This window comes from Girardinichthys multiradiatus, chromosome 5 (genome assembly GCF_021462225.1).
Source record: "Girardinichthys multiradiatus isolate DD_20200921_A chromosome 5, DD_fGirMul_XY1, whole genome shotgun sequence".
Lineage (NCBI taxonomy): Eukaryota > Metazoa > Chordata > Actinopteri > Cyprinodontiformes > Goodeidae > Girardinichthys > Girardinichthys multiradiatus.
In genome coordinates, this window is record NC_061798.1 from 14886789 (window position 1) to 15011550 (window position 124762).

Here is a 124762-nt window from a genome sequence, read left to right on the forward strand (position 1 = left end):
TGTGGGGGGTGAAAAACAATTAATTTAAAAAATGTATGCTTGGAAACAAGTTATTTCCTTCTCAATTTAAAACATATATTTTACTACCGGTTTCATTGTTTATCCAATATGGATGATCAGACTGTAATAACATTTGGGTCTGAACAATTCCTTTTGCAGCTCCATCCCTCGGCCTCCCTCTGGTTGCAGTGTGGCTCTGATGCTGGTCTGCAAACAGTCACAAAACAGTTTGCATTACATGAATCACTCACATCCCTCATGGTGTCGACTTTGCCTTTTGAATTCTGTCCTGAAAAGTTTTTGTTCATCTATTCAATTCTGGCTCAAAAGTGTTGGAAACCCATCCTTGAGTACCAGTCATGAGAAAAATGAAACATTAGCACTGTCCAACATTAAAAGTGACATTTTCTGATTTAGACCAATTTATCTAGCTTTTTAGGAAAAAATGGTCTAGCCGACTTATAAAAATTCTAACCAATTATTATTAGCTGCTAGCTGTGAGGGTAAAGGCTGCTCACAGGGAAGCTTGTCACTGATTAATGGTTTTTCTAAAACAGATTAAAAACCTGGGATCAAGTCAATGTTGTGTAGCATTTTAATTTCTTGCCCAATTTTCTTTTTAGCGCAGTGTCAGACTTTTAGCAGTAAAGACTTCTTCGATAGTAATGTGTGTACAGAAATAAACTGGCTTGTGATTCTTTATGCTATCAGGTTCCTGCTTTCTTGTACACTTGTGAAGGGATACCGTTGCTCAGATTTAATCAGTCAGGCTTAAAAATTGTCTTATATGTGTGACGTAACGTGGAGCAAGCGACCCATGGAGGCAGCAGTCCTCGTCGCAGCCATCCTGGGTTAGAGTCCCGACCCTGGAGACCTATGCTGCATTTCTTCATGCTCTTTCCACGCCACTTCCTATTTTGGAAAAATAACATCGCAGATGAACAGTATCTGGAAGCCTTGTCTTTAAGAAATTGGAAAAACATTAACAGGAACTGAGAGATGCGTCATCCTGCAGTTGATCCTCGGCTGTATGTGTTTTAGCTTGTAACCTGATGGAAATCCCACAGTGAGCCTAGATAGTCTCCTTTGTGCATCAACCCTTTATCTTTGGTAATTTCAATGATTCATATAAAAAAACTTGACGGCAAATTTAATTTGCGACATGCTGCAAGTAAAATCCCTAAAGATCAGATTTTAAATTAGTCACTTTTATTTTTAAATGTCAATGCATTTTACTGGGACTCTAATAGATCAACACACATTTAAACATAGCTATGAAAAGAAGGAAAATGATATAAATGTTTTTGTTTTGTTTTTTTAATAAAAATAATGTGTGCCAGGCATATTTCTTTTGGACCCGTTTTTCTGATACCCCCAAATAAAATCTTGTACACCTACGATTGCTATCACAAGTCAACGAATTGGTAAACAGAGTCCAAATGTGTGTAATTAATCTCAGGATAGATACTTTGAAGACCTCAGATGTTTTTTTAGAGAACATTACTGATCATCATGGAGACCAAAGAACATAGCAGACAGGTCAGGCAGAAAGTTGTGAAATTTAAGGCAGGGTTAGGTTCTAAAAACAATTCCCAAGTCTTGAACAATTCACAGAGCTCTGTTCTATCCTATATCTGAAAATGAAAGGAGAATGGCACAATGGCACACCTATCAAGACTTCAGAGAAACAGAATAAAGATATGTGGTATCTCTGGAGATCCTGCAGAGATCCACAGCTCAGGTGGGACAACCTTTTGATAGGGCACAAATCTGTTCTTTATGGAAAAGTGGCAAGAAGCCATACTTAAAAGTAAATCATTTAAAATTTTCACTTACACACAGGCCATGTATGGTTGATAACTATGATTTCACATTCTCCTAAACACACCCTCAATACCATCAAACATGGTGTGGGGGATTTTTTTCTTTGGTGGGAGCTCAGAAGATGTATGGATGGAAGGAGCTGTATACAGGACAATCCTGGAAGAAAAGAGGCTGGCGTTGTCTTCACCACTTCAACAAGACAAATACTCCAGCCAGCAATATCCATGTGTTAGAATGGCCTAGTCAAAGTCCAGACCTTACTACAATTGAGAGTGTGTGGCAAAACTTGGATGTTTGATGTTCACAGATGCTCACCATTTAATCTGATTACGGTCGAGCCGTTTATCAATGAATGGGCAAAACGTCCGGTAGGAGCAGGTAGAGACATACCCCAAAAGTTCTGCAGCTATTACTGCTGTGAAATGTGGTTCTACAATATATAGATTCAGGGGGATGAAATATTAATGAATGTCACATTTCTCAGATTGTTATTTGTCAGCATTTTTAAAAACATTGTATTGTTTTTCTTCTTGCTTTGTTTTGAGCTAGCCCGAATAAATTACATTGGCGTTTGTGGTTTTAGGGTGGCGAGATGTGGAAGAGTTCAATGGGTATGCTGAGTAGTGTGTGTTTTAATCTGGGTGTTTTTAATGCAGCGCTCACAATGCTGATAGTGACTTTTCCTAGCGGCTCCTGAACGCCCCCGTGAATGATTACGCTGCTGGTGACGCGTTACGTCGTCTCCGCCCCACGTTGTGCGCCGTCAGGTGCCGACATCCGCATCTGCGCTGCGGGGTCAACCCTCTCCGGACCTGACAGCGCGTGTTGGACTGCGTGTTGACTCGGACCAAGAGGCGAGAAGAAAAGATGGAGGACGGTTTGAAACCAACGGGCGACAGGAAGCTGGACCAGGCTGTCCGACAGTGGCTGCAGTATGACAGGGTGAGCTGACAGCTAGCCGCTTAGCTGACTGTGTTCTGGGTGATACCTGCCGCCGGGTAGCATGGTTCTTTTCGACGTTTTCACCACATGTAAAAGCAGAGCTTTAGAAACTAGACAGCTGGGGCGCAGCTGGTGAAAACTGAAATTTAACTTCCATGTTGATGCTTTATTTCAAAGGTTGGTGGTTTTCCGCCGTTCGGAAATGTCGGAAAAGATGAGGTGAAGCCACCTTAGACCGAGCTGAGCTGTGTCAAAATGGGAGTGAGAAATTAACTGGTCATTTGGCAAGACCTTTAAATACTAGGTTATACATACTGTGTTTAAGTGTGTTCCGAATAGAAAACGGTTTATTAGAGGGACAGATACCAGCAATCCAAAGTCTGCTTTAGAAAAATCACTCAGCAGAGCAACGTCAGCTTTAAAGGTCTAAACTCAGCTCAAGACTAGAGGTGAGAAAGGATAATTTAATAATGTGGTCTGTGAATAGATTTTTGAAGTGGAACATCATTTTCTGGAGGACGCCATGCCTTCCCCATCCACAAGATACTTTCCTGGCCATGACCACAAAATCCGTCAGCGTTTGAGGTGCCAACAAATAAATAATATCAAAATATAGTTTTTGTCGATGCTGTTTGTGTTCTCATTACAGTCTGGTTTAATTAACTTATTATTACAGTTGAGGCTGTATGAGTGTCTTCCACTGTAGGTTTGTGGGGTGAGATGCTGAACCACTGATTAGGGTTATGGTTACTACCAGTGCACAGAGAAAACCAAAAGCTGCCTGCTGTCAACACAGACAGCTGTCTGATGTTCATACAGTCCCTCAAAAAAAAAAAACAAGCTCTTCTACAGGTCCTTCTCAAAATATTAGCATATTGTGAAAAAGTTAATTATTTTCCATAATGTCATGATGAAAATGTAACATTCATATATTTTAGATTCTTTGCACACTAACTGAAATATTTCAGGTCTTTTATTGTCTTAATACGGATGATTTTGGCATACAGCTCATGAAAACCCAAAATTCCTATCTCACAAAATTAGCATATCATTAAAAGGGTCTCTAAACGAGCTATGAACCTAATCATCTGAATCAACAAGTTAACTCTAAACACCTGCAAAAGATTCCTGAGGCCTTTAAAACTCCCAGCCTGGTTCATCACTCAAAACCCCAATCATGGGTAAGACTGCCGACCTGACTGCTGTCCAGAAGGCCACTATTGACACCCTCAAGCAAGAGGGTAAGACACAGAAAGACATTTCTGAACGAATAGGCTGTTCCCAGAGTGCTGTATCAAGGCACCTCAGTGGGAAGTCTGTGGGAAGGAAAAAGTGTGGCAGAAAACGCTGCACAATGAGAAGAGGTGACCGGACCCTGAGGAAGATTGTGGAGAAGGGCCGATTCCAGACCTTGGGGGACCTGCGGAAGCAGTGGACTGAGTCTGGAGTAGAAACATCCAGAGCCACCGTGCACAGGCGTGTGCAGGAAATGGGCTACAGGTGCCGCATTCCCCAGGTCAAGCCACTTTTGAACAAGAAACAGCAGCAGAAGCGCCTGACCTGGGCTACAGAGAAACAGCACTGGACTGTTGCTCAGTGGTCCAAAGTACTTTTTTCGGATGAAAGCAAATTCTGCATGTCATTCGGAAATCAAGGTGCCAGAGTCTGGAGGAAGACTGGGGAGAAGGAAATGCCAAAATGCCAGAAGTCCAGTGTCAAGTACCCACAGTCAGTGATGGTCTGGGGTGCCGTGTCAGCTGCTGGTGTTGGTCCACTGTGTTTTATCAAGGGCAGGGTCAATGCAGCTAGCTATCAGGAGATTTTGGAGCACTTCATGCTTCCATCTGCTGAAAAGCTTTATGGAGATGAAGATTTCATTTTTCAGCACGATCTGGCATCTGCTCACAGTGCCAAAACCACTGGTAAATGGTTTACTGACCATGGTATCACTGTGCTCAATTGGCCTGCCAACTCTCCTGACCTGAACCCCATAGAGAATCTGTGGGATATTGTGAAGAGAACGTTGAGAGACTCAAGACCCAACACTCTGGATGAGCTAAAGGCCGCTATTGAAGCATCCTGGGCCTCCATAAGACCTCAGCAGTGCCACAGGCTGATTGCCTCCATGCCACGCCGCATTGAAGCAGTCATTTCTGCCAAAGGATTCCCGACCAAGTATTGAGTGCATAACTGTACATGATTATTTGAAGGTTGACGTTTTTTGTAATAAAAACACTTTTCTTTTATTGGTCGGATGAAATATGCTAATTTTGTGAGATAGGAATTTTGGGTTTTCATGAGCTGTATGTCAAAATCATCCGTATTAAGACAATAAAAGACCTGAAATATTTCAGTTAGTGTGCAATGAATCTAAAATATATGAATGTTAAATTTTCATCATGACATTATGGAAAATAATGAACTTTATCACAATATGCTAATATTTTGAGAAGGACCTGTATTTCCAGCTGCAAGTTTTCTTTTAATTTATAGTTTCTGAGATTATCGCCTCATCTGGCTCACATTATCTAGTAACTCGACCTAAATGAAGCGCAGACCAGCGTCCTGTTAAAGGTCCCTGTCCTGGACCATTTAGTGCCCTTCAGATCCGGCTCAGCATCAAGCCTCACTGTGTCTCTGAAACAGTTTGGCATTTTAAAAATTTGACATATTCATCAAATTTGCTTTTTTAAGGTTCACACAAATTTTGCAAATGGTTGCTCGGATTTCATTATTTATTTATAAAATAATAATTACCCCAGTTATGTTAGTAACCATGGAACATATTTCCAAATTAACCGTCAGTGTGTCTCAGGAAGAATGATGGGCCACCTACACTGAAGATAACCTTATCTTTTTCAGTTTATGCAGTTAATGTTAGGTACCTGGTACTGCATTCATGTTACTATTTTTACATAATTTACAGTTTTTTACTTGTTACATTTTTCACACACTGATTAGTAGTAATCTCATAGAGAAAAGTCATAGGCCCTCCACGGACCTACCAGCTGACCGGCACAGGAAGAGTGCTTTTTGACCCCTAAGGAGACATGCGATGCAACCAATTAGAGCACTCAGGTGACTGATTCATTGGCCTCAGGATAATTGTGTTAAGGGGGTCTCACTGAACAAGAGAAGTCTTACTGAAAATACATTTTCAGCTCCTTTTGGTGTGCTTTGTTTTTATGTCACAGATGATTCAAATGTTTTCTTTTTCGATCTTTTAATAAAGTTGTTTGTACAAAAGTTGGAAAAGCAAATATTTTATTGCATTTTGTAATTATTTTGTTCAAGCACTTGTTCAAGACCTATACACTATTTTGTTCAAGACCTATACACTATTTTCAGCTAAGATAAACTGACAACTTTTTGATTTTTATGCAGTATTCAGCAACAATAAAAACATACTTAGGACCTATGATACAACTGCTTGTTATTTGTCAGATTTGGAAAGTCCCATGGCGTATATGGCGCCACAAATACATCTTTCATAATGCTGACCTCACCATCACCAAGTGAGAAGCTAAAGTTTTTGATTAAATAATCAATGTATTTGTTATTGTGAATATAACTAAATATCTGTGGTTACATTTCCTAGAACCCCAAGACATCATCCCTGGTGAAGCACATGGTGAAGGACGGTGAAGTGGAGGCTCTGAAGAAGTGTTTCTCCTGCAGGATGGAGTTTGGTACGGCAGGACTGAGAGCCGCCATGGGCCCCGGCGTTTCCTGTATGAACGACCTCACGATTATCCAGACCACGCAGGTTGGTTAATAGATAAGCTACTGCTAGACATTTTGCATTCAAGTCACATGAACAGTCCCACATGCGTCATGTTAAAGCCTGAAGCTCTCAAGCCTCACCAGTTGTGTCTGTATATTTGCCTACAACAGTCAGGCCTGAACCATTTGACCCTCACACAGTCAGTTTGAATCTAAACAAATCTATTGATGAGCAGGCTTTGAGACAAGTAGTCCTGACCTGTAGAAATAAAAGAAATGTGAGAAACCACCCAAATAAGGACCTAACATAGAATAATCAAAATCATCACAAGGATAAAGTTATGGATCAGTCTCAATTAAATGCCCCCCCACACCTCACTCGCATCCCACAAGAAAAATGGGTCCTCAACCAGTTTACATTCAGGAGCATTTAGTCTCCTGGTCTCAGTGACCTCTAGCAGCTGAACACTGATGACCTTATAGGAAGGAAGGTGCTAACCCCTTCAGTTACACAAACATGACCTTAGGGGCCAGTGTGTGACTGCTGGTAGTGCTTCCTTTGCACCGGCCAAGAAAAACTGATGCTAACCTAGCACCAGTTTGCGGCTGGACCAGAGGAAAGAACTGCTTTTGTCAGGAGCTTCAGGTGGATTCATGGGGAATGCCGTGAAATTGGTCCTATTTGCGCATCAGTTCTTCGCTGGGCCAGAAGAAAAGATCTGCGTAATTCAAGATGGACTGGAACAGTGGTTAAGCATCCGGCTAGCACTCAAATAACACTAGCTTACTGTGTCTCAATCAATCAGTCAGTGGTTCTGATGTTTCAGGGTTTCTGCCGCTACTTGGAGCAGAGTTTTGGTAACCTTAAAGAGCGAGGCGTGGTGATCGGGTACGACGCACGCGCCCACCCTCCCAGCGGGGGCAGCAGCAAGCGATTCGCCAGGCTGGCTGCAGCGGTTTTCATCAGCCAAGGAGTGCCAGTCCACCTCTTCTCTGAGATCACCCCAACACCGTTTGTGGTAGGCTCTTAACAATTTGTATTTTATACTCTAGAATCTTTAACTGTGTCTGATAAAATAACAAACTAGTTAAGAAATGGTAAGATTTATCACATTAAAATGACATTTCTAAGTCAAGTCAAGTTTGTCTGATGTCAGGATGTTTAGTGGGACGGACCTTGGGAGGACAGAAGCTCCAGGGCAAATTCCATTCAAAGAGTCACTTAGTCCCTGGTTCACAGCATGTTGCATAACACACGTTTCACGGGCTCTTTCAGATGTCATCATGTTCTCGTATCTTCTGTGAAAAAAACGTCTGCAGTGTAGAGCCCAAAACCGTACCGATCTGCACCTAAAACAAAAACTTCAACCTTTCAATCTAAAGATTTACTTTTACCCTTTAAGCTCCCTGTTGACTTTATTTGAGCATTTTTGTGTTCTTGAACGTAACAAATCCAAAATCTTTGCTATAGCTACTTTGTTGCAGCAGGAGGACTTTTAATGTAGTTTTAGTTACATTAAAGAGAAAAACGAAAAGTCGGCTCAGTAGTTGTAAGAAACTATTTAAAGTGAGCACATGAAGAGGGGAAGATTTTTAAAATTGGTTTAAAATTAACAGAACTCTACTAGTAGAAAATATACTTTTGCCAGTAATTTAAAGGGAATCCATCATAATATTATGTTTATAGTTGTAGCTCATGATATTTGTGTTCATTTCATTGTCCAACGTTCAAAAATACATGAAGATCTATAAATGAGATATCTAAAAAAGTGCAAAGAAGGAGTACAAGTCAGCATAAGGCAGCCAAGAATGCAGCAGAAAGTTGGTAAAAGCACCAAAGGACCACCCAATAAAAAACAGTAGTGACTGAAAAGTCTCCAGCATGAAAACCTGTTCACAAGGCAATGATTTATGTGGCGATTTATTCAGTCATTCAGAGAAATGTAGTCGGTGAGGGAGGAGTTTGTAAAGCGATCAGACCTGCACCCTACCCAGGGATTTAAAAAGGGCTCTGTGTCAAGCCCAGTCCGCTGAAGCTTCAGAACGGGAATCACCTCTTGTGACAAAAGTTGTAATTTAGAAAAACAAACGTTTTTGAAGTATACGGGTAGACATTTTTATAACTGCTCTGGTTCTGACCAGGGCTGTTAACCGAACGTGCGAAGTTGACCAACAGCACTCTCTAAACAGCTGCATCATCAGAGTATTTATGTGCAGGAGCTGTGTAGAGTATAATAGGAGTGAAAGGAAGCAGCTGAAAATCTCACTTTTCTAATCAAACGGTCAGTTTACAATTGTCAGAACATCAAAAATGTTAAAGTGTTTCAAATAAAAACTGCTTCTGGTGGGTGAGGAGAAATCTATTCTCCTCATCTGTTTACCTTTACAGAGCTCATCCATGTTTCCTGTATAGAAGGACGATCTTTGGGAAAGTAAACCTGCTCACTCTGTCCTTTTTCAGTTTATCCAAAAGGTGGCCACTCATCATTTCACCATATTCCCATTAAACATGTTTTTTTTGACAAGAAAACTGTCTGTTTTCTGTTAACAACAATAGATGGTGGTTTCAGATGTTGCTTCCTCATCCATGGTAGTGCACTTTCGGGCGGCAACAATTAATCAGATTAATTGTGATAAATCATTTATTGAAATAATCGTCAACTAATTTGGTAATCTTATAATTAACTGGAGAATACAGTCTAAAACATGCCATTTGCTGAAAGGCCAACCCACTCAGAGCAGTAATCAGGCCAAAATTGTACAAAAAATATATACATTTTGTATTTAGGATGAGAAATCTTTGTCTATTAATATGCTCTACCCAGAACTCCTCGAGTGGCAAAGCTTTAGCTTCACCTGGTTTAAGTTCTATACAAAATATCCTATTAAGCACCTTTTGCTATCAGATTATTAGTCAATTAATTGAAAAAAATAGTCGACAGATTAATGGATTGGCAAAATAATGTTTTTGTGTGTCAAGTGTCATGTTACCAGCTGTCCTCTTTTTCATGTAATTATTTTTGCAGCCTTTCACAGTTTCTCACCTGGGTCTGTGTGCTGGTATCATGGTGACCGCCTCGCATAACCCCAAACAGGACAACGGCTACAAGGTAAAACATTTGTAGTGTGTTTCTGCCAGACGTGCATTAGTAAGTCCTTCCCAGGGATCATAACGCTGTCATAGACCATCATTGATCATTTTATGATCTTTCTCGTAGGGATTTAGATAGAAAAATTATATAAATGACAAACTGTTTCCTGCTAGGTGTACTGGAAAAATGGTGCCCAGATCGTGTCTCCTCACGATGCTGGGATCTCCAAAGCCATTGAGGAGAACCTAGAACCCTGGCCAGAATCCTGGAACACAGAGGAGGCCCTGAAGACCCCTTTGCTGAAAGACCCCTACCAGGATATTACCACACAATACTTTCAAGCCATCCAGAGACACTGTCACCACAGGTGCATCATAGGATTCCTACATATTCAGCAGCATGAACCATTTAAAGCACTTTAAAGCTAAACAAAGCATGCGTAAAGTTCATAGATGCTTGAACTTGCTTCTTTGCAGAGAGATAAACAAGAACTCACAGGTGAAAATAGTGCACACTTCTGTGCACGGCGTCGGTCACACGTTTGTCCAATTGGCTTTCGAGGCTTTTGATCTTCATCCTCCATATCCCGTGGAAGAACAAAAAGATCCAGACCCTGAATTTCCCACCGTCAAATACCCTAATCCTGAGGAGGGAAAGGGAGTCTTGGTACGTACTGAATACTAACTCAGTGCTATCAGCATATAAAGGATCAAGTCACATGTAGTCACTGCCGTGTTTTGGTTCATTTTGTGGTTTTCCGGTTTGGTTTGCAGACATTGTCGTTTGCGCTTGCAGAAAGGGAAGGAGCCTCTGTGGTGTTGGCCAATGACCCCGATGCTGATCGATTAGCTATAGCTGAGAAGCAGGAAAGGTGTGTGTACGATATTTATGACTTAAGGAAATCACTCCATTGAAAAATGCATATATTTCTGCACTCTGACATCTCTAAGAATACAGACACATTTGTGTTATCGTTAGTGAAGATATGTAGAAAGCCTTCAGATAATGTCCTTTTGTTTTACGACAGCATAATCTTTCTGAAAACTTTTAAGCACATTTATTCAGTAGGAAATAATTGTTTTTAATAAAATCACTAGTGGGACAATTATTATTATTATTATTACCCCTAAACATCCTTTTAAAACTTTCTAAAGTGGATCAGAGTTTGTAGGAACGTCTAATTATTAATCCATGACTTCCTGTTTTTTTCTTGGGGCACAAATATGACGTGGCACAGAGGCCCATTTGTTTTAGCCACTAGGCTGGATGAGTACCAGTGCCACTATGCACCATGACCAGAATGGAAAAGGAGGTAATAAAATCTTCAAGGCTCACCTTTGGAGAACTGTGGCAGCTTTGGTTCAACAAGTCTCCATAACAACCGCTGTGCTATCTCCATGACAACTGGTTGATTTACCATCATGAATCTAAACATGGAGTTTTCTGGAACTGTGTGCTTTGGTCAGATTAGACTAAGAACTTAAGCTTCTTGGTAGCAAAACCAACAGGTGGGTTTGGGGTGAAACAAAAGGTAAAAATGTAGAAAAACACTTCATGGGCTCTATTAAGTATGGTAGAGACACTGTGATGCTGTGGGCCTGTTTCTCTTAAGAAGGTCCTGGGAACTTTATGAACTCACCATACATTTTAAATACAAATCTTGTGGCCTGTATCCTAAATGATTGGGTCAACAGAATAATGATCCAAAACAAAGAGCCAGGTTTAGCTTGTCATCTTCTCGTTATCATCATGAAGAAAAGTGGCGCCAACCAAAATATTTGTATCATTGTTGACGTCAACAACACTAGTTTGTGACAGACTTTCTTGCCTGTTTTTCCTTTGACCTTCTTGTCTTGTGCCTCAGTGGACAGTGGCGAGTGTTCAGTGGTAATGAGCTGGGAGCCTTGCTGGGTTGGTGGCTGTTCCACTGCTGGAGGGAGCAGAACTCTGACGCTGCCGCGGTTAAAAGCATCTACATGCTGGCAAGCACCGTGTCATCCAAAATACTCCGAGCCATCGCTCTGAAGGAGGGTTTCCACTTCGAGGTAAGACATTTCAACACACAACGTATCTGTGGTCTAATTTATAAAAAAGTGCTCATCGATGACTCAGATCATTTCTATTTGTTAAATGTCAAAGTAATGAAAAAAATCATTTTTAAACTTTCTTCAAAATCAGAAGTTTACATCCATTTTGTTCGTCTTTAGAACTATTACTTGGGTCAAACATTTTGGGTGTCCTTCCACAAGCTTCTCTCAGACGTTTGCTGGAATCCTGGCCCATTCCTCCTGACAGTACTGGTGTAACTGACGGTCCTTGCAGACACCTTTCCAGGTCTGCCCACAAATATCCTCTGGAACTGAGATCAGGGCTTTGTGATGACCACTAAAACAATGACTTTGTTGTCCTCATGCCACTTTGTAACCAGTTTTCGGACATGATCTGAGTCTTTGTTCATTTGGAAGACCCAGTTTTGCCCAAAGTTTAACTTCCTGGCTGATGTCTTCAGATGTTGCTTTAATATTTTCACACAATGTTCTTTGCTCATCATGTCATGTATTTTTTGAAGTGTACCAGTCCCTCCTTCAGCAAAACAACTTCACAGCATGATCCTGCCACCCCCATACTTCACAGCAGGGATGGTGTTCTCATTACCAAGCCTTTTCCTTCAAATGTAACACTGATCATTATGACCAGACGCTTTAATTCTAGTTTTATCAGTTCACGGGTTTCCAGAAATAAAAGTCTTTGTCCCTGCATTTGCAAACTGTAATCTGGCTTTTATGTTGCTTTTGGGGTAATGGTTTCTTCTTCTCTGAGTGGCTTTTTAAGCCCATGTTGGTAAAGGACTTGGTTCACTGTGGATTATGACATTCTCTTTCCAGTTTCAGCCAGCATCTTCACATGGTCTTTTTCTTTCGTTCTGAGGTTGATTTGCACATTTGACAGCAAAACAATTTCATATGTGGGTCACAGACACTTGTCTCTATGCTGGGCAGTATGATGGCAGGACATTTCCATGGTGTTTATACTCACGTATAACTGTTGAACAGAAGAACGTGATTCCTTCAGGCATCTGGAAATTGTACCCAAGGATGAATCAGACTTGTGGCGCTCCACCTTTCTCTTCCTGATATATTAGCAGTTTTATTTTGATTTCCCCATGATGTCACAAAAGGAAGCAGTGTGTTTGAGGTGTTGCCTTAAGGTACATCCACAGGTGTGCCTCCATTTACCAAAGATGGTGCAAACTAAAATATAAGAAGGATATAAACCTATGACATCATAGCTTAGGCTTTCAAAATCTGTGAAAGGGTTGGTAATTTTCATCTACTTATGACTTTAAAGAAAGTACAAAGAAATCTCTGCAAAATTCTATCTCTCATTAATTTTGGCATTTAGCAAATAGAAATAATTTTGGTAAACAGGAAGAGTAAAGATGTTTTAATGTATTTATTGAATGTATTTAAACGTGCTTTCAACTGTACATGAAGCAGTTAAATTATTCCTGTTGCAGGCAGACTTTGCCATGATAAATGTCAGATTATATTTGTTGTACTATTTTCATAGACGTCTTTCTTCTGATGTCTGGACAGGAAACCCTAACAGGTTTTAAATGGATGGGGAACAGAGCCAAAGACCTTTTGGACCAGGGAAAAAGTGTTTTGTTTGCTTTTGAGGAGGCCATAGGTAGGCACACACACAAACTGGTATTATCCCCATGTTTAAATCGCAGACTGACTGAGATTAAAACATTTGAATGTTTATGTTTTATTTGCTATGGACATTGTGGCCAGGGGGATCATTTAGGTGCAGCCCTGAGGTTTGAGGCTCTGGAAGGCGTATATTCACATACCATCAATATATAGATATTTCAAGGACTGGAGAGATGGATGTTTGATCAAAATGCTTTCCATCTTACAACATGGTGGGCCCTGAAAAATAAAGCTCTCTCACCTCTGTACTTTCTATGCTTAATATAATTAAGCTGAAGATTTCAGTCCTTATAAAACAACTCCGTTTATTTAGTTAATTAGGCCTTTTGTTTTTTAATCGGAGTCCTACAGAGCTGTTCAGATTTTTTTTAATTTTAATTTAACTGGACTTATTCTCATAACTACAATCTATTGAGACCCACTCTAACTTACACTCCTTTCTGTAGATCGATTTGGTCGTTACTGCGACTAGATAAATCAAAGTGAGAATATTGCAGGCAGTGAACCTTAAGTTGAAAGCAGGAAATGACAGAAAGTAACCATATGCTGCTTAAATGTTCTGATGCCTAGAGCTGCTGTCATAACTTTTCTTGCTTTCTGCGTTGGTTTATTTAAAAACGTGTTTTACATGGAAGGAATTAAGTGGATTTTGTGAAACATCAAGCCCTATCGCATTTATGAAGTATTTGTGTTGCTTATGATGCGGCGCTGTTTTATATGGTATGTGTGTATTAGGGGGAAAGATGTGAAATGTACAGTGTGCTGCTGTGTCAAGATAAAGAAAGTCACTTTTTTGGTTCTGTAATTGTTTGGTTCCTTTTCCATACTTCGTAATTGCCTTACCATCTTGGGCTGAAAGGTCAGTGCTCTATAAACAGTCTGTGAGTGCCTCCAAGTTGTCAATGAGAAGCGGAATTAATCAGAAAATATGTCGAACTGCACTGATGTTGGAAACACTTCAAGCATATGGCATGCTGAGATGAGTGAAACTTCATCAGTGCAGACAAAGCATCTGCACAGCATAGCTTGACATTAAATAACGTTATAATCGGGTCATTGCTTTGACATTTGTATAAATTTCTTCGCAGTGGTGCCTGTGTGTGGTAAATGTATTCCTCAGTTTAAACGCTCATGCCATGGAAAACTATTTGACATGTCCCAACAAATCAGTGACTACTTGCCTTAAATGAAGATCAAATTACATTTGGTAAAGTATCAAATATTTACAAAGTTGCTACTGGAGCATTATTAACTAAAAAAATCTTTGCATGCTATAGCATGTAGTGTAGTGTGACTGATATATGTATATATATATGTATATATATATGTATATATATATATATATCAGTCACACTACACTACATGCTATATATATATATATATATATATATATATATATACACATATATATATATATGTGTATATATATATATGTGTGTGTATATATATATATATATATACATATATATATATATATATATGTGTGTATATATATATACCGTATACATATATATATATAGCATGTAGTGTAGTGTGACTGATATATATATATATATATACACATATATATATATATGTGGGTATATATATATATAGCATGTAGTGTAGTGTGACTGATATATATATATGTATGTATATATATATATATATGTATGTATATATGTATATATATATATATACATATATACATATATATATATATATATATATATATATATATACATATATATATATATATATATATATATATATATATATATACATATATACATACATATATATATATCAGTCACACTACACTACATGCTATATATATATATACCCACGTATATATATATATGTGTATATATATGTGTGTGTATATATATATACAGGTCCTTCTCAAAATATTAGCATATTGTGATAAAGTTCATTATTTTCCATAATGTCATGATGAAAATTTAACATTCATATCTTTTAGATTCATTGCACACTAACTGAAATATTTCAGGTCTTTTATTGTCTTAATACGGATGATTTTGGCATACAGCTCATGAAAACCCAAAATTCCTATCTCACAAAATTAGCATATCATTAAAAGGGTCTCTAAACGAGCTATGAATCTAATCATCTGAATCAACGAGTTAACTCTAAACACCTGCAAAAGATTCCTGAGGCCTTTAAAACTCCCAGCCTGGTTCATCACTCAAAACCCCAATCATGGGTAAGACTGCCGACCTGACTGCTGTCCAGAAGGCCACTATTGACATCCTCAAGCAAGAGGGTAAGACACAGAAAGAAATTTCTGAACGAATAGGCTGTTCCCAGAGTGCTGCATCAAGGCACCTCAGTGGGAAGTCTGTGGGAAGGAAAAAGTGTGGCAGAAAACACTGCACAACGAGAAGAGGTGACCGGACCCTGAGGAAGATTGTGGAGAAGGGCCGATTCCAGACCTTGGGGGACCTGCGGAAGCAGTGGACTGAGTCTGGAGTAGAAACATCCAGAGCCACCGTGCACAGGCGTGTGCAGGAAATGGGCTACAGGTGCCGCATTCCCCAGGTCAAGCCACTTTTGAACCAGAAACAGCGGCAGAAGCGCCTGACCTGGGCTACAGAGAAGCAGCACTGGACTGTTGCTCAGTGGTCCAAAGTACTTTTTTCGGATGAAAGCAAATTCTGCATGTCATTCGGAAATCAAGGTGCCAGAGTCTGGAGGAAGACTGGGGAGAAGGAAATGCCAAAATGCCAGAAGTCCAGTGTCAAGTACCCACAGTCAGTGATGGTCTGGGGTGCCGTGTCAGCTGCTGGTGTTGGTCCACTGTGTTTTATCAAGGGCAGGGTCAATGCAGCTAGCTATCAGGAGATTTTGGAGCATTCATGCTTCCATCTGCTGAAACGCTTTATGGAGATGAAGATTTCATTTTTCAGTACGACCTGGCACCTGCTCACAGTGCCAAAACCACTGGTAAATGGTTTACTGACCATGGTATCACTGTGCTCAATTAACCTGCCAACTCTCCTGACCTGAACCCCATAGAGAATCTGTGGGATATTGTGAAGAGAACGTTGAGAGACTCAAGACCCAACACTCTGGATGAGCTAAAGGCCGCTATCGAAGCATCCTGGGCCTCCATAAGACCTCAGCAGTGCCACAGGCTGATTGCCTCCATGCCACGCCGCATTGAAGCAGTCATTTCTGCAAAAGGATTCCCGACCAAGTATTGAGTGCATAACTGTACATGATTATTTGAAGGTTGACGTTTTTTGCATTAAAAGCACTTTTCTTTTATTGGTCGGATGAAATATGCTAATTTTGTGAGATAGGAATTTTGGGTTTTCATGAGCTGTATGCCAAAATCATCCGTATTAAGACAATAAAAGACCTGAAATATTTCAGTTAGTGTGCAATGAATCTAAAATATATGAATGTTAAATTTTCATCATGACATTATGGAAAATAATGAACTTTATCACAATATGCTAATATTTTGAGAAGGACCTGTATATACACACACACACACACACACACACACATATATATATATATATATATATATATATATATATATATGTGTGTGTGTGTGTGTATATATAAGTATACACACATATATATGTCTGTTTAAATTTAGTTTGGGTGTTTGGATGTTATTTTTTGGAGAGAGAGAGAAAAGAAGCCTTTAACTCATTTCCCATAAACTTGCTTTGTGTCCTACTTCAGCAGATTGGAGCATGTCTCTGCCAGTCTGCAGTGCTGTGTGTTTATATTGTCACTGTGTGGACTAGCTTGGCCATTTGTTATTGTAAAACATGAAACCTTACCCTTCTTTCAGTGACAGATCATAGCCAAACGTAAGTCACTGGCTTCAAGATAAAGTATTTGAGTCAAAGATAGTTTAGAGTCAAACATAGTTTGGAGCATTCCCATATAACAAGATTACAATGCGTTCCATTGTACACACACAGTTATTAAAGGAAACAACAGCTGACCTCTGCAGCGGGGTTGTCACACATACAGGAGATGGACTGTGTGTGTTCTTGTGTTTGTGTTCCAGGGTATATGTGCTGTAACTCTGTATTGGATAAGGATGGAGTCAGCGCTGCGGCTATCGCAGGAGAGATGATTTCATACCTGGCCACCAAAAACAAAAGTCTCTCTCAACAGCTCACTACCATCTTTGAAGAGTAAGTTGCTAATCTAACTGTAAACGTACTGATCTTTGGTGCCATTGCAGACTAACTCTCACTCTCTCCCTGTGAAATTGTGAGGTATGGTTATCACATCAGCAAGAACTCCTACTTCATCTGCCACGACCAGGAAGTGATCCACAGTCTGTTTGAACGTCTGCGCAACTTCAGTGGCAAGAAGGACTCGTATCCCTCAGAATGTGGCCGCTTCTCCATCTCCGCTGTTAGAGACTTGACCACCGGCTATGACAGCAACCAGCCCGACAACAAAGCTGTGAGAACACTGAACACACCATTAGATCATACACCTCTGGCTTCATACTGCTCTGCGAGCGTTTCCATTACTGTTTTTTTCGTACCGGTATCTACTTTTTTTTTGTCCCTGCTCCTGAGCTGGTAGGATCGGGGCTGAGTAGGAACTACATGTGACGTGAACAGACTGCTGTTCACTGATTGGCCATGGGACCAGGAGAATTGAGAAGGTTTTCACTGAGTTAGTTCAGGGAAAAGTTAATAAAACTCAAGAGCAACTACAATAATATGAAGAACCACAATGGCTGGAGCTGTTCTAACCGAAATATCATTTTACTATTTACAGATCATAAACCATGCCTGAAGGCTGGGAGAAAAGAAAAAGAACACACAAGCTTTCTGAATTACACACTGGCGGGTCGCTGTGTTTAATAACATCCTAAATCAGCTGATCACACATAAAATCAGCTGTTCAGACGCACAAACATTCCCCCCCAAAACTCAGAAAACAAAACCACCATGAAACAGCATGTTTGGTTCGGAAGTGTTTTTCCGGTCCTTTAAGAACCAGCGTCTGCAGAAGGATGGAGCAGGCAGAGAGCAGCTGCCTGTAAGCAGACTGCCTACATCGGGTCAAATGGGAGGAAGACCCCTGTGAATCTACAGCGCGAATATACAATATCCAACCCAAACTAACTTCTCTGTGGTAAAAAGTCCATGGTTTTGCGCTTTAAAGTCCTTGTCCCTGTTATTGCCATGGCTGAGACAAAAACTTCCTCAAAAAGCCCAAAATTGTAACTTCTTCAGGCAAACTTTGGAGCATCACTAGTCCAGACAGCAGCATCTCTCCTGTCTGCTTCTGCCACCACCCCCCTTCACATCAGAACCTCTCAGCCTTATTTGATAAGTTCTGTCTGGGCCGTGGTGCAGATAAGTATCCCAGTGGATCATTTTATACAAAATAAGACATATATGAGACATCCCTGCATATAGAATAATACAAACAATATTTGTATTTTGTTTATATTTTTTTATTTGTTATTGGTTCATGCAGATTGCTTTAATGTGACAACTTCACACAGTAACATTAATAGCGGCACAGCGTTCTGCACCGACGGCTGGAAGGCGGATCTTCAAGCCGTAGCTCTAACAATCAGCGGGTCAGTGGAAACATCCGTGGAGCGCATCCGTGCTTTTCTAGTTGTTTTTTTTTTCAGTGTGAGCTGATTATTCTGCAATAAAAATCATTCATTTTAGAACTTTTTCACACATCTTTACCAGGAATTCAAATCTCTTCGGGGGGGATGCTGTAGAAAGAAAGGAAGGCTTTCTCATGGGTTCTGCTGCTAGATTATTGCTTGACCATATTCGCTAGATGGACATGTTGTGTGTTTCTCTCTAGGTTTCTAGGCTTTCTATGTGTCCAGATAACAAACCTTGAAGAAACAACTGGATAAAAGACATCAAAATATATTTCATGTGTTTACGTGATGTTGCCTTTTCTTTGGTCCCTCTCACCGTCCTTCCCGTCTTATCTCAGATTCTGCCTACCTCCAGCTCCAGTCAGATGATCACCTTTACCTTCTCCAATGGCGGTGTTGCCACCATGAGGACCAGCGGCACTGAGCCGAAGATCAAATACTACACGGAGCTCTGCGCTGCTCCTGGTAACAGGTGTGTCATTGCACAGACTCAACTGCATGTTGTCTGAATTTGACAGGTCTAACATTTTATTAATCATTATAATTTTATGTGATAGTGTGCGAAAACTAATATAAAAAAAAAAGATATAAAGTAGAAAAAACCCTTGGCATATTTACACTTGACAGATGATTTAATAAAGAATCTTTATGATTTTTGAATAAGAATTTACTCTGTAACTCACTGATTTCTGTAGTTATCATGTTTAGTCATTCCTCTCTCTGTTTGGGTCAGTGATGTGACGCATCTGAAGAAGGAACTGGATGACTTGGTTGACGCCATCGTTGAGAACTTCTTTCAGCCCGTAAAGAATAAGCTGCAGCCCAAGCCTGAGTAGTTCTGATGGAAATTAACTGGACAAGCCGAAGAAGGTCTCTCTGACCACCATTTTACATGTCTTAATTACTACTGAACAGTTTCTTGTTTTTTTTTTTTCTCTCCAGCTAAATGAACTATTCTACAAGTTTGCCCCACGGTATTTAGAAATTGTACTAGTAATGCGAAAATCTGACCCCAGTTTAGTTGAATTAGAATGAGTAGCTGTGGATGTTTTTGATTAAAGTGACTAGCCAAACATTTCTAAACAATTAATCAACAATTTGTCAGCTAGAGATCATGTTGTGGTCAGTTCCTTTGATTTGTTTTGCTATTTTGCTGTAAATAATTGAATCAAAACAAACTCCACCCTTTCCTGCACACATGCCTCTAAGGCAACTGATCAGAGGTTTTGTGTCAGCTTGTATTTTTGGGGGGATTTCTATGTGCTGAATATCCACAGAAACCAGTTAGTTGGAAACATTCAAATCAGAATATGTGATTACAATTTTCTGGTTCTGGTGACAATCGTCACTTCTTCAGCTCTGCCATCCACAGCTGGATCAATCATAGCCTGAGAGTCACCAGAGTTCAGTTAGAGCTCATATACATAAGTTTGAATCTGTTGAAACTCAAATGCAATTCGATTGTTTCTGGATTTATATTGAAATATGTCCTCCATATTTACTAATGCCAGCTGATCGGTTCAATTTTTGTGCTGCTTGTGATGTCATCAACTCTTGCAGAATAAGCTTTTTTTTTTTTTTTTTCAGTGCACTTTCTAGAAACATCCCATCTTTGTTAAATCCTAAATTGGAAATCCATATTTTTATTCTGAGTGTATATTTGTTTGTAGAAGACAGATACCTACTTAAAAAGTACCTCATTCCTATTGACCATGACTGTAAACTCGTATTCTCCTTTAACGCCACAGTCATTCCTTATATCTAGTTGCTGTTATCATGCAAACTCAGACAGCTGCACATTACATGTATTCCATTGAATACATTCCAAAATACACTGAGCTTTAGTATGAGCGCACTGCTGCTGATGTGAAGGTTACCTTCAAACTCAACTAAATGTTGGGAACAGCTGTTAGCCTTTGAAACTATGCCTTGTTGCAGCTGTTAATTATGAGAAATTTACCACTGAAACATGTTTAGATCCCTTTAATCAATGCAGATGTGGAAAACTAATACTGTCAGACTGCAGACTTACCGGTGTTGCCCCAAACTCTGTCACCATCAAATATTGTAACTATGAAGGGGAGTGTTGGGAGGGTGGATGAAAGTACAAATTGTAACATATTCTGACAGCTGTCATCAGAAAATGGGACCGTAGTGTAACTCAGTGGATAACTCAGTGGATAGCCCAGTGTTAAAAGGTTCACTCCATCGTGTTTATATCAGTGATGAAAAGTGTTTTGCGTACATTCGAGAAACAAGAAAGTTGCCTTCACCAAAGTATTTTGGTTTGAGTTTTAAAGCATTTCCTTTAAGTTAAAGCATGGACACATTGTCTGATGACAGCTATCAGAATATGTGACTGTCTGTATTTTAGTCTCTCTCGCATGTCAGAATTTACTTTTTTTTTTTATATACTGCGGGATAAAACATTTTTCTATTAATACTTTTTGTTTTAAATTGTAATATGGTTATATTTTCTGTAATGACATGTCATTATGTGACCTTCTGTATTTTAATCCAAGTTCCTAACAGCACTCTGTGGATTATCAATACTGTCACACAATTTGGTGGAACGCCAGAGGGAACAATTTTAACCATAAAGCGTGAGGTTCTCAGTACCACCTAACGCCTAATAAATGGTGATGTAAGCGCCACTTGGCGTTTTTTAGCTCCACTGCATGCTTGATAAGCGACAGAAGGCGTTTCGTAGGTGCTACCAGGTGTAAATTAAAACCGATTTGCAGTTCAGTTAGTAACTCCACCCTCTATGGGGGTTGTAGTTTTAAAGCTATGTCGGTGAATATTCTCCTGTACACGCCCAGCTGGAGATGCTGTACTTTTTCAATGCTAGGTAGTGCTTATTATGTCTGCTGTCATTTCCCCTAACTGTGTGTTTATTGTACCTCAGATGGAGCTAGAAAATTTATTTCCAAAATGGCTTTCCATATTCTACCGGTTTGCCTTAAACAACTTCGCCTCGATGCTTAGAGCGCCACCAGGGGGAGACATTGTTCCAATGAATCCATGTTGCGACTTAAAGCGGGTCTTCACATCTCCTTGTTACTTTCCAGTATGACTGAGCCCTCTGTTGACATGTGCTCTACTTTTATGTGATGTTCTTGGTTTCCTAAACACTGTGCTCATATGCATTTATTCCCCCCACCAATAAAAACCGTTTCTAACTCCACAGAAATCTCGTGTGATTTAATGTTGGGTCCGACATACAGTGAATACTTATTAATTTACACCATCATCAGGCGCCGTGCGCTTGTGCAGAGAAGGGAGGTCGGATCGGCCCTGTCTTCTATATTTAACTCGAGCTACAAACAGCGAGAGCCGTACGTGGAAAGGTCTATCTCTCCTGTGGAGTGGGTTTGAGCGGCAGCCCTCCTTTCACTGCGCTTCTGCCGCTGAAAGCACGCCGGACAGGAGGGAAGTATAACAGGTAAGGTTGACCCAGCAGGACGGAAGGTATTGGACCCGGTTCAGATGATGGGAACGACATCTATTTAAATCGTTTAGGTGCCGGTGTGTTGCGGACAGCTTCCTGCTGATAGACGGAGATTTATTTAATAGCAGATGAATACATTTGTCTATTTTCACTTCCGCATGATTCCTCCGTGTAGCAGACAGATTTCTGTGAAAGCTGCCTCAAGTTCAGGATTTACAATGAAACAAGGTGAGCCATCATGAGGTGGATCAGGAGCCGCTTTGCTTGTGGTGATCCATATGATCGTTTTGTTTACTTGCAAGGTGTAATCTGATGATCACTGAGCAATTTACATTTAAAATTAGGCAGCTCATCATCCTTTTTTTCTGAAACCAACCTTAGGAAATCCGTTCTGACGAATATTAGTTTGACTGTATACATGTTTGTTTGTCCTTGTAGCTGTAAGTCACTCAACTTGTTCACTGCCGGGTTGCTTAAAGAACTTTACCAGTTGGGCTTGTAGGATGAGCTGACTTTGCATTGTATTATAATTAGGACTGACCTGGACCTGAAAATCAGAAGACGATTGCATTGTACTGAAAAGGTTTTGCCTGATATAAACTGCATTTGAACCGTTGTGGATTCTGTATAGCTGGTTGGGAGTTGGATCTGTGTGTCTTGTAAAATACCTTTTAGATTACATTTGTTGTGAATCTTTGCTATATAAAGTACCTTGCAAAAGCACTCTCTTGAAATATTAACATTTTCAGGTTATATGTACAGTGCCTTGCGAAAGTACTCGACCAGAAGAAACAACAAGTGGGACACAATCATGAAGTGGTATGAAATTTATTGGATGTGTCAACATTTTTTAACAAATAAAAAACTGAAAAGTGGGACGTGCAATATTATTCAGCCCCCTTTGTAGCACCACCCTTTGCTACAATTACAGCTGCAAGTCGCTTGGGGTATGTCTCTATCAGTTTTGCACATCGAGAGACTGAAATTCTTGCCCATTCTTCTTTGCAAAACAGCTGGAGCTCAGTGAGGTTGGATGGAGACCGTTCTTGAACAGCAGTCTTCAGCTCTTTCCACAGATTCTTGATTGGATTCAGGTCTGGACTTTGACTTGGCCATTCCAACACCTGGATATGTTTATTTGTGAACCATTCCATTGTAGATTTGGCTTTATGTTTTGGATCATTGTCTTGTTGGAAGATAAATCTCCATCCCAGTCTCAGGTCTCTTGCAGACTCCAACAGGTTTTCTTCCAGAATGGTCCTGTATTTGGCCCCATCCATCTTCCCATCAATTTTGACCATCTTCCCTGTCCCTGCTGACAAAAAGCAGGCCCAAACCATGATGCTGCCACCACCATGTTTGACAGTGGGGATGGTGTGCTCAGGGTGATGAGATGTGTTGCTTTTACGTCAAACATATCGTTTTGCATTGTGGCCAAACAGTTTTATTTTGGTTTCATCTGACCAGAGCACCTTCTTCCACATGTTTGGTGTGTCTCCCAGGTGACTTGTAGCAAACTTTAAACGAGACTTTTTATGGATATATTTGAGAAATGGCTTTCTTCTTGCCACTCTTCCATAAAGGCCAGATTTATGCAGTGTACGACTGATTGTTGTCCTATGAACAGACTGTCCCACCTCAGCTGTAGATCTCTGCTGTTCATCCAGAGTGATCATGGACCTCTTGGCTGCATCTCTGATCAGTCTTCTCCTTGTTCAAGATAAAAGTTTAGAGGGACGGCCGGGTCTTGGTAGATTTGCAGTGGTCTGATACTCCTTCCATTTCAATATGATTGCTTGCACAGTGCTCCTTGGGATGTTTAAAGCTTGGGAAATCTTTTTGTATCCAAATCCAGCTTTAAACTTCTCCACAACAGTATCTTGGACCTGCCTGGTGTGTTCCTTGGTCTTCATAATGCTCTCTGCGCTTTGAACAGAACCCTGAGACTATCACAGAGCAGGTTCATTTATACAGAGACTTGATTACAACCAGGTGGATTCTATTTATCATCATCAGTCATTTGGGACAACATTGGATCATTCAGAGATCCTCACTGAACTTCTGGAGTGAGTTTGCTGCATTGAAAGGAAAGGGGCCGAATAATATAGCACGCCCCACTTTTCAGTTTTGTATTTGTTAAAACGTTTGACACATCCAATAAATTTCATTCCTCTTTAGGATTGTGTCCCACTTGTTGATTCTTCACAAAAAATTAGAATTTTATATCTTTATGTTTGAAGCCTGAAATGTGGCAAGAGGTTGACCAGTTCAAGGGGGCCGAATACTTTCACAAGGCACTGTAGATGTATGCCTGTCTACCAGCTTTGCACATTTAAAGACAGCAGAATTTCACAGCTCAGTCAGATTGGCACTCTTTAAACAGATTTTTTTTTTTTATATTTCCTGGGTTTCAGTTTAATTTTTGGATTTTCTTACATATGAATGTGCGTTGATATAAACCAGGGGTCGGCAACTTCAGCCTCGAGTGCCACTGTCCTGCAACTTTTGGATGCATCCCTGCATCTAAAGTATTCGAGAACTGGAGTTGCTGATCACTGGTCAAAACTATTCATTTTTCGCTCCGCTTGTTGTTTTGCTCCTGAAAGGTGAACCTCCACCCTCAGTTTCGAGTCTTATGCAACAGGCTTCCCCCAGAATTTCCCTCTCTAGTTCGAACTTCCCATGAACTATGATCAGCTTCTCTGTTGGTGCTGAAGAAAGCATTCACACAGCATGATGTTGCCACCACCATGTTTCATCATAGAGGATGGTGCCTTCAGTGAGTTAGTGAGTTAGTCTCCCCACATAGAGTTTTAAAAGTAAGGGAAGAACTTCTATGTGTTTGCTGTGTATCCTTCTTGGGTTGTGACAAACTGCAAATGGGATATCTTTTGGCTTTCTTCTTCCCACTATTCTGTAAAGAACAGATTTGTGGGGTGCATAGCTAATAGTTGTCCTGTTAACAGATTCCTGCTCCTGAGCTGTTGACCCCCTTGGCTGCTTCTCTGATTAACGCTCTCCTTGTCCCGTTTGTCAGTTTTAGTGGACAACCAGGTCTAGTCTGGTCTGGAATTGGGTCATAATTTATTCATTTCCAGATGATGGATTTATAACCTAACCCTCCAAAATTTGAATTTATGTTTCATTTCCATTTGCTTCACAAATATTGGCTGCTTTGTGTTGGTCTCTCAAATTCATTCAAGATGGTAGTTGTAATGTGATAAATGCGCAAGCTCAAGGGGTAGGAATAGTTTAGAAAGGCACAGTAAATAAACTCAATTGAATCAAAATTAGAAATAACTTGTTTTTCTGTGACTTTTCACTGATGTATTGCAGGTAGAGTGGAGGAATACAGCTGCCTCTGGTCCCAGAAACCATGGATGGACTTTACTTTGAAGTAAAACGAAAAGGAGGTGAAGCCCAGAGACAACAGAGCTCTGAGAAAGCTCGTCATAATCTAACCCCGAACCATCACTCCTGTCCCTCCCTTTCACGCCTCAACTCTGCTGCTCAGAGTCCTCAGAAATGTGCCGGTGTTTGGGAGAGGGCTGCACCATGGAGGGGACAGATGGACGAGGAAGAGATAAGATACCAACTGACGATGATTGGTTTTAGGGTAGTACACCATCTGACCACTATGGCCATGCTGCCCTGGGTGGTGGCAGAAATCTGCAGGTCCACCAAGAAGGATTCAGTAGCTGGGCCACATCATAGCGGAGGTGGAGGAGGTCCACCTTCATGCAATAATAAGACGGTGTTTCTGTGCGTGTCTGCATCCTGGGTACGGTCTGTGTCCGTTCTGGCAGAGCGACTTCTCTGGGACCCTCTGACACACACGGTGCTGTTTGAATGTCGTCCTCATCAAGTGACCAAGTTAATTCACAACAGCCAGGAGCCCAGTATCTTTGCCTGTCTGGTGAGAGACTCGCTAAAGTGTGTCTGCTATGTCTTCCAGTGCCTGGACAGCACCAAGGTAGGAATCTGTGGGAAAACAGGGTGTCTTAACATGTGGAGATGTGTGCAACGAAGCATACATATTCTGAATATATGTAGAGTACCAGTCCTAGATATATAGTGTCTTGCACAAGTATTCACACCTTTTGAACTTTTTCCTATTTAGTCTCCTTGAGAACAAACTTTAGTTTATTTTATCATTATTTTATTTTAGGTTTATGTGACCAACACAGAGTAGCGCACATTGTGTAGTGGAAGCAAAAGGATGCATGGTTTTCAAAATTTTTACAAATAAAAATCTTACATTTGTGGCATTTGCACTGAGTCCCCTTTTACTCTGACACTCCTAAATAAAATCTAGTACACTCACTTGCTTCAGATGTCACACCTGCATGATATTTAATCTCAGTATAACTACAGCTGTTTTGTGAAGGTGTCCGAGTTTTCTTGGAGAACATTAGTGAACAAACAGGATCATGAAGACCAGGGAACACAGCGGACAGGTCAGGGAGAAAGTTGTGGAGATGTTTGAAGCAATGTTTGGTTATAAAATATACTAAGCTTTAAACATCTCATGGAGCCCTTCTCAGTTCATCATCTGAAAACAGAAAAAGTATGTGACAGCGGCAAACCAATCAAGTAACAGCTAGTCATCTAAAATGACAAACTGTTTGAGAAGAGGATTAATCCGAAGAGCAGTGAATAGGGCTGTGGAGGGATCTGCAGAGGTCCACAGCTCAGCTGGGAGAATTTTCTAACAGGACAACTATTAGTTGAGCCTTCCACAAATCTGGCCTTTATAGAACTTCGGCAAAAAGAAGCCAACATAGGGAATACAATAGACAATTAGAAGAAGGTGGTCAGATGGGATAAGATGGGAAATAAGCTTTTTAGCCTGCATGCAAATTATTAAATGGTTCTACAAATTATTGACTTGACAAGGGCAAATACAAATGCATGCCACACTTTTCAGAATTTTACTTTTATTAAGAAAGCAACTCTAAAAGTATATTTTCCATCCACTTAATAAACATGCAGTACTTTGTTAAGCCAGAGATGCAAACATCGTGGTGAAAAGGTGGACCCACCTGCTGCAGGAAGCAGCAGGTGGAAAACAAACACAGTTTTATTGACTTATTGGAGCTAAAAGCACAAAGCGTCGCTGGGGTAGGTCAACAAGAAAAATCCATAAATGACAGAGATTCAAAATAGCAGGGTAGATTGAAGAACAGGTTCCAAGGTGGAGATGATGGGAATTATCTAGGAGAAACAGGTGAAGTGCATACTGAGGGGAGCAGCTGGATGGCAATCTGAGACTGGATATTAGACAAATGTAGGCAACTAGTGAAATAAATACTGATAAGAATTATGCCCTAGAGAATAAAGGTACAGAACAATCAAACCAAGGTAAACTTAGTCAAGCGATCAAGACTTCAAGCTTGACTGTAAATGGCATTGGTGTTGGAGGAGCTGCCAGTTCAAATCAAACCATTGTCCTTAGAGTTACAAAGGGGACAATTTGGCTCATCCTAAACCCACTAACAACTTCTATTTACAGACACTTGTTTACACAGATTAATTTTTTTTATAAATGTTTGATGATTCTTTTTCAGATTAGAACTTTGCTGTGTGTTGGTACATGTAATCTGATGAATAAGTTTGCTTTATTAGCGAACAGCAGCTACCACCTACATGAGACTCGTTATCATTAACTGTGCATCCCAAGTAGAATGGCTGCTGCTGTACCAGGTTAACAAGACTCTGTGCATTTAAACTTCAGACTAGAACTTATGGCCGAACATAATGGTGCAGGACTTTATGCGAGAGAGCAGAATTCATGGTTCCACCAGTTACTTCCAGGTCCTGAAGCAGCGAACTGTACCTTCACCATGTTGGAGTATCACTATCATGTTCTTTTTCTGAAACACTGTGTTAGTTCTACAGATGCAACGGATTCCACTTTTGTCTCGCGAGTCCACAGAATATTTTTCCAAAAGTCTTGGGGATCATCAAGATGTGCGTAGACACCTGAACAATGGAGCAAATGGATCGCTCTGTTCCCCTATTTTTAAAAGTGTGGGAGCAAACTAATGTATCTGCTCCCCTATTTTTTGATCACCTTCTGCAGTCTAACAAACTTACAAAGTCTCTATTGATTCTTGTACCAAGCAAGCAAAAAATATATTTCAGAAGTATTTGCTATAGTTTAGTCCCACCTTCCTTCACCGCAGAGTTTATTGAGTATCTCTCTCACCTACCATAAATCAGCTAGAATCTAGTGGTGAACTTTTCATGACATTGCAGGTCTAGGCTGCAGCCGCCTCAGTCCTGTAACCAATCTGCAATAGCCTGCCAGTGACAAGTTCAGGAGCCTAATTCTCCTCACCACTCATACAACAGCGTCCCAGGGACTGTTTCCAAACTAAATCGAGCTTTAAACTCTTTCAATGGGCCTTTTAATCAGCATATAAGCAACACAGATAGTGTTGTATTCCCCCCTCCCTGAAAATAAGTTTTAAATATGACCTTAACCAAGGCAAGTGAAGCCTACAGTGCTTTAGATGTGGTTCTGGGTTCTTCTGTGACCTCCTGGATGAGTCATTTTGTTAGGCCGGCCCCTCCTAGCAAGGTTCAACACTGTTCCATGTTTTCTCCATTTATGGTGCTCACTGTGTTCCGCTGGAGTCCCAAGTAATATTTTCACATGGGACCATGCTAAAATTTACTCTCAGAACTCATTTTTACATTATAAGACATTTTTCTAAAGGTGACATTCGTTATGACCAATCTAATCTCAGTCTGAGCTCCAAAGAGGATGTTCCAGCTATTCTCCAGGTCCAAATTAATAAATGCTTTTTCATAATCTAAGGGGAGCAATCTTGTAATAACAAGCTCAAGCTATAAATATTGATGCAGTGTAAAAGAGGTATGGCATGTTGGATGAAGATGGGAATTGAGAGCAACGGTCAGTGTGGCAGGGGCTATATCTGTTGGTTGTATTTATTTATACGTCAGAAAGCTGGTTGAGTGTTCAGTGTGACTGTATTGGTATTTAAAATGACATCAATCTGCAACCCACCTATTCTGGGCTTTTATCCCATTCATCAACACAGGCTGACACTGTGTGTATACTGACACAGTCTGTTGACCTCTCCCTTCACCTCTCCTCCACATGGCACGAGTTTCCAAAAGCCTTTGTAGGAGCAGCAGAGCTGCAGCTGCTGCGGGAGTCGGGTCAGAGACATCTGACAGCGTCCCGCGGCTCAACATACCAAAAACAATGAGAGATATTAGATGTGAAGCTAAACGAAGGCTCACAGCAAAATGCCAGTATGACCTTAACCCCTACGTCTCCTTTGCTTCTCACATGATACATGCGCACATGTTCTGAGACAGGGGATCATGTAACAAATACCTGCACGCTTCGGCTGCATGCAGAGGCTCCATGTACTGTGGAGTGTACAGTAAATACCACTGAGTGTACACCGTGGCAGAAATAAACAGGCTTTTGAACTCCTAGTGTGTCAGTGTGTCTTCTCTTTTATCTGAGAGAAAAGGAGAGTGCCTCATGCCGCCCAGCCAGGATATGAAACCGTGTTACCATGGAGACCACTTCCTGTCATAGTGTGTTTGTTGTGGAGTTTAGGAGCTTGTGAGCGCTTGTTGTTCTAGCTGCGCTCTCAGTCTTGTTAGAAATATGAGGATGATGGTGGCGATGATATCAGACTGACCACCTGTTGCTCCAGTTCTGTCAAACTGGGCTTTAACTCGCAGACATGCAGTTCTGCTCTTTGTGAAGGTAGTAATAATAATGCAGCAATGTGGGACTGTCCATCTTCGTTCTTTATTTTATGGAACAGTGTGAGGAAACATCTTTCAAAGGTTTTATAATCAACAAATAATGCAAATAAGGAACGACTCTGGCCTTGCACACCAAAACCACACACACACACACACACACACACAGGCCACAACCAGAGAACTGCACCAACACAGCTTGTAAATGCTCAGTGCCGCTTTCCCTTGACAGGTGAGCTGGCAAAAAAGAACATGAGAGAAGGAGGCTATAAAGTAGGTTTTGTTTGAGATTCTCACAGTATCCTTATGTAGAAATATCACATTTTAAAGGTATTTACACAAACATTTCAAACAAAAATGTGAAACAAAATCTAATTTCATTTAAAACAGGAAAGCAACAATCACATTGCTATTTGGATTTTGAGTTATTCATCAAAAATATTGTATAAAGACTTATTAAATGTTTTTTTTTTTGTATGCCTCCAGCATTTATAATGTAGTCTTTTAATAAAATCTCTTACAATTTTTTATCCCAATGTCCTTCAGTAGTACTACACCAGTTAGAGGACTTAACTAAACTGTCTGACTGACTGACTAACTGTCTAACTTTTTTCTTTTTTTAAAATAGAAACAAATAGTTGTAACTCCTTCTAAAAACATATTAATGTCATCATCCGCAGAGGTCTGTGTTTGCAGTTTTCCAGTAACATTTGATTCTGACCTATCCTTGGAATTGCTTGTAGATTCTTTATTGTGATCTTGTTTCATTCAATTAAGGAACATTGCAAAACTCAGATCTGTTATTGCGACCTTCGGAACATGAAACAGTTGTTCATGCTTTGTTAATGGTTAGACCGTTGTAAAGCCTTGTCCACCAGACCAAACAGAGCACCTCTTAGATGTTTAAGAGTTATACAGAATGCTTTGGCCACCAGGTTCAGTCACATAACTCCTGTTTGATTTCCATTTCCTTGGCATCCTGTTGAGCTCAGAACTCACTTTAAAATATAAGCTCACATATGAAGCAGTGAATGATCGGGCACCGGTTTATCTGCCTAATCATCTACCTAAATATTCCTTTTTATGTGCATGATTTAGGTTCTATATGCGCTGTGGTTTTATTTCTTATCACTTATTATTACGTATTTTATCTTGTTCAGCTTTTTCTTACTCTGTGTTGAATGCTCTTCATAAACAAATCATGCGTTATTTCACTATTTAAAATATTAGCACTTTTTGCTGTTCTGCTCTTCATAGGGCAACGCAAGATTTAGCAAGCTGATTCTAGCAGCTTAAGTAGTTGGGCTACCTGCTGAGGTAGCCAGGCTGTGTTTGACAGCTGAACAGGCAAGGTGCTTTTAGCTTGCTAACTGCTGTTTTAAAACAATGTTAAAGAGTAATGGATGGAGCTCCTTTTAGTTCCCACAACACGACTGACTTTTTTACAACTTGAAACATTACCAACACCAAGTTTTGTCTTCCTTGTCAGGAAAGAAAGTGTTTGATCTTTTTTTCAGAGGTATGCAATGGCTTTTAAATTTAAAAATCCGAATATACCTTGATGTCTGCTACTGGCCCTTGCTAAGGCTACACGTTATTTTGGAAAACATTGTGTTGTGACTGGTGAATATTGTGATTACAATATTGATTGGAATAAACCCACATTTTCTTAAATGCTCTTTTTCTTTTACATGATCGCAATGTCCCCACCGCTCCCTCAGAGTTTTAGGATGTCTTTAAGTAAGATCTAAATCAGGTGTGGGCATATACCCTGTTGAAAGTCCCACCTAGTGGCCAGATATATTATTGGCAAGCACAATTTTAATGCACGCGTATCATACCCTATCAAATACTGCATCTAAGTCATCCTTGTGACTGCGATATAGCAACTATTGATATTAGGATGCTTGGACCATAGGATGAGTTAACAGAGTTCAGAAAGGTATGTATGGAGGGGAGGTATGTATGCAGGCTTAAGGAGCAGAGGAACAAAAGAAAGGGATATTTTCTACTAAAAGTAGTTTTTCTGTGACAGTGCAGCCTAACTTTACTTGAGGCAATTAGAAAATGCTGCAATTATTTGGTCTTATTTTGTTTGTTTGCTTTGAAATATATAATTGCATTAAAGACTTGCTGGTTTCTGTTTGCTGAAATGAACTCCTCTCTGAAGAATTGACCAACCAACTTACCCAATGTGATAATAAATGTGGAACATGAAGTGCATGATTGTGCTTCGATGACAGGATACTGTTCTGTGACTCTGTTAGCCTTTATTTTTCTCACAGATAACATGGTTTAATTCTTGCTGAAAAACTAGCTTGAAATGGTGAAAAACTCCTTTGTTTACTGGCTGCAACAGAAGCCCCTACCATGGCCACTCCGCCTCTGTGCTTAAGAGCTGGAGTCACGTTCTTCTCATAATATTTTGTGTATGCTTGTGTTTTTCACTTAATCAGTATTTAGACCTTCATGTTCAGGGTTGAGTTACAAACAGCAGAGGTTATTTTTTGTATTTGGTAAACATGCAGAAAAAGACTTCCATGAAGCAGACATTTTCGGTTTGCTGAACATGGGAAACAAAACAAAGTATGCTAGACCCAAAAAGTTTGTATTACATGACAAACTGAGAAAGTTGCTTCCAGAACGTTTAGCTTTCTGTTCATAGCCTGCCCCTGTCTTGTGATTAATGACTGTTTTTATTTTCCAAGAGCTGCATGACTGCTAGAGAGGGCAGCTCCATATAAGGACAACATTTAATATGTGTTTATAAAGCTTTGAAATTTGATAAGCATGGTTTTTCCTAGTGGCCCTGACATGCCCGTCTTAATCCCAAATAACAATAAATTATACATAATAACTAAAACCTCTTGGGATCCCCCCCGAAAATACCCGTTCAGAACAAATTAATTAATTAATTAATTGTTTCTGTTTCTGGACTAAAGACCTGTCCTGGTGTTCATTTATGTGCTTTCTTGTGTGGGTCTTGTGAACAAGCAGCTTTTATTTGTGGGAAAATAAAAGAGGTCCTAATTGAAGCAGTACGGCTGTAAGTTTAAACTTCTTCCTCTGCCTTCAGAGATAGAAATCCTCACAGAGGAGATGTGGTTTCCCTTCTGCTGCAGTGTTAAAAACAAAGCAACCACTGGGTGTCACCAACGGAGTGTATAAAGTTCAGCATCACAGAATAAAAGCCTTTAAAAATTTAGATTTTTGATTGCTGCTGATAAATATTCAAACATGTTGATACTTTTAACTATTTAACTGATTTTTCTGCATTTGTTTTTTTTAATATCATAATTGCTTTTGGTTTTTTGGGTATTTTGCAATACAGTCTATTATACTGTATAATGAACTAAAGATGATGCCCATAAAAACATTTAATTCTACCGCAAATGTGTACCACAGCATCTAGGAGGATTTACATACATTAGATTCAATTTATCTATAAGTAACCTGCAATCAATAAAATGCTGTGAAAATTAACGGGATGATTAACATGATGCCTGGTTATTATTATTTTATTTAATCTAAAGACAATCTGTGGAATGGAATAACAGACTATTCTAATTGCAAGTAATTTACAAACTTTGAGATTAGCTGGACTGTTCCTGTGTATTACGTCCCAAAACTACCACAATATGATTGATAAATAAACCAGCTAAGAATATATTCTAGATTTTTGCTGCATAAAAATTTATTTTTTACTTTTTTACGTGAACCAGACTAAACTCTTCCTGTTTTTAGGTCAGTTAGGATTGCCAAATTTGGTTTTGTCTGTGAAATGACACAATTGTTTTTATTGCTTTCTTCAAATTTAGAAGTTTACACACAATGCCAGAGGATGATGTCAAGCTTTCGTAAGCTTCTTATAGGTTCTAAGTTCTAGCTTCTAATTCACTACATTTGAGTGCACTGGAGGAACATCTGTGGATGTATTTTAAGGCAACACCTCACACTGCTTACTTGTGTGACAGCATGGAAAAATCAAAAGAAATATGGCAAGATATCAGGGAGAGAATCGTGGACCTCCACCAGTTTGTTTCATCCGTGGGTACAATTTCCAGATGCCTAAAGGTGCCACATTCATCTGTTTAGTTATATGCTTGTAGAAGCAGCATGGGACTATCCAAGTTTGTTAGGGAGTGTCTTTATGCACAGTGAAACATATCCTGTACTAATATGGGCTGAAAGGCATCTCAGAGAGGACAGAAAAGCAAAATAAAAAGCCAGATTACAGATTGCAAATGCACTCACGGACAAACTAATGAAAATAAAATTGTGTTAGGCCATAATCATTATTGTTACAGTTGGAGGGAAAAAAAGAAGAAGCTTGCAAGCCTGGAAACTCCATCCCTAATATAAAGGCCAAAGATGGCAGCATTATGCTGTGGGGACATTTTGATGCAGATGTGACTGATAACTTCACAAAATTATGAGGAAGGAACATTAGGTGGAAATATTAAAGCAACATCTCAAAATATCAGCCATGAAGCAGAAGCCTAGGTACAAATGGGTCTTCCAAATGGACGATGACACATTAGTTACACAGTGGCTGAAGAACAACAAGGTCAATGTTCTTGAGTGGCCATCACAAAACGCTGATCTGAGTTCCATAGGACGTTTGTTGGGCAGAGCAGAAAAGGTTTGTGTAAACAAGGTGACCTACAAACCTGTCTACACTCGTATAAATGGGCCAAAATTCCAGCAAACTACTGCGAGAAAATGTTTGACCTAAGTCAGTTGCTTTAAAGGTAATTCTACCAAAGACTAAGCAGATGTATGTAGACATCTGAGTTTAATGAATGTAATAAAAAAGATTCCCTCTTTATTCTGACATTAAGCAAATACAACAAATTTTGGTTTATCCTTATTTAACTAAAACAAGAAAAGTTTAGCCTGATGGTGAAAATAAATATTAGATGTCTTTTTAGACAGTGTTTGTAAATATCTGGTTTTAACAATATTTCATATAAACCAAAATTGTATTTTACTGTAGATTTAGTGTATGTACCAAATGTACTAATGACTTTTATATGTTAAATTCATACATTTTTAATACCAGATGACTTTCTTTTGTTTCTTTTTAATGAAGGGATCATGATTTAGAAAAGCAGTTAGAAGTATAGAAAAAAAATGTAAGAGTGAGTGAGTGTTTCTTCTCATCTGAACTACATTTTTGTCATGGCGCTCCACTGGGACATTAATTCAGATTGGGTCCTCAGGACTAGTTTATTAGATTTCCGATTGGGACTGTTCTGTCTGCTTGCAGGAAATAATGTTTATATTCCCGCATACCGACGAGGAAAACTGGTGTAATCCTCATGAGGTAACGGTAACAGTACCAACCACCCGGGGAAACACATCTACCGCCTAAAGTTTTGAGTACTGCGGAGGGGAACCGTGTCCCAACCCATCCCCAAAACACATTGGAAGACAGAACAGGGTCAGGTTACCAAGAGTTAAGCTAGAAAACAGCCGGAAGATACTTGGTAAGCCGTCAAAATAAAAGCGGTGGCGCTTCAGTTTTCATTGTAGGCATTATTTTGAAAGGTTGAAACCGGATGTGAGCGCTGGCTCGTGTTCACCACTTTCAGGATAAACCGCACGATCCTCCTTGGGTTCTTTAGAGAGCAAAATGAACTTTCTATAGAAATTGTATTGAAGTTCAACACACGACAAGAAACGCGCTACGGACAAATTAGCGCTGAGGTCTAATTTTCGGGACATTTATGGCGGATGGAATGAAAGCGCGACTCCAGCGGTTCAACTTGTTCAACAGCAAACAAGAGCAAAGCGATGTGAGTGAAGTTATTACCGCTGTTAACTTCGCCTTCCATGCTAAGTGGCGGGTTAGCTAACACTAACAGGAGCGGACTTCAGTTTAACTTGCTGTTAGCCAGCCCTGGTCGGCTTTCTTAAACCGGGACGTCTCACCGCAGTCCACCAGGAAAAGGACACAGTAAGGTGTCAGTTACGTTAGCCTTCAGATATCATCTGCTGACGCCAACCAACTCTATTCCATACTGGGTGGTAATACTTTCAATTTATTTAGCTTTTAACCCGGGACACATGTCTTTGCTCCCGTCTGTCAGTGGATGATGATGAAGTGGGTCAAGTAAAGCTGCCACACTTCTGGGTGTGAAGTATTTTCACTCGTTGCTTATTATTGTTTAACTGGTTGTTATGTGTAGGACCGCTGAGGTTTGGACAGTCAGGAGCAGTTTTGAGCTGGTGACGTACTGTAAGCTGATCTGCTTCTCCTAATTCCTCTAAAGATAGAAGATAAGGTTTTGTTTGAACTTTGGTATTTTCCCACTCAGCCTAAAATCAGCAGATATGTTTGAAAGAGACCACGGCCTGTCAAGAGTCATCTGCCGCAACAGTGGAGGGAAATGTACAAGAATATAGTATTCTTTACGTTGTTTGCCATTTTAGTATGTCATTATTTACAATGCTAAAGGTATTGCAGTGATCATAGCCCAGACGTTTTCATGTTCAATTATCTGAACCTTTTCTCTAGATTTGTTGTTTCTACGGTATATATTCTGATCGGCTCATACCTTAACAGTGAAAACTGTCAATCTGTCAATACAATTCTGTACTATTTGTCCCGTTGCAGTTTTCTTCTCTTTTAGCATTTTTTACGTCAGATCTCACTGTTTCAGATTGTCAAGCAAATTTTAATATCAGACAACACGTTCCCGAGTAAATACAATGAGCAGGTTTTCAGGTTCAGATTTTGTTTATTAAGGGAACTAGCTTTGCAAACGAAACCTTTGTGGAAAAAGTAGTTGCATGAAATAACTGGGATTAGCCACATTAACCTGGCCTGATTACTGTCAGACCTGTCAGTTAAGAAATCACTTAAATATAACATGTGGGCAATATGAGCTAGGCTAAAAGATTTCAAAACGCAAGAAATGATACCTCGATCTAAAGAAATCCAAGAACAAATGAGAAACCATCATTGATATCCATCATTGGTAACCCTAACCCGTCGGCTTTTCTTTGGGAAAAGCATACAGAAAGTGAATATAATGCCAACAGTCAAACTAGTGGTGAAAGTGTGATGGTCTTGGCCTGGTTTGGCGATTCATGATCTAGACAACGAACTGCAATCGATTTAACAATGAATTCTGCTCTCTCACAGGAAAGCCTGTAGAAAAATATTCAGCCATCAGTTAAGATTAAACACACTTACTACATTCAGCAGAACAGTGATCCAGGGCACACAAGCAAGTCCCTCTCTGATTGGTTCCAAAACACAAAGAAGGATTTAGGGTGGCTTAGTTAAAGTCAGAAAATAAATCATATTAAGATGTTGTAATATGGCCGCAAATAGGCTGTTCATGCTACAAACCTTCTAGTGTGGCTGAATTAAAACAATGCTGCAAAGAAGAGTGGGCTAAAACTCCTCCACACTGACGGATATCTCTTATGCTTGATGGCAGCTGTTACCACCAAGGGTGACACAAAAAGTTTTTAAGTTTGCATGTCAATTACCTTTTTACATAGTGACAGGTTGGTTTAGATAGCTTTTTTTTTTGAGACACGGATGAATTAGCCAGATAGCAAAATCTGCACATTTTGCACTTATCAACTCTAACCAATAAATTGGCAGGTCAAACACGGACAAATCTTATTTTTCCCCTCTTTTATTTTAAACTAGGAATATCCACAATACTTGGTCTGTAAGCGGATCATTTAGCACCGTGTACTTTGATAAACTTTGAATAAAAATCAGCTAAAGAGACTCAAGCTTTCGCTTGTAAATGACTAGTCGTGTATTTCTTTCATTTATTTGCTAGCGTCAAACTCCCTCCATCTAAGAACATGCTGCACTTTCTTTTCTTCTATTTTATTATTTGTAGTCTTCAGAAAAACAAAAAATCTCAGATGGTCTTAATCGGAATTGGCAGAACAGACTCTAAGAAAACCAGGAATCTGTATTGGCCACTAAAAGCCTGATTGGTGCAATGCTACTATAGATTGATTTGTTTATAGGTAAGAAATAAATGCAGCACGGCAGCAAATGGTGAGTAGCGATGGGTGGCACGTCTTCTTGTTTGTTAATTGTGTTTCCCAGTGTGGTTTGTGGTATGGTCCTTAAATACATAAGTAATCACACAAGATTTTTTTTTCTCAGATTGAGCTGGTTGTTCATTTCCCACATTTCTTGTCAAACTGTGGACATAAGGAGCCAGTGTGCCTGAATTCTCCAGTTGAGTGTAGGTTTGTTTGAGAGTGTGAGTCATAGTAACTGTACTCCTGCCAGGACTTTCATCCTGAAGCAGAGGACAGGTGTCTTTCTTCAGCATGTTAGTCACAGTTTGCATGACGCTCTTGCTGCAGCAGTCTGTCTGTTAGTGCTGATAAAATGTACTTTTAGTGAGGATCTCAACTCTGATTGTGACCTTGCAGGTCCAGGAAGCCTTCTCCTGTACAGGCTTTAATGTATTGAGCTGTGATGCTTGTTGTAGATTAATTAAACCAAAGAATGCATAATAGGTTGTTATTTCTGACTGCATTTCTAATCAGAATGCCTTTTGTTAGGGATCATCAATTAACCATTCAGGTGAAACGAGCGATTTCTCTTTAAACTTGCAAAGTCTAGTAAACAACATTGCGGTTATTGCAGCAAAGGTGATTGGAAATGATGGTTAACGAGAACTGTGCAGAAAAAGGTTTGTGAAAGGTTAAGTCTTTTTGGTTTTTTTAATTCCCTTCCTCTTCTTTCTTACTTTATATGACCTCATGTGACCGACACATGACTATACAAGCTGGTGAAGCCTTCCTGTTTATTATTTGACAAACCATTTATGTTTCCCATCAGCTTGTCATCTCTGTCTGCTCTAATATTCAGTACTTCCACTCTAAATGGAGAGGAAAGGGCTTTTATTTTGTTTAGATATACTCAAATGGAGCCATATCAAATCTTTTGGCCCTTGTGAGCGTTTTATAATAGGGATCATTTGCCCAGCCTACCCTGCACCCTTTTAAAATGTTTTCCTTCTCTCTGTTTTCCTAACTCTCTGTTAGTTCTCCATCTCTTCTGTTAAATATACATTGAACTTTGAACTTGGCTTTGCTCCAGAAGGCACAAGATTGAGCCACATGACCGTGGAAAGTAGAGAACGGGATTTTTTGCTGTCTTGTCATCATTATTGCTGATTTTCTATGCCAGCTGATTTTTTTTTTTTTTTTAGTCAGACATCAGTATCTTTCTCACTCAGTCACACTATCTATAAAACTGTCATTAGTGATGTGTCAATAATACTTCCCTTGGTTAAGCCTTGAGTCACTTTTTTTGCCCCTATCTTAGTTTTAAAAATTATTGCTCAACAAATTAAGTGCTTGTCAACACTAGTTGACTTTAGAAAAACACTGGTTCTGATTGTCTATACAGTTTTTCCAGGTCTGGGGTATCCCTACTTGACATAGAAAGCCTCTTCCTCAAATCTTTAATAATCGCGTAGAAAGTCCTACTTCTTGTGTAAATCTAGAGAAAAAGATGTCTTATCTGAGAAGTAAAGTGTTTAACCCCCACGGCATAGGTTTGGCTCTATTAATGGACATATGCCTTTTTTCTGTTCATGGTTCCAGCCACTCACGGCTACACTCGGCACAAAACCTGTTGTGTTTTGATGGTGTGGTTGAAAGCCCACCTGCAGCAGCCAGCATCATGTGCAAAGTAAAATAAACACTCACCGTCACACATCATGACCTCCATAAAACAGGGAAGTCCAGAGAATCCAGACCGCCCTCCTGACCACAACAGCGTCCATACTTTCGAACCATCGCTAGAGTTCTTTCAGTGGAAAATTGCTATGATTACTGTAACACTGATTCAGAACTACAGCTGGTAAGCCTGTTAACCAGCAGAAGGCCAGACTAATTAACCAGTTGATACCACCTTGTTGGGCATGTGGGACTCTATAAAGAGCAGAATGGCAAAACACTCTAATGTCCTGCAGAAGAAGAAAGGTTACTTGAAAACGAACTACTGACTTCAGTGGATGTTTTCTTACATATTTATAATCAAGTCAATATGAAAAAACACCCAAGATTTTGTAGATAGCATTATTTTAATTAAAATAATGTGTTTTTGTTTTTGAAGCACTAAACGTAATTGCTGTTTTTCGGTTTTAAATAAAAGCAGTTAGATCATGGTGTATATTTTGGTTGTATTTTTTTATTAAACACAGTGAAACCGAGCTATGTTTATGTTGATGAGGTGTTCTTGCGAGTTATTTTTGTGGTACTACTTGGGAAGTTTTTCTACAGTTGTCCTCAAAACTGACTGTCCTCTGCTCATATCACTATCACCTTTGACTTGCCCGTTTTGGTTAACCTCAAAGAGTTAATTTTGTTTATTGCACCAAGCTGAAACTTCTCTATTTTTTTGGCAGCCCTTGTGTAACGTCCTTCCTTTCAAAGTTAACACTACACTAGTTGTACTTATTTGTCTCTAAGGGACTTTGAGTTTTTTCAGTATAACTGTGCTATGAGTGGACTGATCTGAGGGTCATAGCATGGGGTTGTGTCCAGATGCCTTCCTGCGTGAGATCAGCCTTGTATAAATGCTCCACTGTGAGAAGTACAGTCGCTGTGTGTCTGTTGCTGATGCTGCCATCCAACAAGCCAGTTTTCCATCCGTTTCACTTTACTCCACAAATAAAAAACTCTAAATCTGTAAGAGGAAAAGTGTAATGACAAATACAGAGACGGTATACCATTTATAGTGCTGTAAAACATGCATTTGCCGACAGATTGCTTCTGTTTTTTGCTTTTTTTTTGTCACACCTAAATGTTTTAGAACATTAAGCTTAACTTATTTTTGAGGGGAAAAGCCATCCAAACTATCCTGGCTCTATGTGAAAGGTAAATGCCCCCCTTGTTAAATCATGAATTAACTACAGTCTCATGCAACAAATTAGAAAATAGGGTTAGGTTTAGTAATTAAAAGTGAAACACATTATATAGATGAATTACACACTGGTGTTTTCAAGGCTTTGTTTTTGTTAATTATGATGATTTTCCACTTACAGCTAATGAAAACGCAACATTTAGGATTAGAATATTACATCAGGCCCCCCAAAAAATACATTTGTAATACAGAAATGTGTTCTTAATGATAGCATTGTTTAATTCTGCTTAGTGGTTATTTTCAAAAGGTACTTTTAATCTGAAAAAACAATCCTCATCAGAATGCATATTCTAATTTATTGAAAATGCATGTACATTTTCGAAAAGTTTAGTTTAGTTTCACATGCCACACTCAGACCTGATTGCTGTCAGACATGTAGAATCAAGAAATCACTCAAATTGAACCGGTCTAACAACATGATGTAGGCTAATAGACCTTCAAAAACTACACATCGAGCCCTGATCTAGACAAATTCACAAACGGATGAGAAACTGAGATCAAACAGTCTGGAAAGTAGGGCTGGGCCATATGGCCTAAAATCAATATCTTAATGTATTGAGCAGTTCACCTCGATAACGAAAAATGGACGATAACAACCAGTCACCCCCCCAAAGATAACCCCATTAAGATGTGCACACTTACCGATTGCCAGGTTCAGCCTGTACCCGAAGCACTGCATTCACAACCATCTATTGAGCTCGGCAGCTTTAACTCTGTTTGAGCCGTTGTTGTTGTGATAGGGACAAGGTCCTCTGCCTTGATGTCCTATGATTGATAATGCTTTTTTTGGGGGGGGAATTAATTGCTCCTCTTCTTCTTCGACCCTCTTGCCGCCACTTCAATATTTGAAATATCCTCCATTTTATCAACCTCACCATCTCTTACACTTCTTGTTACAGTCTGGACTGTTGATGTATGGCTACTTCTATTGTTAACAGTGTCATATAAGCCTGTATGGGCTGGGCACATAGGGTGCATGACACTTAAATAAAGCTTTCATTCATTATTTTTTTCATACTAAGGCTTTGAGACTCGAACGAGCCTCAGTGAGAACCATTATCCACAAACATGGAACAGTGGTGAACCTTTCCAGGAGTTGCCACCCTACTATCATTACTTCAAGTCCACATCAACAACTCATCCAGGAGGTCAAAAACAAAGCAACCACATTGACTCATCTCATATTTGGCAAAAAACATCTTTGTGATCTTCCAAGATCTTTGTAACACTTGTATAATGGAACGAGACAATAATCAGAAGTTTATCGGCAAATCCACCTCTCAAAAAAGAGAAAACAATTGTTAATTAAAAACATCTTCCAAGAACAATGGGACAAAGTTCCTCCAAGACTAAGTGTTAATTAGAACCAATTATTAGGCATAATGGTTTGGAAAGACTTTATTCCCTTTTCAAACTGCATTTTGTTTTAACTCAGGTTATTTTTGCCTGATATTCAATTAGTTTAATGAACTGAAACGTTTAAAAATAATAAAAGCATAAAATAACATAAATCTGTAGTAGAGCAAATGGCTTCACAGGACATAATCGAAGAGAAAGGGTGTGCATTGACTCAGGGCTGAAAAAATTAATATATTAATTGTTGGCTATTGATAAAAGTATGAAAAAAGGGAAACAGTTTCATCCATAGCTTCTTCTAAGTGCACATTTTAACTGATATTCAACATTTTTAAAACGAAAGAGGAAAATAAGTTTTAAGATGTTGAAGGTCTATCAGGCGATGTGAAAACTGAAAACGGATGAGTAATAGGTCAGTTGACAGGAAGGGAAAAAATAATGGTTTGTATGTGGCCTGACGGCACTCTACTCTCAAGTAGACATTTGAGGCGAAGGGGTGACAAACATGGTGTCTGGATGTTCATGTTGTGCCTAGAGATGTTTGAGGATGAGCAGATGAAACCTTGCTTTCTAGAATATAGCATTAGATGAGACATTTAGTCAAACTTTCCAGAATTGGTTGTTGGGTACAATGTGTCTTGTAATTCAAGGCCCCGTTTGTGTAACTGAGATACAAGTTTTGTCATCTCCATAACATGGGCTGACTGGTTATTGCTATTGTAAGCATAGAATGGCCCTTTTTTTAATCTCTCCTTGTTCTCTCTGCACTTTATAGGTAAGTTTTATTAATGAAACAACCATTTGGACTAATGAAATGATTGTCACGAGAGTAAGAACATACATGCTTGATACACGCATCATTGCATCCAGCAATGACCTGTACCAAGTGTGAACCACCTCGTTAGTCCCCCAGCACCCAAAATAAAATACCATCAAATAAAAAATATAGGTAAGGTAAGGTAAGTTTATTTATATAGCGCCTTTCAGCAACGAGACACTCAAAGCACTGTACATACAATTACAATACAATCACAAAGCAAATAAACACAGATACAGACACAGAAAAACAAATCAAATGATAAAATCAAACAACAGAGGTCATTTAAAAAAATAAAATAAAATAAAGAGAATAGAATGATGGACAAGAAAATGAAAGGAAAATTGGACAGAAAACGCAACTAATCATGCCTAAATGGCACAGTCAAAGGCCACTCTAAACAAATACGTTTTTAATCTTGATTTAAAGCAACATAAGGTTTTGGCGCTTTTACAGTTTTCTGGCAGTTTATTCCAGATTAGTGGAGCATAAGAACTAAAAGCTGCTTCTCCATGTTTATTTCTGGTTTTGGGTATGCAGAGTAGATTTGAGCCAGAAAACCCGAGAGGTCCGGGTGGTTGATACACTGACAACAAGTCTGTAATGTATTTTGGTGCTAAGCCATTCAGTGATTTATAGACTAACAGAAGTATTTTAAACTCTATTCTCTGAGCTACAGGGAGTCAGTGTAAGGACTTTAGAACCAGGGTGATGTGCTCCACTTTCCTAGTTCTAGTGAGGACGCGGGCAGCAGCGTTCTGGATCAACTGCAGCTGTCTGATCGACTTTTTAGGCAGACCTGTGAAGACACCGTTGCAGTAATCAATTCTACTAAAGATGAACGCATGAATTAGTTTTTCAAGGTCTTGCTGAGACATTAGTCCTTTAATCCTGGAGATGTTCTTTAGGTGATAGAAAACCGACCTTGTTACTACCTTTATGTTCCTCTGAAGGTTCAGGTCTGAGTCCATCACTACACCCAGGTTTCGAGCCTGACTGGTGGTTTCTACCTGTATTAACTGAAGCTGTGTGCTAACTTTTAAACGCTCTTCCTTTGGTCCAAAGATTATTACTTCAGTTTTGTTTTGATTCAGCTGAAGAAAATTTAGGTCCATCCATGCATTGATTTCTTCTAAGCATTTACCCAGCACTTGAATGGGTTCATAGTCACCTGGTGACATTGTAACATATAGCTGTGTGTCTGCATAGTTATGATAACTTACGTTGTTGTTTATTAAAATCTGAGTTACTGGGAGCAAGGAGTTAGGGAGGGAAGTACAGGTAGGTGCTAAGGGTAGGAGAGGCTCCCTGAAGAGCTTGATCTTTAAGAGATTCTTGAAGCTAGACAGGAATGCCCCTGCTCAAGTATGGTACGACACATAAAAGACTGGATTGTCTTGAACGTGGTGTAGACACTGCTGGGTGACAGTCCCTTTACGACCAGAGGAACCAGTCATGATTAGCAGAGACATACCCCAAAAAACTTGTAGATGTAATTGCAGTGATGGTTCTTCAAATTATTGACTATCCCACTCACTGTAAAGATGGCCAACACCTTGAATGATTATAAATCTCTTTTAAAAACTCCTCTTTAACTTGGCTTTTAATAAAGTGAATTAGTACTTTTGCAAAACACTGTACATTGGAATGCAATTAGAAAGTTTCAACAAAAGAGGATTCAAAGCTTTGAAAATATTAATTTAGCTTCAACTGCTGTATTGGGTTTCTGATAAAAAAAAAAGAAAACCTAAGTATTCTCAGAATAACACGTCGTTCTGTCTTACTGTTACAGGTGTTGGTTTGATTGCATAAAAACAAAAAACTGGGTTGAGCACACCTCATACTGAGACAAGATGCAACAAGCCCTGGCTCTGAGCATGTAAAACCTATTTGCTGCTCAGGCTTTTCATCCGACTGACATTCCTGCTGTGACTCAACCGCTGCTTCTGCTTAGCTCATCTACTTCCTCCCTTTTGTTCCTTGGTTTGGTACGCTGCTATTGTGGCTTTGTCAAATTGGACCAAAATAGGAGAAGCTGAAATGGCAGCTACTGGTTTTATCTGATGTATATGCTGTTTGTTTATTTGAGGTTATCTATCTTTTCAGCAGGAATGGACTTGTTTTCTATGGCGGTACCCCATTGTTTATTATCCCAACTCAAATGCCAACAGTGAAGTAAACATCAGCTTTGTGTTACAATGAGTATTATGTACTTTTGCAAAAGGTGTGTGTCATACCTCACTGCTCTGACAAGGCATTTACTTTGTGAAACACTCTTTGACTTTAGTTTTTGTGTCCAAGCTGTCCTAAGCAGTCAATAAAACGCTACAACCTCCCCTGTTTATGGGAGAGCTCAGACTAAGGTTTCTTTCTAACAAAACGTATTGATGTGTCGGTAATCTATATCTACTGACCTATGCGTATGTGTAAGTATTTACAACCCAAAAACATGCTGCGTTGCAGTTTTTACTTTGCTCCAATGATGAGCCAATAAGCCCACTATGCAAGATATTTGTTTTGCACTTCTTTAGTCCAGTTTTTAAATACATTTCACAGTGTTCATTAATACAGTGTTAACTCCTTGAGGTGGTCATGGTGAATTGTGTTCACTTGCAGTTAAAGCTGAGTTGTGTTGCAGTGGCGACATGAGAAACTTCAATTCAAACTGGTTAGCTTCAACATTACATGAGTGCTGTTGCCACATCAGCATGTCATTGGTATTACATCACTGAGGACAGCATCATGTGTCAAAGCAGCATCCATGTTAATATAAGGATGCAGGTGTTCTCAGGACAAGATTAGAGTAACATTAATGATCGTACTCTATAACCACTAGCTGGCTAATTCTGCCTTTTGTAAGGTTTGCTTGTGAAGCGGGGCTGTGTCAAGGAATTTCCCCATTGGGACAAATAAAGCCAAAGTATAAAGTCTTCTGACGATTTCTCCTCAGAAACTCTTAAAGCTCCGCCACCAGATGAAGAGGTTCTGATAGTGGAAGAATAAAGCTTTTGCTGGTTTTTGAAAGGCGAAATGTACCGGTTCAAGATTGTATCTGCTTTTCAGATCGCAACAGTAACTTATCTTTAGTAACATAGAATAATGATTTCTCACAAACAGCCCTAAGCTCCAGAACACACTCTCTTTCACTGAAGACCGACTAATACAGTAAAATCCGTTCGGTAACAGGAGAGATAAACATTTCACAAATAATATTTAACTGCAGTGTTTGACTTAATGTTTAAGAGGAAAAAGCTCAGGAAAAGTCAGTTTTTGTTAAATTTTGAATTTATTTTAACTATAAAGTAGACTTGGCTGCCTTTCTGCTGTGATAGTTTATAAAATATGTATACTGGGACTAAGACGTTGGCCTTTTTGTTCTTTACTGAGGCCTCTATGCCACTTAAAACAAACATCTGCTGTAGGCATCAAGGCCAATTAGAAACCACCCATCTAGCCAGCTATGTTATTGGCATAACGTGTTAATCAATGGCAGTTGAAATATGATATCCAACCAAATTTTTCATCCAAGCATTGCTTTGGGATTGCAGTATATTAAACCATATTGTTATAATGTTGACAATTGGGATTCAGTATATTGTGCATCTGTGGAAACTACCTGTGTCTACTTCCTTCTATAACAACTTCTACACTAAAGAGCATTGATATCAGCGTGACCTGCCACTGCTTTTGTATGATGCTTTCGCTGATTGGGGGAAAAAGGTTGTATTTTCAAGAAACGTTCATGAGGACCATAAATCGAGGCACGTGATGTTGCCTGGTAGGGCAGAGCCGGGGTCTCACCCTGGAGCCAGGCCTGGGGTCGGGACTCGTCGGATAGCGCCTGGTGGCTGGATTGCTCCTTGCGGGACCCGGCCCGGCCAAGCCAGAACGGAAATGCGAGGCCATCCCCCAGCGGGCCCACCACCTGCTGTGGGAACCATGAGGGCCGGTGCAAAGAGGATTGGGCGGCAGACGAAGGTGGAGACCTTGGCGGTCTGATCTCCGGATGCTTAGGCTGGCTCTAGGGGTGTGGAATGTCACCTCGCTGGGGGGGAAGGAGCCTGAGCTTGTGCGGGAGGTCAAGAGATATCGACTACAAATAGTCGAGCTCGCCCCCACACACAGCATGGGCTCTGAAACCCATCTCCTCAAGAGGGGCTGGACTCTCTTCTACTCTGGAGTGGCCCACGGGGAGAGGCGGCAGGCTGGGGTGGGTTTGCTTGTCTCGTGTTGGGGTTTACCCCAGTGGATGAGAGGGTCGCATCCCTGCGCCTTCAGGTTGGGGACAGGTCTGTGACTGTTTCGGCCTGCGGGCCGAGCGGTAGTGCGGAGCACCCGGCCTTCTTGGTGTCCCTGTCAGGGGGTGCTGGATAATGCCCCTCCCGGGGACTCCATTGTTCTGCTAGGGGACTTCAATGCCCATGTGGGAAATGACAGTGACACCTGGAGAGGCATGATTGGGAGGAATGGCCTCCCCGATCTGAATCAGAGTGGTGTTTCGTTATTGGACCTCTGCTAATCACGGATTGTCCATAATGAACACCATGAATTAAGCATAAGGGTGTTCATCAGTGCACTTGGCACCAGGACACCCTAGGCAGGACGTCGATGATCAACTTTGTCGTCATGTCGTAAGACCTTCGGCCACATGTTTTGGACACTCGGGTGAAGAGAGGGCATGAGCTGTCCACTGATCACCACCTGGTGGTGAGTTGGATCCGCTGGAAGAGAGGAAAGCCAGACCGACTTGACAGGCCAAAGGGCATAGTGAGGGTCTGCTGGGAACGTCTGGCAGAGGCCTTGTCCAGGGATATATTCAACTCCCACCTCCGGGCGAGCTTTGACTACATAGCTTTGAGACATAGAGTCCGAGTGGAGCATGTTCTCCACATCTATTGTCGATGCTGCTGCCTGTAGCTGCGGCCGTAAGGTCTGCGGTTTCTGTGGGAAGCTGCTGACCTCGACTGGGGACATTATCGGGCGGTGGAAAGTGTACTTTGAGGATCTCCTCAATCCTGCCATTACGCATTCCCTGGTGGAAGCAAAGGCCGGGGACTCGGGGTTGGACTCTTTCATCACCCAGGCTGAAGTCACCGAGGTGATTAAAAAGTTACACGGTTCATGGGAGTTTGCCCAACCGGTCCACATGTGTAGAGAAGGCATTCGACTGTGTCCCTCATGGTGCCTTGTGGGTTGCTCCAGGAGTATGGAATCGGCGGACCTTTATTAGGGGCCATCCGGTCTCTTTACAAGCGGAGTTTGGTCCGCATTGCCAGCGCTAAGTCGGACCTGTTCCCGGTGCATGTTGGATTCTAGCAGGGCTGCCCTTTGTCACCGGTCCTGTTCATAACTTTTATGGATAGGATTTCTAGGCGCAGCCAAGGGCCGGAGGGAATCTGGTTTGGGAACCAGTGGATTTCGTCTCTGGGTGAGGAGCTCGGCCATCCTGGAGGGGCTCGGAGTAGAGCCGCTGCTCCTCCACATCGAGAGGAGCCAGTAGAGGTGGCTCGGGCATCTATACCGGATGCCTCCTTGGACGCCTTCCTCGGGAGGTGTTCCACTGGGAGGAGGCCCAGGGGACGGCCCAGAACACACTGGAGGGACTATGTCTCTCGGCCGGCCTGGGAACGCCTTGGGCTCCCCCCGGAGGAGGTGTCTGGGTAGAGGGACGTCTAAGTGTCTCTGCTGAGTCTGCTGCCCCCGCGACCCGGTCCCGTATAAAGTGGAAGACGACGAGTACAAGGTTGTACTTTTAGTTTGCCACTGACCAGTCAGTGCTAGTCCAAAACAGAATTGGCTGATTCTGATCACTAACAGGTTTCTCTGTCCAAGTAGGGAATATTGACAGTGTGTGAAACCACACTGTGCATATCTGTGCAAAAGCAAAGGAAACATTTTTGCACAGATTTATTAGTTTTATCTTTTTACTTTTTATTTAGCTTCATTAATCTTTATCTATTGTCTGTAATCTTAAATATGTCAGCATTTATTGATGTCAGTTGTATTTAACACAGGTTAGCAAAAAATGATTAACAGCCTTTTAGAAATGTTGTTTGGCTGAAATACTGTTTTATGTTTTTCTTTTGGAGGGAAAGTTGTACCAGTTTTTTTATCAGCGGGTATCAACATACAGAAATGTTTATGGAGTAAGGTTCCTAAGTATTGTTTGTTTCTTCTAACATATGAAGTAAATGCAAAAAAAGGAGTAAATATGAATATATTTTCCTGTAGTTTAGCCATGTTAAGTGGTTACAGTAAATTGAAAACAAAAACAATCTGTTTCAGAACAGACTGTACTCAGCCCGTCCAGATAGTGATCAGCCTGCAAAGTTTTTGATGAATGTTGACGTTGTACTCTGAATAACAACATAACCATAACACCTTGTAGAATCTGACCTAGATTTGTCCTCGTCGTTCTGTCTCAGGCCACAACATAACAGAGCCTTGTTGTCTGAAGGTACTCCTTAACATTGAGACAGGGAGCTCAATCATCGGCTGGTATTAGTACCAGAAAGTTGCAACACACTCCGCAGAAGTTTCTAAGTGCGGATAGAAGTGCTACTGTGTGCAATGTAGTATTATATCTGGACCAACCTATTGGTTCCACTCTGTTTGTGCTTTAGATCCTCACATTTGCTTTGTGGTGCATTTAGTCAGTATAGTGAGATAAAGTTCAAGGTCTATAGATCTTAAAGACAGACCAGGATCTAATTGACTGATTTTGGACAGAGTCTGCCACTTTTCTCACCTGTGAAACAACTGTAAGAATTATGTATCTTGCTTGCATAAAGTCAAAATACAAATATGTCAGAATGATAAAGTGTTAAATACTTTGCTTTACAATTTTCTATTCTGTATAATTACGTTACTTAGAAACATGGGTAACAAAGATAACATGAACATGAGAAAGCGTTTGTCAGATGAGAAACAAACTCCCAAGAGAGCACAAAGCCTGCTTTGTGATGAAAGGCTCTAATTTGGTATCTCTTAGAACAAGACAAACTTACGAAAGCTCCTTGATTCCTGTAAATCATAACCCTTTACAGTGTACAGCTAGTTAGCTCACAGTGAGGTGAGACGTCCACATTTCTACGGCTAGCATTTAGTCATTCATAAAAAATAGGTGCGAGATTAACTATTCAGTCATTTCCAAAGAAATGTTTACATACTGAAAATAAAGTGAATTAATACAGATCAAGACAAAAAAACATTGTTTTATTTATTAAACAAAGGATATGAATATAAATGTGTTTTTAACTGAGAATAAAAGCTAGGTCACCCTACCTAACAGCTAGTCTTACCCCCTTCAGTTGAAATAGCATCTACCAGTCTAAAGAAGGCTTCCTCCAGTCCTCACTCTTAGCTGTTTAGGGGTCTATAAGGTTTTTTTAGAGAGCAAAATATCCTCCTTGCTAGTTTAACTAGCTTTTCTTTACAAGGAGGTCAGTTATTTGTGCTTTATAGACACAGCTCCTCAGATGGCTCCGCTGTGTCTGTTTGCATTTTTGTTTTTATATTGTTTTAAAATTTTAGGTTCCTCTAATGATTTATTAGCAGGGACAAATCTACCTTTTTCCCAGTTTGAAAGGGTCTGGAATCAGACCACATTTTGTTCACCTGATTACTTAGGTTGAGCCTTGTGACACACTGCTGTGTCCTGCCAAGTAAATCGAAGCTAACTAAATATTTTTGACATGTTTGACATTTTTTGTTAACGGTAACAAGTATTTCTGTTGGATTTAACCTCTCTAAGCGATTCCTTTTGAAAACTCGTTAAGTTTTTGAGAAGAGTTTGAAACGGGAGGATAGGACCGAGTGCCGCGTGATGTGTGAGAGAGCCGAGACTGAGAGGAGAGAGCAGAGCAAGTGACGGCAGATGTTGACGGAAACTGTGCGAAAAACAGCAAAAGCACACGAACTGTTGAATGAATTACTTGATCGGATATTTGCCAATTCTGGTTCAGAAGGTAACAATTACCTTCTGGTGACGTGTGGCTTTTCGTGTGGGGAATCGTAATAATTAGTATTACTATAATAATGATGATTAGATACATTTGGCCATGCCATTTCCACTGAGTTAATCACCAGTTGTTTGGTATAGTGTATACAGTACTGGTAAGGTTCCAGATGCACCTGTTAAATTTCTGCTTATTGCACTGCCCCCAACAATGAAATGGAAGTTCTCTTGTTTGCAGCACCGTTGTTGCAGCTCAGTCACATTAATGCCCCCAACCGGTCAGTTTTAGAAATTAAACGGCGCAGCACTCGAATTGAAAACCTGACTCGACGGTTGATCAAATTGACCTGCATTAGCTAATGACAGGTCCTCATTTATACCCCGAATATCTTTGGGTTTAAGAATTTTGCCTGAAGTCCATAGTTTACATCAGATATTTATCATAGTCTTTGTTAATGCTCAACTGAACGCACAGGTTTCAGTTTACATGAGCACTCTGTTTTCTTCCCCAGTCCCACTTTCAGGTGTAGTATAATAAGTCATTAATGTGTTTCCTCTCTCTTTGTTTATATCTCTGTTTCAGGTCCCTGAGATCATCAGTATATTGAGGCAGGCTGGCAAAAGCTCAGCACGCAGCAATGACAGCGCCGACTCCATAAAGACGTCCATGAGTTCTGAAGGCAGTGAGTCTTCAGAAATGTGCTTTTCCTCTGTCTCTACTACATCAAACTCCACCGCCCCCACCTCTGCTGTGTCTCCAACAACGTTTGCCAAGAAGTTTGAGGTACTGTTCTGCGGCAGAGTGAGTGTTGCTCACAAGAAAGCCCCACCTGCCCTAATAGATGAGTGTATCGAGAAGTTCAGTCAGCTGCATGGCTTAGGGACAACAGATAAAGGAGGTGGGGGGTTGGTGGATGGGCTTAGGAGGGCATATACATTCCCATCCTCTGGACTGGGAAATGGTACTGTTTGGAATGGTACAGTGGGGAACGCCAACAGTGGGACGAGCTCTGCTCTGTTGAAGAGAGACTCCAGCTTCCCAAGTCTGCACCTCGATGAGAACGGTCTTTCTCCAGAAATTTCTAACAACACTACAGATCCGATCACCTCCTCGACTACTGTGCAGCCAACCAGCCTGCAGGAGAACAGGACCATGCTGTTTACGGTAATTTTAATCAGTTATTAATGCCATAAAATCCTTCTAAAGTCACACTCAAAGAATACTGTTGCTCATGGTAGAGGCATTGTGATTGAAACGGATCAGCGGTTGTTTCATTTTCCCTACCTATTTTTTAAACTTGTAATTATTGACGTTTGTTGCCATTAATTGTGTGTTCAACAAAGGTCTGCAGTTCTCTGAGCTAAAATGCATTTAATCCATTACCAGGTAGAAATACGTATTGGATAGAAATTATGTACTACCCTCTTGTGTCAACTGTTTTAATTTTAAAAATCTGTGAAGAAAATTTTGAGAGATTCTGTTTTCCCAGCATTTTTCAACTGACTCCTGTAAAAATAAGGTTTATTTTTACAATGATACGTTTCTCAGAGCTGACAGCTGTATAAAATGTTTGTTTTAGGATACACAACATTGTTATCCTCAGTTTTAACATCGTGAATCAGAATTTAAACAATCTTGGACCTTGTGTTTCTGTAATACACTCCTAAATAAAATTGAAACAAAAACTAGACAAGTTAGACAAATTGAAAAAGTTGTCAGAATTGGAAATATCTGAGACATATGTAGACCAGCAATGGTTATGTAAATGATTTTATTTTCAAGGAGCTGATACATCTAGAATATGTACCACAGTGCATAATTGATGGACTCGTGTTCAGTGATGTGTTGCATTCAGTTGCAGGATCGTCCACATCAGTCAAAGCTAGAGGTTTCATGGAGGATTTCTGATGTCTAATTTTCTAAAGCACCGACCCATCGTTAGAATTTTAGCAGATTTATATCTGTGCCATAAACAGCAACATTCAAGATATATTTTTGGTGTACTTTCTAGATAAATTGAAAATGTAGTTGTCGTCACAAAAAACTTTATTGCAAAATAATAAAATGCAACCCAGCTAAAAAGAGCTGCAGCATATCTACTTTACTCTTTTACAAGACAGATTTTAGCTCACTAAACCTTTCCCGTTTCTTTATCTCTCCTCAAAATATAGTCGAGTATCTTTGCATCTCTTTGTGTTTTTTTTTTTTTTCCTTGAAGATCATTTAAAAATAAATGGGTCATTTCCAAGGAGCCAGCCTAATGTTGGAGAGGAAAAATGTTTTGTCAGTGTCAGTTTTATTTATATAGCACATTTAATAACAACACTTAATGTTGACCAAAGTGCTTCACATAAATGTAAATACAAACTAAATAACTACAGAAGACAGATGAAACTTAAAAAAAACAACATATACAATACAAATAGGATAAAAAGCTAAAATACAGAAACATCCCAACCTAACTGCTCTGAGGGAAGTCAACTGAATTTGAGTTAAAAGCCGATATAAAAAAGTAATTTTTTCAGGAGGGACTGTACACACTCAGCATTACGGATCTCAAGGGACAGTTTGTTCCAGAGACTGGGAGCCGCCACAGCAAAAGATCTGATCCCCTCTGTGCCTTAATTTGGTGGTCGGCTGCACTAAGACCATATGACTAGATGATCTCTGGGCTCTTTTTGGGTTAGAAAAGTTAAGAAGAACAGTTAAATAACTTGGTACCAAACCTGGTAAAATTTTAAAAGTGAGTAAAAGACACTACAATGCACATGCAGCCAGTGCAAATATTGTAAAATTGCATTTAAAAAGCTTGTTTTTGCATCTGATGATGTCTGTAGTTAAGTTTGGACCACTTGTGTTAAATGTGTCTGATCACATGCAAAGATACCAAAGACATCGCTGTGGGGCACCACTCCTGATCCGAAAGTTCAGACCCTTAGATATCTGATAGATTTTATGACGACACATTTCTAGCTTTCTAAGTTGACTCCATACCTTTCATTTGCTCACAACACATTCACATCACATCACATAAGGCGTTTTTCTTCTTCCAAAAACTTGTTAAATCATTGTTTCTGAACGAACGCTCTTAACATTTAAGGATTCGGACTCTGTGAACTTAAATCACATTAAAAATACTTAAGCGGCAAAGAAGACAAACGTGATAAAAAATAATATGGACTCAGCAGGAACAAATGCTGACCGCTGCTAAAAACTGTCGAAGCAACACTCCTGCCTGACCTTTACTTGCTCCCTGTGGCATTATGCCAGCATGGATTTTCCCGCCTGCATTCCAGACAGGAAATGGTCATCACTGGCACAGGAATCATCATGGTACTGTCCTGCTCAGTAGATATTAGACATCTTGACATTCATGATTCACCCTGCTGCCCCCACAGTCTTAGCTCATTGTGTGATGTCTTAATTCCTTTTTTGGCACAGGTTTAAACACAGATGAAATAATTACTTCAGGAACAGTCTCGGTATGACAGTAATGTTTGATAGGGAAGGAAACTGGAGGAGAAGGAGTGGCTAAATTTAAAGCACTGGAAAAAAATGCACAAAATTAAAAACAATGTCAATTTCCTAAAGTCACTAAATTCAGTCAGCCTTTGATCTGTAGAGATGCTATTAAAATCAGCTATTATAATAAAAGCAGATTCCTGCTCTTCAAATTCAAAACATGTGAACATGTTATGAAATCTGAAGCTTTTCACACATTGTAGATAAAGATAGAGAACCATTTATTTCTCCATATCTAACATTAAATCAGACAAAACCTTTTCTGTTTTACGTCCGCCAGGATTACAAGAATTATTTCTTTGTCCTAAATGCCAGAATGATAACAGGGAGAATTTCTTAAACCATTTTTAATGACTTCAGAGGTTTTTACACACTAAGATCACTCTGAGTCTTTGGGAAAGTCCAGATGACAGGCTGTCACCTTTTGTGACATCATGGAAAAATCTGACGAAATCAGCCAAGATGTCAGGGAGAGAACTGTGGAGCTCCACAAGTCTGGTTCATCCTTAGGTGAAGCCATACTTTCGAGCGCTTTCTATCAGCAATGTTTGTTGACGGTACCAGCGACTACTGACGTCATTATGCTGCTTGCAATGCTGTGTTCATGTCCAGCATGGAAAATCACCCACTCTTCCAATCCCTCAGTGTCACAATGATGCGTTTAGGTGCTGAAACATAGTACGGTTTGATTTTACGTAATTTGATTCTCTGTAGTACCAACAGAATTCGGTTGGTTCCTATAAAAGTACCGAATTCCGTACCCATCCCTACCCTTCCTTATATTTTTGCTTTTTTGTCACTAAAATAAGAGGAATGGGCCACATTTTCAGGCAAGGACCGTGAGAGGTTTGTGAAGAAAACCAAAACATTTGACCCAAGACTTGCAGTTTAAAGGCACTGCTAAGGTAATGTATGTAAGCCTATGACTTCAAAGTGCGAGCATAAATGCCAAGCAAATTTTAGTTTTGGCTCATACGAGCTCCCATACAGGGCATAAACCACCACAGTTGGTGTCCGTCTTCCTCTCTGCACCGCGCTCTCTTAACTTGACTGTCCGAGGAAGAGGGGTCCACGTTTCTCCGTGTTCTCCCCCTCCCTGCTCCATGGGTGTACATTTGCACGGTGCAGCCTTACCTAAAGACTTAAAGAGGCACGGTCCTCCACCAGAAGCTGGATAATTGTAGGGAAACGCTGCTGTATGTACATATGTATCTGGTTTCAACTCTTAAGTATTTACACAATATCACATTTATGCACACTAAACTGTTTTTTGTGTGTGTACCTTTTATATACCAGGTGGGCAAGTCCCAGATCTTCTTGGTTAGTCCAGACACTAAGAAAGTTGCCATAGAAAAGAGTTTCAGAGAAATCTCCTTTTGCTCCCAGGTATGAAGCACTGATTTTCTGGGCCATGTTGAGTCTGTTTTTCATTTGAAACAAGTTTGGATCCTGTCTTTTTCCAGGGAATTCGTCATGTCGATCACTTTGGCTTCATTTGCAGAGAAACAGCTGAAGGGGGGAGCTGCCATTTTGTGTGCTATGTCTTCCAGTGTACTGATGAATCATTGGTAAGGAGGTCTTTATTTGGACTCTTGATTTCTGCCTGCAAACATAAATAATCGATCAGCTCAAATAATTTATATTCTTCAGTTAATCATGGATACGATATTCAGGGATTTGATAAGGTGCTTGCTGTTTTTGTGAATCACTGCCATATAAAACATAAAAAACAATGTATCCATTTCGGCATATAATAATTATTGAATAAGATGGTCCTTAACCTTACATGAACACCTCTTCTTTTCTCCATTATGAAAAGGTTTAAATTATCTACAAAATTGGCATATTCATGTAGTTAAAATCATTAAATATAGTATACTGCTGGTTTTGTTCATGCATTTTTTTAAATTATCTCAGTTTCAGCCATCTTTGAGTTTTCAGTGCCATCATGTTTCAGTGTTAGATTAAACCAGAGCTGCAAAAGCTGCACCAATGTGAAAATGTTTTCTACCATTTTTATGTCTGTTTTTAAAGAACAATACACCTTTAGAAAAACGAGATAAAAGCATTTTCTCACATTCTGCATTTATGGAAACTAAAACAAAAGTTTGTAACCTAATATAAAGTATGGGAACAACAAAAATGCTCACGGCACCACTAGTTTAATTCTGTTGTAGAGATAATGTGAAGAAATAGCCTGAAAACACAGAAAAGGCCTTTTATAATGACCTTATTATTTTTAAGAACAGATGCAGAAATGTTACAATAATTGAGAGTATTCTCCCCTTAAAATGCATCTGATCGACTCTGTTCTTATATTCATCAGTATTTAAAATAACATCTTTGCATCTTACATGATGATAATTATAAGACTGTGAAGGTATATTCAGGTATACATCAGAAGGAAGAGACACACTCTGCATTGTCCAAAAAAATTGAATAAAAAAAAATAAATAAATAATAAAAATAAAGTTATTGAAATACATATTTTTTTAAATGCATCAACTATAATTTAGTTATTCCTCACTATCGTTGGATTGTTGGGATCCATGATTCAGTCAGTCTGCTGTCTTGAGTCACTGTTTGCCAACTGGTCATTTTTTTAAACCCAACAAAACGTCTGTTGTTGGATTTTAATCGAATGAATACAATCATTTTTAACTTGATCCTTTGACCAACGTGTGAAAGAGTGATGAAGGTCCTCTGTTTTATTGTTGCAGGTGGATGAGATTATGCTAACTTTGAAGCAGGCGTTCTCTGTGGCTGCCCTGCAGCAGAATGCCAAGACCCAGAGCCAGCAGTGTGACAGCTGCCCTATACAGCAACTCCACAGGCTGTGCGAGAGGATAGAAGGTAGCAAATATGCATTTATGGAACAAATTTAAACTTAAGGACATACCTTAAAAAGACACCACTTTTGGGTGGGAAACTTAATTGAAGAGTCAAACATGTTGAATGCACAATGAATCTGAAATAAAAACGGTGCTTTTTTATACTGTGTTTTTATTCTTTTGCAGGTTTGCACCCTTCCAAAATAAAACTAGAGCTTCAGAAGTACTTGGCCACTTTAGACAATGATGAACAAGCTTCCGTCTTTGAAACGATCATGGTAAGGTGTCTATGAATCTGAAGAAGTTGCAGTGAGAACATAAATCAGTCTGTCAGCGGTGTGTTCATGAATCACGGTTTCCTCATGTGGGGGTTACATAGACACACTCGTTACACGTTAGAAAAACAGCATGTTTTCTATCTTCAGTTGATTTATTATTTTTACCATACTCGTACTTGTCGTCTTCCGTTTTATCTGGGACCGGGTCGCGGGTGCAGCAGACTCAGCAGAGACACCCAGACGTCCCTCTTCCCAGACTCCTCCTCCAGTTCCTCCAGGGGGAGCCCAAGGCGTTCCCAGGCCAGCCGAGAGACATAGTCCCTCCAGCGTGTCCTGGGTCGTCCCCTGGGCCTCCTCCCGGTGGGACGTGCCTGGAACACCTCCCGAGGAAGGCGTCCAGGAGGCATCCGGTATAGATGCCCGAGCCACCTCAACTGGCTCCTCTCGATGTGGAGGAGCAGCGGCTCTACTCCGGTTTTCAGCAAAAACATTGTTGGAATTGTGTTCCAGCCTCTGTTTCAACACAATTTTCAGTCTTTCCTGTAATTATGTCACATGTTGAACAGTAGCAGCAAAGCAGGTTATAAGAGTTCAAACAAAAGTAGAGGAATGTTTATTTTGTGTGACTCAGCTGACGTCTGCTGGTGATTCAGCTAAACTACAACAAGAGCTGCTTAATATGATATCTTTTTAGGTGAGCAGATACATGCAGATGTATTCATATCAATTCATGCGTTCCACTGTTGGTCTCATTAAAACCACAAAATGTAATGTGTTTTACTGGGATTTGATGTGGTGGATCAACACAAAGTAGTGCGTCATTGTGAAATGGAAGAAAAATAAAGATCTGTGATGTGTTTCATGGATTTGTATTCAGCCACACCGAATCAAGACTTTATAAATTCTCATTTAGATGTAGGGGTAGACATTTACTGGGTCATTTTAAAGCATGGGTATGCGTTGATCTGAAATATTTTATTATGGTGTTAATGTCCTGCTAGGTCAACCACCGCCTCCGTCTCAAGCCTTTTGCAATGTTTAAGAGATTGTAGGATTCACATCTATTTAACTTCTTCCATTTCCCAATCAACTTTGACCAGGTTACGTTTTCCTGCTTAAAAAAGCATCCTTAGCATAATGCTGCCTCCATCGTGTTTCACAGAGGAGGTTGTGTATTCAGGATTTTAGTTTCCACAACACATAACTTTAACATTAACTTCTGTATTATTTTTTTCATCTTTTGGTGCAAACTAACTACTTGCTGTTGGTGATAAAACCTTATTCTGTGTGGCTTTTAATAATCAATTTAAATGAATATTTTTCTCTCATGTTCAGCGGGCTCGTCCTAAAAGTGATCAGGAAGAAAACGAGCTAGTGATGGCCTCTCTGAGGAATCTGTATGAGGAGAAACAGAAAGCTCATCAGCACTCTTTGCCCGAAAACAGCAAACAGGTACGCAATGGACAACTCTGATATGCATATATTTACACAACTCTACCAGCGTTGTGTTTGTATCTCCACAATCTGCATTCCTCTGATTCCTACGTTTCCCATGCCATCCATCACCAGAACGACCTGGTCAGATCAGACATCGCTGACATGCTGCTCTCAGCAATGATGATTAGATATGTACGCATAAAGCAATGTAGTCTTAATCCACCTCAATAAGATCTGCATATAAACGGGACATATTTGGCTGCTCAGTATTGATGTTTTTGTTGCACCAGCATAACAGAACTGCTGTGATAAAATGGTTTTTCCATCAGAGATTTAGAAGAACCTATTACTTTATCAGAATAGTTAATATTGTATTCCTGTGTGGACTAGAGCTGCACAATATAGTCCTTGTCATCATGATATCGCTGTTTGAAATATCCTAGTTGGTTCAATGTACTGTTTAGTAGGATTTAGTAGTGTTTTTCAAGTGTCACGCTCTGCATATCGATCACATGTCTGGCAAGTTGAATGGACTGTATCTGCCCTCAGTGATTCATATCTTTGGTGCCTGAGATAATAAGGCAACGTGTGGGTTAATCATAATTGAAATGGTTATCACAGTTATCAGCAATAGCATCATAAGGCAAAGCAAGTTTTTTTTTTTTATGTAGAGTCATTATTACACAAAGCAATTCGCTTTACAGGAAATTAAAGGTAAGACATTAAAATGAAAACATTTAAGCTTTATGCTCAATTCGTCAACCTAAAGCCTTACAAATGAAGTAGTAAATGTTAAAATGTTAAAAAGTTAATAGATAAAATAAAATTCCTATTAAAATGTTAATTTAATCTTTAATCTATCACTTCACTCATCAGTGATCGTTCCCTTTTCAAACAGGGAGTCAGTGTAGTGCTATGTGGTATGATCCATTATTCTAGTGTTGGCAGCAGCATTTTGGATGGAATGCAGCTGCCTGAGTTTTGTTTAATATTTTCCTGATATCGTGCGGCCCTAGTTTGGACCTCTCTTCTCTCGCTGACTGTGATGGGTCTTTTTCTGTCTGTGTGGGTTTGTGCTGCGAATGCAGGTCTCTGAAGAGGCAGCACCTGCACCTCAGGAGACGCAGCAGCAGAGCAGCAGCCGGCAGCGGCTGGAGCAGTTCAAGACCAGAGCGAAGCGCTCTCTGACCGAGTCCTTGGAAGGCATCTGGAAGGTATCCGATTATATTCAGCTTGGTTTAGCAAGCCATTTCACCCTTTCCTCTCAAATTACACACTTTAAACTTGAAACATGAGCCTTACTGTGTAAATGTGCTGGTGCTGTTTTATAAACTTCATAACATGTACTGTTGACCAATAATTGGGGTGTATGCAAGAGGTGGTCACACCACTTTTTAAGAAGGTAGAAATTCCTTTCAGTCATTTAGGGATTCTGCTTTGAAAAATAGTTGAATCTTTTCTTTTTTTAACATAATAAAAGTTCTAACAACAAAAGTATATTTTAACAAATTCTAATTGCCAAGGTCTTTAGGCTTTAGGGCTTTCATTTACTGTTATTTCTTACTGTTAAATCTACTATTGCTTGGCTAATGGGATGACCTCACTAGCTGAGTCTCTGTCCCGGTTCTGGTGGCGGCCGTTCAGACTACACAGAGTAAACTGAGTCTGTTTATGGTTTCCTCCCAAGCAATAAGGCACATTCTTTGGTTAAAAAACACCAATAAAGTGATCCTCCAATATCCTTACAGATGCTTCATGAAATAAAATCACAATGGGATTCATGCTGTATTGTTGTTTGTTGTTAATCAAAACACAACAAAAGAAGCTCTTTTAATTGTAAGCTTAGTTTCTCCTAACCAGTCACATGTTGCCAGCTAGCAGGCATCCTAACAATAGATTTCCTTTTTTAATCTTCTTTTTTTTTCAGCTTTTCCCTTTCAGGGGTCGCCACCGCGACTCATCTGTCTCCATCTAACCCCATATTCTGCATCTTCTTCTCTCAGATCCACTACCTTCATGTCCTCTTTCACTCCATCAATAAATCTCCTCTTTGGTCTTCTTCTAGGCCTCCCCTTTGACAGTTCCAGCCTCAGCATCATTCTATCAATGTACTCACCTTCCCTCCTCTATACATGTCCAAACCATCTAATTATTTATGTGTATGGTTCAAACCTCAGCTCTGTAAAGACTGGTATGGCTGCATTTTAGCAACTTTTCTTTTAACTATCAAAATGGTAAACAGTTTTTTTTTCTTAACCGACAAAAATAACCCCACTAACTATATCATTAAAATTGTAAATATCTTCAATTTACATTTTGTATTGTATGTCTTGCTATATAGATGTCAGGTTAGGGATGAAGACAGTGAGACAGTGGTGAGGTGTGCATTAGGAGGAGGAATGATGGTCAACAAAAGTAAGCCAGAATACACAAGATACTGGAAGGAGTAAAAGTAACAAAGGTGGTCCCAGTACTTCAGGTCAGCGATCCACAACAGAGAAGAACATGAGAGTACCTGCCCATTTGAAATGGATGGAGGAGAGTATAGGAAGTGATGTGTGACAAAATGCTATAGCAGCAACGTTGAATATTGGGAAAGTCTATATGATAGTAGTAAATACTGCTATGATGATCTGGAGACAGTGGCACTGTCTAAAGGTCAAGAGGCCGACCTAGAGGTGGCGAAGAAGAGATTTTTATTGTGAGTAACCAGGGTGGACAGTGATAGAAGATAGCAGATCAGAAGAACATTTAACAGCACCACCTCAGTCTGGCTTTCTGGCTATTTCTCTACAACATCAAACATTAGCTGTCCCTCTGATGTACTCATTCCTGATCCTATCCATCTTCGTCACTCCCAGAGAGACCCTCAACATCTTCATCTCTGCTACCTTCAGCTCTGTCTCCTGTCTCTAAACCACACAACATCACAGGTCTCACCACCGTCCTGTACACCTTTCCTTTCATTCTCACTGATACTCATCATTTACACACATTTATTCTGTCTTGCTACGGCTAACCTTCATTCCTCTTCTTTCCAGGGCAAACCTCTATCTCTCTAGATAACGTTTTTTTTTTTACTTCTGTTAAAAAAAAAAAAAAAAAGAAACAACAAGCAAAAGTACGAAAGCTGTTATCTTTATGTCCTTGCTGCAAAGTGCAAGGCAACAAATATTTTTGCTCTTGAAAACTCAAGTTGTAATTACATATTTGTTAAATGTTTTTGTCCACATTAGAAGGTGGACATATTTGATGTTACAACTAATTTACACTCTGGAGCTGTTCGTTTATCTTGTATAATTAATCTGTTGTATAAATGCATCAAAACTAAGAACTCCCTGCATTTTTTGTCCATAAATGCATCAACCAACAGCATGTACCTTGATGCACTTTTTCAACTTTAATAACAATCAGATAAAGGTGAGGAACATAGGCTTTTGGGTGTAAATGGAGATAACATGTATCCGGTTTTCTGTTGGATTCAAAACTGCTACCACTAAGAAAGATCACACAGCATCGAAATGGAGTCGGTCAAAATCGGAACTAACCTCAAAGAAACATAAAAATTGGTACCAGGAACGGCTTAATTGGTGCATCTCTACTTCCTGTTATTCTTCTAGTTTTAATCCAGGTTTTAGAATAACGCTCAGGTGATGATTGATCTCATGTGCTGCTTGTTTTCTTTTTTGTGTGTGTTTCTTATACATGAGGGCGTTACCTGATCATACACCTTTGGAGATTCAAACTGATGCACATAGTGCTCGGAACATGTGATTAAAAAGTTATGTTTATAACCTTTAACCTTTTTGTAGGCAAGCAGCAAGGCCAAACCTCAGAGGGAGAACAGTCAGGGATATGAGAGCAGCTCTTCTTCTTGTGCTGTCAGCAGTAGCAGAGGTCAGCGCAGCTTGGAGGACTCTTTAACTCCATCACCTCATCTACGACCCACTAGCCCACTCAGGTAAACACACCTAAAGCCTACAAAGGTTGTATTTGCCATCCGTTCTCTACCTGGTGGTTAGATCTACCATCTTATCTTACGCTTTTACTCGGAGCTCTAGTTGGTTCATTAAGTAAAGGCATCCTCCCCTTTACGTCCAACTACACTTGGTTAATGAACAAAACTTTAGTGTCCATTCTACATATTTCTCCTTGCTGTCTTTCCTTGTCACGTCTTCAGAGGCCACAACTCCACAGGAGACCTGAAGCTCCTTGACTCCTCAGTTCCTCTGTCGTCGTCCTCCTCCTCTTTACCTGGCGATCCCGAGCCGCAGGGCTTCCGTCGACGAGCCAGCACCTTCAGTCATTCCCTCACCCCCTCCTCGGTGCTCGAGGACTCCCCCCTATTTATGTGGACTCACACACCGCAGGATCTGAGTGCAGCTACCAAGCCCAAGCTCGTTCGACACTACTCTGTCAGCACGGACAGCCCTCATCAAAGCAGGTAAGAAGTTTGTTGCTCTATGCAGGCAGCTTTTTTTTTTTTTTTAATGAGTATCAACTTGACTGTGTTTTGTTCGAACAGTATTTTTGTGGGGACACAAACTGTAAATGGATGTTCATTTACGTAGCGAGTCCAGTCGTTCTGTATCTCACAGGAGCAAATCTATGTTTCTGTACATGTTCAACAAGCTTGATGGTAGAGTAGGCATCATAGATGAGATGCACCAATCAGTCAGAGACCTACATTTTATTTTGATCTCCTGAGTGGTGATCGGCTGGCCAAATACAAATCACAATTTTATGATCTCAATTCATTAAATGCATCACAATTCAAAACTCCGAACATGTTTGGATTTTCAAATTAAGATTAGGGACATATGCTTCGATTGAGATAATTTGTTTTGTTGGATTCCAGGCCATTTTTCTTTCGAGAACCTGTAGCACAGTTAATTCTTTTAATTGGTGTAGCCTTCATAACAAAAACTGACAGTATTGGCAGATCAGGCCTCCAAATTCAGACATGTGCATCAGCAAGGCCAGCCTCATAGAGAACCATAGAGGGGTACAACCATGTCAGGTTTTAAAGAAAACAAGAAATCTACTTTAAATATGCAAGTCATGCTTTAAAGGCAGCCATATATCGGTGTGGGCCTGATCAGTGCATCTTTGTTTGTAGGTTGTTGCTTTTCACTGGCCCAATAACTAAGGTTTTATATCCTTTCTTCAGACGTATTACTAATGAAGAGTTGCAGAGCCAGCTGGCTCAGTATGCATCTATCTATCCACTTTGTTTAGTTTATTTGGTTATTTTTGTTGTGGAGATTAAAAGACATTGAAACTTGTTTGGAAATTGATCTGCGTACTGCACCTGTTCTCCAGCATTGGTTTGATTTATCTATGAACTGTGTTAAAATAAACCCAATGAGCTGAGGTTTAACAGCAGCAATATAATTAGGCAAATAAATACTTAATTTGAGTTTTAGGGCAAGCATAACGCAACAGTTTAATTTGTACTGTATTGCACCGACTACGCCAAAACAAATTCCTTGTATGTCCAAAAACGTACTTGGCAATAAAGCTTTTCTGATTCTGATTCTGATTCTGAAACATCTTATCTTTAGGCATCAGCTGCACCTTCTCTTCCCTGAAACTGCTGTAAATCTTTTTCCTTGTTTCTTTTTACCTGAGAAACCTGCCTGGAAGATATAAAGTTGAGTTTCGTCATGCTAACAAAGAAACTACACTCTTCCTTTTACTGAACAGAGTCCCATTTCAACCCTTCTAAGGTGATTCATTCTGTGGTGTAGAGTTAGCTCACTAGCTCACTCAAAAATGTACAAATGTTTCTCAGTTAACACATTTATAACCAGTGTAAAGTCTAGCTCAAAGTCTTCCATATATATATATATATATATATAACATTTAGTATTACTGCATAATAAATTGCAAAAATGGCCTTTTCATATGACATGATGAAAAACATAAATACATTTTGAAAACCTATGTAATATGTATATTTTTTTTGTTAGTATATATCAGGTATTATATTGTTAGTTGCTAATAAGCTTTAAAGGGGAGATATAGTATTTCATAATTGTAAGTTAGCAATCTCGTAATCATGTGAGACAAGTGTTTGTTTGTTTTTTTCATCAAAGTGTCAAAAATGGGCTTCAATCCGAATAAACGCCGAGGGATATGGGAGGATAGGGGTAACCCTATGAAACAGGATTGAGCCTAAATGACTGATTTCTTATTGTTACTTTCAAAGATTTCCTAAATATTGAGCCCTCTGTTTGTTTATGTATTAAAAGTAGTTTGAAACCTCTTCATAATTTCTGCTTTTGATCAAGTTCTACTAATTCTGCTATTAAGTTGCACCTTTTTCTCAGTCTTCATAAAAGGCCCAAAGTCTATGACTCTCTTTTGCTTCGTTCCCTCTTTATATGCACCGATTTTCAGAAATCTCCCAACCGACTCCACCCTTTCTCCTCTTCCTCCCTTTCCTTCATCCCATTCTCCTCTCTTCTTCCATCATCCTTCCTCGCCTTCTGCTGGAGCACGTTTCAATAAGAGAAGGTGAGAGTGTGGTTTTCAGTTTAACTCTGCAGTATCATTTCATTAAACCCGTTTCTTTTTAGACAGTCATTGATTTCAAGCAACATGTCTCTGTGTGATGTGGCTCCATGTTTCCCTTTTCTCATCTGTATTTTGCCTCCTGTTCCATCATCTCCATCTCAGTCCTCTGGGTGGTCTCCGTGCCCGTCTACACTCCTCTTCCTCTGTCCCTAACTTTCTGAAATTTCAATTTCTGGCTCCTGTTCAAGAAAATGATTGTCTTGAGCCAAAAAGCAGGTACACACATACACAGAATCGTCATATCATTGTGGATGTGCCAAGTGTCGTGTGAATCCCTTCTCTCGTATATCTGTTAAATGTGTAAACCATAGTGTTTTGTCCTGTCGTACTTGGTGAGAGCTTATGTTTCCACCTGTAACCACCCTGGTGTGTTTGTACTTTCAGGGACGTAGCAGCTCTCTCTACACCGAGAGCAGCATGTGTAGCTGGGGAAAGTCCACTGCGAAGCCATCGGTATTCATGGAGGCAGCAGATCTTCCTGCGGGTTGCTACACCTCAGAAAGGCACAGACACAAGTGGTACAAACACACAATACTTTATAAATTACGTTATTTTGTTTCTCTTACTGTACAAGTTTTAAAGTCAATTAGTTTTTATTGTGAAACTGTAGAAGCAAGAAGAAGCACATGTAGACTGCAGTGACAAAACTTTCCCACTCTGTGTCGCTGTTTTGTTTAAGCTGATCAGGAGAATAATTCAAATTAATGAAAGTTTTTTATATTTTGGTTAAGTTTCTTCTCCCCAGGTAAAAGCTGAAGCCTTTTATGTTGGACTCTTCATATATCTTTTCTATTACCAAAAATCTTCCTTGAGATATGAAATACGTTGGTAATATTTTGTACATTAATGTAATTCATGCCTTCCTGGGTCCGTTTGTATCTTCACTCAGCCCCGCTTTCATTTTGTACCTATAAAGGAAAAGCATTCTTGTACTTAACCATTGCTTACCAGTTTATTGTTCCTTGGATTGTAACGTTTGAAATATAATTGATAAATTATCACAGAAAATGTTGAATTACATTTCTGAAAGCATTTGTGGTACATCCCATTTCCATTTTGGTTCTGATCCCTGTTTGGACCAGTCCGCTATAATTAGTTATAACATATTAGGACCCTTGATGGTACCCAAATAATGATTTCCTGCAGGTAGATCCCACTTACTGGTGTCTCATGTCTTTTTTTTTTTTTTAAATCATCCGTTAATGAAACGGGTATGAATCGTCCCCTCGAAACTTTTCTCTTTACAAAACAACCAAAAACAACTTTTTTTTAATGTTAGTTTTAACAAAAATTAATCAGTGTAACTATTCACTGTATACTATTTCACTGTATACAGTCAGAACCTCACAGACATGGCTTTAAAACATAATGCGTATCTATTAGCAACCAGGCTACTTTAGCCTTTATAAGTAGTGCAATTTTAGTGCTAAATATAATTTAATAGCTGCATTTCACACTCTTTCTAAATATATTCATGATTGATTTTACTATTAAACCCACAGTTGAAAAAAATAGGTCAGCCAGTTAAAAATAACGATCCCAACCAGTTTTTGTTTATTTTCAGGTTAGCAAACATCAATTAGTCTTTCTAGTTACCAAGATAAAATAAACATTTTTTACTACCCCGATCGGGATAAATTATTCTGTAATTGCCATTTTCTAATATACAATTCATAAAATACCCTGGTTTTTACTATTTTGGCTTATCCTGCAGTACTTCTGTAAAGGACTATATAGATTTTGGCCAGTTCAAATGCCATTAGGGAAATTACAGGGAACATTAATCAGGCTCATATTCTGAATTAGATTGTGAATAAATCCAGCGCATTTTATAACAAAGCTCTTCTTAAAGTGGATAAACTTGATTCTAACCAGCAGCTTACACTTAATGTCTAAAAGATTTAAATGAATTATGGGATTAACATGAAACCCTGCAGGGCGCGCATGTGCAAGTTTAAAATCCTATATAATATAATCTTACATCAGATTATATATCTTTCATCATATTTAAGTTTTGTGGCACTAAGGGTTAGAATTGACAGCGTACGTTAAAAGTTTTTGTTTGCAATCAGGCGAAATACTTGGACAGCATATCGTTAAAGTACCCTGGGGCTTGACAGCACATCCAAATGTTCTGTTTGACTGAAAAATGCAAGAAATAAGATAAGTGTCTTAAAGACAGAACTGCTGATATGACCTCCGACAGCTTTAAAGCATAAATCACCTGTCACTGTATTTGTATACAATTAGATGTGTGCAAGTCAGCCTTGCAGTGTGGAGACACTAAGCGGGTGTCCTTTTCCTTGCTTGCTTATTATTAAACTCTGTGTTTTGATTATTATAGATACAGATTGAACATGGATAAAAACATTTTGCCAGCTCAGCTGGTTGACAGGGTTCCTGTACAGTCTGGAAAAGTGGAGTTTTGAACAGAAGTATGGAAAAAATAAATCTCTCTGTGAAAAAATTTTTGAATTTCAAGACTTTATTCCTTATTTCATTTTGTAAAAGATAAAAATCAATCTGAATTTCATGAAAAAGTAACGGCTTTTCACAGCTTTTTTTTTTTTTTTTACATCCAGACCCACTTAGACCAGTGTTGATTAGATGTTCTTAAACTGACCGATGTTGTCAGTCAGGGGATATGTTCGAGCAGTTTGAACTCACACCTTGCCATAAATGTAGATTTTATAACAAAAGTAGCATGTTACAACACACTCTTTTTTTTTTTTTTTTTTCTTTAGCCAATGCCAAAAGGTTTGGTGTTAATCTTTTCACATTAGCTTTGTGTTTACCAAACAATCACTAAGACACAAGCATCCAAGTTATAAAAACAAGAAGGGTGAGATTGTGTACATTCTGGTGGAGCCAGGACTGTCTGAGGTCACGTTTTCTTGATTTTTTGCTCTTTGGTCTTGCTTGAGAGCAGGTTCAGTAGTATTGTGGCCTATACACTTTTGCAGCTTTTATCATAGCACAGTATCAGGAGCCTAATAAAGCACTGGTGCATAGATCTAGGTGCTGTGTTTCTATTGATCCTCATGGAAGCTGGTACATCATTTCCATTCATAAGCAGACGCTATGTAAACTCTTTTTGGAGACAGAGATGCTTTCAGACCGGCTGCTACTGTCACCAGTATTGTTGCATTCTTCGACACAAACTCCTGGACTAGGTTTACGTTTTAAACAACTACAGATACAATTAGATGTATTCATTTGGTAAAAGCTCTTCCTGAGTTAGCACCTGTTTTACTGGTAGTAGATCACTGATAAACACTCAACATTTCAACATCAGCATGTTCTCTCATAGACGAAAAGATCAATAGGATAAAACAGCAGCAACGGCAACTTTCCTATAAAATATTTAACCTTCCTGTTTTCTGTTTTAAGTCTGCTTTAAGTCTCTCTTGTGGTTCCAACCAGATGATCGCCCATCAAAGCCGATCAAGCTAAAAAACATTTTCTTGGTGCACCTCTGATAGTAACAACCTGAAACTATCTCTAAGTTGTTGAAAAACAGATGCAATGACATGGACTAGGCCATTATAATGGAAACACTGAATATCTAAGCAGGTCTAAGACAGGAAAATAGTAATATTAACATTAATTTATGACATTCATATTGTAGAGCAGGGGTTCCCAAACCTTTCCATACCATGGCCCCCCAAACAGCATTAGCTTCTGGGCGGGAACCCCCTTTTGCAAAACCCACGGAAACATCAGCTTTTTATAATGTCTTTTATTAACTATTCAGCTATCACTACATTTATTTAATGTAAGAATATTATTAAAATATGTTAACACAATTATAATCTCACTGAATAACATTCAACAAATTGCTGAGACTAAGAACAGTTTTTTTTATCATTATCTCCAACCTTTCTGAGGCGCCCCCTGGTGGCCCGCACTTTGAAAACCACTGCTCTAGAGGACTATTATTTTGTGCAATGCTGCCACCTTGAGGTAGCAACACATAACAGCCAGGTGAGGACTCAAGTCATATTAGCCTTATCTGCTGTGCTAATTCGAATACTTTGACAGCTAATAAAATATTTAAAAGTCCATAAATGGCCTCTTGAAATGAGACTGCGTTGGCTGCTTCACCTTGTCCCCATAATTAGTTGAAACCTTCAGGAAAGTGTCTATAAAACATTACTTCAAATGTTCACCTCTAATATAAATTTTTAAGGAAAAATGTTATTGATCACGAGTACCACTATTTGGTGCAGTGCCTTGATGTTACCACTGGGGGACATGAGCATTTTCAATTTCTACACATTTTACATTAGGTTACAGATACAAATCTTTCTTTATGGTAAAATTATCACCTTCTCTAATGCAGCCTCAACAACATGTTTACCTGTAGGAAGATTGGGGTTCTCTATACATTCAGGCTAACTTAAAGCGTCCCCTCTCATGTCCTCACCACCTACCATGCAGCTTTTGTTGGCAGCTTTATTTAATAAATGCATTGTTGAACGTGGGACTGTTGTGTCCTCTTCATCTACCATCCCACTGAATATGGTGTTCATTAGGGACTAGGGAGAGTGCGCCTGTTTTTTTTTTTTTCATCACCACCAATTTTTGAGCCAGCTGCCGTCAAGTGAAGGAAAAACAGAGATTTTAGCAGGTCACCGGCTGAATGCAGCGTTAACGTTTTGCTTGAGTTGGGTGTGTTTTTGTGTGCCCTTGCACACATGAGCTCATGGGTGTGTCTGCAGAGTGTGTTGGCAGGGGATGGTGGTACTTCAAGGTCATGTTGACAGTCCACACACAGACTGCGCCAGAGGAAAGCACCAGTCTTGTTGACCCACTTTGTATGTTTTGTGTGTGTTTAACAAAATTCTGGCAAAGGTGTTTGCCCAGGAAATGGCCTCTGTGCCACTTTGCAGAAATGAATGGGTGTGAGACTTTTTGTGTTTATATTCAGGCATGTACAGTGCTTCAGCAATAAAAAGTAAATTATTATGAGAAGAAAAATACAACTCTTAATATAGACAACCCTGAAGGAATAAAGGGTTACGTTTTCTTTTTTCACATTTCACTCCTCAGAGAGGTTCTGTTGCAATAGTGTAGCTGTCTGTGTTTATCTAACAAATGCATAGCTCAGTATCTCTCAAGGGATCTCAGTGGCTTTCATCTAAATGTGTGTGTTCATGTGTGTCACCCTCGAGTCAGTCTGCGCTTTCCATTTACCTGCAGAGCTGTAATTCTTTATAGTGACTGCTGGTTTCAGCATGTCTGAGAAACACTGACTCAGACATACAAGTAATTGCACATAAATTGTAAACCTGGCACAAAGTACACAGTTGTAGTGATGTGTGTCTATTTATGCCTTGGCATCAAGTGCAGTATGAAGGTTTCTCTGCTTTTTATTTTATTTTTTTTAAAGCTGTCTTGCATTTTAGTTATTTCCTTAGAAGAAAAGATCAGTATCAGATCTGCATATCTGCCAGGTACTGGGAAATATGTGAGTGCGTGTGTTTGCCAAGCTGATCAAACTGTTAGGATTTTCCTAAGAACTAAAACCAGAAGCAAGCTCTGTGTAGCTGGTATGTCCCTCTTCTAAACAACAAGGGCATTTTGAGGGCTGGGATCCACCCTGGAATTGGAGTTTGAGCCACACATAAACTTTTAAAATTTCCCTGCGTCTTGTTAATTATTTATTTGCTCTGGATTTTGCTCCGTACTGTTGTCAGATGCATAACAGTTTGTTTAATTAATTTTTTCACCCTTTGTAATTATTCTGTGATTTTAAACATTTCTCACCAGAACCAGTTTTTCTTTGCTCCCAACAAATAGATTTCCTAATAACATATATATACACCCCCCTTGATAGTGACTGCTCAGGTGTATGGTGGGCCAAAAGGGCCAAATAAGTAAATACATTTATCATGTAATAAAGAAATTTACTGTAAATTATCCTATGACATAATATATGATAACATTAAATAATCAAATGTCATTTAAAAAATGCATTCGTTTAAAAATGCATATAATTATTTCAGTCTATTTTTTGTAAATAAATATTGAGTATAACAATTACATGTATTTTTAGGGGGTCGCCAGTCTCTGGCATTTATATTTTGGGGATCACAGGCTGAAATGTTTGAGAGCCCCTGCTTTAGAGGACAGGTCTAAAACACAAACAGGAGGCTCAATAAATGGATAAAAATGCACAGTCAAATAATCAGCTATGTATTTTTCAATTTCCATAAAATTTCAGTGACTTCTGTTTTTTCTTCAGCTATCAATTCCTCTCTCAATTTTAGTGTTGTGAAGTTTGCAGCTATAAAATCTACATGGATTCATTTTTGCAGCACATCCAGTCAAACAGTGCAAAGTTTCACAAATTAAAGAGCTTTTTAAACAACAAAAAGATGATTTCTTCCAACATCAAGTCATGTATACCACTGCATCCTAGCACAGCAGATAAAAACAGTATATTCACTTCATAAGCATAATCCAAGCAGTTTCTGCCCATGAAAGTTACCAGACTTCTTGGATATTTGCCTTACACTGCATTTGTTGGATGATTTAAGCTGTATAATGATTGTAGCAACAGGGTCATCACAAATGAAGATCAAACATGATTTTAGATTGAAATCTATAACTTTGTTGTGATATTTTGTTTTCCATTTCAGAGCGGGTGGATCCCTGTCTAGAAGGGGGTCTGATATGTGCGGGCCAGGTGTCGGCCGTAGGAAGTGGAGACTCTGCGATGAGAGCTGTGCCAGAGGAGGGGACGAAGAGGAGCAAAGAGGAGCTGAGGGAGCTGTGGAGGAAGGCCATCCTGCAGCAGATCCTGCTGCAGCGAATGGAGAGTGAGAACCAGAAACTGCAAGGTGTGATGCAAGAATAGACAAGTTAAATGTAACCTTGCAGGTATTGTGTGCATTAAAATGTCACTACTTAGTGTAACTAATGTCCTGAAGTCATTTGCAGTCCCATGCAATCCATTGACACAAAAGACCGCAAGGGATTTTAAAACACCACAAAATATCAGGATCAGTTTTTCAAAGTTTGACAACAAAGAAAAATCAGATTGCAACGTTTAGGCCAGAATGTACAGTATTGTGCAAATGTTTTAGGCAGGTGTGAAAAAAAGAAGACTGTTTATTTTTAATCAATTTGCAAAATGCTAAGTGAGCGAGTCCAACAATACAGCCAAAGTCATTAAGAACTATCTTCAGCGTAAAGAAGAACAAGACTTGCTGGAAGTGATGGTATGGACCCACAGAGCCCTGATCTCAACATCATGGAGTGTGTCTGGGATGACATGAAGAGACAGAAGGATGTGAGGAAGCCTTCATCCACAGAAGATCTGTGGTTAGTTCTCCAAGATGTTTGGAACAACCTACCAGCCGAGATCCTTCAAAAACTGTGTGCAAGTTTACCTAGAAGAACTGATGGTGTTTTGAAGGCAAAGGGTGGTCGTTTTTGTGAATCTCCATGAATTTTTTAGCTTTTGAAATTTTTCTATTTTCTTTAGACATGATCTCAAAGTGACTGGAGACACACAATGCTCCATCCTCAACAACTACATGAAAGGTCGGTGTGGTCACAACAATTATTGATTTGATTTAAACTTCTCTTTTGTTCATTCACTGCATTTTGTTGATTGATGAAAATAAACAATTAACGCTTTTGAAAGCATTCTTTGTTTACAGCAATGTTTCTCACCTGCCTAAAACGTTTGCACAGTGCTGTATTTGAACATATAAACTAGTACTCTTTATGACAACGTAGCTACTATGTTAGCCAAATGGCAAAACGAGTCATTCTTTGACATGCTGCCAGACTGTCAGTGAGTCTCTGGATGAGGACCCACCTTCTCTTGTTTAAAAACCAACTCCACCACAAATTAATTGGTATGTCCTGTTGTTTGTGACAGTGCATGTGTTTACTGGGAGGTAAGATTTTAGGGTGTGTCCGGTGCTCCACCTGTTTGATGACCCAGTTGGCACGAAGCTGCACTTCAAGTAGCTGTTTGTCACTGTCATAACTACCTGTCTTACTTGTAAACCCTTAATTAATACACACTCATCGCACAGATAAAAATGATCGCCTCCACAGTCGTTTGGCTTCAGAGATATTTGTGGGTCATTAAACAAAACAATCTCGTAATGAGTCTCTCTAAGATAAAAGGATTTTCTGCAGTCATACACTGCTCGCCCATGTTTGCATTTTTAGCATATTGATTCTTTCCGGCGTGGTCCTAGTTTCTTTTATTTTGGACGTCCACCTATATGTCCTATTTCTGCCTGTTTGTCTGTGTGCAGCTCAGTTCGTCTCTCCAAGCGCCGCCTGGTTTTTGGGTCAGCTATGAAAGAGTGTGTGCGTTTCTCCGTCATTATGTGTGGATCTTTGTCAGCTTCTGGGTGGGGTATCCTGTCCTATTTTGCGTTGTCAAAGGCGGAGTGTTCCGGCAGCAGAGAAAGGGAGAGAGGTCAGGAGAGACTGGAAGGTGGAGAAACTGCTCGCCAGCTGGGCTGCTGCCAAGGAGCGAGTCTTGGTGGACTTGATTCTGCTTGCTCCAGGCAGACAGCCTCTTTCCGTGTGGTCCATTTTCCTTCCCAGGTCGTCCTATCATTACATATTTATCTGTGACTGCTGTTGTTTCACCATACAACCAGGGTTCCTTCGCAGCTTTGAGAAGTATGGAATTTGAGGTATTTTCCAGGTCTGGAAAAGCCTGGAAAAAGGCATTCCATACACGAGGCTATTTGTTCTTGAAGCAGTCATTTGGGGTACGATTCCTTGAGGCCTTTACTTAATGTCTTCCTGCTTATTTCTCTGCCCATATCCCCTCTGATTACTGTCAGTTTAGGCCTCGTGAAACCTTAATAAATAAGGCCAAAAACGGACTGAGATTCCTGCCAACTGGAGTCTAAAGAATTAAGAAATTTGGACATAGAAAATGTGAAGGAACTCAATTAAAAACAAAACTTTCTGTTGATATTAATCCATATTTTATTATACTTGGTATGTATTTTTTGGTGACTTGTGTGGAAAGCAGCCTACTAAAGTGGCTGTGGTGTAACTTCATTGCCTATGGATATGTTTTTGCTAGTTTAGTGAATAATGCCATAATACCTTTTATTTCCTGGAAGGTATTAGCACAGATCATAATGCAACGCGCTCCACCATCTCTGTCCCGTCCCAAAGTGGTGTCATCCCTCCCCGGATCTCCGACCCAATCACAGCTGGTCACTGGGTGTACTCTGCACATGCCTAAAGGGGGAAGAAGGGGGAGCACGACTCATGATCGAGACAGCGTGGGATTGCATGAGTAAGAAGAGCGGAGCAGTAAAAAACAGAAGCAAAGATGAATTGAAGAGACTAGGGAGGCAGAGAGGAAGGGTGCGGTCAGAAAAGAGAGGAACAGCAGAGGGGTGTTGGGTGTTTCCTCACTTTCTTTGATCGGGGCTGTAAAAATGTGAACAGAAATTTGAGTTTTGTGTGTTTTTGTTTTGTTCTGACTCTTCTGGGCTTGGTTATACCATGCAAAACGATTTCACTCAGCAGGAAGATGTTATAGCCATATAACTCTTTGTGACTAATACTCAATAAGATACAGCATTTAAATTGTACTTTTTCTTGCTTGTTGGAGATTACAAATATCCAAAGTAAAGTATTAGTGGATGTAGCTTTTGCAAAGAAATTAATTCAGATGGCTATTTAATCCTGTTCATGAGTAGGAATGCATGAAATTAACCTTCTAGTCATGAAGATGTGGTGCATATAAACTTTGGAGCCAACCTCTAGAGCTCTCTATTATATTACAGTGTTATTCTAATGCAAATAAAGTTATTTCAGCGTATGGTGCAACACGTCTTTGCTGCAGAAATGGAACTTATGATAAGGTCCAACTTTACAATCCAGACTGGTTCCTGTGTTATACAATCTGCCATCAGTAATTTAAATGATGATGGAGCATAACAGGGCAGCAGTCTCGCCACTTCATCCCCACCAGTCCACCAGTGAATGACACCACTAAACTATGGCGGGCTGAGAGAAAGACGTTTATCTCTTAAAGAAACACATCCACTAACTGTCAGAGACCCTTTTCCTTATTTAGATCAGGGTGACCTGTCATTGTGATTACTGAGATAATGGCTGAGAATGGATTCTAGTATAAGCTCTGGCTTGAGATGGTGGGAGAACTCTGAGCCTGTTTTGCCATTAGGGAAAGTGTAAGTGCTGTAAAGCCAATGAGAGATGAGGTCAGAATAGAATTAATAAAATGGGTAAAGTAAAACAAGATATGCACCAGATCTCAAGAAAAGATGAGAGAAGGTAGCAGTGATCAAACTCCAAAAAACAGTGTTTTTTCCCTTTACAAATTTCTTCTTTTTGCTTTTTTTTGTCGTACTTAAATGTTTCAGATCAAACAGATTTTATCATTAGACAAAGATAACCTGAGTGAGCCACTGTTCAACTTAAAGCCACGTCTCGGTGTACAAGAAGAACGTCAAACTCAACATATCATATAGAAAATGATTTATTCTTCACCTCATAATTTAGTTTTGCTTATAACCCATTCAAACCTATTCTAATAATACAAAATATTCCCAATTTTTATATTTTGCTTTGAGTTGATCATATGATGTATGAGCAACTAAATCTAAATGGACAGTTATTTATTGGTACTGGGGGTTAAAAGAAAAGAGCTGTGGATTTTAACCGTTTGAACTATTTTTGATGGATTTATTTTTCAAAATAGGGTAAAATGGATTTACTGAGGCTATTAACCAATGGAACCATAGTTTTAGTCAGGTTACATGATTTGTTTATGGGGACTTATTGATATAATGTCTCTCGTTTCTTATTTAGATTAAAACAACATTGAACCGGGTGTTATAAAATTAATCTGGCATTAATAATAGCAGATCAGAGTTCAAATTATCCAAATTATACTGAAAACATTGATAGAAATTATATTTGCCAGATCAACTGTAACTCAGCTGGCAAATGCAGACTCCTCTAATCAAATGATAATGTGATAACGGACTGCTGTGCCATTGATAGGTTTGTAGTTTTCACCTTCCTTAAGTGTGTCGTCTTTGTGTTTCACCACAGCCTCAGAGAGCGATCTGCAGAACAAGCGCCTGAAGCTGGACTATGAGGAAATCACTCCATGTCTAAAGGAGGTCACTGTGGTGTGGGAGAAACTCCTGAGTACACCTGGCAGAACAAAAGTCAAGTTTGACACAGATACTATACATGCTGCAGTTGCACAAGGTATTCATTGGCTTCCTCAGATAGACGCATACTGCAGGGTTTCATGGGACTGTTTGTTCAACTCGAAATCGGCAAGCGTTTGCAAATATTGTCCTAGAAGTGATGTAAAGTGAATGTTCTGATTAAGTTTCTTTTCTCCTCGAAACTCATCTGAGTCACTTTAGATTGAGAACTTCAGTGCAGTGTTTGCAGTTTTCTACATACCAGTACAAGGCAAAGTTTTAGATAATTATTTATGTGTATGGTTCAAACCTCAGCTCTGTAAAGACTGGTATGGCTGCATTTTAGCAACTTTTCTTTTAACTATCAAAATGGTAAACAGTTTTTTTTTTCTTAACCGACAAAAATAACCCCACTAACTATATCATTAAAATTGTAAATATCTTCAATTTACATTTTGTATTGTATGTCTTGCTATATAGATGTCAGGTTAGGGATGAAGACAGTGAGACAGTGGTGAGGTGTGCATTAGGAGGAGGAATGATGGTCAACAAAAGTAAGCCAGAATACACAAGATACTGGAAGGAGTAAAAGTAACAAAGGTGGTCCCAGTACTTCAGGTCAGCGATCCACAACAGAGAAGAACATGAGAGTACCTGCCCATTTGAAATGGATGGAGGAGAGTATAGGAAGTGATGTGTGACAAAATGCTATAGCAGCAACGTTGAATATTGGGAAAGTCTATATGATAGTAGTAAATACTGCTATGATGATCTGGAGACAGTGGCACTGTCTAAAGGTCAAGAGGCCGACCTAGAGGTGGCGAAGAAGAGATTTTTATTGTGAGTAACCAGGGTGGACAGTGATAGAAGATAGCAGATCAGAAGAACATTTAACAGCACCACCTCAGTCTGGCTTTCTGGCTATTTCTCTACAACATCAAACATTAGCTGTCCCTCTGATGTACTCATTCCTGATCCTATCCATCTTCGTCACTCCCAGAGAGACCCTCAACATCTTCATCTCTGCCTACTGTCTCCTCCTCAGTGTCACTGTTTCTAAACCATGCAACATTGCTGGCCTCACCACTGTCTTGTTCACCTTTCCTTTCATTCTTTCTGATGGTGTTTTATCACACAACACACCTGACACTTTTCTCCACCTGCTTGGATACATTTCTTCCCCTCTTTTCCACACTCACTGTTACTCTGGACTTTTGACCCTAGGAACCTAAAATCCTCCACCTTCTTTATCTCTGTTCCCTATAACCTCCCGGCTCCCCTTGGGTCCATCTCATTCACACTCATGTATCTGTCTTGCTATGACTAACCATCATTTCTCTCCTTTCCAGGGCAAACATTCCTGCTCTCACCACAGATCACCAGACTTCCTCATACAAACGACAGCTCTTCTATCGACACCCTGTCATATGCTTTCTCTAGACCTACATAACAACCATGCAGCTCCCTCTATCTCAAAGCAAATATTGCATCTGTAGTACTTTTTCTTGCAATGAAACCATACTGCTGCTCACAGATGTTCACTTCTGACCTCAGCATAGCTTCCACTACTCTTTCCCATAACTTCATTATGACTATGATTCAGTATGACTCGTCAACTTTATTCCTGTGTAATTGCCACAACTCTGCACATCTCCCTTGTTCTTGAAAGTTGGTACCAGCACACTTCTGCTCCATTCCTCAGGTATCTTCTCCGTCGCTAAGATCTCATTGTCAAAAACTCCAAAACTACTGTTCTCTCTCCTAGCCACTTCCATACTTCCACAGATATATTGTCAGGACCATCTGCCTTTCCGCATCCTTTTCAATGTCTTCCTTACTTACTGATTTTTGCTGATTCCTGATCCGAAATGGTTGCTTCTGCTCCTAGTTTTCTTTCATTTTCCTCATTCATCAATTCTTTATAGTAGCCCTTCCATCTTCCTATAACACTTGTTAGTACATTTCCATCCATCTCGATCCTTGATTAACCTATCCTCCTGAACGCCGTTCCCATCTCTGTCTCTCTGCCTCGCCAGCCTGCATAAATTCTTCTCTCTCTCCTTACTGTCTAACCTATGATACAAGTCAGTGTATGCCCTTTGTTTGGCATTAGCTACCTCTACCTTCATCTTACACAGCATCTCCCTGTACTCCTGGACTTCTTTTCAGTCCTCAGTGGCCCACTTCTTCTCAGCCGATCTCTTTCTCTGTATACACTCCTGTACTCCCTCATTCCCTCACCAAGTCTCCTCATCAACTTTCCTTCCAGAAGACATGCCAAACACTCTCCTACCTGTCTCCCTGATCACTTTAACTTTTGTTTTCCGGTCATCTGGACCTCCTAGTCTCAACTCCTCCCTAAAAGCCAAACAACTGTCTTCCTTTTTCAGCTTCTGCCACTTGTCATCTGCTCTGCCTTTGTCCTCTTCATTTTCCTCACCATCAATCATCATAACCCCCACCTCCTGTGCTGTCTGGCCACACTCTCAGCTACCACTATCTTGCAGTCATTGAGCTCCTTCAGATTACATCTTCTTAACAAGATGTAATCCACCTGCTCCTACCTCCAGTCTTTTAAGTCCCCTTGTGTTCCTGCCTCTTCTGGAAGAAAGTATTTACTGCAGCCATTTCCATCCTTTATGCAACGTCTGCCACCATCTGCTTTTTTGAATTCCTGTTCTGGATACCAAACCTGCCCATCACTTCCTCATCACCTCTGTTCCCTGCTTCAGCTCGATTGCATCAATCACACTCTCTCACCTCTGTGGATTTTCTGTATCACTTCATCAAAATAACTTAATCATTTCTTCTTCTCATCTAACTCACATCCTACCTGTGGGGCACAACCACAAACAACATTGAACATTACACCTTAAATCTCTAGCTTCAGACTCATCACCCTACCTGACACTCTCTTCAGCTCCAGAACATTCCTGACAAACTCCTCCATCAAGATAATTCCTAGACCATTTCTCTTTCTATCCACACTACGGTAGAACAGCTTGAACCCTGGTCCAAGCATGTAGCCTTGCTACCTTTCCACCTGGTCTCCTGAACACACAGTATGTCCACCTTCCTCCAACTCTCTAGCTTTTCCTGTCATAATCCCACCATTCAAAGTCCTTAATCTCAGTCCTAGACTCTTGCCTATGGACATGGCTTCCTCCTCTTCTTCCTCCTCTTTGTTGATCAGCACTTTGTTGATAAGCCCAATTTCCACCGGTACCTTGTTGGTCACCAGCACCAATGGCGGTAGTTGATACCCCTGGCCTCGACCGGTCCAGTATAGACATCATGTTCTTGACTTGCTTGGTAAATGTGGCAAACCTGATGCATTAATCTGGGCTTGGGACTGACACAAACATAACAAAGGACACTGTGTTCCCTTTGACACTGCATTCACAGACAAGGTGTCACAGCTTGTGTTAAATTGCGAAAACCACAGTTGCTCAGCAAGTCAAGCTTTAGAAGCTAAATAAACCCCCCCTGTGTTTACAGTAAAATCTACTTATTTTTCTATTTGTTTTACCCCTATTGGGTCTTCGATAGTCGGTGCTCTCTGTTTTGTCCGTGGTGCGAAATCATCATACTCTGCAGACATTAGGATGGTTATCCCCTGAGCCCTTGACATTAAACAAACCTAATCAGGGAACTTAAACTCATGCAAGCAGCTGCAGAGTAAGAGCCTCAAGAAGAAATACAATGATTACCAGCACAACATCTACCAAGTAATTTGATACAAAAGTCTCAAAACCTTTTTCCTTTGGGTTTTACCCAGAAACACCAAAACTTAATATCTCATATTAGTTATGTAAATTCAGCACATTTTACATTCTGATGTCAAATCTTGGTTTGATTTTTCATTTTATTTTTCAGGCACATTTGTCCCTAATCTTGGTGTCATTCGTCTGTCTCTTCCACTCAGGCGTCCCGAGGCAGCACCGAGGGGAGATCTGGAAGTTCCTCTCTGAGCAGTACCTGCTCCAGCAGACGGTTCCTTCTCGCCCCCCCTCCAATCCCACTCCATACAAAGAGCTGCTGAAGCAACTCACCTCGCAGCAGCATGCCATCCTCATAGACCTAGGTAACACACCCACACAGGCCCATCTTTACAAACTTGCGTGTTTCCAAAACTGTATTTATCTTTTTGTTTTTACAGGTCTGCAGGTCTTAAAATGTCTTTTAAATCCTGCATTTAACTCTCTTAAAAGAGCAGTTTTACTGATGTAGACAAGAATTCATCTTTCAGTTTTTTAGAATTGCTCCATAAATCTTGGGGGTGGAAATGACAAAAGACTTTGATCATGGAGCACCATTGATTATAAACCTGTCAAGAGAATCCGACACCTCTTTCTGCATGTGCAATTTCGAAGTGTGTGGCAATAACGATAAACAGAAGATGAGCAAAAATTCAAGGTCTGTAAACACTTTAGCAAGGCTTTGTATGCATTTCCTCCTGTTTTGTGTTTATCAAAAGATTTGATGTGTACAGTGCAGAAAGTGTTGGCAACTTAACAGCAACACTGCATCTAACACCTACCACCCAAAAACCCACAAATGCGTGTGGAGTACCTACACCCCACCCATATAACACCCACATGCTTATATATGTACCTTGTCAACCCATGTTGGGTTTAACCTCCTGCGTTGTTTTTTAACCCCGTGTCAATCATCTGGCTCAGCATCAGATAGGACGGTGATAAATGAGTGAGGTGCTTTACTGACACGGCTTATTAAAAAGGTGTGATGCTTTGCATATTGTTTATGGTATGGAGGATGCAGGGAGATTTATCAGTTGAAGCGCTTGACAATTTGAGCACGCCAGCACCTCAGATGCAGGCGCGCTTTTCTTTGGGCTGGGCGCGGAGTCGTGGTGTTATGTTCACAAATGTAAAGCCCTCTGAGCGCATTCCTCACATTCAGACTCACAAGGTCTTCAATGTCTTCTTCACACGCAACAAGTTTAGGTCCTCAATCTTAAAGTAGACGTACCTTCGAATTTTGTCTTTTTACATAAGTCCTGGTTGTTTTGAACAGCTTTTTTTCTCCTTAATAAAATCATAACTTGAAAGCTGCTTTTCGAATTTACCTGGGTGATATTTATCTCATAATAAAACTTGTTTGAACTGAAAGATTTAACTGTGACAGAAAAGGAAATCCATAAGGGTGCAAATGCTCTTTCACGTATCTGCTCTGTTACTGAGCCTGTGGTGCCTGTCATGGTCTCCTGGTTAAAACAGTGTTACATTAATCATAGTGTGAGATGGCGCTCGTTCAGTTTCAGCTTGTTTTTAGCGGCTGCTGTATTCTGAAACAGCCTTATTTGTCTTGTAAGGTAGGAAAAAGTATAGTAGCCTTCTTTCAGCCTGCTGAAGGTCAGTGTTCAGCAACAGGTAGGGGAGTAGTCAAGCTACTTTGCTCTATACTGTGAAAAGTTCTGGTTCCTCTGGTACTTTCTCTGGCATCTGGTATGAAGGTAAATGTTGGTGGTTTTGAAACGGTGACTTTTTAAAATCTTTGTACACCTTGATACCAGTGACTGGCCCATGTCCAGTATTCTCAATTTTTAACTAGTTAAAACACTCTTATTAGTTCTAATTGTGGTAAATAAGATCTTAATGTTTTTTTCTTCTCCAGGTCGTACTTTTCCCACTCATCCCTATTTCCAAGCTCAGCTGGGAGCAGGGCAGCTCTCGCTGTTCAATATACTGAAAGCCTACTCACTGCTGGACCCCGAGGTAAGGTTTTTTCAGTTTTCCTGCCAATTTCTCATCTTCCTTGGTGGAACAAACTGAATGTCAACCTTGATTTTTCTTAAAAGTATAAAATGTCTTACCCTGTATTTTGTTACTGTAGGTGGGCTACTGTCAGGGCCTGTCCTTCATCGCTGGAGTGCTGCTTCTACACATGGGGGAGGAGGACGCATTCAATATGCTCAAATTTCTGATGTTTGATGTTGGGCTTCGTAAGCAATACAGACCTGACATGATTATCCTGCAGGTAAGATGCATATCGTTAGCCTTTCCAGAGTCAACCCCTGCATGCCTTTTGTTTTTATATCAAATCATTAGTGTTCAGATCTGTTTTATTTGTTTGTGGATTTGTAAATCATGAGTTGAATAATATCATTCCTGCTTTTGAGGTGAGTGAAAGACTTTTTTCTTAAAGTAAAAAATAAACAGTATGATTGCTGATGGTTAGCTCAGGCAGAGATTCAGTTGGATTGATTCTGGGTAAATGAGCCCTGTTGAGGTTGACTGGAGCGGATTTAGTCGGGGGCGCCGCTCTATTTCTACTGTGTTGTCAAGTCAAATATGGCTTCAGAAAAAAACTAAATAAAGGCTTCAAAAATAAACAGCAAGTCATATAATATATTTCATATTTCATTTTCAAATATCATTTATCAATTTTAAGATATTGTTCTGGTTTGTTGAGATGATGACTATTAATTTCATTACCAGACCTCAGTTTCCTCAGTACTTTCAGTGTTGCTGCGGTCTTCATTCACCAGAACTTTGTCCCTCTCTGTGCACCTTGCAGTAAGTTAAGTTGTGCCAGAAAGCTTTGGATGTTTTCCAGGTTGGCAAAGTGTTTTATATACATTGGGATTAAGTGCAAGAATTAAGTGAAATATTTTTTGTTAAGAAGTATTAAAAACAGTTGTCTATACAACTGAAAGTATCTTTATTACTTAGTCAAATAAGAGTCTACAAAATGACCTTCATTATAATATAATACCTGCAGAGCAATTTGATGAATGATAAATAAATTATAGTGATTCCAAAGAGCATGTGTAAATAAAACATGTTTTCTTCTTGACATTGTATTTGTTATTGGAACTAGATGAAAGGTTAAAAACCCTATATATATACATATATATATATATTTTTTAAAATAATAATACCTAAATATAACATTGTTAGGTTGTAACTATCCACCAATAATTATACATATAAATAAAAGAATAAAAGTGCGACATGCAGTTCCTGTGGCATCTTTTCCTCCATCAGATTCAGATGTACCAGCTGTCTCGGCTGCTTCATGACTACCACAGGGACCTGCACAGCCACCTGGAGCAGCAGGAGATCGGCCCCAGCTTATACGCCACCCCCTGGTTCCTCACTCTGTTCGCATCACACTTTCCCCTTGGCTTTGTGGCCCGTGTCTTCGGTGAGATCTGAGCTTCATGGTTCTTTACTTACAGGTCCAGCACACACTTTAGTGGGTCCTCTTGCTGGGTATAATCAGTGACTTTCTCAGCCAACCCTGCCACATTTACTGAAAGGCAGAAACCGTATCAGAAGGCAGAGACCTTAAATCTAATTTCTCTCTTCAGTTTCCTGTTGGAAGACTTTTATATCACAGAGATGAGCCAAATGTGTAAATAATAGAGATATAATCATACATCCAGGTGATACATCACTTTGGATTTAACAAACATGAAGAGATTTTAGCATTATTTTTGTGAGAAGGAGCGATCGGCATGTTTTTTTTTTTGTTTTTACAAATAAAGGTCTCAGAAATCACAGATTGTTGGGTGCGGCGGTGGCGCAGGGGAAAAACACTCAACCCGTATTCAGAGGCTTCAGTCCTCAACGCAGCCCGTCGTGGGCTTCACTCCCGGCCCCAACAGCCTTTGCTGCATATCTTCCCCCTCTCTCTACCTCTTTCCTGTCAGCTTACTGTCGAAAAAAGGGAGAAACATAAAGGCCACTAGTGCTGCAAAAAACCTAAAAAATAAAGGAAATCACAGATTCTGGAATCTGTAGTTTATTGTAGAAACATTTATTTGAGGTGTGACTCGATGTACTATTTGTTCTTGTGTGATTGTAAAGTGGGCTGCACAGTGGAGCAACTGTTGAACTGTTGCCTTGCAGCAAGAAGGTCCAGTGTTGAAGTCTCAGTGATGGAGGCTGGGGTCTATCTGCATGGAGGTTCTTTGTTCTCCCTGTGCATGTATGGGTTCTTCCAGGGTACTCCTGCTTTGTCTTTCTTTCTCTCTCTCTGCCTGCAACCAGCAAGGATTAGGTTCGTATAGAAAACGTATGGATGGATAATTTTGAAGTGGTCCTTAAGAAAGCACTAAAAATGCACATGTTTTGTGATTTTATGAACTCTCCAAGTGTGTTTAAGAGAATCTCAGTTTAATGCAGCATTATTGTATGAGATTTTGATCAATCGCAGTCCAGACTAAGCAAGAGAACCTGTCAAAGAACTTTTTAGCTTAGCACCAATAGAAAGTTGCAAAGCACATGCTAACAGTAAGCTAGCCGCTGTATCGGTCACTCTGTCACACTTTCATATTTTTTCTATTATGTACCAAAAAAGCTGCCACAAGAATTTCAGCTAGCTCGAATACGAGTCTCAATCATAGACACGGGGCGAGTCTTAAAGCAGATGCAGTGATACACAACTTATAAAAATAGCATAAACTTACATCATCAAAGCCTGTCGCTAACAGGAACTTACCTTGACGATGAAGTCCGTGGACAATTAATATCACAAGATCTCACAAAATAAGCCTTAAGGATGAAGAAAACTTGATGAAATATTACACTAAAACTTTGCAGGATCTTTTCAGTAACTGCATCTTTAAAAGTCAGAATCTACTCGTCCTTTAGATTTGAGCCTCAGAGTGAGTCTATGATGTTTGTCAGTGTCAGTTTTTGTTTTGACATTTAAGGTGACCTTTTATCCTTTGAGTCAATATTTTAACACTCAACGTTTTTATCTCTTTCTTTCAAGGCTCCTCTTTTCTTTCCTTCATTCCATCCTTAACATGTTTTCATGCTTAATTTCTTATATCGGGCTCTGCAACTGAACCAGACTTGCTGTCTCCTTGGGCTCATCTGAGCGGAACGATCGGTGTGTGTTTGTGCATGCTCGAGTGTGAGGGCAACGCGTGTTGGACTCCACACCTCTGCTCCCGTTTATTCTCATCTGTGATCTCATGCACTTCTGCCTAACCCAAAACCGCACCCTGATGTGTTCAGAGACAAAAAACAAAAACACACCCACACCTAACTCTCTGGATTTACTCTAACGTCTATTTATGTTTGCTCTTGCATTTCTTCTATTAACGTCAGCTCATTTAAAAACAAAAAGGCTTTAAGTCGCGTATAAATACAGTAAGCTTCACTGTCACCACCTGTGATTATTTGTTTTTATGCAAATTCTTTCTAAAACGTTTTGAAGTGAGAGTCTTTGCTTTCCCCCATCTCTTTTGTGTTGTACGTCTTCATTTCTCTTTCTTTTTGTCAACTTTTCTCTCTTTGTTTCCTCTTTGTCAGATATGCTGTTCCTCCAGGGCTCAGAGGTCATTTTCAAAGTCGCCTTGAGCCTGCTGGGCAGCCACAAGCCTCTGATCCTGCAGCATGACAACCTGGAGTCCATAGTGGACTTTATAAAGACCACGCTGCCCAACCTGGGCCTGGTGCAGATGGAGAAAACCATCAACCAGGTGGGAAAAAGACACTGACCTGCCTCAGTTTAAAACAAAGCTCTGTCTCATTCACCCGTGAATACATGCAACATTTAAAGTTTGACTTATTTTGCTTCATATTGTTTTGACTCTCACAGGAGTGCCATATAAATTGATACGGACACACCTTAGTAGTATAGTACTAAAGTATGCATAGTATATCACTGCGGTATTTTCCACAAGTCCTGTGAAAAGGCCAAACAAGCAACTTGTTAGGGCAGGTTAATGTCAGCATGGTCATGTCCATGTGTGCAGGTTTTAGCCCACACAGTTCTGCATAAATTTAACCATTCGTCACATCTCTGCAAGTTAAAAATGTTGAAAGTTTGCTTTGACCTGGTAGACACGATCACAGTTAGATGGCGACAGGCAAGAACCGAGGTTGCAACAGCCGGGTCAAGTGCAGATGTATTTACAGAGCCCGTTTAAGACTAACAGGTGGGCCAAGTGATTTACAGTGACTTAAAGACATTAGTTTAACAACAGAGATACAAAGTGAAAGCTGTGTGTAACTGTGGAGTGAAAGGAATGTAGTACCACACATAATCATGATTCAAAGGTCATCTTTAAGATAGACCTGAAGACTACAAACATGGAAGCCTGTTCAAAGTATTTGGAACCAGATTTCAAAGCAGAGGTCAAACTTCAAAAACAATCCTACAAGCATACAAGCTGTAGGTGGCTACGCTGATTCTTTATCTTCATTCCAGCAGCCATGACAATAAAGTGGGATTGGAATTAGATTTTTGAGGACAGTGTTTCCACAAAAGTTAGCAAAAAACTGTAGATTACCTCCTTGTGGAAGGTGTCAATGACTGTTTTCTGGACATCTGTCCAGTCAGTTTTCCCCAAGATTGTGTCTCCTACTAACCCAGACTGAGATACTTGAATTCAACATCTGTCCCCACCCACCAATCCATCCACCAATTCATCCTAAAAAGGACAAACAAATCTAGTTGAGTATAAAACTTTCACATAATAATTATGTAAAAATCCTGTGTAAAAGGTGAATTAATTGTTTTTCTTAATGCACAACTTCACCAGGGTTGCCGACCCATTTTTCCATAGGCTATCTGTAATTTTAACCTTTTATTGGGTTTTAGTTGAAATGTGTATTTTATTTTAACATTAAGAAAATATACATTTACATAGGAGTTATTTAGCACAAATTGGAAGTGCTAGGTGTCATAGTGTAAAGGTCTAATGATAACAGTGAAAAGCATTTATCCTTAGGTTTTACTACGAGCGACTCCTTGTGATTTATTGCTCATCCACCGATGCAAATATTCACCTCCCACACATGGATTTTATTTAGTAGGGTTGTATTTAGCCAAAAACACATATTTGTTGTGTTTTTGTGGAGTTTGCTCAATTCTTAAAGCGAATATATTTTTTGAAAATAGGACAGTGAAAATCACCTGACTTCCAGTGTTGACTCTGATTCACCGTTGATTGTCACCACCGTCGGTTTTCAAGGGATTACGTGCACTGGCAGACGCTGAATTGGCTAACGTCACTTCTCCGTGAAAACACCTACATAGTTTTATTGTGTTTGTTTTTGTGTAATTTAATACACTTAACCTTTTAAACTTGTCCCAGTTACATCTCAGTTCTGAGTGACAGGATCACCTTGGTGTGAGCCGTGCCCGGCCTTTCCAGAGAGCTGCTGTAGGGTGTGTTGTGTTATTTATAGACTACGTCATGCCTCAGTTTTTATAAACCCACAATGTTAAAGATCAGGGGAAGCTGCTGAATGTTTGCAATAACCAACAGCCTCCTTTACACCTTTTTTACAATATTTATCTACAATGCGTAAAGTAGCAGAGCCGGCCCGTTGTCCTGACAAATAAGGGGATGCAGAGGTTTACTTAATAGCTCTTGGGTATGGCAAACTTAACTTGATTTCAGTTTTATCCATGAAATTGCATGATGTAGCAAACTGGTTCCTCAGTGGTAATTTCCCTCCAGAGCCAGTTTTCCATTTGATGTTGCAATTAAGTTCTTAAGTAACTAGGTTTCAACTTCAGCAAAAAAGGGTCACCTGGTGACACAAGCTTTGTGTGATTTACGCAGCTTTTACTTTGGGACATTCTTTCAAGTTAAGAAAGGAAATGTAAAAATTAAATCACATTTTTATGGTCAGTAGTTGTTTGGATTAACCACATAATGACATTTTTAAAAGAAAATGTATTTGTTTCTGTACAGAAAACTGACTGTTCCTCATTTGGCTCCACATAATTCGTTAAATTGGGGGGATGGAAATCAGGTCAAATCTGGACAGGAGAAATAAAATAATATGAGGGTTCAAAGATGCTTCACAGTGGGAACAAAACACCTTTTTTAGGAGGCTGCTTTTTGCCTATTTGCTGCTTTTATCAGCAGAAACTGCATGCATTTTTGAAATTTTTAAACTGATCATTGTTCTTCTGTTTGTTCTTTACAGCCTGTTGTCAGTGAAAGTCTGTTGCCCTCAAACATTTCCTGTAAACGGCTAAATATGAAGAAAACATCCTTACTTGTATAGCTTTGTCCATACTGGCGTGGGCATATAATAAAAAGGTCTTTTTTTCACCTGTTTTTGCACTTCTTATCCACATGTAAAATGTTTTCTCTTATTTGAAAACTGATATTTCTATAACCACTTCCCAAAGTGCAATGTGTTTAAAAACTAGTTTTGTTGGTCTTCATAATTTATTTAACTTTTTCATTAATAATAGAAACTTGGAGCTCTCAGGTCTTGACAATGAGAATTTGAGAAACAAATATGCAACAACTTCCTTTGTTTTTGTTTTTTTCATTGCAGTTAAAATTAATCGCATCAAATTAAATAACTACATTTGATTTGGGAGAAAATCTATACTTAATGATAGATAAGAAATGTGACAGTCAGTGAAAATGAAGATCAGTTTTTGGAAAAAAACAAAAAAAAAAACACTCTTTTTATTTAAATCTAAAAATAATAGTCATCATAAATGATTTCTACCCTTCTCTGTAATCAGTGGAAACATAGGCAATGCAACAATCAAACCCTTCTTTTAAATGATTACCAGCTCTTTGCACGTTTCCAGTCGTATGTTGACGATTTATCTTTGGTGACGACCTTCAAGCCTCTGAGGTTAGATGGTCTCCTTACCACAACCCTAATCTGTAGCTTTCTCATCACATTCTTTATCAGATCAAAATCAGAAGTAGTTAGTATTCCTTTCAGTCAGAAGAAACTTGTCAGCAAAATTAAAATATTACTGTAAATCTAAGTCTGCCACGGGTGCGAATCATTTTGGGCTTAGCTGCCAGCCAGCTGTGATGTTTCACTGTGTTGCTAGTTAATGGTATAAAATCTTTAGCGTCTTTGTGCTGACACTTAGTCACACTTTCGTATTCTTAACAACTATGTGTTAAGCTACAAAGATTTATCCTGTGTCATTGTTCAAACATTATTATAGTTCAAATGACTGAATGTATCTAATGTTACAGAAACATCAGCCGACCTCTTGAAAAAAAACTAATGGAAAGTGGGAAGCTGAGGTCTGATTTTCATAACAGGTTTCATCAGGTCCACAGAATGTGCTTCCTTTGTATTTTGATGTGCGGTTAACGTTTTGCCAACCAGCGATTTGTGTTGCAATGTAAATTTATTTATTTATTTTTTTAACTGAAGAAGAAAATATCTGGCCTAAGTGGTTATGTTAATATTGCTGCTAGAGTATTTCGCTTTATCCTGAGGAACGTTATCCAGAGCTGTTCATGCCTCACTTCTCACTCAAATTTAGACAAATTATGGCTTCTGAGTTTCTACATAACCCAAATGAGAAAAATGGACCTAAAATATATCTGTGTCTCAGCTTTAGTAATCCAAATAGCTCCTTAATCCTGAGTATAATGGGGAAAAAAGCTTTTAATTATATGTGAGCAACACCGGTGCACTCTGGTGACAGCTGTCCTCCCTACTGAAAGCTTTCTCAATAACATTTGCTTTTGTCTTCTGAATGTGTTGTTGACCGGTTTTGAGTTTGACGGATTGTGTTTGCTTGGCTAAATGTTATTTCTATGGTTAAAGCAGTTTTATCACTGCAAGAATTTTACTGGAAAAATAAACTCCTAAAAACTACAGTATTGTCACTTAAAGGTTTTTAGCACAGTTGGAATCATTTATGCAATTTAATGTTTCAACTCTGAGTCATTTTTACTGTTATGAACTGAAATATGTCATATTGTAATTTATTTATTGGCTGACACACTGACAAACAGATGGTTTTAAAAAACCTATCTGGTTTCCTTAATCTGTCATAATCTATCTTTTGTCACAAATGTACTTTTTATATAATGGTGTAAAATTGGTTGCCTCTCATTTCTAAACTGTTCTAGTCTAAAGATAAAGTTTATTCTTAGAAGGTGTCATACTATAATAAATAGGTGTTGTTGTAGCTGTATTTTTCATGTCATGGTCTTTGTTCATCAGGTTTGTGAGATGGATGTTTCCAAGCAGCTGCAGGCCTATGAGGTTGAGTACCATGTGCTGCAGGATGAGCTGCTGGACACGCCCCCGACCCTCAACCAGCAGCAGAGAGCTGCACAGCTGGAGAGGACCAACCAGAGCCTCCGACAGCAGAACCTGGACCTGTTAGAGGAGCTGCAGGTACTCAAATGTACAGAAATATGGTGAAAGTTAGTGTGGCTGCAATATTGCAGAAATGTTAAATGGCAGGAAAATGATGCAGTTTAATTTTGTTTTACAAATAAAACTTATTCAGACCCCTTTACTCTGATTTGTTTACATAAAATCTATTGCAAGTCACCTAATTGGCAAAAGGAGTGTTTAATTTAATCTCAATATAAATCCATCTGCTCTGTGAAGGCCTTAGAGGTTAGTCTGAGAACATGTGTAAACACACAGCATCATGGAGACCAAGGAATGCAGCAGACAGGTCAGGAAAAAGGTTGTGCAGAGGTTTAAAGCAGGGTTTAGTTATAGAACCATATCCCAAGGTTTGGGCACCTATTTTAGTCTTCTTCCACTTACCCGAACCAATTTAATGCCTGCAATGCAAAGTAAACTCCTGCTGCACTCATACAGAGATGGAATGGCCCCTAATGAAGGGCTCCGTACTCCTGGCACCACGAAGGGCATGTTCGAATGCCTTCTCCTGGTCCAAAAGGCACTTTTTGACTGGTTGGGCAAACTTCCATGAACACTTGAGCACCCTGTAGAAGGTGTAGAGCTGGTCCAGCGTTCTATGGCCACAACGAACTCCACACTGCTCCTCCTGATGCTGAGGTTCGACTATCGGCCGGACTCTCCTCTCCAATACCCTGGCATAGGCCTTACCAGGGAGGCTGAGGAGTGTGATCCCCCTGTAGTTGGAACACACCCTCCGGTCACCCTTCTTATGTAGGGGGACCACCACCCCGACCACTTGCCACTGTGGAGCTTTTTGACCACCTCTGTGACTTCAACCTGGGTGATGAATGAGTCCAACTCAGAGTCCTCAGTCTCTGGTTCCACCTAGAGGGGCGTAATGGCAGGATTCAGGAGATCCTCGAAGTACTCCTTCCACTGCCAGATAAGGTCACTCATTAGCCGACACAACAGTCAAAGACCCTTCCCCGACACGAAGGCGCAGGGATGCGCCCCTTTCATCCAACGGGGTAATCCCCAACATGCGATGACTGGGGGTGCGACAAACAAAACCCACCCCAGCCCATCGCCTTTCCCTATGGGCCACTGCAGAGTACAAGATAGTCCAACCTCCCTCATGGAGCTGGTTTCCAGACCCACACTGAGCATGGAGGTGAGCCCAAATATTTATAGCCGCCATCTGTTGACCTCCGGCACAAGCTCGGGCTCCTTACCCCCATGTAGGTGACATTCCACGTCTCTAGAGCCAGTTTAAGCATCCAATAGGTCGTTGAGGTCTCTGCCTTCGACCGTGGCCCGATCCTCTTTACACCGGTCCCGCATGGTTCCGCCTGCAGGTGGTGGGCCCACTGGGAAATGGCCTTGCATCTCTCTTTAGGGCTTGGCCCAGCCGGGTCCCGCGAAGATTAACACTGCCCCCACGCCCTCTCCGATGAACCCTAACCCCAGGCCAGGGTGGGGCCCTGGCTCTGCCGTACGAGGCGACATCAGACACCTCAATTTACTGTTCCTCATGAAGGCTTGAACAAGGCTTGAACTTGCAGGTCTGATTGCAATAAAAGGCTATTTTACAAAGTATTGACTGAGGGTGCCACACCACTCATTTCAGATTTAATGTGTAAAATAATTGAAAACCATGTATGGCTTCCCTTCCCATCCACAGTTGTGCACTACATTGTGCTAATCTGTAACATAAAATCTCAATAAGATACATTGAGGTTTTGGGTTGTAACATAAAAAACTGTAAAAAAAATCCAAGAGACATGCACTGTTCTGCAAGACACTGTTCTCCTGTAGTCTGCTCATTCAAACTACTGTTCTCTGATGCTGTTTTCACACAGGTGTCCCATGCGCGAGTCTGCCACCTGGAGAGTCGAGTGGAGGCCCTGGCCCAGTCAGAGGGTCAGTTGAAGCAGCAGGTTTCTGCTCTGGAAGAAGAAAAGACACAGCTGGCTACCACCATTGCACACCTCCAGAAGCTCCTCACCAGCCTGGGCATAAACGCTGACCTTGAAGGACAGACACTCCCCTGAGCCCCTGAAAGATGGGACTTTGATGGCAGTTTCACAGCTGAATGGCAGAACAGTCTGAGCTAAACGTTAGTAGCTGCATGTATTAACAGCCAGAATGAAGAGAGTGCTGTGAAAGCCCTAAAGAATAATTTAAGACGATTCCCCACTTGATCTCTCACACCTCCAGAATTTTAATTAAATGAGAAATGAGAATGTTTTCTGGAACAGCTTAAAGACGAGTGTAGAAATGCAGGATGAGAGAACTTTCCCCTACTTTAACAGATAAACAACCCCCCAGAGTTTGCACTGAGCCCCTAGTGTTCAAACAGAAGATCAGACAGATTCTCACCTTTGTGTGTTTGCATCATAAAGAAGACCCACATGGTTTATTTGTCTGATCTGATGAGACTAAACTGGCCAAAGATCATCTTTATGCTTAGTTGGAAGAACAAAGACGCAGTATTCTGGGGCGTGATCACTGTTACGCAAAGTCGGTCCCAAAGAAAACACCAGAACAAAACGTGCTACTGGTAATTCGCCTCATAGTGTTGTTTTCGGTTTATCTACTATAAAGTCTGAATGTGACATTATCTAAATGATGCTGGGTGCTACACTGGGCTGCTGAAATATGTTGAGGTCAGAGGGGTGACCCAGGTTCAGATATTTTTGATTTGTCCTCTGCATTTCTAGCTTCCTGACCGTGTGCATTTTAACTTCATTTAGCGACAGCAGCTCACAGGAAGAGTAATACAATATATCCAGTCCATTTCACATCCTGTTTTTCACCTCTGAATACACTTTGATTCGTCTGCAAGGATGGGGAATGTTTAAACGGTGGCCCTCCCCGTCCAGGACGGGAGAAGCCTCTAAGTTATTGCCAAACAACGCTCGGGTGTGAAGCCTGTGCCGCTGAGACAATCTGTAGGATGTAAATGTTTTACTGTATCATCCCAACACACTGAACTCCTCAGACCCAAGCTGCAGCTTGGTGCGTTTGTACGTGAACGTCTGAATGTTACTGTTTCTTGTGCACTTCACTGATCCAAAGAAAAAAGCTGTTTATCACTTTAAAGATATTTTTTCCTTTTACTCTTTTGCACATATTTTCTGTTTTATTGATTTATTGTCAAGTCTGTACTGTAAAATACAGCTCATTATTTCAGCACACACGGAGTCTGCATTCTTTGTGTCTGGGGTTGCCTGCTTCCAATGCAAACTCAGATATGACATGAAAATTGTCTCAGATTGTCTCCTGTCTAAACACGTCAGTCACTTTGAATGCCAGGGCTTTGGTTGAAGCATATGGAAGCACACCACGCACACACACACACATACACACACACATTCAGAGTTTGTTTTCATGGGCTCCTGCAGAGGTGTAAAAGAGCACGCTCAGGCAAGTTGGGAATAAAAACAAGCTTCACAGTTTGTCATCTAGTATAAGAATCTTTTTTTTCCTGTGAGGAGGAATGCTGCACCTGATTTTGGGTATGATAAGATTACCTCAAAGTCCAGTCAACACAAATGTTTCCAACAAAATCCTTTCTCCTGATGTGACTAAGATTTTTCATCATCCATCGGGTCAGCATGGAGTTGCCTCAGTTTCTGTTGCACATACAGGTCCTTCTCAAAATATTAGCATATTGTGATAAAGTTCATTATTTTCCATAATGTCTTGATGAAAATGTAACATTCATATATTTTAGATTCATTGCACACTAACTGAAATATTTCAGGTCTTTTATTGTCTTAATACGGATGATTTTGGCATACAGCTCATGAAAACCCAAAATTCCTATCTCACATAATTAGCATATCATTAAAAGGGTCTCTAAACGAGCTATGAACCTAATCATCTGAATCAACGAGTTAACTCTAAACACCTGCAAAAGATTCCTGAGGCCTTTAAAACTCCCAGCCTGGTTCATCACTCAAAACCCCAATCATGGGTAAGACTGCCGACCTGACTGCTGTCCAGAAGGCCACTATTGACACCCTCAAGCAAGAGGGTAAGACACAGAAAGAAATTTCTGAATGAATAGGCTGTTCCCAGAGTGCTGTATCAAGGCACCTCAGTGGGAAGTCTGTGGGAAGGAAAAAGTGTGGCAGAAAACGCTGCACAACGAGAAGAGGTGACCGGACCCTGAGGAAGATTGTGGAGAAGAGCCGATTCCAGACCTTGGGGGACCTGCGGAAGCAGTGGACTGAGTCTGGAGTAGAAACATCCAGAGCCACCGTGCACAGGTGTGTGCAGGAAATGGGCTACAGGTGCCGCATTCCCCAGACCTGGGCTACAGCAAAGCAGCACTGGACTGTTGCTCAGTGGTCCAAAGTACTTTTTTCGGATGAAAGCAAATTCTGCATGTCATTCGGAAATCAAGGTGCCAGAGTCTGGAGGAAGACTGGGGAGAAGGAAATGCCAAAATGCCAGAAGTCCAGTGTCAAGTACCCACAGTCAGTGATGGTCTGGGGTGCCGTGTCAGCTGCTGGTGTTGGTCCACTGTGTTTTATCAAGGGCTGGGTCAATGCAGCTAGCTATCAGGAGATTTTGGAGCACTTCATGCTTCCATCTGCTGAAAAGCTTTATGGAGATGAAGATTTCATTTTTCAGCACGAACTGGCACCTGCTCACAGTGCCAAAACCACTGGTAAATGGTTTACTGACCATGGTATCACTGTGCTCAATTGGCCTGCCAACTCTCCTGACCTGAACCCCATAGAGAATCTGTGGGATATTGTGAAGAGAACGTTGAGAGACTCAAGACCCAACACTCTGGATGAGCTAAAGGCCGCTATCGAAGCATCCTGGGCCTCCATAAGACCTCAGCAGTGCCACAGGCTGATTGCCTCCATGCCACGCCGCATTGAAGCAGTCATTTCTGCCAAAGGATTCCCGACCAAGTATTGAGTGCATAACTGTACATGATTATTTGAAGGTTGATGTTTTTTGTATTAAAAACACTTTTCTTTTATTGGTCGGATGAAATAAGCTAATTTTGTGAGATAGGAATTTTGGGTTTTCATGAACTGTATGCCAAAATCATCCATATTAAGACAATAAAAGACCTGAAATATTTCAGTTAGTGTGCAATGAATCTAAAATATATGAATGTTACATTTTCATCAAGACATTATGGAAAATAATAAACTTTATCACAATATGCTAATATTTTGAGAAGGACCTGTACAGTACAGACCAAAAGTTTGGACATACCTTCTCATTCAAAGAGTTGTCTTTATTTTCATGACCATGAATATTGTAGCTTCACACTGAAGGCATCAAAACTATGAATTAACACATGTGGAATTATATACTGAACAAAAAAGTGTGAAACAACTGAAAATATGTCTTATATTCTAGGTTCTTCAAAGTAGCCACCTTTTGCTTTGATTACTGCTCCACACACTCTTGGCATTCTGTTGATGAGCTTCAAGAGGTAGTCACCTGAAATGGTTTTCACTTCACAGGTGTGCCCTGTCAGGTTTAATAAGTGGGATTTCAAGCCTTATAAATGGGGTTGGAACCATCAGTTGTGTTGTGCAGGAGGTGGATACAGTACACAGCTGATAGACCTACTGAATAGACTGTTAGAATTTGTATTATGGCAAGAAAAAAGCAGCTAAGTAAAGAAAAACGAGTGGTCATCGTTACTTTAAGAAATGAAGGTCAGTCAGTCCGAACAATTGGGAAAACTTTGAAAGTGTCCCCAAGTGCAGTCGCAAAAACCATCAAGCGCTACAAAGAAACTGGCTCACATGAGGATCGCCCCAGGAAAGGAAGACCAAGAGTCACCTCTGCTGCGGACGATAAGTTCATCCGAGTCACCAGCCTCAGAAATCACAGGTTAACAGCAGCTCAGATTAGAGAACAGGTCAATGCCACACAGAGTTCTAGCAGCAGACACGTCTCTAGAACAACAGTTAAGAGGAGACTGTGTGAATCAGGCCTTCATGGTAAAATAGCTGCTAGGAAACCAATGCTGAGGACAGGCAACAAGCAGAAGAGACTTGTTTGGGCTAAAGAACAAAAGGAATGGACATTAGACCAGTGGAAATCTGTGCTTTGGTCTGATGAGTCCAAGTTTGAGATCTTTGGTTCCAACCACCGTGTCTTTGTGCGGCGCAGAAGAGGTGAACGGATGGACTCTACATGCCTGGTTCCCACCGTGATGCATGGAGGAGGAGGTGTGATGGTGTGGGGGTGCTTTGCTGGTGACACTGTTGGGGATTTATTCAAAATTGAAGGCATACTGAACCAGCATGGCTACCACAGCATCTTGCAGCGGCATGCTATTCCATCCGATTTGCGTTTAGTTGGACCATCATTTATTTTTCAACAGGACAATGACCCCAAACACACCTCCAGGCTGTGTAAGGGCTATTTGACCAAGAAGGAGAGTGATGGGGTGCTGCGCCAGATGACCTGGCCTCAACAGTCACCGGACCTGAACCCAATCCAGATGGTTTGGGTGAGCTGGACCGCAGAGTGAAGGCAAAAGGGCCAACAAGTGCTAAGCATCTCTGGGAACTCCTTCAAGCCTGTTAGAAAACCATTTCAGGTGACGACCTCTTGAAGCTCATCAACAGAATGCCAAGAGTGTGTGGAGCAGTAATCAAAGCAAAAGGTGGCTACTTTGAAGAACCTAGAATATAAGACATATTTTCAGTTGTTTCACACTTTTTGTTCAGTATATAATTCCACGTGTGTTAATTCATAGTGTTGATGCCGTCAGTGTGAAGCTACAATATTCATGGTCAGGAAAATAAAGAAAACTGAATGAGAATGAGAAGGTGTTTCTAAACCTTTGGTCTGTACTGTATATATTTTTGTTATTGCTTAAAAAAAGTAAAGCACTAAGCACTGTCCTTTAGGTAAGAGGGGGTTGTACAAATTGCTAACAGCAGGGGCACCAATAAATGTGCCATCAGTGGTTTTGTTAAAAAAAAAAAACTTTTCTTTCCACATTGAATAAATGTACTCCAAATAAAGGTTATATTTAGATTTTTATTTTTTTATTTTTCAATGTGACATAATGCTCCTTCAATAAAATTAATTTTATCAAAGGTGTCATTATGGTTAACACTTTACATTGTGTTTAACATTTTCATCCTCAGAGATTAAATTAAAGAGCTTTCTGCTCTTTTTACTAATGGTTTTATAGACACCCTTAATGACGGTAAGCCACAAAACGCCATTGCTAAAGAAGCTGGTTGTTCAGAGTGCTGTATCTAAGCATATTCATAAGAAGTTGAGTGGAAGGAAAAAGCATCGGAAAAGTTGCACCAACAACATGGATAACCGCTGCCTTGAGAGCATTGTCAAACAAAATTCATTCAGACCTTCACAAGGAGTGGACTAGGCTGGAGTCAGCACATCAAGACCCTCTACACACAGACAAATCCTACACATGGGCTATAAGTGTCTTACCTGGGCTAAGGAGAGAAAGAACTGGACTGTTGCTCAATGGCCCCAAGTTCACTTTTCAGATAAAAGTAAAATCTGCATTCATTTGGAAATCAAGGTCCCTGATTCTGGAGGAAGAGTTATAAGTCACAGAACCCACAATGCTTGAAGTCCAGCGGGAAGTTTTCACAGTTAATGAAGGTTTGAGGTGCCATGTCATCTGCTGGTGTTGGTCCAATATGTTTTCTGAAGTTGACGCTCAACACAGCCATCTACCAGGAAATTGGTACTGGGACACACTGCCAAAAGTAGCAAAGGCTGGTTCAATGACCTCGGTGGTGACCTGAACCCCATAGAGAATTTATGGATTATTGTTAAGATGAGAGACCCCAGACCCAACAATGCAGATGACCTTAAGGTCAAAGCAACGTGGGCTTTCATTCCACCTCAGCAGAGGTCGCCTCTTTGCCACGCCACATTGATGCAATAATTAATGCAAAAGAAGCCCCAACCAAGTATTGAGTGAATAGAAATTAGCATTATTTTCAGAATCCTGCATTTATGTTTAAAATATCATTTTTTTTATTGATTTTGGGTAATAATCTAATTTTCTGAGACATTGAATTTTGGTTTTTCATTATCTGTAAACCACAGTCATCACAATACAAGAAAGAAAGATGAAGTATTTCACTCTGTGTAATGAATCTATAATATATGAGTTAAAATTTCTGAAGTGAGTGATAAAAATATAAAAATTTCACGACTTTTTTTAGATGTACCAATATATGAACTCTTAATTTTACTGAGGGTTAAAAATCTATTTCATCAAAATGAAATTTTCTTCTTCTGTTACTTGGATCTTTCCTGATTCCTTGCTGAAGTGTGAAAATTGTCAACGCAACATGAAATTTAGGTTTGGAACCCAGTTAGACCCAGCTGCTCATGACTTCTGACCTGTTATTTTAGATCTGATGGAAGCCTCATCTTATTCATATGATGGTGTAATCAATACTGCCAGTGGAGCCAAGCAGGGATTTTGCAGGCAGTTCATGTCTTGATCCAAACCAAACACGAGCTGAGTGGGGTTTTTCATGAAGCTGCAACAAGAAGACTCGAGTTCTTGACATAACATCCAGAAGCTGGGCACACCTTTTTCTGTGGGTGTGACTGATTAGCATGACTGCTCCATTTGAGCCCCTCCCTTCAGCCCACCAGAGCCAGCCTCGATTATGCGCGATGCAGCTAATCTGCAGGGATCCCTTGGTTAAACTTTTAGATTTGCTCACTGTTGTAACAACAAACAGCGTGTCTGTGTTTCTGCAAACTAGCTGGATCACAGCTGCTGCTGTTAAAAGTTGAAAAGGCCACAAGAGGATGGTGGTTTCTTGTGGTTTAAACACAGCATCTGTGGAGAGATGCTCTTCATTCTCTGGTTGAGTGAGTTAGGAGGGATCATAATTGCCTGCTGTCCGAAGTGCTGCCTCAGTGTGTAAACATTGCACTGGCTCGGTGCAGTGTGTGTGTATGGGTTTATGAGTGTCTCTGCCAGACTGAGCACACTGCCAGGACCTGAGCCGGTGCTCCAAGTTTAGCTTTATTTGACTTGGCTTCAGTTTACCTCTCCGCGCTACCTCAGCCCATCCCTCTGCTGCACTCAGCTCCTCCAAATGACTGCATTCTGCCAGCAACCACTACTCCGAGACAAAGGGTTGCACTTTTTTATATCAGTTACACTGTAATTGAGGCACTTCTTTTTGATTGTTTTCCTTAAATATCAGAGATTTGTTTTGTTTTGTTTTTCATTTGTACTTATAAGTGGGAAACATGGTGGAGGCAGCATCATGCTGTGGGTAAGCCTTTCTTTAGCTGGGACAGAGAGGCAAGTTAATAGTTGGCTGGGTGGAGCTACAAGACAATCCTGGAGAAAACTCTGTTAGAGGCTGCAAAAGACTTAATATCGCAGTGGATGCTGAGCCTCCAGCAAGATCATTACTCTAAACATTCAACCAGAGCCACAATAGAATAGTTTAGAATAACACATATTCATGTGTTATAATGGCCCAATCAAAGTACAGACATAAATCCAACAGAAGGTCTGTGGGGGGTTTTGAAAAATGATATTCAGAGACCTTTACAGCCACTGTTTATTAAGGCTAACAACATTTTTATGCATTCAAATGCTGTAGCTAAAGTGAATACAACCTGCACAGCTCTGCTAAAATGCCTGGTTTTTGCAATGAAAATACTCTTTTTATATAAATAATTATAAATAATCTTCAATTTCTAGAATTCTTTAAAAACAAATAAAAATGTTTCAGGTGGAAAAAATTAAAAAGCTAAAATAATGATGAGTGCAAGTTGTTTACCTTATACTGAACGACCTGCCAGGATTTACTCCAGCACTCATTCTTTTTCAGCATGATGCTGGCTTGTAGCTGCGCCAAGCACAGCACAGCACAGCTTCAACAAGCAGCTCAGTAAAGAAGAGAAAATCTTCTGTATTAATTGAGTCTTCCTGCTACATCTAGAACAACAACAGAGCACAGTTCTGCTCTCCATCACATCATACACTGGCTGTCTGACAGAAATCACCTCCTGGGTTTATATAGGTAAGAACCTCCAATTGGATAACTACCGCATGGATGGTTTCAACAAGCTATTTAACGCTAACTCATGTAGAGAGTAGCTTCCGATTTCTTAAACAACCAGGTAGGAAAACGTCTTGTAGTAGTGGCGAAGATTTTAATCTGTTTTAGAAGGTTCAGATTAATCGGTAAAGAACTGTCTGACGAATGAATAAAAACTGGAAGGATAGTGGGAACCTTCATATTTGTGAAAACATTTGCTGGAAAAAAACACAGACATCATTTTCACACATGGTCTGGCCGCCAACAAGTCCAGACCTTAATTCCTCTGAAGATCTTTAGGATCCCCTGGAGAGGAATTTGTGCAGCTGTCAGATTCTCCCATAATCTCTACAGGGTCTTGATGAAAAACTGATGTAACTTTGGATGGAAATACATTTTGTGAAATTGCAGAAGCTAATGGAAACAATGCAGTGATCAACGCTAAGGCGGAACCAATCAAAGGTTAGAGTGTGTTTAAACATTCCTCATTTTTTTTTTTTCAGTTCCCATTTTATAGTTAGAGCTTTTCCAGCATATGGGAGACACCTGTGATTGAACTAAAGAGAAAACCTTTTTCTCACTGACATATCCACACTAGCGCCTGCATACAGTCATATCCTGCCTTTAACTGGGTCACCCACCACGGTTATACGTTACTTTAGCACCGTTCTTTGTATCAAAAATGCAACAAATGTAAAACTCCAGAGAATTTATATCTTTTTTTGGTGCTGTGATGATGTGTCTTTCACTGCTTTGAGAAATATAGGCAACACAACAGTCCCACAGCATCATAGGACCTCTACTGTATTTTACTAAAGCCTTTGTTATTATTATTATTATTATTGTTATTAATTCCAAAATCTATCGACAACTGTTGCTCCTTACCCCTATACGTGTCTTCTCGTCAAGGAACGTTTTGCCATACAAATTATTTATTATCAAGATTTCCTAGCATCTTTTGAAGAATTTGTAAGGAGTTCTCCTGATGGATCCAAGCTAATAGCTACTCAGAGCAAGACCTATTAAAATAGCAGATTTCTGTTGCTGTTTGTCTCTCTGACTGACACTGGCTCCTCTATATAAAGCTATCAAGGATATAAAGATATCCTTTTATCTCTCTACAGGACATGGTCTCGATTTGATTTTGGTACTGCAGGTTACAGCTGATTCAGAGTAGAGTGCTTTCAGCTGTCTCATCACAAACAATTATGTGTCGAGAGCTGATAAAACAGGGTTTTCTCATGATGTGTAAAGAATGCCTCTTATAGCACTTAAACATGCTTTAAATGTTGTTTTATGTAAAAATTCCCTGATTTAAAAAAAAAACAAAATGAGATTCTTTTCAATGCCGTGTAATACAGAGAAGATACTGACTACTAATAATTACTCCACACTACCCAACTAAACTTTCCTTTTAATCACGTCTTATCATAAATATTTAACACTATTGTAGTAATCCGCTGCAATAGTTTGACACAAATGAGTAAACCAGTTTCAGTTTAATTTTTTCATAACCTGAATCTCTGCTTTTGTGAGAACCCTTTACTTCATTGAGTCACAACCAAGACCTGGAAGGAAAATAACGGGTTGTTTCTACAAAGCGTCAAAGTGTGGGTAGGGAAATTGCACATATAATCCACCCTCGTGACTTTCGACCTTGCTGTATGCGTTTGATTCATAATACCACATAGACTCTCCAGTTGACATGTGACTGCTGTACAATGCTGTGCTCAGTAAGTATGGCAGTAATCCAACACATTTTAACTTATGGTGTGTTTTGGCCATGTGGGCACATACTAATGTGCTGATGGAGACAACTAATGATGGAAACTCACAGCAAAACCTTTTGCTTGTAATTTTAGCTTCTCTGTTCTTTTTTAAGTAAAACCATCTGAAACAACAGTTCTGTTGTTTTACTTGGTTCTAGTTACTTGAATCTACTGTAAGGTGTCTAAGAAATGTGTATCAAGACTTTAAAAATGAGAGTAGATTAGAATTTAAATGTGAAAAGGAACTACTGGTGATGAATCAATGGGGAGGAATTTTGGCCCACTCTTCTTAGCAGAATTATCATTTGGACACTATGATGTACACCAACAAACCTGGTCCTTAAAGTCCAATATCCTGCAGCCACAAATACATCATTGTAATGTTTAGACCATTGCCCTGGTTTTTTGCAATGCACAACTGATTGATCAATTTGTCATTGCATTACATGTCATTACATGATGCATTTATTTGAGCTCAGTCTTAATTTGTTTTTTGTTTTTTTGCATTATAAATTTGAGATTTAGTTTCTTTATCATTTCAAGCTCATTGAATGATTGCTTTATTGGTTTAGACTCAGTCTAAGGTGTATTTCCTGATATAGGTCACAAATATAAATTAACAGTTCTATTCTCAGACCATTTTATTCTGTTTTACCTAATGGGAAATATCATTAACCTACACAATGAATCCTGTATCATTCAAACTTCCTCTATCAGCAGCTATTTATAGGAGTCGTCTTTTACTCAGTAGGGAAGTTTGATTTTTATAGAGGAAATGTTAAAACTGCATTTACAGAGTGCCATTAAATAGCTGCTGAATAAATTGTATTGTGTCAAAATTAGATGGGTTGGGGATGTCCTGATAAGTAAGAATAAATTACCCAAGCATTATTCTGAAAGAAAGAAATTCATGTTGCAACATGTTGTGACTCTACATCCACAAACATTAATACATATTCTTTGTTGGGATTTGATGTTATAGACAATCAAACTGTTGCATAATTGTTAAGAGCATAGAAAATGGTTTTACATTATTTTCCTAACAAATATGTTAAAGCTGTGGTGTGCATTTGTATCCAATCACTTCACTGTGATACCTTTGGATACAATCCAGGGCAACCTTTTACCTTTAGAAGTAGAAGACATTAGTAAGCAGAGCAACCTGTGTGTTAGTTGTTGTCAGTATAAATCCTGCTGTTCTGTTAAGGTCTGACATGTTTTTTTTTTTTTAGAAAACAATAGGAAACAATCAGCATTATGGAGACCAAGGGACACAGCAGACAGACAGGTCAGAGGTAACGTTTTGGAGATGTTTAAAGCAGGGTTAAATATTACAATGTACATCCCAGGCTTTTGAACATCTTACAGTCTGTGTTCAGTCCATCATCTAAGCATGAAAAGGGTATGCATATCTACCAACACATGGCTCTCCACTTAAACTGAAAGAGCAGTTAATAAAGGCATTAATCAGAGACACAACCAAGGACAAATGGCAATTCCAGAGGAGCTGTAGGGATCCACAGCTTAACTGGGGGAATCGGAGGGCAGGACAACTAAAACATGAGCTCTTCACAAATCTGGCATTTTATTGAAGAGTGGGAGGGAGAACCCTACTGTAGAGAGAGAGAGAAAGACTGTAAATGTCCGATCAGCAGTTTTACATGTGGTTGAAAGGTGCTCTGTTCAGATGAGACCAAAACTGAACCAACATTTTGGCCAGCATGCAAATCATTGTGTGATGGAAAAGTAACACTGGATATCCCTCTGAAAACACAATCCCCACTGAGAAACATGGTGGTGGCAGCATCATGCTGTGGATATCATTTTGTTCAGCAGGGTATCTGGTCACAGATTAAGGGTCCTGGATGGAGGATCAGAGCTGCCTGGATCAGAGCTGGAAAACTGATGAGGGACAGATGGTCTGGTCCCACCAAGCACAGCCAGCTGTGATCGGAGAACTTCTCTGCAAACTGCTCCGAACAAGAAACCTGAATTCACAAGAAAAATTGTGTGAGAGGTCGGGATATCTGACAGAAGAAGGAGAATGTTGGAGCAGAGTCTATAGCCACGCTGTTCAGAGCATGTGATGGGAAAAGATTGTCAAAGAAAAGGTTGTTGTTGCTGTTGCTAAATGGATCAAGGTTCAGCAGATAAGAACACTTTGTCACAAAAGTACATTTAGATATTAATAATTGTTGATATTTCAAAATCCGAAATTATTATTATTATTATTAATATTAATGCGAAATTATTATATTCTTAAAATAAGATACATTACATGCAAATATGATGTATTTAAATGCATATCTATCTAAAGATTCTAATATAAAGTTAAAAATGACCCACCAGGTAGTGTTTCCAAATCTTGAATCGTCCCTTGTGTCTGCTGCTGCTGCTGCTCACTTCGTCTCCGGTTGATTCACTCAGTGTCGTATTTACTGTAACCCTGGATTTACACTGTATCTACTCCACTCCGGTCCACTGTAAAACCTGGAGGAGCTCTAAGAACCATACGCAGATCGCAGAGATAAATCCGGTAGCAAGTCTGAAACAAGTCATTCTGTGAAAGTTAAACCAGTTAAACTGCTTCAATTTTTGATTTATGCATCCGCATATTTTCATGCATTTTACAGCAAAGCTATATTTGTTGCTTAGTTTGGTGCATAACATTTTTAATTGCTCAGTTTATAATACCCTAGTTAACCCAATAACTGATCTAATTGATTTAATGTTAACAACTGCTAATATATACACGTACATATATAAATATGTGTGTGTATTTATTAATATGTCTTTAGTGAATTATTTTTGAAAATACGGATGTTGTGCTGGTTCTGTTTCCTGGTGGTGCGGTATGATTCATGCATATTGACTCCTGCTGTGCTCTGGCATCCTCCACAAATAGACTCCGATCGAATTAGTTGTCCGAGCACTAGTGCTCTGCCATGTGATGACAGCTGACTTTCTTCTCCTGACTGCTGCGTCTCTCTGTGATGGTGACTGAAATATATCTAAAGTAATATCGGATTCTTCGCTGCTGTCGGTGTTGCTGCCATTGTAGCAGCAGTCAGTTTACCTGCAGCGGTTCCCCTCTGATGTCATAAGAGAGCGCAACAAAATCACAAAGGAGTAGTCTGGAAATGTCTTTTTAGTGAAATTTATCACCATATATCTCAACAACTGTTCATTTCAGTGGCATGAATTTACTTTTTAAACGTATCAACGTTTGCTTTCCATAAATGTAATTGGATTTATCATGAACATTCGATTAGGCTAGATTTGCACTTGACATTCTGAACAGGGCGCAGGTGTGTGTGGGCCAACAGTGATACAGTTATGATGTCTCTGCCCCTTCACGTGTACTCGCTGTCGAGGCACCTGGCCACTCACCTTGAAAATGTTGTAACTTGGCTCGGACCGTGCACGCCGTGCTATATTCAGAATGAACAAAGCTGAAGGTGTAAACATTTAACGCACAAATAAATCCCTTCTTCATGAACAGAAGGAAGAGAGTAACAGAAAAGACAAACAAAAACAGGAAAGAGTTGCAAAGTTAGATTGTATGCATTAACAGTCTGAAATTGTATCTAGGTACAGTTTTAGATCCTTTACAAAGAAGTCAAAAAGCGGGTTTCCTCTTCATTGTTTTACTCTTATGAATCTGAAACTTTGCAAGAAACAGAATCTCTTTGATGAGAAATAATGTTTTCAATCGTACACAGTTTTTCTTATCTCTTTTGTTACATTGGTTATGTAACATACTGCTTCTCTGTGTTTTCTGAGAGCACTGCACCAATGTCATGGTCAAGTATAAATACCTACAGCGCTTGTTCAGGCTCATGAGCTGTTAGCAGAATCCTGCGTGAAAGCCCGAAGCGCATCTATAAATGGGCCTTTAAAAAGACTTGAGACTGGGGTGGAGGTTTACCTTCCAGTAGCACAGCAACCTTAAACATACAGCCACAGCTCCGGTGGAATGGTTTAGATCAAAACATATTCATGTGTCAAAAGTCCAAACCAATTAGGAATCCTTTTTTACAGGTAATATCAATCCAATCAGACTTAGGCTTAGCTAACTGGCAAGGAAGAATGGGTAAAGATTTCAGCCTCTAGATTTGCAAAGCATGTAGTCATCAGGTAAAAGAGTTGTAGCTGTAATTCTAGGAAAAAGTAACTGTACAAAGTATTGAATTATGAGGGCTAGACACAAAATCTGTTAATAAAACAAACAAACAAACAAACAAACAAACAAGTATCCTTCTCTTTTATTTGGTTTGTGTAGATCTGTCACATAAAATCCCAACAAAAAAAATTGTGGTTTCACAAAATGTGAAAAAGAGGGTATGAACACCTCCCAAACACCCACACCATCGCTGGCGCCATTGAAAATGAAATTGAAAAATGGAGATAGTAAAGCAAACAATAGGCTGAGTTATATAAAGTGTCTGGCAGAGTCTGAACGCGTGACCTCAGAGGGTAAAACAGGCCCGGATTATGAAAGAGGTAGATTTTAGTCATCCTGCTGAGTCACAAACTGCTTCCATGGACCAGCAGGATGAGCAAAGAAAACTGATCCTCATTGGAAAACTTGGGAAGGATGATGTTCCACTGTTTGTGTGTTTCTCTGAGTGTGTGTGGCTGTGTGTGGAAGGGTGTTTGTGTTTGTTGTAGAAGATCAGGCGCCAAAGTTTGGGTGTGACCACCACTGTCCTGTCAGCACATAAAGTGTCCACATAACCCCTCCCTTTACCCCCTGCTTTCTCTCTCTGTGTCTCTCTTCCTCTTTTGTCCTCCTTTCCTCAGAGCCCGGGCGTGTCCAAGACTTCTCAGATCTGTTATAGGAGACGGGGGCAGAGTGCTTGTGTGTGTACAAGTGAGAGAGGAGAGAAAAAAGCGAGGCCAAGCAGCAGGCAGGTTTTCTTGAACAATAAAGCTGTTGGTTATTTTTGAACTGTGGAGAGGAAGCACTACTCCCTTCAGGGTGGGGAGACGATTCATGCGGCCCCCACCCAAAACACAAATACACACACACACACACACACACACACACACACACACACACAAATGAATGCTCATTAATTTACACACAAACACACACAGACTGATTCATGGTTTCACCGCCAAAATGCGTTTGTGGCTAAAAGTTTTAAGTTCAGCTTTGCAAAGAAGCGACAGAAGAGTTCTTGTCTGAATTAAAAACGATTCCGGTATTATTCTTGTGCAAATTCATTTCTCCCAAAAGCAAAAATCAGTTCAGTGGATTACAGCTGAACCATTCATAGTTCACTCCCTTAAAAGCATCATAACTGAATTCAGAGTCCACAAAATTGTCTAGTTTATTTTCACTGATCAATGTTTTAAAGATGAGGTGTTTAAAAATAACTTCTAGATAGTAGATGGCTTTGCGAGTCAGTTATTAATTACATCATTCCATGCTTGTGTTTTAAAGCTGTTGTGGAGCTGGACTCAAAGCAAGGACAGAGGGTCTGATTTAAAGTTGATTTATTACCAAAATTCAGAAAACTTACAAGGAAATGAAAACACAAAGGAGTCATCAAAACCAGGGAGGACCAGAAAAGACATGAGAACAGGTGAAAAACAGGTAGATCTGGCAGGGTACTGACTGAGCCAAGGAGCAGTTACAGGGGGCGGGGTGTTTACTGAGACCAGGACCAGCGTGTTCCAGTTATGCTGAATGTACTGCAGCTGTGTGAGGACATGAACTGAGGAGGTGAGGGAACATGACTACAGCTGAGACCAGATATTTGCATACATTGTACAAAAGACAAATAACATTTTTGTATGCCGCTAAATTGGGGCCTGAAAAATAAAGCTGAAAAATAAAAGTTTGTTCAAAAGAAAAAACCAATCACATATACAGTGCCTTGCGAAAGTATTTGGCCCCCTTGAACTTTTCAACCTTTTGCCACATTTCAGGCTTCAAACATAAAGATATAAAATTCTAATTTTTTGTGAAGAATCAGCAACAAGTGGGACACAATCGTAAAGTGGAATGAAATTTATTGGATGTGTCAAACTTTTTTAACAAATACAAAACTGAAAAGTGGGACGTGCAATATTATTCGGCCCCTTTACTTTCAGTGCAGCAAACTCACTCCAGAAGTTCAGTGAGGATCTCTGAATGATCCAATGTTGTCCCAAATGACTGATGATGATAAATAGAATCCACCTGTGTGTAATCAAGTCTCTGTATAAATGCACCTGCTCTGTGATAGTCTCAGGGTTCTGTTCAAAGCGCAGAGAGCATCATGAAAACCAAGGAACACACCAGGCAGGTCCGAGATACTGTTGTGGAGAACTTTAAAGCTGGATTTGGATACAAAAAGATTTACCAAGCTTTAAACATCCCAAGGAGCACAGTGCAAGCAATCATATTGAAATGGAAGGAGTATCAGACCACTGCAAATCTACCAAGACCCGGCCGTTCCTCTAAACTCTCATCTCGAACAAGGAGAAGACTGATCAGAGATGCAGCCAAGAGGCCCATGATCAGTCTGGATGAACTGCAGAGATCTACAGCTGAGGTGGGAGAGTCTGTCCGTAGGACAACAATCGGTCGTACACTGCATAAATCTGGCCTTTATGGAAGAGTGGCAAGAAGAAAGCCATTTCTCAAAGATATCCATAAAAAGTCTTGTTTAAAGTTTGCCACAAGCCACCTGGGAGACACACCAAACATGTGGAAGAAGGTGCTCTGGTCAGATGAAACCAAAATCAAACTGTTTGGCCACAATGCAAAACGATATGTTTGACGTAAAAGCAACACAGCTCATCACCCTGAACACACCATCCCCACTGTCAAACATGGTGGTGGCAGCATCATGATTTGGGCCTTCTTTTCGTCAGCAGGGACAGGGAAGATGGTCAGAATTGATGGGAAGATGGATGGAGCCGAAAACAGGACCATTCTGGAAGAAAACCTGTTGGAGTCTGCAAGAGACCTGTGACTGGGACGGAGATTTATCTTCCAACAAGACAATGATCCAAAACATAAAGCCAAGTCTACAATGGAATGGTTCACAAATAAACATATCCAGGTGTTGGAATGGCCAAGTCAAAGTCCAGACCTGAATCCAATTGAGAATCTGTGGAAAGAGCTGAAGACTGCTGTTCATGAACGCTCTCCATCCAACCTCACTGAGCTCCAGCTGTTTTGTAAGGAAGAATGGGCAAGAATTTCAGTCTCTCGATGTGCAAAACTGATAGAGACAAACCCCAAGAGACTTGCAGCTGTAATTGCAGCAAAGGGTGTCGCTACAAAGTATTAACGCAAGGGGGCCGAATAATATTGCACGCCCCACTTTTCAGTTTTTATTTGTTAAAAAGGTTTGACACATCCAATAAATTTCATACCACTTCATGATTGTGTCCCACTTGTTGTTGATTCTTCACAAATAATTTTAATTTTATATCTTTATGTTTGAAGCCTGAAATGTGGCAAGAGGTTGAAAAGTTCAAGGGGGTCGAATACTTTCGCAAGGGACTGTACATAGAATATCGATGATGTATTACAGATATTTCCAGTTCCCACGGTCTCTGAATGCAACAGCTGGGAATATGTTGTTCAGCCGCTGTGTTGAGCTGTCAGTCATGATTCCGCACCCCCGTGATCTGAGGCCCCGCCTCCCATGCCAAAACAGGGCCAAAAGTTTGAAGCCGAAAAAAAAATCTGCAAGTTCGAAAAAAAAACTTGAATCTGAAATGCAGTTTTGAACTTGTTTTTTTCCAGTTTCACATCTGTTTTTTTTTTTTGTTTTGTTTTTTTTTAGTTGCAAAACTTTTTTTCCAGTTTTCCAATTTTTTTGGGGGAGGTTCAAAATAATTTTTCAGGTTCAAATGTTTTTCTTTTGAGCAAACCTTTATTTTTCAGCTTCAAATTTTTTTCATTTGAATAAACTTTATGGCCCCAATTTAGCTCCATATTTTTGTTCACTGTCTAAACTTTTCTTGTTTAGATTAATCAGGATTACTAAAGCTCTTTCTATTTGCTAAATGCCAGAACAATGTGAGAGAGAATCTTTTTGTAAAATGTCTATAATCCTTCTTCAAAGTTATAAATTTACATACATTCCTTAGTTTTGGGTAGAATTCCCTCTAAACTGTATGACTTGCGTCAAACGTTTTGGGTATCCTTTCACAAGCGGCTTATTTGTCCTGACAGAATTTGTGTAACTGTGTCAGGTTTGTAGGCCATCTTATGCCTGGTTCACGCAGCACGATAATTATGCCGATTGTTGACCCGCTCTTCCCCTTCTGACACCCCGATTATCGTGATGAATCTACAGATAATCTTATGAGATATTCCAGCTGTGTTGGTGTGTTAAGAGTGATCTAGTCTGCTCGGAAGGACATTGGGACCATTTAGGGTGATTGTCCTTTTGGAAGACCCATTCTCATCTAAGAAATAACCTTCTGGCTGATGCTACCAGATGTTGCTTCAATATTTCCACATAATGTTCTTTCGTCATGATTTAATCATTTTTGTGACATGCACCATTTCCTCCTGCAGCAAAACACTGCACAACTGTACGTTCTCTCTCATTATTCTGCCATTTCGCAGTAAGTTTTGGTAATCGTAATTACCATAAAAATGAAAAGTAACTGTCATCTAGAAGCATTTTACAAGACAAACAGGTTCAATTAATGTCAGATTGTAGGGAATTTAATTTGGTCCTATTTCAACTCATAACAATCAAATGTATTCCAACTATCTCTCATCATACGGTATGTTCAGATCCAACTGCAACCAGATCATTGAACCATTTTTAAAGGAAGGCCTGTGACATCTCAATTTCAAATGATTGGCGAGAAAAACGTAGATTGTGCTGAATTTATGATAATATTTAATCAATTTAAAAAAAAAATGGTAATATAGACATCTGCAGCTGATATTAAAATGAACCATGTGTGCTGGAAGAAATGAGAATGTTTTCTCCTTCTCCTCATTTCCCTTTTCTTGGGGAGAGACATGAATTTTCCCTGCTCCTGCTCCTCTGCCGGCCTTGATTGGATCTTTATATTTTACCTGTCTTTCCCATTTTTGAAGTAACTTCATTTTTATTCTCCAACTTTAAAAAAGTAAGATATACAACAAAAACCTTCAGTTAAATTTTTTTAGGAGGAATCATAAGAGAAGACCGTTTATTGTTTTTTTTATGTGGTTTTCTTCTCCACTACTGAATAGAAGTAGTCTAAATAAAAGGTTTTTATTCATTTTCCAGTGAGAAGCAACTATAAACTATGCATTAAAGAAGAATTCATTTTAAAGCTTTTTGCACATCTTTACCATAGGCGCCAATAAACAAGACATGTGTTTTACATGTTGTTGGCATACAACATGTAAAACACATGGCAAACTGGCATTTTGTCTAAAAGGTCAGCTTAAGAGTCACTTCCTAAAGTTGTGAGCAAACAGGCCATTCCACAGTTCCCTAACTCTGGAAAAGATGACATGTTAGATGTCAATCCAATATACAGTGGAAACATGAAACATGAAGGTGCAACTCTACAGCAGGTTTTCAACGGACTGTATCAAGCAGTTTGAAAAGGTGCCAAAAATGGTGGATGTGCATATTACTGCACTTAACATTTGAAGTGCTGTGTAAAAACCGAACCCCCAGGCAGTGCAGAATATGTATATATGGATAATATGAGCACTATCTAGGAGGTTTCTTCACAGTGACCTGACACGAGGCATTTCAGGGGAGGTGATTCATTTACAGAAACTGTGCTTTTGTAATGAATGTTTTTTTCAGTTATCTGTCACTGCTTGAAAAATACAGACATAGTTAATAAAGTTATAAACAAAGACTAAATGAGTAAAAACATCATAGAAAAGAAGCACATTTTTATCCACCAATATGACTGTTTTTGTATTTTATTATAAACATGACAATAACATGACAGTGTAGACAAAGCGAGTAATTTGGAAAAGTTCAAACTAGTGATGACAGACATGCCAGTTCAAACAAATGTCCAAACCAAGATATCTTGCATTGAGAAAGCTCCACATGTCTGTGTTTTGACAAATCTAAAAATGAATTTTGTGTGGGTTAAAAAGTGAGAACAGGAAACACATTTCGTGAAACATTAATGAAAAATGTGTGGTTTATGATGTGTTGCATCCTTTCAGCCATTTTCCCTCGACACACGCCTGCAGTGTATTCAGTTAATTAGACTTGCCTGTTGTTTGTTCCACATCACCTTCCTCTGTATTTATACCCCTGGTTCTTTTCAGTCATTTGTCAGATTCTTCTGTTCCATTAAGATGTCTCTCGAGCTTTTACCCTCCTTGTTTTATTCCCCCTCAATGTCACCCAGTGTCCAGTTAGTCTGTGTTTGCTTGTTGTATTATTAAAGATTCCACTGCAACATAATTGTGCCTTCTTGTGTCCTCCACATCCGCAGAGTGTGCAGTGTGCTGCTTCTTAAAGACACAGTTAGTTGGTGTTGCTGAATTTTTGCCTGGCCACATGGGGATCAATCCCAAGTGGTATCCCCCTACACTCTGCCACAGCAGCTACACCAAGCATCTAGCATGCTGAGGTAAGTGAGTCTTCATCAGTGAAGACAGAGCATTTGCATGATGTAGCATCGGATTAAATAATATGTTAAAGTCATTGCTGACGTTTGTACAGCATTTATATAAATTCCATAGCGCTGCACCGATGTGGAGAAAATATAGCGGCTATAAGTTGCAACACTAATGCCATGAAATATTTAATATGTTGTATAGGGTCTCATAGGGCAAATGCTGGAGCAGCATTATTGTCTTATGCCACTGAAATGCAGGGCAGTTATGCAATAGTGTGATAGTTCAAGAGCCTAATGCATTTCAATTTTTGAGAATGATACGCATGATAACTTCCTCACAGTGACATTGTGGATTAGCGATAGTTCATCCCAGTATTTATCATCGTGCACAATCGGCAGTTCCTGACAATGGATCTGTTAGTTTTGCAGGTTTGCTGCTAAATAAATAAGTAATTAAATACTGCTCACATTATGGCTCTAAGTTGAAAGGTCTGGATGTGAAAAATGACAACATTTTGTTGTTAGAGGAAGTAAATTCTTTGGTACATCAATTATCAGCCTCTTTTGTAAGTGAAAACCTAGTTGCAGGCACAGCAACCATAAGTCAAGTAAAATATTTTGTTAAAATCAATATTTATGTGACATTGTGGAAAAATCAATTTTATAATTATAACTCATTATACTACATCTATATGTTTATAAATCAAGCATAAAGCAGATGAATTTTAATGCAGAAACAGACTAAAGAGATTAAAGAATAAACAAAACAAAACATTTATGATCTTACTCTCATTTTGAAGTTGAAAAGTAAGGTTATAGAATATCTGAAGTCGCACGCATTTGTCAGGCTTGTCTGAACCAGCATTTTTCAGTTTGCAACCTGCCTGTGTGTTACTTCAGCTTACATACCCTATTCAAAATGTGTGTGGCTGACGCCTACTCCATGCACAGTGAAAAGAATGCCGTTTCTTATATGCAAAGCAGGAAAGGTGGAGCTGGTGTTGACAAGATAGCAGGTGTGCTTGTGTGTGCTTGTGTGTGTGAGAGGGAGGGGCAGAAAATGAAAGGAAAATAATTTGCATTATATAGCAACAACAGCAGAAAGGTTTTACAACCGAACTCACATGCTGTTTAAACAATAGAAATTGGATAGCTGGGAATGGTTTCAGGGCACATGGCACCAGGCAGGATTCCTGCTTTTACTTTTGCCAAGGAATATTTGAGAGTTCTGTAAAAATTTATTATTTCCTCAATGCCACATGTTCTGGTTAACTGTTGAAATCTATATTGTTCCTTTGCACTCTAGTGACTAAATCCACATTTAGAAATGCGTGACTTTATACTCTAGAAGTGAGGTTTATTTATGTTTTTTTTAAGGATATGAATCAGATTGGGGGTCCAAAATAAAGGTTAGTAACCTCTTCGGTCACTGAATGGGATAAACAACAGAACAGAGAAAAGTTAAAGCAGAGCAACTGTGCAAACCAAGCTTCTCTGATTTTAATTATGACATTTCATTGATCCAAAATAATTTGAATCCATATTGCAGCAGTCTGCCGCACATATGGTCTGAATTGAATTTCCTTAAAGCAATAAAACACTTTACAGGCCTTTTCAAATCTAAAAATAATTTTTTTTTTAAAAAGTGCTCCCTTTGGTTGAAAGAACTAAATGTGGGTTATGTCAACATGTTATTTACTGAAATAATAATCTGTGGCATTTTTTTGATATAAGGGTGGGGGGGTCTGGCACTACCACTTGTTGTACTCAGACCAAATTGTTACTCTTGGTTTATTTGCGTGTCCAGCCAGTAGTAACAAGATCTTCCCAGTGTTGTGCACAGTATACGTACAATAAGAAAACGTGGCGGCTGTGAAGGTCTGTATCGGATTAAATGCTTCTGATTCCATTAAATTAAATCTATGTCACTGTTTTTAGGTTCTCTACACTGCATTTGATCACAATCTAATGTTTTTGGATTGGTCAATTATTTGGGTAATTCCTTACTGAATAAAAATAATTTAAAGATAGAAATTAATGAAACCTTTATTCTGTTTTGCACTTTATTCTATTTCAAGAACTGGTAACTTGTGGTTCAAGGTTACTGGAACTGGTACTTCTGGCTCTGCAGAAGTAGCAGCAGCACCAAAAAGTACTATAGTATAATTTTAAATCATTGTGTTGCACATGTACAAAAAAATTGCACATGTACAAACAATTGTCCTGCAGGAAGGTGGAGCTCCACTCCACTTGCAGGTCTTGTGTGGACTTTAACACGTTTTCTTCCAGGATTGCCCTGTATTTAGCTCCACCCATTTTCCCATCTGCCCTGACTAGCTTTCCTGTTTTAGCTCAAGAAAAGCATTCCCATAGCATGATGGTACCACCACCATGCTTCACAATACGGATGATGTGTTCAAAGTTATGTCCAAAGTTTTTCTTCACATTCTGGGTCTTGCATGTAAGTTTAGTTTTTTGTCTTATCTGACTAGAGCACCTTCTCCCACATGTTGCTATGTCCCTTGCCTGGCTTGTGGCAAAATACAAACTGGACTTCCAATGACTTTTTTAACAGTGGTTTTTATTTATGTTATCCTTCCATTAGGTTTGTATATGTGGAGTACCACGACTAATAGTTGTCCTTTCAACAGATTATTCCACCTGAGCTGTGGACCTCTGCAGCCCCTCCAGAGATGCAATGGACCTCTAAGCTTATTGCCCTTGCCCTGTCTGTCAGTTTGTGTTGAAATGTTTCAATTTTTAGGTTAATTTAGTGAACAGTGCCCTGTGTGATGTTCAGAGCTTTTTTTAATATCATATTCTGTTTTAAACCTCTCCACATCTTTATCCCTAACATGTCTTTTGTGTTCCTTGATTTTTCACGATGTTGTTTGTTCACTAATGTTCTCTAACAACCATCTGAGGCTTAACAAAACAGCTGGACATCCTATTGAGATTACATTGCCTATGGGTGGTTACTATTTAAGAATTAGGAGACATCTGAAAGGAACTGGTTTATATTTGGGTGTGTCAGAGTAAATGGGACTGTATAGAAATGCAGGTCAGATTATTATTTGTAAAAAGGTTTGAACCACGTTTAATTTTACCTCCACTTCACAGTTATGCACTACTGTGTTGGTCTGTCATATGAAATCCTACTAAAATACGTTTGTTGTCGTTGTAATGTGACAGAGAAAAGTTCAAGATGTATGAATCCTTATGCAAGACACTGTACATGCAATGTAAAATGAAATATATTTAATTTAACCAGTCTAAAATGAACTCTTTACGCAGCTGTGTCCAGACCTGCACCAAACGGCGTATCTGCCAAATGTGGACAATTATCAGAACAATTTTGCCAGACACAGTAGATTTGTCCTGACCCAAAAAAAAATCCTGCTCTCAGCTTCAATCACATTTTTTCTGTCTAGTCATTTGACTATAACAGCTAAAAAGATCAGGTATAAACAGAAACCTGCGTGAGTCATTTTTAATCAAACACGTAGCTGCTTTAAACAGTCTGAACTGATGACTTTACTTCGGGCTGGCTTCATCTTTGCATTACTGATGGTTTGATTATCACCTTGATGCAAGCTCTGCAGCAAATGAAAAACTAAAGACAGACCCACCCTGCTCTGCCTGTGCAACTGTAGACACCAGAAATTCTGGAGCCTGCGTTGAATATAGAAACAAAGACTCGTTTGTCTTTAACTGAGATGTTAGGATACAGTAATGTGGCTTAGAGTCAGGTGCTGTCATGCAAGTAAGCATATACACAGTATTTATCTAATGTGATCTTGCCAAACGGAGATTATAATGAATCAAGGTCATAGTCTTACATGCATCTCAGTGGCAGCTGAAGCTTCACGCAACTGCAACTCACCTGTCAGAGAAGACAAGGCATTGTGTTCCCCTGTCACTGTCTCTCATTTCTGCAGTGTGTCCAATGATGCCTATACAAGCATTTACAGGTATCTTATCTGAGCTTCTTCACATGTGCTCCAGGCATTTTCTCCTCATGTGTCAGTCACTGGGAAACAGGTTCCTTCAATACAGAATGGTGTTTATAATTCAATCATTATTATTAGTCTGAGATCAAACATAAGTTAACAAAGGGAGGCCATTTAAAGGTGTGTTTACTCTGCACGTTACAATTTATGTTTTTATTCTGAGATGGACAATTCAACACAACTGGCTGTAAAGAGACTTTCATTTGGATTCATTTCAATGAAAGATGAAGAACAAAGACAGCTTTTATTTGGTCTCAGTGTGGCGAAAAGGTTACGCTCTACAAAAGGAGCCCTGTCATAGATATGACAGTCTGAAGGCATAGCTGTAAGTATAAGGCGCACACAGATGTAACTGTATCTGCTTCCTAGCCTGTAAGTGCAGATTACAATGTTAACTGGGGTTTATCTTTTCTTTTCGGCTTTTGTCTGAACACACCTGTCCTCTCCACAGACCATGCTCCATTTGAAGGTGTTATATTGTCCTTTCGTTAAACTGGGCATAAGACATCTCTTCATAGTCACAGTGCAGGGACCAAACACCACATCCTAAAATCATTTAGTTCTTTCTTTAATGATGGATGGGCCCCACTGGTATGATTAACAATGGCATGGCATAGTTCAAGTAAAACACATGGCTGAAATACTTTCTGGAATCCTATGTCCTTTCTCTAAAATAAATTATGTTGAAATTTATGGTTTGTTTTAAATTCAGTACTTTGCAGATATATTTGTATTATCTTAACTTTTTCAGACTACAACCACTAACTTCAGTTCATTTTATTTGGTATTTTATTTGACAGACCAACACAAAGTTGTGTACAGTTGTAAAGTACTTGGAAAATGATGATGGTTTAAAACATTTATTCGAAAAATAAAAACATATGAAAAATATGTGTTATTTAACCTCAACACAAATCCAGCTTTTCTGTGAATGTCTGAGAGGTCTGTTAGAGAACATTAGTGAACAAACAACATAAAGATCAAGAAACCCAGCAGAGAGGTAAGGCTTACAACTCTGGAGATGTTTAAAGCAGGGTGAGGTTAAAAAAAACACTATACCAAACTTTGAATATCTCAAGGAGCAATATTCAATTCATCATGGAAACTGCAAACCTTCTAAGACAAAGCAGTCTATTTAAACTGAGAGGTCAGGCAAAGAGAGTATTCATCAGAAAAGTAATCAAACAGCCCATGGTAACTCTTGATGAGCTGCAGAGATTCACAGCTTAGATGGAAGAATCTGTTGAAAACAATTTTCCAGATCAGTACACCACAATTCTGGCCTTTAAGCAGTGTCGAGAAACAAAACGTTGAACGAAAACCATAAGTACTCCTATTTGCGGTTGATCTCAATCCATGCGGGGACAAAGCACACATGTGGAAGAAGGCACACTGCTACAAATAACTTTTTGCACTACATGCAAAAAGTTATTTGTAGTGGAAAACCTACACTGGACATCACCCAGAATACACCATACCTACAGTGAAACATGGTGATGGCAGCATCATGCTGTGGGAAAGCATTTTATCAGCATGTACAGGGAAGCTGGTCAGAGTTGATGGAGAAGATGGATGGAGCTGCCTTGTGTGTGTGTCCATCACATAAAATTCCCCCAGCAAACAAATTTGTGGCTGTACTGTGACACTGCATTCAAAAAGTTCAAAGTAAAACTAAAGATATGTGGTTGAAACGTAAACTCCCCAGCTGTCATGCTCACTCTAAATTGCTGAATTTTCACATAGTCACAGCTACAGAAACAAGTTCAATCTTGGGTTCATATCTCATCTCTGCGCAATAGACTGATCTTTTGTCTTTTCTTTTCCTTTTCCAACATAATCTTTTTTGGGTTTCAAAAAAAAAAAAAAAAAAACTTCCGATAGTATACAGAAACAAGCATGCTCTCATATCAAAAGAAACATCAAGGGCAACTAAATTATTGTCCAACATTCAATTTGTCGTTTCCTTACAAGTCAGGTATTTATGAGATGTCTTAGAATAGCACTTAGTTGGAAGTACAGAGTGTATGAGAAAAGAGAGAATTGCTTCAGTACAGTGTGAAAACGATAAAAGGAAAGCTGTTTGTTTCTCGTCATTTAAAGGCTGTGATAGAGAAGAACGCCAACGCAAGTCAGACATTCTTAATCGGCATGTAGAGTCCAACGTTCAGCAAGACTGAGCAGATCTGTAAAGATCTGCTACATTTCCAAAGAAACACCAGCATCCAGGCACTGTTTGATTTAGATAACAAAGGAAGAAATCCAAAAATAAAAATGAGACAGGAAGATGTCTGTAGGGTTAATAGAAACTCAATATCAGCATATAACCCTCGATGAAAAAGGGTAAACAGTCATCCCATATTAAAGCATTATTTGCTAATGAAGTTATCATGATGTGTCATCACACCTAAGTGACTTCCAGAGAACTGCATTTTCTCTTCCTCATTTTCTTTTACCCTTGCCTCCACCACTTGCATACCTGAGCTGTTTTGTAAAGTAACACTAAGGAAATAAATAATAATTTGAAGATTGTCATTTTCTAAATTATTAAATGAGTTAAAGCTCAGGTTTTCATCTCTTATTTTTTGTTTCTTCAAGAGTATTTCCCCTGGTCTGATTAGTTGTCAACGTGGAGGACCATCGAGACATCATCGACAGAAGATAAAAGCGTCTGATGTGGCTCCTTCGACTGATCATTTCTGCAGTCCACATTCAAATGTAAGTGAACGCTGCCAAATGCAAAAAAAGACCTGGGTGTTTTCTAATTCAATTCAGCAACAGTATATTGAGATGCTTTTCTTTTAGTAAACAATCCTTGTGCAGCAAGACACACCTTTAGAGGCAATTTGAAGAGTGCATATGATACTTTACTTTCGAAATAGGGTGTGATTTATCTTGGGGACTGCATCTTCCTTTGACTTTGACCCAGCCCAGTGTTGGCATGCCTACCATGTCAGTTACACCTTTAGGAACTTAGTGTTTTACATGTAAACCAACCTATTTGGAAATTCCTCAGTAAAGATCAATCTATATACTAAGACTACCATCAGTTACCAGCTAACAATTTAAAGTCACTAACACCTTGTGTAGCACCCTCCAACCCTACCGGTATGTCTTAACTCAATTATAACACAACATTTCTTGGGAAAAAAATGCAACTGAACCATTTTTAAATTAACTTTTTAAAGTTGATCACTCATCCTAGAAACATTTATTTTGTAATCCATGACTACCTGGTTCATCGGGGTTTAAACATGAAGTGACAAAGAGGCCAACTTCTTTTAGCCACTCTTCAAAATGGAAAAGACAAGAGAGTGTGACATTTAAAGAAGGTATATGCTTGTTGGTAAGTCCAAAGAAGTCTTGAAAAAAATACATTCGTAGTGACAAAATACTACATAAACTGAATAAAAAAACACAGCTTTTTTTTCTCAATATCTGATATTAATCATACTAAATGTTTGCTGTTTTAGGTCAGTTAGGATTACCAACATGATTTCTATTTGAAACTGTATGACTCAGGTCAAACATTTTGCAGTACACAGTGGCATCCTAGAGGCACCAAGTCTCTATGACAGCCATTAGACCCTATCTACAAGCCACCCTAGTGTTTGAAAAGCACCAGAGGAAAAACCCTTCCTAACCATCACAAATGTAAACATGTGCAGTTAAGGTCTAGCTGGAGTGTAAACTGGAACTGTGTACTTTGGGCAGATGAGTCCAAGATTCAGCTTCTCAGCAATAAACAAATATGTGGAAAAACCAAACACATCATGCCTACTGTTAAGCATTGTGGAAAATATCTAATACTATTTTTCCTCCCAAGGCCTTGGGGACGTCGTTAGACTGCATGGCATCATGAACTCTTTGTAATACCAGAACATTATAAATAACAATGTGGTGGACTCCACCAGTAAACTGAAACTGGGTCATCATTTGGGTCTTTAAGCAGGATAATGATCCAAAACATATGCCCAAAAGGAACACTTTCACTATTATTAAGCTCAGGGACAATATCAGCATTTTTGCATGGTCATCTCAGTAATATTGGTCTAAGTCCTAAACAAATCCTGTGAGCTAAACTTTTAACTGAAGAGAAGAGAAGAGAAGAGAAGAGAAGAGAAAAGAAGAGAAGAGAAGAGAAGAGAAGAGAAGAGAAGAGAAGAGAGGACCCAGGATTCAGAATGATCTAGAGAGATTCTCCAAAGAAGGACCATCAACAATTGCTAGTTTCTTGACAGTGGATTTTCACCCCTCCAAATAAATGTGTTAAAAATAAAATGCAGTATTTTTCTACATTTTATTCGGTCTGAGATCATGCTACTGCAAGAAAAGATTCATTTATTTTTAGAAGCAGGGGAAGTGATATGGTAAAAGTAATAGTTATTTGTTATTCAATTTTTATGCACGCCTTGCTTAGAAACTCTACACATCAAAATTCATGTGAATGTTGGATATTTTATTAGTTTTATATCCAACTCAAAATCTCAATCTTGAAACATTTGTTTCCACTACTGTATCTGCTGTAAACATTCATGTGATGTATCTCATTGCTCACTGGATACTCATGTTCCAGCCTGTATTAGCTGCTGGCTCGGTTTTTAATGAGCATGAGCATAAGGAAGGTGTGTAGGGTGTGGTTTGGCCACTGTCAGACTATAATAGCAGATTTGCTTTTGTTTTTGCACTTGAGATGACTGTCTGTCTTCATGATAATTCTGTTTAAAAACATGATAAGACAAACTTAGCTACAAAAGTAGTCATGTCTGTTTTCTATATGCAGGGCAAGGTCCAGGTTGTATGGGACTCTGTGCAGAATTTCCTTTGGAGGCCCAGTTTCCACTAACCCTATCACAATTATTCTGCACTTTCAAGAATTGGAGAGACTTTGGCAGTTTAATGTTTTGCTTAAAAATAAACAGTGGTAAAATGATTTTACTCCTTTATTATTATTGATCTAATAACAATATACAGGTCCTTCTCAAAAAATTAGCATATTGTGATAAAGTTAATTATTTTCCATAATGTCATGATGAAAATTTAACATTAATATATTTTAGATTCATTGCACACTAACTGAAATATTTCAGGTCTTTTATTGTCTTAATACGGATGATTTTGGCATACAGCTCATGAAAACCCAAAATTCCTATCTCACAAAATTAGCATATCATTAAAAGGGTCTCTAAACGAGCTATGAACCTAATCATCTGAATCAACGAGTTAACTCTAAACACCTGCAAAAGATTCCTGAGGCCTTTAAAACTCCCAGCCTGGTTCATCACTCAAAACCCCAATCATGGGTAAGACTGCCGACCTGACTGCTGTCCAGAAGGCCACTATTGACACCCTCAAGCAAGAGGGTAAGACACAGAAAGACATTTCTGAACAAATAGGCTGTTCCCAGAGTGCTGTATCAAGGCACCTCAGTGGGAAGTCTGTGGGAAGGAAAAAGTGTGGCAGAAAACGCTGCACAACGAGAAGAGGTGACCGGACCCTGAGGAAGATTGTGGAGAAGGGCCGATTCCAGACCTTGGGGGACCTGCGGAAGCAGTGGACTGAGTCTGGAGTAGAAACATCCAGAGCATCGTGCACAGGCGTGTGCAGGAAATGGGCTACAGGTGCCGCATTCTCCAGGTCAAGCCACTTTTGAACCAGAAACAGCGGCAGAAGCGCCTGACCTGGGCTACAGAGAAGCAGCACTGGACTGTTGCTCAGTGGTCCAAAGTACTTTTTTCGGATGAAAGCAAATTCTGCATGTCATTCGGAAATCAAGGTGCCAGAGTCTGGAGGAAGACTGGGGAGAAGGAAATGCCAAAATGCCAGAAGTCCAGTGTCAAGTACCCACAGTCAGTGATGGTCTGGGGTGCCATGTCAGCTGCTGGTGTTGGTTCACTGTGTTTTATCAAGGGCAGGGTCAATGCAGCTAGCTATCAGGAGATTTTGGAGCACTTCATGCTTCCATCTGCTGAAATGCTTTATGGAGATGAAGATTTCATTTTTCAGCACGACCTGGCACCTGCTCACAGTGCCAAAACCACTGGTAATTGGTTTACTGACCATGGTATCACTGTGCTCAATTGGCCTGCCAACTCTCCTGACCTGAACCCCATAGAGAATCTGTGGGATATTGTGAAGAGAACGTTGAGAGACTCAAGACCCAACACTCTGGATGAGCTAAAGGCCGCTATCGAAGCATCCTGGGCCTCCATAAGACCTCAGCAGTGCCACAGGCTGATTGCCTCCATGCCACGCCGCATTGAAGCAGTCATTTCTGCAAAAGGATTCCTGACCAAGTATTGAGTGCATAACTGTACATGATTATTTGAAGGTTGACGTTTTTTGTATTAAAAACACTTTTCTTTTATTGGTCGGATGAAATATGCTAATTTTGTGAGATAGGAATTTTGGGTTTTCATGAGCTGTATGCCAAAATCATCCGTATTAAGACAATAAAAGACCTGAAATATTTCAGTTAGTGTGCAATGAATCTAAAATATATGAATGTTAAATTTTCATCATGACATTATGGAAAATAATGAACTTAATCACAATATGCTAATTTTTTGAGAAGGACCTGTATAACATAATTTCAAATTATGACACCGTTCTGTTTAAATTCAAGAGACCTCACTACCCCAGTCCAACTGGGGGCCCAAAACAGATGCAAAGTTCGCTTGTACCTCAGTCCGGCTCTGACTGCAGAGACAGCCTGTTTTGCAACACATTTCTGTTTCAGTTGGATTTATTTTCAGGCTGCTCTCTCTGTTGGATGCACCCCATGTTAGACAGATCTAACATTCAGCAGGAGACAACTTTGAAATGGTCTGATGGACTGCTGGTAAAACCTTTGAAAGAAATACAACTTTTTTTCCTTTTTTTGTCTAACGTGTGAATAAACAATAAACAGGCTGCATGACAATGCATGTGTGACAATGATGTTTAAAGAAATTATAAAAGAGATTTAACTTTTATTTTTTTAAATGTTGAATTAAGTCAACAACCCTTAGACTAATTATTAATAGAGCAAGTAAGGTTACAGTTGTGCAGGTTCAGGTTTGCTTCATATAAAAGCTCTCGTGAAATAAGCCATACTACACAGACCATTTTGTAATACTGAACCCTAAGGCCTTCTGACAAAATGCATAAATCTAACTTTATTCTACTCAGTATTTAGTCAACTGGAAGGTTTGCTGGCAGAGATCTTGTTTTTCAATGTTTGATGAGATACATTTCTTTCTCCATTTTCCAACCTGGCCTTATT

At 39.7% G+C, this 124762-nt stretch overlaps 2 protein-coding genes across 6 annotated transcripts; both read left to right on the top strand.

Moving 5' to 3' along the window:
- Positions 1 to 2564: 2564 nt before the first annotated feature.
- Positions 2565 to 22101, top strand: pgm2 (phosphoglucomutase 2). Its single transcript, XM_047366732.1, has 13 exons — positions 2565 to 2766; positions 6365 to 6532; positions 7317 to 7508; positions 9516 to 9599; positions 9755 to 9948; positions 10058 to 10247; positions 10355 to 10452; positions 11446 to 11626; positions 13178 to 13271; positions 17328 to 17457; positions 17542 to 17734; positions 19253 to 19386; positions 19648 to 22101. The coding sequence occupies exons 1-13, from the start codon at positions 2692 to 2694 to the stop codon at positions 19748 to 19750; spliced, it is 1836 nt and encodes a 611-aa protein (XP_047222688.1). The 5' UTR covers positions 2565 to 2691; the 3' UTR covers positions 19751 to 22101.
- Positions 22102 to 22238: 137 nt separating this feature from the next.
- On the top strand, positions 22239 to 94304 carry tbc1d1 (TBC1 (tre-2/USP6, BUB2, cdc16) domain family, member 1). Of its 5 annotated transcripts, none has more exons than XM_047365502.1 (23): positions 22239 to 22359; positions 25702 to 26338; positions 51758 to 52339; positions 55994 to 56083; positions 56161 to 56265; positions 57418 to 57550; positions 57715 to 57806; positions 59142 to 59258; positions 60332 to 60457; positions 63056 to 63204; positions 63424 to 63687; positions 65646 to 65762; positions 65925 to 66038; positions 66207 to 66340; positions 72467 to 72667; positions 76905 to 77066; positions 80934 to 81092; positions 82646 to 82746; positions 82865 to 83008; positions 84019 to 84178; positions 86299 to 86468; positions 90949 to 91125; positions 92967 to 94304. In XM_047365502.1, the coding sequence occupies exons 2-23, from the start codon at positions 25742 to 25744 to the stop codon at positions 93156 to 93158; spliced, it is 4086 nt and encodes a 1361-aa protein (XP_047221458.1). In that variant the 5' UTR covers positions 22239 to 22359; positions 25702 to 25741; the 3' UTR covers positions 93159 to 94304. The 5 variants fall into 5 exon arrangements, with proteins under 5 accessions (XP_047221458.1, XP_047221461.1, XP_047221462.1 ...); XM_047365504.1 differs by lacking the exon at positions 22239 to 22359 and adding an exon at positions 22445 to 22593; XM_047365505.1 differs by lacking the exon at positions 65925 to 66038 and having other exon boundaries at positions 22240 to 22359.
- Positions 94305 to 124762: the final 30458 nt, after the last annotated feature.

Excerpts from the sequence above, each read along its gene's own strand:
- pgm2 (XM_047366732.1), top strand. The coding sequence starts at position 2,692 with ATGGAGGACGGTTTGAAACCAACGGGCGACAGGAAGCTGGACCAGGCT. Across the intron at positions 7,509-9,515 it reads TCACCCCAACACCGTTTGTG|CCTTTCACAGTTTCTCACCT; the intron begins GTAGGCTCTTAA and ends TTATTTTTGCAG. Across the intron at positions 17,458-17,541 it reads CTCACTACCATCTTTGAAGA|GTATGGTTATCACATCAGCA; the intron begins GTAAGTTGCTAA and ends TGAAATTGTGAG.
- tbc1d1 (XM_047365502.1), top strand. The coding sequence starts at position 25,742 with ATGGATGGACTTTACTTTGAAGTAAAACGAAAAGGAGGTGAAGCCCAG. Across the intron at positions 26,339-51,757 it reads AGTGCCTGGACAGCACCAAG|GTCCCTGAGATCATCAGTAT; the intron begins GTAGGAATCTGT and ends TCTCTGTTTCAG. Across the intron at positions 57,807-59,141 it reads CCGTCTTTGAAACGATCATG|CGGGCTCGTCCTAAAAGTGA; the intron begins GTAAGGTGTCTA and ends TCTCATGTTCAG.